This window comes from Archocentrus centrarchus, chromosome 1 (genome assembly GCF_007364275.1).
Source record: "Archocentrus centrarchus isolate MPI-CPG fArcCen1 chromosome 1, fArcCen1, whole genome shotgun sequence".
Classification (NCBI taxonomy): domain Eukaryota; kingdom Metazoa; phylum Chordata; class Actinopteri; order Cichliformes; family Cichlidae; genus Archocentrus; species Archocentrus centrarchus.
The window spans coordinates 7472526-7615166 of NC_044346.1; the positions used below are offsets into that span (position 1 = coordinate 7472526).

The 142641-nt window shown below is 41.1% G+C and overlaps 9 protein-coding genes and 1 non-coding gene across 21 annotated transcripts in view; 5 read left to right on the forward strand and 5 right to left on the reverse strand.

The window, feature by feature from the left end:
- The first annotated feature begins 5312 nt into the window (after positions 1–5312).
- trnar-ccg (transfer RNA arginine (anticodon CCG)) lies at positions 5313–5385 on the forward strand. The gene has a single exon. It is a non-coding gene; the product is annotated as a tRNA-Arg (tRNA).
- A 172-nt stretch (positions 5386–5557) lies between these two features.
- On the reverse strand, positions 5558–27274 carry tmprss6 (transmembrane serine protease 6). The gene is made up of 18 exons (XM_030735378.1): positions 27061–27274; positions 26440–26572; positions 23982–24124; positions 23483–23550; positions 20488–20675; positions 20354–20395; positions 19315–19519; positions 18219–18355; positions 17441–17553; positions 17069–17178; positions 16275–16417; positions 16058–16156; positions 13594–13707; positions 11672–11788; positions 11299–11467; positions 10527–10804; positions 7371–7507; positions 5558–6422 (listed from the first exon to the last, which is right to left on the reverse strand). Exons 1-18 carry the CDS (start codon positions 27148–27150, stop codon positions 6258–6260), a joined length of 2451 nt encoding a protein of 816 aa, XP_030591238.1. The 5' UTR covers positions 27151–27274; the 3' UTR covers positions 5558–6257.
- Positions 27275–27989: 715 nt separating this feature from the next.
- Positions 27990–40877, reverse strand: LOC115786601 (uncharacterized). 3 transcript variants are annotated; one of them, XM_030738837.1, is made up of 11 exons: positions 40799–40877; positions 34648–34748; positions 33909–34128; positions 33677–33794; positions 33475–33565; positions 32677–32761; positions 32417–32550; positions 32046–32247; positions 30681–30765; positions 30531–30603; positions 27990–29934 (listed from the first exon to the last, which is right to left on the reverse strand). In XM_030738837.1, the coding sequence occupies exons 3-11, from the start codon at positions 33997–33999 to the stop codon at positions 28957–28959; spliced, it is 1857 nt and encodes a 618-aa protein (XP_030594697.1). In that variant the 5' UTR covers positions 34000–34128; positions 34648–34748; positions 40799–40877; the 3' UTR covers positions 27990–28956. The 3 variants fall into 3 exon arrangements, with proteins under 3 accessions (XP_030594697.1, XP_030594708.1, XP_030594689.1); XM_030738848.1 differs by lacking the exon at positions 40799–40877 and adding an exon at positions 38718–38764; XM_030738829.1 differs by lacking the exon at positions 40799–40877 and adding an exon at positions 38040–38139.
- A 16580-nt stretch (positions 40878–57457) lies between these two features.
- Positions 57458–66667, reverse strand: LOC115788815 (cytokine receptor common subunit beta-like). Of its 5 annotated transcripts, none has more exons than XM_030741998.1 (12): positions 66551–66667; positions 64963–65063; positions 62717–62775; positions 62007–62226; positions 61776–61893; positions 61574–61664; positions 60819–60903; positions 60577–60710; positions 60221–60425; positions 59374–59454; positions 58750–58797; positions 57458–57562 (listed from the first exon to the last, which is right to left on the reverse strand). In XM_030741998.1, exons 4-12 carry the CDS (start codon positions 62095–62097, stop codon positions 57504–57506), a joined length of 912 nt encoding a protein of 303 aa, XP_030597858.1. In that variant the 5' UTR covers positions 62098–62226; positions 62717–62775; positions 64963–65063; positions 66551–66667; the 3' UTR covers positions 57458–57503. The 5 variants fall into 5 exon arrangements, with proteins under 5 accessions (XP_030597858.1, XP_030597860.1, XP_030597870.1 ...); XM_030742000.1 differs by having other exon boundaries at positions 64963–65067; positions 66551–66660; XM_030742011.1 differs by having other exon boundaries at positions 57463–58098.
- Positions 66668–74090: 7423 nt separating this feature from the next.
- rps19bp1 (ribosomal protein S19 binding protein 1) lies at positions 74091–81804 on the reverse strand. The gene is made up of 4 exons (XM_030746626.1): positions 81631–81804; positions 78476–78649; positions 78005–78102; positions 74091–74740 (listed from the first exon to the last, which is right to left on the reverse strand). Exons 1-4 carry the CDS (start codon positions 81683–81685, stop codon positions 74591–74593), a joined length of 477 nt encoding a protein of 158 aa, XP_030602486.1. The 5' UTR covers positions 81686–81804; the 3' UTR covers positions 74091–74590.
- Positions 81805–82325: 521 nt separating this feature from the next.
- On the forward strand, positions 82326–86349 carry LOC115783545 (3-mercaptopyruvate sulfurtransferase). Its single transcript, XM_030734425.1, has 2 exons — positions 82326–83011; positions 85460–86349. Exons 1-2 carry the CDS (start codon positions 82432–82434, stop codon positions 85756–85758), a joined length of 879 nt encoding a protein of 292 aa, XP_030590285.1. The 5' UTR covers positions 82326–82431; the 3' UTR covers positions 85759–86349.
- Positions 86350–90882: 4533 nt separating this feature from the next.
- On the forward strand, positions 90883–101995 carry LOC115786128 (uncharacterized). 2 transcript variants are annotated; one of them, XM_030738174.1, is made up of 11 exons: positions 90883–90980; positions 95713–95774; positions 96535–96754; positions 96868–96985; positions 97097–97187; positions 97804–97888; positions 97992–98125; positions 98285–98489; positions 98887–98971; positions 99118–99196; positions 99690–101995. In XM_030738174.1, the coding sequence occupies exons 3-11, from the start codon at positions 96664–96666 to the stop codon at positions 100653–100655; spliced, it is 1854 nt and encodes a 617-aa protein (XP_030594034.1). In that variant the 5' UTR covers positions 90883–90980; positions 95713–95774; positions 96535–96663; the 3' UTR covers positions 100656–101995. The 2 variants fall into 2 exon arrangements, with proteins under 2 accessions (XP_030594034.1, XP_030594039.1); XM_030738179.1 differs by lacking the exon at positions 90883–90980 and adding an exon at positions 95414–95559.
- A 16082-nt stretch (positions 101996–118077) lies between these two features.
- atf4a (activating transcription factor 4a) lies at positions 118078–123020 on the forward strand. Of its 2 annotated transcripts, none has more exons than XM_030721783.1 (4): positions 118078–118283; positions 119237–119398; positions 119652–119969; positions 121386–123020. In XM_030721783.1, exons 2-4 carry the CDS (start codon positions 119350–119352, stop codon positions 122345–122347), a joined length of 1329 nt encoding a protein of 442 aa, XP_030577643.1. In that variant the 5' UTR covers positions 118078–118283; positions 119237–119349; the 3' UTR covers positions 122348–123020. The 2 variants fall into 2 exon arrangements, with proteins under 2 accessions (XP_030577643.1, XP_030577723.1); XM_030721863.1 differs by having other exon boundaries at positions 118088–118283; positions 121389–123020.
- An 11563-nt stretch (positions 123021–134583) lies between these two features.
- LOC115787109 (uncharacterized) lies at positions 134584–136933 on the forward strand. Of its 4 annotated transcripts, XM_030739699.1 has the most exons (4): positions 134584–134636; positions 134777–134861; positions 135469–135733; positions 135932–136933. In XM_030739699.1, the coding sequence occupies exons 2-4, from the start codon at positions 134815–134817 to the stop codon at positions 136595–136597; spliced, it is 978 nt and encodes a 325-aa protein (XP_030595559.1). In that variant the 5' UTR covers positions 134584–134636; positions 134777–134814; the 3' UTR covers positions 136598–136933. The 4 variants fall into 4 exon arrangements, with proteins under 4 accessions (XP_030595559.1, XP_030595567.1, XP_030595554.1 ...); XM_030739707.1 differs by lacking the exon at positions 134777–134861 and having other exon boundaries at positions 134589–134636; XM_030739694.1 differs by having other exon boundaries at positions 134596–134861.
- A 1200-nt stretch (positions 136934–138133) lies between these two features.
- LOC115778257 (G-protein coupled receptor 35-like) overlaps positions 138134–142641 on the reverse strand; it is a 17209-nt gene continuing 12701 nt past the window's right edge. Inside the window, exons 2-4 of the mRNA XM_030726350.1 lie at positions 141380–141466; positions 138842–139234; positions 138134–138664 (exon numbers count right to left, since the gene is read on the reverse strand). Of these exons, the coding sequence (XP_030582210.1) occupies positions 138134–138664; positions 138842–139234; positions 141380–141466 (1011 nt within the window). The remainder of the gene's footprint in view (positions 138665–138841; positions 139235–141379; positions 141467–142641) is intronic.

A 142641-nucleotide genomic window follows, 5' to 3' on the forward strand; every position in this document is an offset into this window, starting at 1 on the left:
TTGTGGCAGCGTGGTGACCTGAGACCATAGAAAGTGAATGGTATTGGTTCAGCTTCAAATGACTACGGGCGAAATAAAAGCCAGCTACACAAAGTGAGCGCTACCCGTGATAAACTTTTAGGTGAGCGAGTGATGCGGCCTGCAAGTAAATACATTAGAGGGTCACCTAGGCAACTGGATTCTGGAATGTCTGCGAGCGACCAGCTGACTGTGTGCAGCCCCACCCCCCTCTGTTCAAACCTTGAGTTTGTAAGAGGCGGCCAATCAGAAAGGATGAAGGATGAACCGAAGGGTTGCACAAGGCTTAGTATAAGATGAAGAGGGATTTGAATTCTGAACCATGTAAAACTACTCAAGTAAGCAAATATCTCCTTCTGTGAGACTCATGATCTCTTTCACTGTATGTAACGACACTCTGTGGCTGTCTGTCAGTCTATCAAATTCAAGGTTTTTTCTGTGTGACTGAGGAGGACAGTATTCCCATTTCCATTTTTAGGACTTTAATTCACCAGAGAATTTCACACCAACAGCTGTGGCTCTGGGAGTACTGTGGGTTCTCCAGTCACATGTTTGGCATTTTGGTTCCCAGTCCGTGCAGTTATCCACGGATCGGAAAGTGAAGCTAAATCCTTTTTGTTGTTGAGTCCGTAGCTTCACTTTGTGTCACTCAGTTTGTGGCAAGTACACTGACACTTTGGGTACCTTAGACACAGTGAAACAGTGTCCTAGCGCTGACTTTTATGTTGCAGGATATGTTTTATTTTAAATAAATGCCACAAGTTAAAAAAAAAAATTTTTTTAAGTATCTCAAAACATATTTGATGAGTGGGACATAAGCAACTTTTTCACTGTTTGGCTGTCTTTTCAAAGCTTCCTTCATGCTTTTGTTTGATCCTTTTTTTTTTTTTTATGAAGATACATGCACTGCATCTTAGCCTGCATCCATGGCATCTACTCAGTTCTTCCATAACTGTAAAAAATTGGTTTGTAAATAAATCCTATTGTGCACAAGGACACTTCTCACACTGCTGCAGAGCAGCATTCACGGTTCAGTGAGCGCAGTGAAGATGTTTTAATCTAGCAGCCCAGAGGACAGCAAATAAACTACTAGATGGAGATTAAGTGGATTTTGTGTTGCTATGGACAATGTTATTACCACACCTACACACCCACACAAGCTGTTAGCTACACCTATATTATTGTACCGTAGACTGAGCAGGATTTATTTTGGGTATGACCCCATTTATTAAGAGGTATTTGATATTGCAACCTCTAATAGCAGAATGCCAAGTACTGCCACGTCTAAAAACTTCCACAGAATGTTTTGTGGAAATGTTCACGTATTCAAACCAATTATGTAAATATCAGATCTTGATTTTCTCTGCTGCGTTTATGCTTTTGTGAATTTTGGCCAGCTAGAGTTTGACATGGTTGTTCAGTTGTGCAATGTGAAATGAGAGCTTGTGTTGAGGTCAGAGAAGCTCACTGGAACTGCTGAATCATTTAATTCTGTCACAGGGCGTTTTCATACTTGGCCTAAATACTCAGCTCTCCACCCAGGGTCATTTCTTTGGAAGAGGAAGACATTATTAGAGGACCATACTACATTCACTGGCCACTGAGTTAGGTATATCTATTCAGCTGCCCCTTAACACAAATATCTAATTAGCCAGTCACGTGGCAGCAACTCAGTGCATTGAGGCATGGTCCAGATGAGCTGCTGAAGTTCATAGTGAGCATCAGAATGAGGAAGAAAGGTGATTTAAGCGATCGTGAATGTGTCATGGTTGTTGGTGCCAGACGTGCTGGTCTGAGTATTTCAGAAACTGCTGATCTGCTGGGATTTCCCCACACAGCCATCTCCAGGGTTTACGGACAATGGTCCAAAAGAGAGGAAATATCCAGTGAGCGCCAGTTTTCTGGGAGAAAATGCTTTGTTGATGAAGTCAGAAGAGAATAGCTGATTCAAGCTGACAGGAAGGCAGCAGCAACTCAACTAATCACTCAACCAAGGTAAGCAGAAGAGCATCTCTGGACACACAATCACCAAGAAGCTCTTGGATTAACACCTATGTTCATACTCAGGCTTTATTTTGATGTCAGCTACACACCTGTAAAGTTTGCTGGCTGTTTTGCACAAATGTGATGCTATCATGTTGACAAAATGTGCCCAGCATTTGTCCAGCATGTGTCTAGCATTTGAAAATTACAGCAACAACAAAAACATAACTGTGTAAGTCGTCACATGCAGAATAGTCTGATTATCATAATCCGCTGAGCCCACAGGTGAAAGTGATGAGTATAAGTTTTATAAAGCATATTCCTCGAGCTTCAGCATGACAGAATTACAAAAATATGTGAATGTGGAGGAGCCTGCTCATAGAAGAAATAGGAGGGTGTGAGGCGGTGCAGCAAGAGATGATAACAGAGCACAGGAAGGCGCAGAAGCATGCAGAGCGGTGTTGCAACATTCACAATAAGGGCGCTCCTGTTACTTTACAAGAGGAGTTTGAATCAGGGGGCAAAGAGTCACGCCTGACAGAATGTCCAGCGCCTCCTAGCAGTGTTTTTGTTACTGCAACACACTTTGGTGGAGAGTCCACTGTCATTCTGATAATATATTTATATATTTTGACCACCTTGGTGTACTCACTGTCAGAAGAACTTGTCATTTTGGTTGCGATGAATTATTCATTTACTTCAAAACTTAATTTAAAGGCATGATTTGAAGGTTCTGGGTAAATCACAGCCTTTTGCAGTTTGGCTATCGTGTGATTCAGTACTGAGAACTTCAAGTGTTTGGAGAAATGTGTCAAAACTATGTGGAAAAAATGTATATATTTAGATTTCTAAAGCCACTGGTATTAGATATGTTATGGTTTTCTCATGTTGATATATGAAAAGAGTGTTTTTCAAGCTGACACCTAATTTATATCTTTCATTGGTGATACATCTGTACTCGAACTGCTTTGATATCAATAAATAATGAGTATTTGACTATGATTATAAAAAAAACATTGAAATCCCTCCAGCATATCTCTGGCTTTTGGCTCATTTAACTAAAGCGAACACAAAGAATTAGGGGAAATGTGCCTCTGGATTTGTAGTTTAATGTGGTTGACATTTTGATGTCAGCCTTGCATGTCTGCTTATGTTTAATGTAAATATTGTCTTTTGCAAAGGTTCCAGCACAGATAAGACGCGCGGTGTCTTAGCTGGAATGAAACGAACCCCATCTGTCCTCCTCACTGTTGGCAAAGCCAAGAGCAGCAAGATGGCCGATGTCCATAACTTCATCAACATCTCAGGCCAAGCGAGCTGGCCTGTTCCTTCTGGCTCTCTTATCCCATTTGTATTCATCTACCTTTCCAGTGAATATATTGGTTTATCGCTTCCATATACAGAACATGCTTCATTGTTTGACTGTGACAGTTGAGTTAAGCCTCGGTGTGTGGCACTCTCTTCCTGACAGTTGTCAATAAGTGACCTGAAAATACCTCAGCTTCTCTCCCCTACTCTGCAGGAAAACCAACAAACCCAGACATATTTTATGGGAATAATCATATTTTCAGAGGGTAAACATATACAAGCACCTTGTTGTAGAACCTTTGGGAGTACTGGTGGTATTGCCGGTGAAGGTAGGAAAGTCTGCAAGCTTTGATTCCCCTTTTTTTTTTGCCTCATGCGCAACTTTAGCTCACTAGATTTGACATTTCCAAAGGCATCACGAACTGAGAAGAAAAATGAAAAAACAGCTTTAGTCTTTGCTTTAGTCTCAGTGGTGTGTATTCTTTGCAAACATCATCCAGAGACAGTCCTGAATTTTGAAACATCGTTGTGAGTTGCTGTGAGTCAGCATGCCTGTGGCCTGTTGTCTGTTGTGTTAATGACAAGTGATGTGTCATGACAAACAGCTGAAGAGAATGAGTATCGATTAGGAGTAATAATTTTATTCTTTAAATGTCCATTTGCTACTTGTGTGCAATGTCTCCCCCTCATGGTGACCATGAGAAGGATTTTTGTTTTTTAAATTTCATAATCTAAAAGTCATGCAAAGGGGTGTAATTTTCATTTGAAGTTAAATTAAACCTGTAGTATCTGCTTCATGCATTCAAGACATTAGGTGTAAATGTCAGTCAAAAAGCCTTTTAAAGTATGCTCTGCAAAAAACTGTGAAGGTCATTTATAAGCATTGAACATTACGGTGCAGGCAACACCACTGATGGATTGTTTTTTGTGGCCCCCCAGAGGCCTATTGGAGCACTGAAGTTATGCTTCAAAGAGCAGAACTGCCATTATAGTTTACAGCCTAATAAAAGAGCAATTACAGTGAAAATGGGAACTTCAAAATATTGAAACATCCCCTGAGGATTAGAGCTCATTTCCAGAGTGAAATAGGTGAGCAGAAGAGAGAAGAAGCAATAGAGACACAGAGGATAAGAGCAAGATAGATAGATAGGTGTCATTATTTGTAATCAAATATACCTTATGAAAACACCCCCCCCTCTCGCGTACCATTTTTTATTTTTTTTTAGTGATTCACAATAACTCACGAGTATCCAGGAAAGGGAAGTTATGCCAAGCACCTGCTCCCAGTCCCTTTGAGAATATTGTTGTTATACATAATAAAATCAGCTGACAAGAAAAACTGTCTTTCGCGGGATACCTCATTAAACCTTTGCACCTGGGTCACGCCAAATAAAATCAACCCAATCTGAAAAAAGTTCCCACCTGACCACATCAGAATCAGCTGATTTTTTTTCTTTTTCATATGCAGTAACTTCAGAATCTCTAATGATGCCACACGATTATTATCTGAGGTGCCGGCCGTCGGGTTGGTTGAAATTAGGTGCTTTTTAGTTTGTCCAGCATTGTTGAGCTCTCATAATGTCTTCAGTACAGAAGCTAGCTACATGACATTTAATCACACATAAGCTCTGTTACATCACCATGTGGGTCAGGTCGCTGGTCAAAACAAGTCAAATTCCTCCTTTGTACCTCATTTTAATACCAGGCTGGTCTAACCATTCCCTCTGTGAACTTTCTGATAAAGTGCTATTTTAACACTTGTGAATATTACTCATGGCAGCTCATAAAATAGTCACAGCATAAAACCGCATTCAAACTGTGTCCTGGGAAATTGTGGAATTGTAATGTAATGCCACCTGCTTGAGTTGAGTCGGGGTTTGTGTATTTGCTGGTGTGGGAAGTTACCCAATGGTGCATCACTATGGGAACAAATATTTGTACAAATCCTGCCTCTCTTCTCCAGAATGATCCTCTCTATTTCCCTAATAAGCCAGCTTCATAGAGGCCCAGTGGCCTAATGGATAAGGCATCAGCCTCCGGAGCTGGGGATTGTGGGTTCAAGTCCCACCTGGGTCATTTACATTGCATTTAAGAACTCTTCAGGTGACACACAAATGTTGGATGATAAATTAGAAATGCCTTTTTTTGTGAGGTCAGACAATGCTGAGGAAGAAAGGTTCCCATAGATAAACTTTGATGCAAAAGAGAACCCAATAAATTAGGAACTTTAAGGTTTAGATTATCCTTTCTTTGTGGTATGTTTTATTGTGTTGCAAGTAGGTATGTAGTGCTCAAAGACTGTAAGAAAGAAGGCTATGACTTCCAGGTCCAAAATATGCAGCCTTAACACTACATTCATTCTAATGGCCAGCAGGGGGCGCCTCCTCTGCTGCAAAAAGAAGTCAGATTGCGCAGAAAGAAAAGCTTACTCAATCTCTGATCTTATTAAATGTTTTCATGACAGCTTTATTTTGCTAGCTTTAGGGCTGGCCTACTCTGTGACTGAGAAGTGCTCAGCTTCAGGCTAAAAGCACCACTCTATGCATAAATAAACTCACACAGTGATTAGCATGGCTGTGCACTTGTTTTGTTGTACATATTTCATATTCACTTCCAATCAGAGATGCAAACACAGAGTACACAAGAGTACATGTGAAGTTTAATATCTTTCAAATTAAGGCAGCCTCTAAGCGAGCAAATGATGTACTAAGTTTGCTGGGTACAGTCAGCTGTGAGAGGTGTCACCTTAATTTGGTATATAATTACTAGCTTTATTGTTTTGTTACTTTAGAGAAGGCTTTTTGTTTTACATTTTAACATTGTGTTGTTTGGATAAGAGCTGATCTATGAATTATCTATGAAATTAACATCTTAGATCATATTTTAACTTGCACCCGCCTCAGTGTTCTGAGGATATTGGTGCAAGGATGACAAAGATCCTCAGTGACTCAGGAGCTGCTGATGACTTGCTTTATCCAGTCGGTGAGCCTGGTGATGCGAGTGTAGACGCCGTAGTAGTCTGGACGCCCACAGCCTCTGCCCCAGCTCACCACCCCGGCCAGGAACCAGCGACCTGAAGGCTCCTGGCAGACCAAAGGACCGCCTGAGTCTCCCTGACAGACACAGGCAATGTTAACGGGGGGCACACAAGATTGTAAGTCTCCACAGCACAAAAGGACCATAATAATTGACAGCACTTATAATTACTACAGTGACTCACCATGACATCATCATCATCAGCGTGGGTGCTTAGCCATGTGGCCTTTAAAACTAATTTTACATTTTACGACATGAACATTTTCACACTGGGCTGCAACAGCTAGCAGAATGTATTTAAAAAATAATGATGCACAGTACCAGTCAAAGGTTTGAACACACCTTCTGATTCAGTGGTTTTTCATTATTTAAAAATTGTCTGCATTGTAGATTAACACTAAAGTCATCCAAACTATGAAGAAATACATATGGAATTATTTAGTAAACAAACCCGAAAATGTTTCATATTTTAGATTCTTCAAAGTCGGCACCTCTTGCTTTGATAACAGCTTTGGCATTTTCTCAGTCAGCTTTATGAGGCAGTCACCTGGAAAAGCTTTCAGTTACAGCTGCGCCTGTCAAGAGTTAATTTCTTGAATTTCTTGCCATCTTAATGTGTTTGAGACCATCAGTTGTGTTGTGAAGAGGTAGAGTTGGTTTACAGTGAATAGCTCTATTTGAGTAATGTTTTAATCCATATTATGGTGAGAACTACTCAACTAAGTAAAGAAAAACAACAGTCCATCATTACTTTAAGAAATGAAGGTCAGTCAATCTGAAACATTTCAAGAACTTTGAAATTATCCTCAAGTGCAGTCACAGAGACCATCAAACGTTATGATGAAACTGGCTCTCATCAGGACCGCCCCAGGAAAGGAAGACCAAGAGTTTCCTCTGTTTCACAGGATAAGTTCATCAGAGTTACCAGCCTCAGAAACCGCACATTAACAGCACCCCAGATAAGAGATTTAAAAACACTGACTAGATTCAAAGAAGATTGTGCAGTGAACAAATTTGTATGCTACCTGACATGCGTCTTTCCCTCCACTGCGATAACCAGCACAAAGCATTCTGGGAGTGACCACGTGGCCGTAGGAACGAATGCAGGATTCTTCGCTGACCAGGCGTACATCCACTTTCTGAAGCACATTACTGGCTGTGCCTGGGAAGGGTAGGAGGACAGACCAGCAGAGGTAAGAAGAAGTATTTTCTTTTCGTCATTTTGTGCTTATAAACTATAGGCAAGTCACAAACTAGATTTTCAAGATGAAGCCAAAAGTCATCAATAACCTCTCAGCTGTAATGCTGTTGAATCTTTATGAATCTTAGAAACGAGTTAGGCCACATGCCTGACAGTCACCAGTTGTAAGGGAAAAGTAAGTACTCCCTGACTGGTTGTGTGTGGTTGTGGGAAGTTGCTGGCTGTCACTGACTAAAACTGGTTGCAAAGAAGTATGCAGTGCTGCACTGAAAACCTCCTTGTGGTTGCTTTTAGTTGCTGTCACCCATAGTTTGCATGGAAGATGCCAACTTGTCTACATGGAGACTGTTTATCTTCAGAGTAGAAGTTTTGTCTTTTGATAAGGCACAACTTTAAACTGCTGTGGGTCCTGTGTAGGCGCACCCATTTGGGCCTTGCATGTGCGCCCCACACAGCCCCACCCACACCTACCCACATGGGCCTATACGGTTATGTTTCTTGGCACATTATTTCTAATAAGGAAACACCATACAAGGAAATGTGACTATTGTGGAGAAGATAAAACCATAGACCATGTTTTAGTACAGTGTCAGAAATATGAGAAGGTGTACATGAGAGTAGAAATATTAGATGAGAAATATGAGAGGGTGAGAGAAGGCACTTCCTGGTTGGAGCACACAAATTCCTTGGAGCTTGTGGCAGGAAGGGCATCTGGTGTAAAGATTTGCCAAATCAAATATTTGTTGCTATTCTGACCCCTTGCGAATAATTCTGTTCCACACTCGGTACCAGTTGGTGGCAGTAAATGTACCATGGGGCACATGTGGGGCCCGGGTAGGCAGCCCACTGTGGGCCCCAGTACTGGTGTGAAATGTGAGGCACATCTGGACCCCACAACTAGGCTGTGGGCGTACTCACTGTGGGCCCCTCTCTGCTTAGCGTAGGCAGCCCTCAGTCAGACCACACTATGGGGTTCCCCACTGGGGCCCATTTGGGCCGCACAGTTCAAGACCCAGATGGCTTACATTGATGCCCTACATTTAACACCGGTACTGGAGCCCACAGCCATGTGGGTCTGCCCACTGTGGCCCCACGTGGCCCCCATGTTTGCTGGTCAAAATGTCTTTTAGTGGATTGTTATAGAGGCCTGTTTAAAGTGTCCTCATTTACACACAATTAATGAACAAAAAAGTCTTCCTATGGTAACTAAAGACCGCTTTTTGCAAGTCTGATCTTACAAACACATTTTAATGTATTCAAATCTACCTTTAATTTTTCTCTCAAAAGTCATGTTGATTCTCACAAAGCTTTTCGTGCCAGAAAATGTTTTCCAACACCTTCTTTCTCTCAGCCTTCACCCCCTTTAATAAGTTCAGCAGAAACCACTTCCACCCACACCACTCCATCATCTTGTGCCTCTTTAATTTAAATGAGGTTTTTCATTCGTGCTTGCTCAGATATCAAAATAGCACACCCACTTGCCTCCACATCATCATCCTCACAAAAACTCCCTACATCTTTCACACACTGACAAAAGGGAGTTTTTAAAAACCACACAGTCATTTCCTGTGAAAATGATGCATTATACTGACTAACACGTAAGTCAGTGATCATTCTTGCATTAAGAACAACAAAAAAAAAGTGTGTGGATAGTCTTCTTTTTAAAATAAACCTTCAAATTAAAAGCAGTAAATAAAACTGCACTTTAAAACTGTTAGTGTTCATGAAGCGGCTCAGTGGGATTTAAGTGTCTTTTAAGCCTCGATGCTGCATCTATGCATAAAAAAAGCTGTAGTTAAATGTGATCATGGAGGATGAAAAATGACTGTTTTGAGAGGCAGCTGTGCAGGCAGGGCAGTGGGTCCCAACCTGCGAACAGTGACCCATTAAATACATCGGATGATAAAGCTTAAGCCTGCAAGATGGTTGATCATACATAAAACTGATTAGACATTCCTGTAATGAATATGTTTTGCCAGCTCTGAAAGCAAATCAGTTGCTATAGACTCCTATGTTAAAATGTCCAACTTTATAGCAGAAATGAAGATAGAAAAAAACTGCTTTGGTCTCTATGGACCTGTGTCTGTGCCTTTTGGAACATTTTAATGTCATTACCTGACAAAAAGTAGTCCAGGGGGCACAGTACACCTGGACAGGTCTCCAGGGCCAAAACACAGAGACATCCTCAATATTCTTAAATCCACACCTAAAACCAATTTAAAATCATCATTTAAACCAAACTGCATGTCTTTGGACAGTGGGAGGAAGCTGGAGTACCCAGAAGAAGCCCATGCAGGCATAGGGAGAACACCCAGACTCCACACAGAAAGGCCCCAGCCCACCAGGAGAGTCGAACCAAGATCCTTCTCTTTGTGGGCAAACCATATGTATAATTAAATTATTTTATTTGCATGCTACTTAGTGCTAGATACAGATGCCACAGATACTAATCTGGTGCAAGACACCCATGTTGCACCTTGCTAACCATGTGTGCTAGCATTAGTTGACAACTCAGGGCTCCATCCTCTTGGCCAAATATGATCACCTTGTGCTCCTTGTCCCTATACTCAGGATGGAACACGATTTGAGTGCTACGTGACTCCACCAGAGTTTCTTCTTCTTCTGGCTTTAGTGTGCCAGGCATGGCATCATCTTTCAGATGGCACGTGTTAAAACTTCACCTTGCTGACAGAGTGGGAGAGACAAAACTTCTATAGACATTATTAAGGTTTTCAGTGGTAGGTCATTAACTGACACAATGGCTCAGTTTTGTAAAATGTGCAACCTATGATAAAGTGTAGCAGACCCTGTCATATTTTGAGAGGCCAAGCCAAAAACCTGGAAATCACTGCCATAGGTTTCCTGGATAGTAAAAGATACTGTAGTTTTGATCATTAGATTCCCTCTTCTTACTGCTGTTCCATGCTCTATCCTCTGTACACATCCTTGAAGCTCAACCCTTCCCTCTTTCCCTGCTCACCTCCCTCCTGGAGAGTCCCCCAGCCAGTGACCCAGCAGAGCAGGCCTGGCTCCAGCTGGTGTGTTGGTGGGGGCAAGCAAGCAGGTCGAGCATGCCCAGCCAGCAGCGCAGGGGCGGGCCGGTCCAGCTTCAGCAGGGCCAAGTCATAGTCGTGGGACTCATCATCATAGTAGAGGTGAAGATGGATGCGTTGAACCCGCGCTACCTCCTCTGTGGGGCTGCTACGGTTAAGCAGAAGTTTACCAAGGTAGACTGTCCACACTGAGGGGGAGTAGAGACTGCAGCAGGAACAGAAGACAGAGGTCAAATGTGTTATAGGGTCAATAAGACGGCTTTTTTTTCCTGTTATCTTCCTCATCCACTGACTCTGAAGGCCGCATACACTTTTAATCATCGTGCAAAAAAATTAAGCAAGGAAGAATTGTTAATCCATGGGAGGATGTTGCAGCTAAAGCTTTGGCGACGGTCCAGCCAGCTAATGCTGGGTTGAAACACAGAAGCGTATATAAATGCATAAATAAACTGGCTCTGAGTCAGACAGGCTTAACCTTGGTCAGCAGAGATACAACATGAGGACAGAATGAAGCAGCAGCAGCAAAAATAAACTTGTATTATTTATACAAAAAGTACTGAAATGTTTCATCAACGTCACTGCAGAGGACGATAATATTTTAATCTTTGCACAGCAGTCTTCTGTTGTTTTCCTTCTGACAGCACTTTTTAACACCTCAGTCATCACAGCACTTCCTGCCTTCTTGTTTCCTGCCCTTACCGGTCGTCATAGAAACAGTGGGCAGCAGACACCACCCACTGGCTGGCGATTAAAGCACCACCACAGATGTGGGTACCCTGCACCTGCAGGCTGGCCTGCCATGGCCACTCCCCTTCTGAGGCGTTGGTACCCCCAACGATGCGGGTGGAGAACTGCCTCAGGCCGCACTCTGAATACACACACACACACACACACACAGGAATGGTAAAGCTCACTGATGACGGCAGTGTGTGCTACATACTGTAAGTAAAATGCTTGAGCGCTACTAAAACAAACACAGAGGTACTGAAATTCTAATTTATTAAAGTTAAAATTATTAGAATAAAGTTCGAAAGTGAAGCACAGTTTGAGAGCACAAATTGAGTCTTCTCACCACACTGTTTCTCATCGGAGGCATCGGGGCAGTCAGCCACAAAGTCACACTCAGGATTCGATTTCTTCAAGCATGTTCCATCAGCACACACATAGGTCATATCTGTACACTGTACACCTGGACATGGACACACATATAAATACCCTGCTCAAAAAAATTAAAGGAACACTTTTTATATAGCATCAAGTCAATTAAACTTCTAGGATGTTGATCTGGTCAGTTAAGTAGCAGAGGAGTTATTAATCAGTTTCAGCTGCTTTGGTGTTAATGAAATGAACAACAGGTGCACTAGAGGGGCAACAATGCGACAACCCCCAAAACAGGTGAAGGCCACTGACATTTTTCCCTCCTCATCTTTTTTTTTTTAATGTTTTTTCACTAGTTTGCTTTTGGTGTCACTACTGATAGCATGAGGTGATACCTGGACCCTACAGAGGTTGCACAGGTAGTCGATATGTGCAGTTGCCAGAAGGCTTGCTGTGTCTCCCTGTGCTCTTCACACACATGTGCACATGTGACAGACATGGAAGACTCTGGAGAAGCTGTGGAGAATGTTATGCTGCCTGAAATGTTGTCCAGCATGACTGGTCTGGTGGTGGGTCAGTGATGGTCAGGGGAGGCATATCCCTAGAGGGGTGCACAGACCTCTACGGCACCCTGTCTGTCATCAGGCATCGAGATGAAATCCTTGGAAATTGTCAGACCCTACACTGGTGCAGTGGGTTCTGGGTTCCTTCTGGTGCACGACAATGCCTGACCACTGTCTGGCCCCCACGCTCGCCTCTGAACACCTCTGAGACATTATGTTTCGGTCCATCTGACGCTGCCAGGTTGCACCTCAGATTGTCCAGGAGTTCAGTGATGCCCTGGTTCAGATCTGGGAGGAGATCCCAAGGACACCATCTGCCATCTCATTAGGAATATGCCCCGACATTGTCAGGCAGGCATACAAGCACATGGAGGCCATAGACACTACTGAGTACCATTTAGAGTTGCTGCAATGACATTTTGGCAAAATGGACTAGCCTGCTGCATCATTTTTTCACTTTGATTTTTCAGGGTGTCTTTGAATTCAGCCTCTGTAGAAATTTTCTAACTAAATTTTCACTTCTATCTAACGATGTCACATCCTTTCCTTTTAACACATTACCCAGTCCATATCAGATACAGACATCAGCACGATTTTTCCCCACTGAGATCTGATGTGTTTTAATAATTTTGTTCCTTTAATAATTTTTGCATTTGTGCTGTTCCATAATACAATAACATTCAGGAATCTCAGAGCTGGTTGATTTTCTTAGGCCACGTGTACACTGTGAATCGTGGCCACTCACCTTCTAATCCTGTGTTTACTTTCCACATCACTTCAGCTTGATGGTAAAAAGGAACCAAACTGCATGTGGTGGCTATTCTTACTGTTTAGACTGAGAGGACAAAGGTATCTGGGACTTCTAAAAGTGTGCAGGACAAGATAAAACTGCACCACTATGTCTTGGACTTATGGTCAAATATTCTTGTTATGTTTTTTGTTGGGAACATATCAGGATACATCAGTGTCATCAAGGCTGAGCTCCTATGGCAGCAGCCGGGGTTTGATTCTGCTGCAGGCGCTTTGCTGCATGTCCCCTCCCCCACACCTTCATGCCTCTCTAATTGTTACTATTTAATAAAAAATCCAAGGACCTCAGAGATGGAGGTCGGAAAATGGTTTGAGTGATTGGATCACATTGATTACATGTGTAAAGCACACTTGTAATATGATTGTGTACGAATCATTTTAAAAAGTCGCAAATTTGAGTTCTCAGGAAATGTAGTTTTGGAGGCATCAAACTGCATGTAATCTAATTAGAGGCATTTGAATGATTTTTCCAATAAACACCATGCAAGTATTTTTATGTGTGAAAATAAGGACAGACTCTTACCTTCAGTACAGTTCATCTCGTCTGTAGCTTCAGGGCAGTCTGGGTGTTGGTCACACACTTTGTAGTAGTCCACACACTGACTGTCCTCTGGACACTTGTATTGTCCCACACATACTGAGAGACACATTTAAACATTAAATTTAGTACCACTCAGTGACACTAGTAAAAGTGACATTGTGTATTTATCACAATTACATGGTTCAGATGATCAAACACATTTTAATATTAGTCAAAGATAACCTGAGTAAATACAAAACGCAGGTTTTAAATGATGATTTCTTTTATTAAAGGGAAAAAAAAAACACAATCCAAACCTGCCTGGCCCTGTGTGAAAAAGTAATTGCCCCCTAAACCTAATAACTGCAATCAAGCTTTTGCAATAACTGGCAATGAGTCTTGTACATCACTGTGGAGGAATTTTAGCACACGTTTCTTTGCAGAATTGTTTTAATTCAGCCATCTTAGAGGGTTTTTGAGCATGAGGGTTGGGGTGGCTGTAGCTCAGGAGGTAGAGCAGGTCACCCACCAATGGGAAGGTTGGTGGTTTGATTCCGGGCTGCATGCCAAAGTATCCTTGGGCAAGATACTGAACCCCAAGTTGCTCTCCGACTCAAGCGTTGGAGTATGAATGTATGTGAATGTTAGACAACAAAAAAGAGGTGCTTAGCTTAGTTACATATAGAAGTGCTTGTATGAATGTGTGAATGTAAACATGTTGTATGAGTGCTCAGATACAGTAAAAATATATAAGAACTAATCCATTTACCATGAATGCACTGTTTAAGGTCATGACAAAGCATCTCCATTGGATTTAGGTACAGACTTTGATTAGGCCACTCCAAAACCTTCATTTTGTCTTTTTATAGTCATCCAGAGGTGGACTGCTGATGTGTTTCTGATCATTGTCCTGTTGAATAACCCAAGTGCTCCTGAGCTTCAGGACTGATGGCTGGATATCCTTCAGCATTTTCTGGTAGAGAGCAGAATTCATGGCTCCATCAATTACAACAAATCTTCCAGGACCTGAAGCAGCAAAGCAGCCCCAGACATCACACTTCTACCACCACCATGTTTGACTCTGATGTTCTTTGTATGAAATGCTGGCTTAGTTTTGTGTCAGATTTAACAGGACTGAAACCTTTCAACAGGTTCATCTTTTGTCTCATCAGTCCACAGAATATTCTCCCAAAAGTTTTGGGGATCTTCAAGATGTTTTTTTCAAATGTAAGTCGAGTCTTTGTGTTCTTGTTGGTCAGCAGTGTTTTTCTCCTTGGAGTTCTCCCATGGATGTCATTTTTGCTCGGTCTCTTTCTTATTGTTGAATCATGAACTCTGACCTTAACTGAGGCACGTGAGGCCTGCAGTTCTTTACATGATGTTCTGGGTTCTTTTGTGACCTCCTGGATGAGTCGTTGATATTGGAGTGATATTGGTCGGCCGGTCACCCCTGGGAAGGTTCACCACTGTTCCAAGTTTTCTCCATGTGTGGATAATGGCTCTCACTATGAAGTCCCAAAACTTTATAAATGGCTTTGTAACCCTTTCCAGACTGATAGATGTCAATGACTTTGTTTCTCAGCTGTTTCTTTAGATCCTGACATGGTGTGTTGTTTTTTTGAGCTCTTTTAGCCTGCTTCACTTTGTCAGACAGGTTCGATTAAAGTGATTTCTTGATTCAGCAGGTCTGGCAGTAATCAGGCCTGAGTGTGGCTTGTGAAATTGAACTCAGTTTTTCAAAAACTGCAGTTAATCACAGTTAATCTATCATTTCAGATAGGTTTGGCCTGTTTTTTTCCTTTAATAAATAAAATCATCATTTAAAATCTTCATTTTGTTATGTTTGGTAGAACAATGCATTCAGATCATGATTCCATTTGTGAAAACTGCCAGACATGATAGGCTTTAGAAAAAAAAAATGCATTTTCCATTTACTCAGGTTATCTTCATCTAATATTAAAATTTGTTGGATGATCTGAAACGGGTAAGTGGTGACAAATATGGAACAAATAGGAAATCGGGAAATATACATTTTCACAGCACTGTATAAATAGTGACCTTTGTCAAACCACTGATAACACTGTAGCTTGACAAGCTGCCAACCCTCGCAGGTTTTAAAATTAGAGATGCTTTCTGCCATATAAGTGCTTTCATGGGATTTTTAAAGAGCAGGCCCATCAGATCAGATCAACATCACCCTTGGATTTAAAGCCAGCCATCTTTCATTAGCAGCACTCTGATAAGGCTCACATTTGTTGTTTTCCTGGAACGATTCTACTCTCACTAAATCTGTCATATAAATCTGACAGCTTCCGATCTCCAGTGTCACAAGTGGCCTCATAGGGTAGTGGCTGACAGACAGAAAATTCAACATTATTTAAATACAGTGGGCATTCAGTATTTGAAGTCTTATTTTACTTTCTCCATGTGAAGGCAGAATTATTTATGTTTAGACTTCTATATATACCGCAGTTCCTCTCATCAAGTCCATTGGGACAGTCCTTGATTCCATCACAGATGGGCACACAGAGGCCATTCACACTGCAAAGGAACTGGCCTGGGCAAGCTATAAAACACACACAAATACACACAGCTCAAAATTATGTTCAGAGATGGAAGGAAAAATACGTCCCAATAAATTCATCAGCATTTCACGAGTGTCACTTCCAGCATCCAAAACTCACGATCTGAGAGGTTGAAGATGCTGTATTGCAGCTGAAGGCCCGGCCCTGTGAGTGACACCTCAGATGTCATGACAACAGTGATTGTCATAGAGCGCAGGAAGAGGCGTTCGCTGTAAGGCTGCAGACCTCTGGTACCGCACAGCCTGAGAAAAAACAAGAGAGAGACTGAAATTCAGGGGAAATGTCCCCTTAAGGCCTCACCTCTCTGCTTGATGGATTTAAGAGTTTAAAAAGCAAAAAACAAAACAAAAAAAAAAACAAACAAACAAACAAACAAAAAAAAATATATAATTTGCTTATACTGAAACTAAAATCCCCTCAAATTTAAAGGTGATTTAGTCATCAAAACGAGCATGTGGTACAATGCTGCCCCCTGTTGTTCAGCAGAGAACAAAATCCTATCAGGGTCCAAAAACATTTTACTGTGTAATGTGGTCCATTTCTGCTTTATACTTACTAATAAATCAGCTAAGTGCATGCATTATAACCTGTATTAAACACTTACATTGCTCCTCCCTGTCAAACACTAAACTACACACAGTCTGCTTACTAACAAAGTGCACACTGTGTAACAGGTATTATTTTTGCTGTTGTTAGTTACATCCGCAGTGTCTGGAAGTAAGGAGGCTAAAATATCTGAGGACACTGGAGGCTCAGCATCTGTGCACTACACAGAAAAGTGGTGTAGAGTCTGTTCTCTTTTTTTTTTTATGTGTAAACATGTAGAACCACTTCTAGGTTAGGAACTGGCATTACTTCAGGAGGAAGACAAAGGTCCTTGTGGCGCATGGTACCTGCGATTCTGGATGATCCACTGTCCCTGGGTACAGGCCTGGTTGTAGCTGGCTCTGCTCAGCTCATAGCCCTCAAATGTCAGACACAAGCCCATCCCTGTGCTGGGCATCTGAAATCACACACAGGACAGAAAATCCATCCATCAATACATTTTCTTAACAGCTTCCTACAAGGTCATACTTGAAACTGGAAAAAACAAACAAACAAACAAAAAAGGGACCACATACACCCCATAATGTATTTGTAACATTATGATATGAGTTGCCTTTAGTGATTTAAAGTTTGAAATGAATATTGCAATGAATAAAAAAAAAAAAAAATCCACCAATATGCAGCTCAATAAAAGATGTACAGCTGGAGAAGAGGCTTACAGTAAAGCTCCAGGTACAGTTGGTGTTTGGAGGGTAGTAGCTTGGAAAGAAAGGTGTCTTGAGTGTCCCTTGGACCCCCGATACTGCCTTCAGCTGTATAGTGGAATTACAGTCTAAGAATGATAAAGAAACCAAGAAAGTTTGTTCAATGTACAATATGATCATAAAAGAAGGGGAAATAATAAATACAGCAGCATCCAGAAAAAACAGACTTTTACCCAGTGTATTGGAACAGGACTTGGTTGAGTCTGGTTTTGTAAGACTTAGACTACCAAAAAAATAGATGCCGATAAATCCTGCATACTTTGGATGAATAAACTTTAAGGGGGCCGCAGCACTCTTGACTTTGGGAACCACTGCTGTAACATAATCACTCAGGTGATGACCTAAAAATTTCTAGTGCCACCAAAAGGCTGACATTTGCATTTCTCTTATCTCATCTCTCTCTGACTTTGTTTTCATTTTGCTTTATTAAACTGACACTAGCAGCATGTTAGTATTGTCATCATGAGCGTGTGTCACCACTGACTCAAAACACCATTGTGATTCAAATTGTAGTCCTAGCCAGCTGTTAACATGGCTGCATTCTAATCTCAACAGCATCCATATGCATTTCCATTTAGTTTTAGCCTAGCAGCATAAAAATGGTTTCTTCGTTTCACTGCCCCATGTGACCCACTTTTTTACTTTAGGTCAAATTATTGTATTTTATTGTAAATATATATATATGATACATTTCTTAACCAGTAAGAAGTGTGAGACATTAAGACATTCTTACCCTGGGGTTTCCAAGCCTGTGCAGACAAAGAAAAGGATTCTTTGTAATTGTACAGACCCTGTTTCCAAACCACTGTCATCCACTCTCCTGATGAGAGGACACGGACCACACGCTCATGTCTGCTGCAGCCATACACACTGGGAGGACAGATGCACAGAGGCCATAAATGACAGTGATGCTAATGTGTTAGTATTTGTTTATATTTTGGCCATTTACAACAGGAACTATAGAGGCCATATTCAATGGTAAGGCCTACTTAAAGGTATAGTCAGTAGGTTTTTGAGGTTATTTAAAAGAAAAAAGGAATATCGTACTCATAAATATATAGTGTGCAATTATGTTTTCCGACAAACTGATGGATTTTTGTAAACTTGGAATTAATCCAATAAAAATACATAGGACCAGGCATCAATTTGTGGAAGCCACCATGCTCCCCCAGCAGTGTGAGGGGACAACATGGCAGGACACAGTGGCACTGGAAGGACACCTCCCTTCTGTCTAATTGCATCTGATCTAATTGCATTTTATGTATGTGGCTAGAGGCTGGCCGCATACGTAGTATGCCAAAGGCAGAGAAGAAGTTGTATGCATTTGTCTGCCATGGACGGACATTTAAATTCATGCCTGCAGCTTCAGACTCAAGATACAAAAAGGCTCATACCTACATTTTATCGCTGGAGAAGAGTTCCCCTTCACCAAAGAAACAAAAACACGGAGGAAAGAGACAAGGCCGTTGGCATGCAGTTCAATTCAATTCAATTCAACTTTATTTCTGTAACACCCAATCATAACAAACAGTTGCTTTAAGCTGCTTTATATTGTACAGTAAAGACCCTACAATAATTACAGAGAAAACCCAACAATCGAAATGACCCCCTATGAGCCAACTTTTGCTGTATGTGCCAAGTAAAAAAAAAATGTGGAGAGGAGGTGGTCCTATTTTAAAGGTCAGGCCAAACATTGATTTAATTGTTTTGTTATTTATTCTGTTTGCTTCACTGTATAAATGTTTCTGGCACTTTACATCAGTGCCTTAAGTGCTTTCACAGTGCTGTGTATCAGTCTAAATATACTTGTCTTGGTAGGAGAGACTCACGATGTGATGAGATGATTATCAGATGGGGTGAGGGAGTTGTACACCAGCAGCCTGTCACGGCACTCTGGAAGCAGCCACTCCATGCGGAGCTCAAGCTGGGACCCCGGGGTGGTCTGGAGGTGCCACAGACAGGAGGAATGCTGTGTGTTGGGGCCACGGAGCACCACGGGGCTGCTGGACACCACCTTCTGATAGCGGTAGCAGTCTTGGGGCAAAGAGGCCAAGAATGAAATTCAGAATTGAGTTTGCACGTTTTGTGCACATTTGATTTGTAAATGTTAAACTTTAATGGCTTGTGTTTCTATAGTTTAGCTTCAGCTGGTAGGGACTGACGACATTATGCTAAAATGTGACATTTTACTTTGACTTTGTGTTTGGAGCTATTATGTTCAAAGGAATTATTTTAAAAGGATTAATGAGTGGTCATTAAATTAAACTAGAGCAGTGGGCCATGTGAAACTACGGCATGAGAAACAGTCAGTTTATAGAGTGTTCGGTGTCTATGCTTAACAAGGCCCAAAAATTTAGTCTGCTTTAATAAAAGCTGCTAACATTAGCATTCATTGATAACTACTGTAGCATACTAACTACAAAACCTTTTGCACTGCTTTTACAAAGCAAATATTAATTCAGTTGTTCCAGCACAGACTTCAGTCCGGCCGATTGGAAAACTTGAAGGCATGAAAGCATGAATAAAGGCATGAATAAATGAAGGCATAAATGCAACAGGCTGAGAGGAACTGCTGGTACCGGCAGCCTGTCTCGAGTGTACTCTGCCATCTCGCCCCCCAAAATATGACTTTCAGATTTTTATCTTTTATCCCAAAATGAGCTTTGTTCAGTGAATTGGATATGTAATAAATTGCATTACATGGAAGCGTATACCATAAATCCTCTTCACTGTTGTTTCCATGTGTTAATTTTTGCTTCAGCAAATGTACAGTGTACTGTGCTGCATGCTAATTAAGGTTCAATTACACCAATGGATTAATACAAAACAAGAATTTATAAACAAATAAATTGAAATTAAATCTGATACCAAAAGAGGCTTTCAAAAGGTTTAGAACTTTGGAGTCAGTTTCTGTAGGGGGCAAACAAAAAGAAACAGAAGGTAAATTAAATATAAATTTAATTCAAATCTTTTTCATCTCTTTTTCTGCCTCTCTGTCTCACCACTGACGAATAGCATAGGAAGGTGTAACCGATATCCATCAAAACTGGCCGTCTCTTCCACCTTCGACCTGTTGTACCCCCTCAGGCCCTCCTCCAGGCTGCTGGTGACCTTCTCCAGCGTGACTCTCCCAGCATGGCTGCTGGGTATGGACAGCACTATCCAGAAATGAGCCACAACACTTCCTTCCCTGCAGACATAATGCAGAGCTATAACTGTAAACAGCAATTTAAAAATGTAGTAAAAAGTCTAGGAAAACACAAGGAAAAATAGAAATTCTTTTTTTATTAGTCTGAAAAACAGTGTTTCACTGTGATTACTGCTAGAAAGTATTTGGTGCCTGTGGCCTCATGTTGTCAGAAGTATGCTCGTTTGCACTCGTGTGTGGTGAAATACTAGAAAGTACAGTTTCTCAAAAAGCCACTTAAGCCTGCCCTCAAAAGTAACAACTTCCTAGACTCCCATGCTGAAATGCCCAAATTTACAGCAGAAATAAACATTTAAAGCCTTTTGTAATGATTGAACAGGACGTGGGACATTTTTTTCTGCCTCACCATTTCAATTATATTAAACTTAATGTTACACATTATTAGCAATGCGGGTGCTTTGAGTAAAGATGGGTGCTCATCCTGTTCAGTGTTTGGCTTGAGCTGACCCAAAAAGAGGAATTTAAAAAGCCAAGGTGGGCTATAAGAGGAGACTAGAGTCCCACCTGTCCAGTAACAACACACGAGGGGTGTGGCATACAGAACATCACAAACTGCAGAGGAGACTTGAGTGTGCCGCCAGCAGAGGACCTTAACTGCTTCTTTGCTCAAATTTAGACACCACAGGAACGCTCATCTGTTCCAGCCCTCTCCCCACTTCTCACTGCAGAGGAGCAGAGGGGTGCTCCAGGCAGTGAACCCCAGGAAAGCTACTGACCCAGATCGGGTACCTGGCAAGGTGCTCAGACCATGTATCCACACCACAACCTCATCCTCACCAGGATTTTCAACCTCTACCTGGCCCAGGCAGTCATCTCCCCTATCTAAAATCAGCCACAATCATCCTGGTGCCACAGAAGTCATCCATCACCAGCAAATTATTACAGTGCTGTGGTTTTAACCAACAGGCCCCAGACTGTGAGGCCCCCACCTCTCAGCCACCTGTACACTGAGCACTGGCTACCCACAGGGCTGTGTGCTGAACCCCCTCCTGTACTGCCTCTACACTCACAACTACAGTTCGTCCCACAAAACAACCTCATCATCAGATTTGCTGACAACACCACAGTCGTCGGACTCATCTCAAGGGGAGATGAAGCAGGCTGGTGTTAAGAGAAGAACCTGGCACTGAACACGATGAAAATCATCCTGGACTTCAGGAAGCACCGAACCGACCCAGCTCCCTTCTACATCAACGGCGAGCGTGTGAAGCGGGTCCACACTTTCAGGTTTCTTGGTGCCCTTATCTCTGCTCCTCTTTCTTGGACAGATAACATCACAGCTATCATTAAGAAGGCTCAACAGCAACTACACTTCCTGATTGTTCTCAGGGAGAACAACCTGGACTCTAACAACTTGTCCACTGAGAGCCTCCCGTATCATACTGTATAACAGTATGGTACGGCAGCTGCACTTAGGCAGACGGGGGAGGCTTCAGAGGGTAGTCAAGACAGCACAAACAATTGTTGGCTGCCCTCTCCCCTCCCTGATTGTCATCTACACCTCCCGCTGCCCCAGCAGAGATAACAGCTTCATCAAGGACAGCTCACACCCTGGCTTTAAACTGTTTGAGCTGCAGTCCTCTAGCAGTTAATGTTAGATGTTAGATTCAACACCAGAATCAACACCAGAACAAACAAACTCAGCAACAATTTCTTTGCAAATGCCGCACTCTGAACTCACACACACACACACACACACACACACACACACACACACTGATTCCAGTGTAACCCCTCAACTCTATGAGCTTCCTTCTTTCCCACCTGCTGTGCAATATACTCACACTTCTATGGTAAGTACATTTTGTTTTAGGCCTGTGTTTTCACTAGCCAAAGTTAGCATCTCAAGTAATGTTACAGTGAAAACTGGATAAAAGTTGCTAACCAAGCTAGCTAGCAAGTGCTCGTGTTAGCTCAGAGGTCACTAGGTTTACTCACTAATTGAAATATGATCAAGTCTTTTTTTGATGCGGTAACATCTTTTATATACAGTCTATGGAAATAACAGCCAATAGCTGGTACTTTGTGAAATGTTATGATCTTGGTTAGACTATAATATATCAAAATCTGTCTGTGTGGTAATTGGTTGATCAGGTTGTAGAGAAAGATTTTGTCAGCTCTGACCTCGGTGAAACACAGCAGTATTTTAGAAGTTAGCATAAAACTTTTTTCCGACCACTATAAAGAAGCTACTTTTGGCTGCTCCCTTACTCTCAAGGGAATAAAATCTTGTGGTAAAGCCACAAAGACTTTTTTTTCCCTCGGTTCGTTTTACTCAAGAAAAATGTGCAACACAGTGTATCCTTTAAAGTATACTTGAAAGGCTGCTTAGTGAATCTGGAGTTTGAAGAGTAGCTCATCAGCAGAAAATATCCTTTTGTTGATAAAAAGCCACAAACCAGTTCATTACACTGTTTACAGAATGAATTAAAATGTATATCTGGTAAATAAAAACCCCTGAATTGAACTTGAAGACTTTAAGAATTTACATTTTGGAATCACAGCTGGTACCTGGTCTAAACTACACTACAAAACACAGGGTAATTACAGCCCTAAGTAATCAGCAAAGGGAGCATTAGTGAGGCAAATCAGTTTGAACCCTGAATTAATTAAAATTAGCCACCATCAACATGTGGTACTTGAGTAAGCTGCTTTAAACAGCTGTTTAAACAGCATCCACAATAAGTTATGGTGTTAGCAGAAGTGAAATATTAACTGTATGCAGCTTCTGCCACATCTCTTTTACTATGACTGTGCTGCATGTGCAGAAAAAAATGTAATATACATACGCAAAGGCGAACACAGTGGTGCAGTTGAAGTATCGAGAAAGACCCGACCCTTTCATTATATTCTCTACCTGAAAGAAAGGAAAACACTATCAGCTGATAACATCAAATCATTCAGATGCACAGTGGATGTTAGTAATCCTGTCAGTACACAGTACTGCACACAGTCTACTTTGTACAATATACTGCAAACATAGCCTCTTGAATGCTAATTTAAATTATATTCTTTTGCTGTATTGTTATATTTTGATATAATTATCAGTTAAACTTACTATACTAGTTTTGGTTTATGGTTTAGTTATGTAAGTTACAATAATGATAACATTAATAAGTCTGAATTATTTTATCTACCTAAATGGCCTCACTGAGTGTTAGTAGTTTTTTTAACATTGTGAAAATTACAGGAAATACAGAAAACCTGCATCTGATGGGATCACCTATGAAGTGATCCAAATTACTGCTTTGGACATCTGTATCAGGGGAGCTTATGGTCCCTGCTTACCAGGTTCTCTACTCCCTTGGCTTCTTTCTTGAAAGCAGGACTGTTGTGAGAGGACAGATCAGTAGAGAAGTTCCTGTTGAGGATGGATAAGTAGGCAGTGTACTGCTGCTGGACGCGAGCCTCTAACACCCAAACCTTGTATTCTGTTACAGAGGAAAGTGAGAATTAACACATCATAAATAGAAATTTTGATAATTCTCCTGGAGACATCACAGAGTAACTCTGATGCCATCACAGTACTTCGGCAATAATAATAGTAGTAGTAGTAATAGTATCAGAACACAGTAACTTTTGACTGGTACTGTATAGCATCAAGTCAATTAAACTTCTGGGGTTGATCTGGTCAGTTAAGTAGCAGAGGGGGTTGTTAATCAGTTTCAGCTGCTTTGCTGTTAATGAAATTAACAACAGGTGCACTAGAGGGGCAACAATGAGACAAGTCCCCCAAACAGGAATGGTTTTACAGGTGGAGGACACTGACATTTTTCCCTCCTCATCTTTTCTGACTGTTTTTTAACAGTTCTGCATTTGGCTAGGGTCAGTGTCACTACTGGTAGCCTGAGGTGATACCTGGACTCTACAGAGGTTGCACAGGTAGTCCAACTCCTCCAGGATATCACATCAATACGTGCCATTGCCAGAAGGTTTGCTGTGTCTCCCAGCACAGTCTCGAGAGCATGGAGGAGATTCCAGGAGACAGGCAGTTACTCTAGGAGAGCCGGACAGGGCCGTACAAGGTCCGTAACACATGAGCAGGACCCGTATCTCCTCCTTTGTGCAAAGGAGCACCAGCAGGCCACTGGTGTGAATGTCTCTGACCAAACAATCAGAAACAGACTTCATGAGTGTGGCCTGACAGCCCAACATCCTCTAGTGGGCCCTGTGCTCACTGCCCGGCACTATTGAGCCCAATTGGCACTTGCCAATGATGAGAGCAGATTCACCCTGAGCACATGCAACAGACGTGAAAAGGTCCGGAGAAGCCGTGGAGAACGTTATGCTGCCTCTAACATTGTTTAGCATGACCAGTTTGGTGGTGGGTCCATATCCAATAGAACACCTCTAGGCCATTGTGTTTTGGTCCATCTGATGCTGCCAGGTTCCACCTCAGACTGTCCATGAGCTCAGTGAAGCCCTCATCCAGATCCAGAAGATGAGCACCATCCATTGGCTCAAAAAAAAAAAAAAAACTTCAACTAAGTTAATCTGACACCAACTCCAAGTGAGCTGTACATCACCAGGATTTTTTTTTCCCCTTCAACCAAGTATGCATCAATATCATGGAATATATCATATATCAGTAGTAGCATAAACGCCAATTTAATGTCTATGATGTAGAGTATGAGAGGCAAGCTTAGGAACCCTGGATGTTTTATCTGATTTCTGATCTGAACTCAGTAGAGAAAACAAACTTGAAAAACATCTTGTTGTGTAAAAAGGGTCAGATCACTATTTGGGATAGATGGCTGGTCAAAACAAGTTACAAGTTCTCCTTTTTACCTACATTTTGATATCTGGCTCATCTTCTAGTCTTGATTCCTTCATATTAAAATAATTTTCTGCTATAGTCATGTTTTAACACTCATGAATATACCATGTGGCAACTGAGAAAATAAATATGGAGGCCGCAGTGCTTGTTTTACTGTGATAGTGTTCTTGTTTTGACCGTTTGTACTGTCATCCTCCTTCTGTTGTCAGATTTTGGACAAAGGTGATGAGCTTGGTGTGCAACCCTTGTCGAGATGGACATTTTTTGTTCTCAACATCTAAAACTACTGCAAGGTATCATGCTTTGTCATAGAGGGTGTCCGCATACTAAAGTGTGTTAACTTGTACCACATGCTGTCAAACTCAAAGCTGTCGTCACTGCTCTAGTCCAATCATCTTTCTACGCGCCTTCTTTAAGCCAATCGGCCTCCACTCTGCATGCTTTAAATCTGACTGCTTATCTGTCATTCTCATTGCAACCCACCTCCTCCCCATCTCCACCTCACCCAAGTTACTCAATGCTCCATCCAAGCCTCCATCTTTTTCTTCACCACCACCAGCATCTAGACTCCAAGGGTTCCTGCCCTAATTCCTATCACGGCTGGTGTTCCGTTCTGCCATGATGGGCCATCGGAGCGTGATCACCAAATGGCTTCTTTCTGTGTGGAGTTTGCATGTTCTCCGCATGTTTGTGTGGGTTTTCTCCGGGTACTCCAGTTTCTGCCTACACTCCAAAGACATGCTGTTAGTGGGGTTAGGTTATTTGGTGATTCTAAATTGCCCATAGGTGTGAATGTGAATGGTTGTCTGTCTCTCTATGTTAGCCCTGCAACAGGCTAGCGACCTGTACAGGGTGTGCCCTGCGTCTCACCCTATGACAGCTGGGATAAGCTCCAGCCCCCTGGAGTCATGACAATAGCACAGTATCATATTAAAATATTAATAAAATGAGAGACAATATTTTGCTTACCCAGGAAATACCAAGCCAAAATGGCTGCTGCAACTATAAGGATGACAATGAGGATGACGAGGAAGGCGAGGACGCACTTGCTGGACTGAGACTTCCTAGTGGGGGGAACCACAGCCTGTGTAACAGTTCCCACCTGTAAACAAAAACTTAACATGACCTATAAAGAATCTGACAGAGACAGTCATAATGCTGTGCTTTCCTTTGGGTTAAAGAATAATTAAAATGCACAGAGTCAGAGTCAGTCTGGGCTCGCGGGGCTCTGATGTGGTTTTCTGCTGAGTTATTTGATGTTGGTGTCAATTTGTGTTTTGTTTTGTTTTTCTTGATCTAAATTCTTTTTTAGGCATCGTTGCATATTAGATATTTGCAAAATGCCTTCAGATGTACTTGTTTGCTACAGAGATCATTGGCGCAGTTTGTATGTGGAAGAGCCTTGAACCTGCATCAGTCACATCAACAGCATTCAAAAGCAAAGCAAGAGGCTCCATTTTGAAAAGGTTATATACATTCTATAAAACATTTACTCCAGTAACGCCACAGGTTAGACAAGCATCAAAATCACTACGAGAGACACACATCAGACTAATGCTGTAGCTGTTTTAATATTTTAGTATTACTGACCCCATTGCTTCGAGAAGCATGTGTCGCCCCCTGGTCACATGAAATGGACTTTTTTGACCCGTGGCCAAGCGCCATTGTATCACTCCACATTTCTTGCTCCTTGAGAAATCATCTTGCTGTCCGAGAGGGCGCAGTGATTTCTGAATTTCCGACCAAACGTCTTTTACCAGGCATCGTTGGTAATCGCACGGCTGCACATGTTGCTCTGACAAAGGGCAGTTATCTTTCTGTTTGCAAGTCCAAAGGTTGGAAAAAAAAAAAAAAAAGCCAGTCAGTATTTCCCAAAGCTCATTTGGATTTTGCGTGTCAATCAGAGTTCACTGAGTTATCTCTGTGCATCAACAAAGCAGGAACTGATGGCTTCATATAACTGGTCATGCACGCCATGAAGCACTTAAGTTTCACATCGAGAAGGATCAAAAGCGAGTCAGGTGCACAGCGGTGTTGCTGATGTCACAAATCATCACCTAGCAGCAGCAGCGATGCACCCAGTCACCTACCTGCACAGGTAAGTCTGCCGGGAGTATTTACATATTCATCTCCCCAGAGTTCATTTTTCCATGAAAACAAGGCACCCCAGTGAGCCACAAAGCGAGTGTGCTGCACAGACACATGTGTGTCTTTTATCTCAGGGATTAAAGTTTCCCCTGTTACACACTGATTTAAAAACTCAAGCGGGTTTAAATGTTCATTTTGCCTGTCACATTTAACCTTTGCAAATCAGTAATTAATCATCAGGAGCCCTTTCTTCTTCTTAGTATAATGATTTTTCATGAGTTCACATTAAACTTGAAAAAAAAAATGCCCACAAATTATGTGCATTTCATTTTATTTGAGGATTTCACCACATTTAGTTTTCAGTAAAGAACATATAACTACAACATTCAGGGAAAAGAAGATCACAATAATGCAAACTATCCATACAGCAATGTTTGGACTGGTACTGTGTGCACAATAATCAAAACATTTACATTTTTTTTTTTTACCTTAGCTGCTGCCACACAAATGTAAATGAAAAATGTTGATATCTGTCTGACATTTGAATTTTTGACCACTGTTGCACAAATTATGCTCGTCTACTGGTGACATTAGCTGCTGTGGCATTTTGCATTATACGATATACAATATCAGCCAGTAAAACAATTATCAGTAAACTTAACAGTAAAATAATTAAGAACAAGCCAGTAAATTTTAGCCCCCATTCACTAAATAACATAAATGCATATATAAATAATATTTTTTCAAATAAACAATCCATCACTGTTGAACATGACACCTTATTATTTTGTTCATTTTGTTGTCGCAGAAGAAAAATCCCAGAAGCATTTGCAGTGTTTCTCTATCCCTGGGTGTACAAGTATAATTAGAGTGACGGCCTTTACATTTCAGAATTATTATTTTGTATTTTGCATCTTTAAGTTCAGATAAAGCTGGAAATTTGGAATCTTGTTTCTGGTTATGTGGTGAGGAATGTGTGGTCAATAGAAATTTCCCATGCAATAAGGTAAAGTCAGTACAGTAAGCTACATACCCTTTGGATGATCTCACCAACAAACACAAACTAAATGCAACAGTTGTTTTTTTACTTTAACTTTATTTATTTATTTATTTTTGTAGAGGAAATTACACAAGTATAATTTTTCATTAGCAAAGGAATTACTTTTTAACAGCAGTAATATCTTACAGGTTACACAGCACATCTAAGTTTTGATAAATGACAGATAGTTTTGCGTAAATATATAAAAGAAAAGAAAATACATTCATTAAATGATCCTCAGAGTTGCTGAAGATAAATATTTGTGGGATGTTTTATTTCCCTGAGAGCTGACTGGCGTCATGAATCCTGCAAATGCTACGTCTTATTTTTGTCCTGCTAGTTAGGCCTACTGTCTGCTCTCAGCCCTCCTGTTTCACTGGCATATAGCCATCACCAGAGGGCTCCAGTGATCTGCCTGCTGACATCAGAGCGAACCCCTGCAGCATAGGACTTGGCTGAAGTTGCAAAGCTGGTCTCAGACCAGGCCCACATAAGTTCAAAGGCAGTTGTGGAAAAGAGAGCAAGGAGCATGGTAAAGCCCTGGGAGGATGAGGTGGAAAGAGGAAGTGTGTAGATTCAGTGGACTTATCAACGTCCTCCATGCTCTCATCCTGACTCATCTGCTCCTCTCCCCCACTGCAAACGCCTGAATCCAAGCTGGGAAGCTCTGGGCTGTCGGCCGGCGGCTTCCCGACTCGCTCGTAATCAGAACAAACCTGAATAAACTTGTCAGATTTACCTCCAAACAACTTCTGAAAACCTGCCTTTTGTTCATTCTCTCCCTCCTTCTCATCCTCACCCTCTGGATCCTCATCATAGCTGTCAGTCATGTTCATGCTATCTGCCTCCATGCTGTCTTCACTGACCTCTTCACAACTGGACATGCCTGAATCTAGACTCTGGAGCCTAAAGCGATCAATGTTGAGCTTCTCAGACTTCTCGTAGTCTGAAATCACCTGCACTGGCTCACTGTTGCTGCTGCCTTTGAGAAGCAACTTAACCATCTCATGTTCTTTCTCTCTCCCTTCATTGCTCTCCTGTTCTGTGCTTTTTCCTTCACCCTGAGTACCAACAGGGCCATAAGGCGTGTCAGTCGCACACGGCTTCAGATTCCCAGCACTGAGTGAGGAAATAGGAGGAGTGCAAAGCTCAGAGTAACTCGGGTTAGAGAAGCTGGAGTTGGTGGAGTCATAGCTGCCTTTGTTTATCACGATCTTCTCATCTGGCCTGCAGGCTGTGACGGCATCCACAGAGGAGGTTAATTCTACTGTGATCATTTCCACTGGTTTCAAGAAGGAGTGAAAGGATTCACTGGTGAAGTGCAGACTGAACCCACGCTGGAGGAGAGAAGTCACAGGTGACCGAGCAGGAGAAGGGATTAGAAAAGTGAAAAATACACACAATATTCAATGTGCACTTGAATATAAAACCAAACCTCCTGTGTTTGGGTTGTTCATACTAATACTGTATTTGAGTTGCTTGGATCATAAAGGTCATATGACTAATTTTGTCTGTCTGGTTACACCTCCTACAGAGTTCACATCTTTCCATAATGCTCTTTGCTTTTATGATATAAGCTGTGTTGGTTTATTTTTTACGCTGCATTAATATTATTTATACTTTTAGATAATGACAAACTCTCTGTAGCTCCTGTCTGGTTTATAGTGGGACTGTTTCAGACTTTCATAGCTCTGAGGCTGTGTGGTCAGCCTTGTTTCCAGCAGGCAACAGATTGCAGAGAAAATATCATGAAAGTTAAACATCTAAAGAAGACTCAATACTTGACTTACAGTAAGCTTAGAATGAATGTTAATGATGTCTTGTAAATTTAGTGCAAACATGTTCACCACAATATTACATAAATACTATGTTTACTGCCCTGAAGTGATTTTATAATAAGCAATAAAGAAGTATCTGCTGTCAATGGGCTTACCTGGACATCCTGCAGGAAGGATTTTCCTGGGTCTGGTATGGGCGGACCTGTGATTTTCTTCCCTATGTACACCCTAAAATAATAAAATGACATTATGGTGAACCAGAGCTGTCAGGAAAAGAAATGATAATAATATTTGTGTCTACGTACCAGGTGGTTTTGTTAGTGCTGAAGAGTACGACTGCCAGCAACACCACCACACCTACGATACTTATGGGCACAACAAACGTAATACCTGACAAACACAGGACGGCACAAATCAGATTAGCTCAGAAACAAGAAAACTGGGTTTCACAGTCGGGTCCACGAGAACCAGAGAGTTTTGTTTCTGTAAATCACAAAATGCAGTCGAGACGTGGCTGAAGTTCAGGCTTTCCGCTTTAATTCGAGGAATTAAGGATAAATACTGCATCAACTGCATGAAATTCAGAAATTTAGTTCTTATTAAATTTTTACTTATCTCCTCCGTTAAATAGTAATAATATTTATTATTATTAATGCTTCATTGCATATCCTTTGCAAATGACTGCCTGAAGTCTGAAACCCACTAAATGGCATTTCTTTTCCTTTGCTGCCGCCTCCTTCAGCTGTTGTCTATTTGTGGGTCTTTCTTCTGTTTTGTCTTCACTAAGAGAAAAGCGTGCTGGACTGCATTGAGGTCATGTGACTGATTTGGCCTTTTATGAACATTTCTTTACATACAGCACACAGCAACTCTTTAGTTGCTGTGTGCTGTATGTTTTGGGTCATTATTAAGCTGGACTGCTGTTCTGTCAAGCAGAAAGTATTGCTGTAGCTGCTTATTGATGACTGCTCATCAATTATATCAGCACACATATAGGCCAGTACCGTAAAGCTGCTAATTTGTTGAACTGACCACTCAAAGCTTTATTGTTACTATCTTTATGATAAGTCTCTTTTGGGTTTTAGCCTATTCAAGGACTCCTGAAGTTGTACTGGCACTTTTTATGGGCTGCATATTTTGTGTAACAAATTCAACACTTTGATCAAGTCCAGGAAACACATCAAAGCGTTTATCAGTCAATTGTCCAGTTACTTTTGAATCTAAAAGCTAAAAGCCAACATTTTAATTACCTTTTGATTGCTTCTATATAAAACTACTGTGGTTGTGAATGGAGGCAATAACATGAAAACAGTGTTACTGTCCAAAACCTTCTGGTCCTCACTGTACATCTGTGATTTCTATGCACATATCTGGAATTAGATTAAGAAATTAGATCCTCAGACCTACAGCAAGTAGTGCGCGCTGAGAGAGCAAATAAAAACATTTCACCTGCTCTAGACTTAAAACTTCATATGAGAGCACACCTACACAATAAAACAATAATCATACTCAGCATATTTGATCTATTTGGCAAAAATGTTTCCCTCCGGATGAGCTGGAGGAGGTGGCTGGGGAGAGGGAAGCCTGGGCTTCTCTGCTTAGGCTTCTGCCCCCGCGACCCGGCCCCGGATAAGCGGAAGAAAATGGATGGATGGATGGCAAAAATGTACCTGATGGTGGTTTTCTCTTTCCTACTGCTGACACCCATGATACAGTGGGGCTCCAGTCACTCCAGGCTCCCTCATGGCCCTCATCAGACTTCACTCGAACTCGTGCCTCGTACCTCTCGCCTCGTATCAGGGACTCTTCCTTCAGCTCTGCCTCGCACTCATGCTCACACTGAATGCCAGTGTTTTTCTGCACAGCAGGATCCTGACAGACAAGAAACCAGTGTGGGGTTGAGGATGAATCTAGCTTGGATTTCACACAACCACAGGGCAAGGATCGCTCACACACATTGTTTAAATGCGCACTTTCAAGATCTCTCTGCTCAGCTTCATGCTTAAAATCATTCACATCATGACACAAAATCAAAACTTACACTCCACGACTGATCCTGCTGTTTCCACTGCACTTCAGTTTTGTATGAGCTGATCATTGAATGCTTGGTGAGTTGGGACAACCAGGAAATAGTGGTGAAGTTGACTTCTGGTCTTCCTGGAGGATTCACCCTTACTGCAAGAACACGCACGCAAGCACACACATACACACACACACAAACACACACACAGTTTGTTTTAGGTCACCAAGGATACCTCCTATTTTAAGTCACAAAAAGGCAGCATTATAGATTTCACTCACTGTGACAATATGGCTTGTAGGAAGTGATTACAGGCTTCATATGGTTACAGCTCAGATTAAAGGACAACACATGGAAAGAACTAAACTGGAAAACAAAAATGTTTGAAAGGTATATTGTTATCAGAAAACACTGATTAAAAACAATCCAAAGATAATGAAGATCTAAAGTTTCTGGCAAATTCAAAATGTTTTGATTTAAGCTGAATGAATGTAAATGTGAAAATGATGAATTAGTGCATCTCAGTCAATGAACAGACATTTAATGTAAAGTTTAATTGAGAGAAGCATTAATTACTATTATTTTATTTTCTTTGGGAGAACATGACCAAAGTTTCAAATAAGGATGTCAGCACGTGTGCAGGTAAACCCTGTGAGGAAAAAGGTTTCATAATGCTCTAAGTGCTTGGCTTCAGACAGTTTTCTTCTCTGTGCTCTGGATGATGTCAAAGAGAGGAGGTATCCCTAATACGGTCATGTCAGCTTTACAGTGCACCTGTGAGCAGCCAATCAGATAACAAAGATGGCATAAAGGTATAAAAGCCTAACAATATAGGAGCTAAAGCAGCTTCTTTCAGACAGAGGACCTGAGCAGCTGCAGTGAGACTCAGTATAAGATGAAAAGGGAGTAGCTTAAACTGTAAATCATGCAAAACTACTCTGTAGCTCTGCTTTTCTTTTCTTGCTAAGAATGAGATTACTGATACCACTCCATGTCTGTGCAGAAGCTATAATAAACTTCAGCTTCATTAGAAATACACACATGGGCTCAACAACAGTTGTGTTTGTTCACACACTCACAGTGTGGTCAGATATAAAGATCAGGGAGCACGTCTTCAGGGCTGGTCTGGAGATGTCAACAGGCTCCAGATGACAGGAAGCACTGTAAGACCTGAGAATAATAATTTTAATTTAATTTGGCTGCAGATGATGTTATTAATGGAGGGTGTGATTTATGTATCGTGAGTATTTTTTGTCTAGGTTTGCGTTTTTGTGTCCTTACAAGAAGTCAGCTTGATATTTGACTTGTATTGTGCATGCGGCGTCTGTGTGATCAGTCACGTATGTGCTGTTCCACAAACATGTGATGTTTTTACTGTAGTCATTGTAGCAGGTGAGATCTGTGAGGAATAAAACAGGACAGGTGAAATGAAAAGGGAGCGGCTGCAGCCAACAACAGATCTTAAAATCAAATAGAGATTATAAGTCAAGTAAAAAAAGAAAAATAGACTAACTATCTGGAAGGCTGGGACACTCATCACTTCTGCAGACCAGCAGCAGAGGAAGCAGAATAAACAGGGAAAGGGATTTCTTATCTCTCTCCATTTATCCAGTAATCAGATTTCCTTCTTGGAGACCACTGGGATGGTTTGTTCCCAAAGCTCTGTGACTGGAAGATCTGAAGGATTATACTTGTTTCAGTGTTTGACTCACTGCGTCCTGATTCTTCTCATCCTGTACAGGTAAAATAAAATACCACGTTGCCAAGATACTGTATTTGAATTTAAAGTAGCATAAGAACAGAAAAAGATAATACTCTTCATCAACTAATCAATCAGCTATTAACTATTCCATCCCTTTTCTTCTACTTATCCACTCAAAGGTGAGAGGTGGGGTACACCCTGCCAGTCTGTCATAGGGCTAATAATTAACATGTCTAATGAAAATTAGATCATTTACATGCAGTGTTGCACATATTAATGTAAAGATTTTTATGGTTTTGAACTTGTTCTGACTGGAAATTGTGGGGTTGTCTTTCAGATATGCACCACTACCTCAGCATTGCCAATTAGCTGCTTACTTTGTGTGCAGCTTGATTTGATCTTTGCAGTGACATCAGATAAAGTAAATTAAGCAAAGCAACTGATACATAAATGACAACAGCACACCATTCTCTTATTTATAAAAAGAATCCCTGCACATTAAAGCTCAGCTGCTGACTGTTAGACATTAAGACTTCAGTCAGTGACTTACCTGCTGGTTGAGCTGCAAACGATCTGCTTCAAACTGCTGATTTGATTCTACCTGATATTTTGTCGAAGATCATCACATCAGGGGTTTTGGTTATGTATCAACTGCACCAAACCAAACAGATAAGACAAACACACAAACAGGTTGAACTCTGTAACGGTCACTGCCAGAAAATCTACCACAAATCTTGATGATCTCTCAGTCTGAATCCACACCGCTCTTCTGACGAGCATTTGGCCTTCTGAAAATTCTTCTTCACTTCTTGGTATAATTCACAAACACAGATAAAAAAGCAGATAACCCGTAAGATGCAGAGGAAATGGTGTCACACTACTTTAGAAGTAATTTAGAAGATCTTCATTTGGCCTGGAAAAAACCTATAAAAAAGCCATCCGTAAAGCTAGGGCATCTTTTTTTTTTTTTTTGCATTTTTGGCCACAGCAGCTTTTGTTAGCAGTGGAGAGAGACAGGAAATGGGAGAAAGATACAGGGGAAGACACGCAGGCAAATTGGCGACAGGCCGGGACGCAAACCCGCACCGCAACGCAGCATATGTATGTGGTCGCCGGCTTCACCACTAAGCCGCCCAAGCTAGTGCATCTTACTATTAATCATTAATTGAAAAATAAGAATAACCACAGGTTTCTTTTCAGCACTGTAGCCAGGCTGACAAAGAGTCAGAGCTCTGTTGAGCTGAGTATTCCTTTCACTTTAACTAGTAGTGACTTCATGGATTTCTTCACAAATAGAATTTTAGCCAAAAAAAAAATTATTCATAACCATCTCAAAGATTTATCTTCATGTTCGGCTGCTTTCAGCACTGCTGGTATTTGTTTAGACTCTCTCGCTCCAATGAATCTTTCTGGGTTAACTTCAATAGTTACTTCCTCCAAACCATCAAAGTGTTTATTAGACTCCATTCCTACCAGACTGCTCAAAGAACTCTTTCCATTTATTGATGCTTCAGTGTAAATATGATCAATCTGTCTTCATTAGTTGGCTATGTACCACAGACCTTCAAGGTGGCTGTAATTAAACCTCTACTTAAAAAGCCATCACTTGACCCAGCTGTCTTAGCTAATTATAGGCCAATCTCCAACCTTCCTTTTCTCTCAAATATTCTTGAAAAAGTAGTTGTAAAACAGCTAACTGATCATCTGCAGAGGAACAGTTTATTTGAACAGTTTCAGTCAGGTTTCAGAATTCATCACAGTACAGAAACAGCATTAGTGAAGGTTACAAATGATCTTCTTAGAGCCTCTGACAGTGGACTCATCTCTGTTCTTGTCCTGTTGGACCTCAGTGCAGCTTTGATACTGTTGACCATAACATTTTATTACAGAGATTAGAGCTTGCTATAGGTATTAAAGGTACTGCACTGCAGTGGTTTGAATCATATTTATCTCATAGACTCCAATTTGTTCATGTAAATGGGGAGTCTTCTTCACACACTAAGGTTAATTATGGAGTTCCACAGGGTTCTGTGCTAGGACCAATTCTATTTACATTATACATGCTTCCCTTAGGCAGTATTATTAGAAAAAATTGCACACATTTTCATTGCTATGCAGATGATACCCAGCTTTATCTATTCATGGAGCCAGATGACACACATCAATTAGTAACTGCAGGAATGTCTTAAAGATATTAAGGCCTGGATGACCTCTAATTTCCTGCTTCTAAATTCAGATAAAACTGAAATTCTTGTTCTCGGCCCCACAAATCTTAGAAACATGGTGTCAAACCAGATGCTTACTCTGGATGACATTACTTTGGCCTCCAGTAACACTGTGAGAAATCTTGGAGTCATTTTTGACCAGGATATGTCCTTCAATGCACATATTAAACAAATATGTAGGACCGCTTTTTTGCCTTTGTGCAATATTTCTAAAATTAGAAACATCCTGTCTCAGAGTGATGCTGAAAAGCTAATTCATGCATTTATTACTTCTAGGCTGGACTATTGTAATTCGTTATTATCAGGCTGTCCTAAAAGCTCCCTGAAAAGCCTTCAGCTGATCCAAAATGCTGCAGCTAGAGTACTGACAGGGACTAGAAAGAGAGAGCAAATTCTTCTCCTCACATACAAGGTCTTGAATAATCAGGCACCATCTTATCTCAAAGACCTCATAGTACCATATCACCCCAACAGAGCACTTCGCTCTCAGACTGCTGGCTTACTTGTGGTTCCTAGGATACTTAAGAGTAGAATGGGAGGCAGAGCCTTCAGCTTTCAGGCGCCTCTTCTGTGGAACCAGCTCCCAGCTTGGATTTGTGAGACAGTCACCCTCTCTATTTTCAAGATTAGGCTTAAACTTTCCTTTATGATTAAGCTTATAGTTAGGGCTGGATCAGGTGGCCCTAATCCCTCCCTTAGTTATGCTGCTATAGGCCTAGGCTGCTGGGGGGGTTCCCATGATGTACCGAGTGTTTCTTTTCATTCACCTCTTTTTACTCTGTTTATACACTACTCTGCATTTAATCATTAGTTATTATTAATCTCTGGTTCTCTTCCACAGCATGTCTTTTGTCCTGTCTCTTTGAATTGAATTGAATGTTTCAAGTGAAGTATGTTAGCTTTAGGTTCCTTTAATCGGTTCCTTCAACTGATAAATAAGCCTGTATTTAATATTACTCATTGTGCACCTCTCTGTATAACTATAAGCCAATACTTTTTGCGTTTCTGTCTTCATGTCTTCATTCATTATTCCTCTTCATTCACTTTAGTGCGACCTGTCATTTCCCCAGTCTGTTATTTTTCACCGCGCACAGGAACACACAAACAGAAACACATTTTCTGCTTTTTATAAATACTTGCAGTTCCTGCCATTGCATGTGGGCCATACTGACATTTTAACTTTGTGCAAAACAGGATGAAAGAGAAAATGTGTTTGTGGTAATTTTTGGTTTTGCAGCTACCTGCGAGCTGACCCACAAACACCCACAGCCTCATCTAAAACCTTCATGCAAAACTGCACACACGGAGAGCAGTAACTGCAATATATCTGCAATAAATCTGTAAAGACTTTTTAAGCATTTTATCTTTGAAGCAGCACATTTATTAACGCAAGCTTTTCTTTTTATAGTAATCAACACAAACACAACACTCGCAGTCCTGAGTACTTTGCAGCACAGAGGTACTTTACATGTTTGGATTCTCACTCATCACATAAGATATTCTAACTTCATACAGCCAGAGTCACAAAGACGCTCTTCAGCTAAATTCTTCTATTTCACAAGAAAAACAGTCGATGTCTCTGAGCACTCAAATGTTCCATTATTTTGACATTTTCACTTCCTGCTAAAAGTCTTTTTTAAAATTACCATTATTACCATGCTATGCTAAATTCTCACTTGATACAAAGGTGAGAAGGGGGAAATTATTGATTACTTACTAGATCCTCTTAAAATGCGCTTTTAGATTCAGTTGTGTGCTTGCAGCTCATCAAAAGGTTCAACAGCAGGCAGCTCTTTATGGTGTCTGTTACAGGGGATCCACCTGCATTAAAGTATCACTTCCTTCCTGATGAACTGTTATAAATACCAACGTTTAATAGAAAAGAACTGAAGAGATCTGAAATTGGTGCTCAATGTGGTATTTAGGTTTCTCCAAAGGCCTGATGCTCCTCAGTGAGAGTAATCTATGGAATCTGACTTTTTACTGCAGTTAGCAGTAGTTTGTGTGATGTGGATGTTTTGGTTTATTCATAGCTAACTGAGAACCAGCTGGTCTATTTTAGTGTGTCATTGGCCATTTTCCCTGTATTAAAATCATCTGAATTTAATGTGTTCTCAGTCCCATAGTTTTGCTTTTGTCTCTCTGTACTTGTCTTCAGTTATGTTCAGCTCTAGAAAAATGTTTATAATTACTGCCCCATTAACCCCTCCTGCTGTTTGCTGTGTGTGGTTCCTGCATGTCTTTTCTTTCACCAATATGATTTGTCCATTTAAGCTCATGACCTGTAAAGTACCCAGAAATGACTTGAAAAAGAAATGCAGGAAAAGCATAATGAAAACAAATTACATTAACTCAGCAGTGTTGCAGTAAATTATGATGATGAACCTTGCCTTACTTTTTCTTTTCCTCATCTCAACAATCTCACAGGTTGTCTTCATGAACTTCCCCTAACTCAGTAAAAGAACAAAGTGAAGAACATGACACTCTCTTATCTCTTTCTTTCTGCCTCACTGAGACACAAGGAAGGAAAAAAAACCCACAAACTGCACACAGATACACACTAGTAACACAAACCACATCCTCACCCCTTTCTTTTCACAGAAAGCTACGCTTGTTTCCACTAAGAAAAAAAACCCTCATTAATTTCCCAGGAAGTCTGTTCTTTCTTTCTCACATTTTCTTTCATCACATTAGTGGGGCAGGGGCTTCTACAAAAGTTAGTAAATGATTTAACCTCAGCCCTTCAGCTAACTCTTCTTCAATGATGCAAGATGCTGATGCAAGTGAAGGAGGCTATCATTAAGGTGAAAAGGCAAAATTAACCTATCAGAGAGACAGCAAAAAGTGTAGCTGTGGCCAAATCAACTATCTGATTCTTAACAGGAAGGACTAAAGTGGTCAGTTAGGCAACGCCAAAAGATCTGAAAGACTGCAGCAGATAACTGAAGTGCATGATGACAGAATTAGTTCCACATTTAGGAAAATGACTAACCAGGTATCACTGTCAAAGTCTACAATCATGACGTTTATAACGCCTTCACAGAGTTTACAACAAGGTGCAAACCACTAGTTACACTCAAGAACAAGAAGGCCAGATCAGATTTTGGCATCAAACAACAAATAATACTTTGACCTTGAGCGTAGCTTGAAGGTGACCACTGTGTGCTTGTTTGAAAAGGATGGATGAAGGACAGATAGTGAATGAGGAAGTGCAGTGGATTGGTAAGGAGGAAGTGAGAGCAGCTATGAAGAAGAAAGAGGAAGAGTGAAAGGCAGGTGGTTCAGATGACATACCTGTGGAAGTATGGCGAGGAAAGAGGGCAGTGGACTTTTTGACCCGAGTGTTTAACTCAGTCTTGGAGAGTGAGAGGATGCTTAAGGAATGGAGAAGAAGTGTACTGGTACTAATTTTCAAGAACAAGGGTGATGTGCAGAGCTGCAGTAACTACAGAGGGATAAAGCTGATGAGCCATAAAGATAGGAGACAGAGCTGGAGGTGGTATAGTTGACGATGCTAAGGTGTTCACTGGTAGTGACAGGGATGGAAAAGATTAGAAATAAGGGACTCCTCAGGTTGAGTGTTTCAAAGGCAAAGTTAGAAAGGCAAGACTGACATGGATGACAGAGGAGGGATAGTGGATATACTGGAGAAAGGATGTTGAAGATGGAGCTGCCAGAGAGAAGAAAAATAGAAAGGCCACAGAGGAGCTTCATGGATGTACTGGAGGAGGACATGCAGAAAGTTGGTGTGACAGAAGAAGATGCTACAAATGGGGTGAGATGGAGGCAGACGATCAACTGTGGTGACCCTTAAAAGTGAGAAGCCGAAAGAAGAAAAAGAAGACTCTAGGAGAAACCAAGGAGAAGTTGCTTTTCAGTTACTGAAAACAAATATCAAGGCAGAGGTGTTAGATTCAATTCATTATCACTGTGCGCACAAAGCACACAACAAAATGATTGCTCCAGATCACTCATGCAGAGACAAGCATCCGCAGTCATGCAGCCAGAGACCGGCACTGTGGTTTAATTGCCCACGAACACAACATGGTGGAAGGACAGGGGCTCGAACCGGCAACCCTCTGGCTGCAAGGTGAACGCCTACCCACTGTGCCACTGCCACCGACCCACAAGCAAGCAGCCACTGCAGGTGTCTGCAGTAAAGGCTTTACAGAGCTGGGTGAAACACAGTCGTATGGACCTGACTGTATCACAAGACACACGAATGAAAATGCATGCTCTGCTATAAAATACGGCATCACGATCATAATAAATAAATAAAACTGTGTTAAGAACCTGTTAGTTTCTCTCCCTGCTATATTTTTTTCTCTCCTTTTTTTTTTTCTTTTTCTGTTTTTGTTTGAGCACATCTTCTGTTGCTTATATTATAAAATAATGAAGCATTGCATAAGCCAAAGATGGTTGTATTTTTGATATTCTGTCTGCTTCTCAATAAAAATATTTGAAATAAGAACCTACCAGTCAAAAGTTGTCCAGGGTTTCATCAGTTCCATATCTGTGGAGTTATTCAGACAGGACCCTAAACATTTATTTGCCCTTTTTACCGTTTGACTGTATCTAGCGTTATGTATGTGGAGTGTTTTGACGAAAGAAAAAAAAAAAAGTTGTGGTACTGTGGTTTCGCTGATGATAGTAACATGGTGACATACTAAGTGTGACATATTTTTACATTTCATGGGAAGAAATGTGAAATGACTGCCGCTATTTCTATGCAATGTTTCAATTCCCTTTGTACTGTTTATCATGTTAAATGTCAGCCACCAACCGCAGGCACAGCGGAAACTGAGTTTCAATTTATTTGTTGAATTGAGACTTTTTAAGGTTTTGAAAATGTTTCAGTGTTACTACGACTGTGAAAGAAGTGATGAGAAAGTAGTGTGCTTAAACACCTTCAAACCAGACACACAAACCTCAGTTTCATGCCTTTATTTTGTTTCGCTTACCAAACTTAAATGGTGGTTTCTGCTCTTTTTTTCTGGCCAGTTTAAATGAGTGCTTGAGATATATGCTTTCTTACTGAGAGTTTGATGAAAAGATTGATTTATCCTCTGCCTATAGTATAGGGTTTAGTTACATTACTAATTAGATTACATACTCATTTCCAACAGTATCTATATTGATAACAAACAGACTGATTGAAAAACAACTTCACGCAAAACCATTTGAGGCAGAAAGACACACAGCCCCTCCTCTCACTAATGACTGGCGTTCACACTAAACCACACTTGGGGGAATTTTGAGATGTAAACAAAGCTCCTGTTGCAACAAAACTGAAGTACTGCACAACTGTCACTAAGGTTCACACGGCCTGCAAATTCGTTTTCAGCTGCTTAATTATTAGCAATTCCTAGTACCATTCTTGGTCCAAAGCCTGGATAATTGGGAGGGTTGCATCAGGAAGCGCATCCAGCATAAAATCTTTGTCAAATCAAACAGACAGATCCATTCGCTGAGGCAACCCCTGTGGAAACAAGGCAGGAGACGAACGTGCCTGGTCATCTGTGCTAATAATAAAACCATAAGGTTAGTGTGGGAGCTTGGTGGCAAATGCAGTCCTGTCCATCTGTAATGTGACTAAACTGTTAATTTATCAGGTCTAAAGATTTCTGTGTCTCTTGAAGTCCCAGATTGAAGCTGAGAAAAGTCTAGCATCAACTAGAAACAGTGGCAGTTTATGTCACCAACACCACCTGATCAGCGCTGAAAATAAGCCACCGAAAAAACAGCATGACATCAGACAACCGAGAAATATGTGGGGTTTTTGCAGTTTTTTTTTTGATAGTGTTCACTCACACATCCAAATCTTTGAATCATCCACAGGTGCATCAAACCAAGCACGTAGGCATGCAGACTGCTTCTACAAACGTGTGAAAGAATGGGTCGCTCTCAGGAGCTCAGTTCCAATTCCAGGTACCGTGATGGGATAAAACCTGTGCAACAAGTCCAGTCATGAAATTTCCTCACTAGCAAATATTCCACAGTCAACTGTTAGTGCTATTATAACAAAGTGGAAACCATTGGGAACAAAGTGTTAGGCCTTGTAAAATCACCGAGTGGTGGCAGCGGATGGTGAGGAGCACAGTGCCCAGAGGTCACCAACTTTCTGCAGAGTCAGTCACTACAGACCTCTAAACTTCATGTGTCCTTCAGATTAGCTCAAGAATGGAATGGGTTTCCAAGGCCAAGCAGTTGCATCCAAGCCTGACATCAAGTGCAATGGAATGACGAATCACGTCTCCATCTGGCAATCTGATGGACGAGTCTGGGTTTGGCAATTGCCACGAGAACGGCACTCGTCTGACTGCATTGTTTTAAAAATTGCTAAAAAAACAAAAACAAATTAATTTTCCAGATTAATGACGACCAGCTTTTCCCATTGTCTCTGGTACAGTACCCAAGCCCTTCCTGAGAGGCATCACAGTGCAACACAAAGACATGTTCAAAGTTGTGGGTTTTTCAATGCCTCTTTAATATTGCCTTCAACTAGGGGAGAGTGGGGTCACGTTTTGTTTCAAGCATGTCACGAATACTCAAAGCTGGGCTGACTGGCTTGACCACAGCCTTCACTATGTTCTTTACTCAAACCTCTGTTGTGAGATGCATCAGGTTTGTGTATGAGAGTGTGCCCTTCCAGTCCCCCTCCCCAGTCTGACCACAGATCTTTAACTCCCTCCTTCTGGAAGCCCGTTTGGTGCTGTTGGCAACACATTTTGTAAAGCTGTCAGCTGACTTGGTGATGTTTTGTCCACTCTTTCACTCAGCATGCTAATATCATCCTGCAGTGCTTCAGTGTTTCTCTGGTGATGGATCTTTCAGCTAAACTCATTTCTTCCATTGTTTCCTGACTGACTTGTGCCATGCTTATTGTATTTCTTTTCACTGCACTCTTTGCACTGATCACTATTGTTGGGCTCACAGGATTTTTTTTTTTTTTTTTTTTTTTTTAACATTGTCAAAACAATGCCTTATTAATTTGATTAAAAACTTGTCTTGTTGTGGCATTCTTGGGATTTTGGCTTCAACACGCACCCCTTTGAGCTGGTCGAGGAGCTGACAGACACAGTCCCTGTCAGCTCCTCTGGGTCCAGGCTGCATATTTCCTGAGCTAACATGACTCATTTTATCCCACTCTCCTGTAATAATGCAATAATATCTTTCTGTACATAGTATTAAGTCATAGTTTTATCCTGAGCTACAATATTCTAGCAATATAAAAGATTGACTCCCAGTCTTGATAAACACATGTGTATCAAAGCCTTTATAATCATCTCAGATTGATGGCTGCTGGGAGGAGAAAGTCAGTGTGGATCCAGAAATGAGAGGCAAGTTTTATTTATTTATTTAGCATGAATACTTACTGAGAAGCTTTCAGATGGCTGAGGAGTGCTGGTCTGGGCTCTTTTTTGGATATAAAGGTAATGTCTTCTGTTAGGAATGGTTGGGTACTAAATGTGGATAAATGTGTGTGACCTCTAGAGAAATCTGAGATTTGAGAATAAGTGCAGGATTTATACAGGACAGGGCTGCTTTATTGCAAACTATTCCACCATAGAAACCTTAAATGCTCAAATGTCTTTTTTCCCAGCAGGCTGTGCGGCTGCAGAAGGGCTGGAGAAGGTCCTTAACCCATCAGCAGGACCGGTATCTGCAGGATGTCAGAGCAGGCCACTGGTGTGAATGTCTCTGACCAAACAATCAGAAACAGGCTTCTTGTGGGTGGCCTGAGGGCTCAACATCCTCTAATGGGCCTTGTGCTCACTGCCCGGCTCCGTGGAGCCAGATTGGCATTTGCCACAGAATACCAGAATTGGCAGATTAACCACAGGCTCTCTGTGCCTTTCATTGATGAGAGCAGGTTCACTCTGAGCACATGTGACAGATGTGAAAAGGCCTGGAGAAGCCGTGGAGAATGTTATGCCCGCCTGTAACGTCATTCAGCATGATCAGTACAGCGGCGGGTTGCTGATGATCTGGGGAGATGTATCCATGGAGGGACCTCTACTGGCTAGGGTGACTGCCATTAGGTATCGGGATGAAATCCGTGGACCCACTGTCAGACCCTACGCTGGTGCAGTGGCTCACGGGTTCCTGGTGCACGTCGATGCCCGGCCTCTTGTGGTGAAAGTATGCAGGCAGTTCCTGAAGGATGAAGGAATTTATACCATTGACTGGAGAAGCTGAAAAACCTCTCTGTGTGTGTGTCTGTGTGTGTGTGCTATGTTTTCTGTAGAAATAAAAACAAACTTTGCTGTGTGTATTAACCAAAACAAAGTGCATTCTTGTATGTGTCTTGTATGGAGATTCTCAGTGTCCACTCCACTGCAGTGAGTTTAAGGGTTTCAAGTCGACACTTAAGTGCAAATAGATCCAAGTATTATCCTTAATTAGAAGAAATTAAGAAAAACAAAACAAAACCCAAACAAACAAAATCACAACAAAATGAATAGAATTCAGATTTTTCTCATTTCTTTTATTGAGAATTTCACACTTTTGGAAAATAGAATATTTTTCATGTCATCACATCATTTAAAGCAGCTTCTTCAATTCAGTAAATAACTGCCTTCAAATGACTGCCATACTAGTGTAAATGAAATTCAAATGCGTGTATTATAGCAAAACAAACAGTTTTGTTGTTTTTAATAAACAGAAAAAAACAATTCACAACATCAGGATCAGCAACACTGCAGTCGTCTCTGGAGCTTGAAAAAGGCGACTGGACTTCTTTTTGTTTCTTGAAGAGGTGGAGGTGGTTATGATCCTCTATTGATCATGTGCGTGAACACATGTGCCCAGGTGTGAAGGGGGCGTGGGTCATATTTAATCAGTGGTTTCAGTTGAAACCAATTTAGGACTCCGCTCCATTGTTTCCTGTGGCCTATTGAGGTCACTGGAACAAAGGTGTGAATGGGGGTTGAGACGTCTGGGAAGGGAGCTCAGGACAGCACTGTAAGCGGGGGAAAGTTGGTGACGTAATCCACCTTCTCTGTTCAATGATGGTTGTTCACAGTGGACATAGATGGCTTCTTTCACTCCTCTTTCAAACCATCTGTTTTCCCTGTCCAAAATGTGAACATTGGCATCCTCAAAAGAGTGCCCTTTTTCCTTCAGATGCAGATGTACTGCTGAATCTTGTCCTGTCGAGGTGGCTCTTCTATGTTGTGCCATTCGTTTGTGAAGAGGCTGTTTGGTTTCACCAATGTAGAGGTCCGAGCACTCTTCACTGCACTGAACAGCATACACTACATCGCTGATCTTGTGTTTGGCGGGTTTGTCCTTGGGATGAACCAGTTTTTGTCTTAGGGTGTGACTTGGTTTGAAGTATACTGAGATGTCATGCTTGGAGAAAATTCTTCTGAGTTTCTCTGACAAGCCTGACACATATGGGATGACAATGTTGTTCCTCTTGTCCTTCCTATTCTCTGTAGTTTGTGTTTGGCCTTCATTCCTGTGCATCTTAGCTGATTTGATGAAGGCCCAGTTGGGGTAACCGCATGTTTTGAGGGCTTTCTCAATGTGTGTGTGTTCTTTATGCTTCCCTTCTGCCTTAGAGGGAACACTTTCCGCACGGTGTTGTAGGGTCCTGATCACCCCAAGTTTGTGTTCCAGAGGGTGGTGGGAGTCAAAGAGGAGATATTGGTCTGTGTGTGTGGGCTTCCGGTAAACTTCAATGTTGAGGCTTCCATCTTCCTCGATAAGCACCGCACAGTCCAGGAATGGTAACTTGTTATCTCTGGTGTCCTCCTTGGTAAAACGTATGTATTTATCCACTGAGTTAATGTGACGAGTGAAGGCTTCTACTTCTTGGGTTTTGATTTTGACCCAGGTGTCATCTACATATCTGTACCAGTGGCTAGGTGCCATCCCTTTGAAAGAACCAAGAGCTTTACTTTCCACTTCCTCCATGTAAAGGTTGGCTACAATGGGAGACACTGGGGAGCCCATGGCACATCCATGCTTCTGTCTGTAGAATCCATCATTTATTTAAAATATGTTGTGGTAAGGCAGAGATCTAAAAGTGCACAAATCTGATCTGGGGTGAAGCTGGTTCTGTTCAGTAAGGAATCGTCTTCCTGTAGTCGTCTTCTGACGGTCTCCACTGCCTCAGTTGTGGGTATGCAAGTGAAAAGTGAAACCACATCAAAGGACACCATGGTTTCATCTGGATCCAGTACAAGATTCTGGACCTTGTTAGTAAAATCTGTAGAGTTTTCAATGTGGTGGGGTGTGATGCCAACAAGCGGTGATAAGATGGTGGCGAGGTGTTTGGAAATGTTGTAGGTGACTGAGTTTATACTGCTGATAATGGGTCGAAGTGGGACTCCTTCTTTGTGGATCTTTGGGAGTCCATAAATGCATGGAGTGGCTTCTCCAGGGTACAGGCGGTAGTAAGTGGGGCGGTCAATGGCTTTTTCCTTTTCAAGTTGTTGCAGGCAGCAAACAACTTTTTTCTTGTAGTTGCTTGTGGGATCACGTCTCAAGACCTCATAAGTATTGTTGTCACTGAGGAGTGTAGTAATTTTGTTGTGGTAATCCGATAAATTCAGCACAACCGTGCACCTCCCCTTGTCGGCTGGCAGTATGGTGATGTTTTGATCCTTGCTTAGGGCTGTGATGGCCTTCTTCTCCTGAATGGTGAGGTTGGATGGAGGAAGTCTTGCACTGGAGAGAGTGGCTGAAACTTTCATCCTGATCTGTTCTGCTTCAGGATGAGAAAGTTTGTTATTTCTTATAGCGGTTTCTGTTGCTGTGATGAGGTCTACTATAGGAAGCTGTTGTGGGGCTATGGCAAAGTTGAGTCCTTTGGCTAGCACATTTTCTTCTGGTTTGGTGAGGACCCTGTCTGATAGGTTCTTCACCCACTTTCCTTGGTTTCCATTGCTTATCGTGTCGTCCTGTTTGTTAACAGATGAATGGTATGCCTTGGTTTGCAGAGTTTGAAATTTACGTAGTTGTCTTTCCTTGCCTTTGATGTGTTGTGCGAGCTGGGCTTTGTCCACAAATGTAAAAACTTCTTCTGCGATGGTGTGAGGTAAGAGTGATGAGAGTTTCTGCTGAGTCTGGTGGATTTTGTTCTGGAGTGCATCTATGGTGAAATGGACCTGTCTTATCCTTTCACTCAAAAGGTGGTTTACGTCACTTTCAATGCTACAATTTACTACACTAACATACAGCGTAGACGCACACACACCAACATACAGCGCACACACACGCCAACATACAGAGCATACGCACACATACACACACACACACCCACCAACATACAGCGCATATACACACACATCTTTAGTGAGCACACAACAGCCCATTAGTTAGGTTAAACATGAGCACACTCAGATTTGTCTCATGGAATGTACACGGAGCTGGTTCGAGGGAAAAAAGACTAAAAATTTTTAATCAGTTAAAAGACTTAAAAGCAGATGTTGTTCTTTTACAGGAGACACACATGTCCAAAACATCTGTGCACACTCTTTCCTCTCCACAGTTCCCTCACACTTACTCAGCCTGCTACAACTCCAAACAAAGAGGTGTAGCTATACTGATTAACAGGAAGATAAATTTTACCATTAGCAACACTACAATAGACCCTGAAGGTAGATTTATAATACTTAATTTATCTATTCAGAATACAGATTTATGTATTGCTAGCATATATGGACCAAATGTTGATGACCCCTCCTTCTTTCATACTTTCTTCACCTCACTATCTGATCACTCTGACACTACACTAGTAATAGGAGGAGACTTCAACCTGGTACTTAATGCAGATATTGACAGGCTCAGTACAGCAGTGAATCAGAGGAACTGGCAGTCTGCAGACATTCTTAAACAGTACATGAAGGATTTTGGTCTTTGTGATGCTTGGCGTTCACATCACCCCACTCTGAGGGATTATAGTTTTTTCTCACCAGTATATCACTCTCACTCCCACATAGACTATTTTCTAGTTAGCAGCTCCATGATGATGGACATTACAGACACTCAGATTCATCCTATCACGATCAGTGATCATGCACCGGTGTCTCTCTGACACAGAAAAAAGTTACACCACCAACCAGGAACTGGAGATTTAATACATCATTACTTAAAGAACAAGATTTCATTAATTATTTCAAAAAGGAGTGGTCAGCATATTTAGAAAATAATGATCTTCCGGAAATATCACCATGTGTTCTTTGGGAAGCAGGAAAGGCAGTAATGCGGGGCAAAATAATATCTTACTGCTCGCATATGAAAAATAAAGAAAAAACACTTGTGTTAGAATTAAAACAGAAAATTAAATCGTTAGAAACTGCCTATGCTGCTTCACCACAAGAACATATAATTAACAACCTGAGGAAACTGAAACTGGAGTTAAATGAAATAACTGATAAAAGGACACAATTTATGTTGCAGAGGCTGCGTTTGGAAAACTTCGAGCATGGAAACAAATCTGGAAAATTCCTGGCCAACCAATTAAAACTAAATAAAGAAAAAACAGCTATTTATTCTATTAAAGATTCAACTGGTAACATTACTCATGACCCACAACAAATAAATAACTCTTTTAAATACTTTTATGAAGCTTTATACTCACCACAGATTAACCCATCTGATACTGAAATGGAAGAATTTCTTAACAATATAAATCTACCAAAACTAGATGACGATCAAGCTGCAGCTCTGGATTTACCTCTTTCATTATCTGAACTTAGTGAAGCAGTACAGCACCTCCCAAATAATAAAGCCCCAGGTCCAGATGGTTTTCCAGCTGAGTTTTATAAAGAATTTTGGTCAGAGCTAGCTCTCATTTTTTTCAGAATGGTAACTCAGATTCAGAGTGATCACATCTTATCTCCAACCCTAAACTCTGCTAACATTAGCCTGCTTCTTAAACCAGGCAAAGACCCCACACTCCCATCCAGCTACAGGCCAATCTCTCTCATTAATGTAGATCTTAAAATAATTTGCAAAGCCCTTGCCAAAAGATTAGAAAGTATTACTCCATTTATTGTACATCCAGATCAAACAGGTTTTATCAAGGGTCGGCACTCAGCCAATAATACACGTCGACTGATAAATATAATAGACTATTGTTCTATTAACAAATTAGAGACGACAGTCGTGTCGTTAGATGCAGAAAAGGCATTTGATCGGGTAAATTGGAAATTCTTACTAGCAGTTCTACAAAAATTTGGATTCGGTTCATCCTTTATAAACTGGATCAGAACACTACACAGCTCCCCAAATGCGCGTGTTAGGACAAATGATCTCATTTCCCAAAGCTTCAGTCTGCAGAGGGGCACTAGGCAGGGCTGCCCACTCTCTCCCTCTCTTTTTGTAATTTTCATTGAGCCACTAGCAGCAGCAATCCGTCAAAATGCAAATATTAAAGGGATTCAAACTGAAAATATGAACCATAAAATTAGCCTTTATGCTGATGATGTATTACTTTTCCTTGGGAATTCACAAGCTTCTCTCTTGAAGACTATCACACTGATAGATAAGTTCTCATCTATATCCGATTACTCTATCAATTGGAGTAAATCAACAGTTTTGCCTCTGAATTGTAATTTCCATAGAACCTCTAGGGCCCCACTAAAGTCAGGAAATATTAGATATTTAGGCATAAATTTTTCCGCCAGGCTCTCAGACTTGGTAAGGTTAAATCATAACCCCTTATTAAAAACAATAGAGGATGATCTCACACGTTGGAATAGTTTACCTATATCACTCATGGGGAGAGTTGCTGCCATTAAAATGATGGTCTTACCAAAAATTAATTATCTATTTTCACTGATCCCTAATAAACCTTCTATTCCTTGGTTCAAGTCACTAGATTCCATCCATCCATCCATCCATCCATTTTCTTCCGCTTATCCGGGGCCGGGTCGCGGGGGCAGAAGCCTAAGCAGAGAAGCCCAAGCTTCCCTCTCCCCAGCCACCTCCTCCAGCTCACTAGATTCAAACATCTCAAAATTTTTATGGAAAAACAAACCATCAAGAATAAGCTTAAAAACTTTACAAAAGCCAAAACAAAGTGGAGGTCTGGAATTACCAAACTTTTATTACTATTTCTTAAGCAATAGGTTGCAGTATATCTCAAAGTGGATCAAATCCAATTCATTAGACAACCCATGGCTGGATCTAGAACAGGAGTTTTGTGGAAAAATAAAAATCTCGAATCTACCTTTCATTAGCCCTAGTATTAAACATCATAACTGCTATAAAAGCCTTAGTATAAATACTTCACTGACAGCTTGGTGGGAATTTTTGAAAATAACTAAATCTTCACTTATCCCCTGTAAACTAACACCCATTTGGAACAATCCAGATATTTGTCAGAAAAAGAAAATGCTGAATTTTCCGTTATGGCGTGATAAGAGTGTAAATAATTTAGAACATATTATCCAAGATGGAAACCTTATTACATTTCAAGAACTTATGTCAAAATATAGAATTGGCAACGGTAGATTTCTGGAATATCAACAACTTAAGTCCATTTTACAGGGAAGATTTAACCTTAATCAGTTGAATCTAGAAATACCTACATGGGTAACAGAATTTCTTAACCTCTATACCCCAAAATTGTTGTCAAAATTATATAAATTATTACTAAAAACTGATGATTCAGTTTCCCTCCCAATTGTAAAATGGGAGCGTGATCTTTCTGTTAACCTAGATCAAAATTTATGGACAGAAATATGTTTAAATATCTTCAAAATGACTAAAAGACCCCAAGTACAACTTTTACAATATAAAATTCTCCATAGAACACACTATACTGGACAAAGGATGTTCCAAATGGGCCTTACACATTCAAACATATGCACCCACTGTACAAGCAATTCAGAGGAGAATTATCTACATGCTCTGTGGTCTTGTGTACCTGTTCAGAGATTTTGGCAGAGGATATGTAAAGACCTATCCACATGGTTTAGCTGTCGCGTCCCAACTTCCCCCAGACTATGCATCTTAGGTGACATCAGTGAATTAGTGATGGAGTCAAATATGTCACACATAGTTCTCACCGCCTTGTGCATCGCTAAGAAAACTATCCTTATGAATTGGAAGTCAAAAAATAAACTATGTATTACTCAGTACAGAAATTTATTAATAGATTATGTTAGTTTAGAGAGAATGTCTGCTTCATCTAAAGATCAATTGGAGGAATTTGACTCTCTTTGGTTCCCACTGATCAGCTCCATTACTTAGTGGGGGTGGTTGGCTGTTGGTTCTGCCCCTGAGGTGCTTTGTAGGCGGTCGGGTGGGAGCTCTGGGGGCCTGTGTAGCTGGTAGCCTCCTGAGACTGGAGTCCTGGGGCGACCTTCTGGTGATGTCTGTGTGCCTGTTCTAGTTGATGGTGGTGGGGGCTTGGATGGTGCTGCCTTGCGGTCCTGGGGTGTGGTCCGGGGTGTTTGGGGTGATGGGTGCCGGCCCCCGGTCGGTTGGCTGGTCTTCCCTGGGTGGCTCGGGGGCTGGGCCCTGGGGCCGTGCCGGCTCCCGGTGGGTCCCCCCTGGCGCTGGGGGGTCTCTGCTGTCCCGGGCGCGCCACCGGGTAGGGTGGGTTGACCTGACCTGCGTTGGGACGTCCGGTCTGCGCTTTTGGGGCCCTGGGGTGCCTGCGCTGCCGGGGGGTGGGGTGGGGGGTGGGGACGGCGGTGGGGTGGTTGGTGGGGACGGGGCACCGTATTTCCAATTCAGGCCAGCATGTCCTGTTGCTTGTTTGTGTCTATTGTTGAGTGAATGGGCGTCTAGTGAGAGTGGGCTACCCTCTATGATGGGGGCGGTGGCACCAGTCTCAGGTGCTGCAGTGCTCTGGGATGCTGTCACCACGGCCCCGGGCTCACCCCTCCCTGCCCTGTGCTGGGGTGTGGGAGGTCGGGGTGCCTACTTAGCCAGTGGACTGCTGGCTCTCTTCTTCCAGGTTGGGTGTTTTTTTTTTTTTTTTTCTTCCACCTTCCTGGTCTTACCCCCCCCCTCCCCACACACACACACACACACGTAGGGTGTAGGGTTGAGAGGCTGCGTGCAGAGTCACGCGGCCACTTGCATCTCCTTTTTAATTGCACTATAGACATTATAATTCACAACACATGCACACATACTACACGATACATATAGGACCTTTGGGGCAGGCATGTTACACAGAGGTTGATGAGGGGCGGCCGCTGAGGTGGCCCCATTCAGATCCTCATTTCTGTCTGTCCCCAAATTTTATTTGCATTTTAGACATGGAGGGTTTTTGGGGGGGCAGTGTGGGCAAGCACTGACGTCCAGCAGTTGGTGCTTGTGGCACAACTGCCCCCTCAATTTTAACTGCACCCTATACACCTCATTCATTCACAACATAAACACATACACTTATAAGTTGGGCGGGGGGAGGGGGGGTGGGCCATCTCACACCCCGATTTCTTATGCCTCGCCCGGGGTCGGGGTCGGGTGGTTCCTTGGGGACCGGGCTGGCGGCATCTTGGGGTCACTGTTGGCCCTGGGGTGGTTTCCGCTCCCATCTTCAGAGAGTGGGTAGCTATGGATGAATGTGTGTCTTTGTATTTGTCACAGTCTTCGTGAGTATGGGTGGGCGAGTGAATATGGTGTATCTATGTTTATATGTGTGTGGGTGAGTGCGTTTGTGCATAAATGTGTACACGGGTGTGCTTGCCGGTGTGCGTGTGGTTGTATGTTTGGCTGGACCTGGGTCTGGGCCTGTGGCTTGCCTCCTGACCGCTCCTTGCTGGTTGCCTCTCCCCCCCTGCCCCCCTGGGGTGTGGGTACCTCCTGGTTCCTGGGTGGGGCCGGATGTTCTGATGTGGGTGGTGACCTGCTCCCCTGGGGGCTGCGGCGCGGGGCTGCGTTGGCTTCTTCGGCGTGGGGGGGGGGGGCCCTGTGGGGGCTCGGGTGGCCCTCGGGTGCCGGGGGCCCTGGGGCCCTGCTGCCGGCCGTGCAGGGGGCTGGCCGCTGGGGGGGGGCTGGCTTATCGTTACCTCGGATGCTCTGGTGCCCTTGCTCCTTGGCTGCTGGGACTCCATCTCAGACCTCCATCCTCCGTCTGCTGGGAGGGGTGTATGGTTGTCTTTGGAATGAGTGGCCGCAGGTCTTCGTAGGTCTTGATGGGCTGCTGGTGGCCTGGGCTTCCTGGGATTCTCTTTGCCTGCCTCTAGGTTCTGATGGGCGGGGCTGCGGCTTTCTGCCTTCATTGGTAATTACATTTCATGACACAAACACATACACCCACATAATAACACAAAATGGTTGGTTTGTATAACTATTCTTCTTTTATTTTTATTTATTTTTTTTTTTTTTCCCCACACAATCTTTAATTTTGCAGATATTGTCAATATCTTACGTTTAACAAGTGGCTAACTATTTGGTTTACTTACTTGCACTCTTTCCTGTTTCTTTTTTCTATTTTCTCTCCTTTTTTTCACCTTTCTTCTTCTTCCTCTTTCCCTTTCTCTTTTCTTTCTTTTCTCTTTTCTATTTCTTAAGCCTGTCATTTCTGGCACAATTTGATAAATAGCATGTTAAAAATAATTCAAATAAAATAAAGGGTTACACAGTAACAAGAGGAGCCTATAGAGAACCTATAGAGCTCATCTTGAAATAGCAAATATGTTTGGCACAACAATGCATTCAGATCACAGTTCTGTTTGCAAGATCTGCCAGACATGACAGGCAAAAAAAGAAAAAAAAAAAAAAAAAAAAAAAAAAAAAAAAAAAAAAGAAATAACAAACTTTCTCATCCTGAAGCAGAACAGATCAGGATGAAAGTTTCAGCCACTCTCTCCAGTGCAAGACTTCCTCCATCCAACCTCACCATTCAGGAGAAGAAGGCCATCACAGCCCTAAGCAAGGATCAAAACATCACCATACTGCCAGCCGACAAGGGGAGGTGCACGGTTGTGCTGAATTCATCGGATTACCACAACAACATTACTACACTCCTCAGTGACAACAATACTTATGAGGTCTTGAGACGTGATCCCACAAGCAACTACAAGAAAAAAGTTGTTTGCTGCCTGCAACAACTTGAAAAGGAAAAAGCCATTGACCGCCCCACTTACTACCGCCTGTACCCTGGAGAAGCCACTCCATGCATTTATGGACTCCCAAAGATCCACAAAGAAGGAGTCCCACTTCGACCCATTATCAGCAGTATAAACTCAGTCACCTACAACATTTCCAAACACCTCGCCACCATCTTATCACCGCTTGTTGGCATCACACCCCACCACATTGAAAACTCTACAGATTTTACTAACAAGGTCCAGAATCTTGTACTGGATCCAGATGAAACCATGGTGTCCTTTGATGTGGTTTCACTTTTCACTTGCATACCCACAACTGAGGCAGTGGAGACCGTCAGAAGACGACTACAGGAAGACGATTCCTTACTGAACAGAACCAGCTTCACCCCAGATCAGATTTGTGCACTTTTAGATCTCTGCCTTACCACAACATATTTTAAATACAATGATGGATTCTACAGACAGAAGCATGGATGTGCCATGGGCTCCCCAGTGTCTCCCATTGTAGCCAACCTTTACATGGAGGAAGTGGAAAGTAAAGCTCTTGGTTCTTTCAAAGGGATGGCACCTAGCCACTGGTACAGATATGTAGATGACACCTGGGTCAAAATCAAAACCCAAGAAGTAGAAGCCTTCACTCGTCACATTAACTCAGTGGATAAATACATACGTTTTACCAGGGAGGACACCAGAGATAACAAGTTACCATTCCTGGACTGTGCGGTGCTTATCGAGGAAGATGGAAGCCTCAACATTGAAGTTTACCGGAAGCCCACACATACAGACCAGTATCTCCTCTTTGACTCCCACCACCCTCTGGAACACAAACTTGGGGTGATCAGGACCCTACAACACCGTGCGGAAAGTGTTCCCTCTAAGGCAGAAGGGAAGCATAAGGAACACACACACATTGAGAAAGCCCTCAAAACATGCGGTTACCCCAACTGGGCCTTCATCAAATCAGCTAAGATGCACAGGAATGAAGGCCAAACACAAACTACAGAGAATAGGAAGGACAAGAGGAACAACATTGTCATCCCATATGTGTCAGGCTTGTCAGAGAAACTCAGAAGAATTTTCTCCAAGCATGACATCTCAGTATACTTCAAACCAAGTCACACCCTAAGACAAAAACTGGTTCATCCCAAGGACAAACCCGCCAAACACAAGATCAGCGATGTAGTGTATGCTGTTCAGTGCAGTGAAGAGTGCTCGGACCTCTACATTGGTGAAACCAAACAGCCTCTTCACAAACGAATGGCACAACATAGAAGAGCCACCTCGACAGGACAAGATTCAGCAGTACATCTGCATCTGAAGGAAAAAGGGCACTCTTTTGAGGATGCCAATGTTCACATTTTGGACAGGGAAAACAGATGGTTTGAAAGAGGAGTGAAAGAAGCCATCTATGTCCACTGTGAACAACCATCATTGAACAGAGGAGGTGGATTACGTCACCAACTTTCCCCCGCTTACAGTGCTGTCCTGAGCTCCCTTCCCAGACGTCTCAACCCCCATTCACACCTTTGTTCCAGTGACCTCAATAGGCCACAGGAAACAATGGAGCGGAGTCCTAAATTGGTTTCAACTGAAACCACTGATTAAATATGACCCACGCCCCCTTCACACCTGGGCACATGTGTTCACGCACATGATCAGTAGAGGATCATAACCACCTCCAGGGGACTACGCCCACAGGGGTTTAAATACCTGGGTCTCTCCACCATTTGGTTGAGAACTGAAGAAGCCTTTCGGATGAGAGGTGAAACGTCTTCAAGAAACAAAAAGAAGTCCAGTCGCCTTTTTCAAGCTCCAGAGACTACTATGACCTGGATGACTGAGAATCTACACAGACAACACTGCAGTCCTGAAACCAAGCATGATAAAGTAAATGCATAATAGAGTACTCTGCTTACTTTTCTGTTGTAGCATGTAATCTAACATGTCAAGCAGTTCAGTCAGTTATTTTGCTACATTTTCAAACAAGCAACCTGCCACTCTTAAATATGTCAGCATATTTCCCCTATTTGTGTCAGTCAGGGCAGCTACTGTGATAATATGAACAACAACAACAACAAAAGATTAAATCAGAATTAAAAAAATTTACAAAACCTGAAGATAAATATTTATGGAATGGTTTATTTTCCTGAGAGCTGACTGGCGCCATGAATCCTGCAAATGCTACGTCTTATTTTTGTTAGGCCTACTGTCTGCTCTCAGCCCTCCTGTTTCACTGGCATATAGCCATCACCAGAGGGCTCCAGTGATCTGCCTGCTGACATCAGAGCGAACCCCTGCAGCATAGGACTTGGCTGAAGTTGCAAAGCTGGTCTCAGACCAGGCCCACATAAGTTCAAAGGCAGTTGTGGAAAAGAGAGCAAGGAGCATGGTAAAGATTCAAGATTCAAGATTCAAGAAGTTTATTGTCATGTACACCGCAAAACACTGTGGTTATGCTGAGCAATGAAATTCTTACTTGCGACTGCCTTACAAACAATTGAAATAAGCAACTAAGTTAAAATAAAATTTAAGAACTAGTATATTAGGAAAGTAAAAGTAGAAAATAAAAATAAATAAATAATAAAGCAAGTGCAATATATACAGATATATATTATATATACAGATGAAAAGAAAGGCAGGTAATCACAGTTTGATAATCAGTCAGTGGTTCAGTAGCCTGATGGCCTGTGGATAGAAACTGTTATTTAGTCTGGTTGTTCTTGCTTTTACACTCCTGTAATGTCTGCCAGACGGCAGGAGTGTGAACAGTGTGTGCTGTGGGTGGGTACGGTCCTTGATGATGTTGTGTGCCCTCTTTATTACCCGGGTATTATAAGAAGAAGAAGAAGAAGAAGAAGAAACAGCCTTTATTGTCCCACAGAGGGGAAATTTGGGTGTAACAGCAGCCGCAGTTATTATAAATATAAATAAAGATATAATAATTTACACTATTAAGAAAAGAATATATATAAAATCAACAAACAAGATTAACCTTAATACTACTAATAATAACACTATATACAATGTACATGAATAAGTGTCCTGTAGTGATGGGAAGGCAGCTCCACAGATGAATTGTGCTGTTTTGATGACACGCTGGAGAGCCTTCCTGTCCTGAGTGGCGCAGTTTCCATACCACACCGTGATGGAGTTTGTCAGGATGCTCTCCACAGTGCATCTGTAAAAGTTGCTGAGGGGCTTGGGGGATAAAGCCCTGGGAGGATGAGGTGGAAACAGGAAGTGTGTAGATTCAGTGGACTTATCAACATCCTCCATGCTCTCTTTACTGACCTCTTCAAAACTGGACATGCCTGAATCTAGACTCTGGAGCCTAAAGCGATCAATGTTGAGCTTCTCAGACTTTTCATAGTCTGAAATCACCTGCACTGGCTCACTGTTGCTGCTGCCTTTGAGAAGGGACTTTACCATCTCATGTTCTTTCTCTCTCCCTTCATTGCTCTCCTGTTCTGTGCATTTTCCTTGACCCTGAGTACCAACAGGGCCATAAGGCGTGTCAGTCGCACACGGCCTCAGATTCCCAGCACTGAGTGAGGAAATAGGAGGAACACAAAGGTCAGAGTTAGTTGGGTTAGAGAAGCTGGAGCTGGTGGAGTCATAGCTGCCTTTGTTTATCACAATCTTCTCATCTGGCCTGCGGGCTGTGACGGCATCCACAGAGGAGGTTAATTCTACTGTGATCATTTCCACTGGTTTCAAGAAGGAGTGAAAGGATTCACTGGTGAACACATGCTGGAGGAGAAAAGTCAGAGGTGAGAGAGCAGGAGAAGGGATTAGAAAGGTTAAAAATACAGAAGATGTTCAATCTGGGCTTCAAGAAAAGGATTTAAATGTTTTTTGTTAGTTTTGTGTGTGTGTGTGCACATGTTGCACTTTCTGAATCTTGAGCCGTTTGGATCATAAAGGTCACGTCTGTCACTGGATCAGTCAGTAGTTTTGTCTGTCTGATTATGTTGTCTGCTGTATGCATATCTTTCTGTAATGTTCTGTCTTTTCATGATCCATGGTCCATTTTTTGAATCTGCACTAATCTAATTATCAATTTTTTTTTTTAGATGTAATATCAAACTCTGTAACTCCCTGCTGGTTTTCAAGTCTTCAACTCACTGTTGACAGTTTTCAGATACAATGTGATGAAGTCAGTCTATAAGGAACCTACTCTATTAAGGTGCCCACCATCTGATTTTGACACTTTGAAGAAGCACAAAGTTAAATAAAAAAGCAACTAAAGATGAGTGCATATCAAAATAAATGTCTGCTAATCATATGAATTTCCTGCCGCCATGCTTACCACAATATTACGCAAGTCTGGTTTTTACTGCCACTAACCGCTGAGGATTATACGACCTCAAATACACAAAATGAGAAAATCTGTAAGCTTACCTGGAAACATGCGCTCTGCTGGATGTTCCTCCGCCTGGTATGCAGACCCTAAGATAACAAATTTACATCATCCTGAACCAGAGCTGCCAGAAAAAATAATATATTTCTCTTGAATACATCCAATCAGAATAAAATATAATATATATAATATAATATATGTGTGGGCAGCATGGTGGCGCAGTGGTTAGCACTGCTGCCTCACAGTTAGAATACCATCTGGAAGGCCTGGGTTCGATTCCACCTTGGCCCAGGCCTCTCCCTCTCTCTGTGTGGAGTTTGCATGTTCTTCCCGTGCTTGCATGGGTTTCCTCCGGGTACTCCGGTTTCCTCCCACATTCCAAAGACATGCACTTACTGGGGTTAGGTTAATTGGCTAATCTAAATTGCCCATAGGTGTGAATGAGAGCATGAATGTGAGTGTGAAAGGTCGTCTGTCTCTCTGTGTTGGCCCTGCAACAGGCTGGCGACCTGTTCAGGGTGTACCCTGCCTCTCGCCCTATGACAGCTGGGATAGGCTCCAGCCCCCCCCGCGACCCTTAACAGGATGTGCGGAAGCGAATGGATGGATGGATGGATATATAATGTGCATAGGAATATTCTTAAAAAATACTCCTGTCTACGTACCAGTTTTTTTTGTTAGTAAGAACATGACTGCCAGCGACATCACCACACCTACAACAATTATAGTCACAACATAGGCAATACCTGAAAAACAGACCAGAATAAGTCACATTAACAGGGAAACATGAGATAACGGAATCGTGCAGGTCAAGTCATGTCTGTAAAACCAATCAAGATATAAATGCTAAATGGAACAGTACTTTATCAGGCTTTTCTACTTAATTTGAGTACTTGAAGCCCTTTCTACTGCATTCACCCAATCACACATTCATACTGAGCTTTAATCCATGCCTATATTTTATCTAATGTTCACATACACTCATACTCCAGTGGATGGATTGGGGGCAACTCAATCCACCAATTGGTAGCCAACCTGATCTACCACCCGAGCCACAGCTGACTGAAATGTAATTGAAGAGCTCTCCTCTCAGTGTGCTGGCTTGGGTTGAGGTCATGTGACTAACATGGCCATTTATGAGCATCTCATTTCTTCTGCATCAATACCTTAAAGTGGTGTTGATGCACACATTGTCCAATTACTTGTGAGTCTGAAATGAATAACTAGTTTCTAACTAGATGATGCAAAATTTTCAGAATCAAAGGAAAAAGTCTACCCCTTAATCAATTCATGATAGCTTCCTTATGAACGTACTGTGGTGGTGAACAGAGGCAAAAAAGTGAAAATCATATCACTGTTCAAAGACTTTTAGTCCTGACTGTACATCTGTGACTGTACATCTGTGATTTCCATGCAAATATCTGGATGCACAACTCCAGGAATTAGATCCTCGGACCTACAGCATGCAGTTTGTTCTGAGAAAATTTTTACAACAAATCTAGAAAATTGTACCTAATGGTGGCTTTATTTTTCCTGCCGATGACACCCATGATGCAGTGGGGCTCCAGTCACTCCAGGCTCCCTCACGGCTCTCAATAACAGACTGCACTCGAACTCGTGCCTCGTACCTCTCGCCTCGTATCAGGAAATCTTCCTTCAGCTCTGCCTCGCACTTATGCTCACACTGAATGCCAATGTTTTTCTGCACAGCAGGATCCTGACAGACAAGAAACCAGTGTGGGGTTGAGGGTGAATCTAGCTTGGATTTCACACAACCACACACATCATTTAAATGCGCACTTTCAAGATCTCTCTGCTCAGCTTCATGCTTAAAATCGTTCACATCGTGACACAAAACTGAAACTTACGCTCCACGACTGATCCTGCTGTTTCCACTGCACTTCACTTTTGTATAAGTCGATCATTGAATGCTCGGTGAGTTGGGACAACCAGGAAATAGTGGTGAAGTTGACTTCTGGTCTTCCTGGAGGATTCACCCTTACTGCAAGAACACACACACACAAACACACATACACACAGTTTGTTTTAGGTCACCATGAACAGCTCATGTTGTAAGTCACAAAGAGGCAGCATTATAGATTTCACTCACTGTGACAATATGGCTTGTAGGAAGTGATTACAGGCTTCATATGGTTACAGCTCAGATTAAAGGACAACACATGGAAAGAACTAAACTGGAAAACAAAAATGGTTAAAATATATACTGTTAGAAAACATTCACTGTGAACAATATAAAGCTAAGGAAGACATCTGTAGGTGAAGATGTTTCTGTTTGGCATATTTTAAAATCTGATTTAAAGATAAGAGTCATAAACAGCCAATTGGATAATAAAGTTTACACAAAGCGAGGACAGGCATAAATCGAGGGGAGCTAAAGCTTCTTTTAGACAGAGGATGACTTGAGTAGCTGCATTAAGGCTCAGTGTGAGATTAAAAAAAGGAACAATTTGAACTGAGAGACATGCAAAGCTACTCCAGTAGAGCGTAGGAATGAGAATATTTAACAGGAAATTAGATTAACAGATTCATTTGAAAGGATAATTCTACATTTTCAGAACACTCCAATTTCACTTTCTTCCCATGAATGAGACACTGTACAAAAGCCATTAAAAAAAAAAAGCCTGATTGTGCAAAGATAAATGAAACCTGTCATTTAGCACTTCTAAAGGACCCTGATTACTGTCATCTCTCCTTTTAAAACTGAAGTACATGTCCTCATTATTATTCATTTATTACCCAGAGTCATGCATGTCACTGACCCCTGATTTAACTACAAACTGAGATATAGGATATATGATTGTATCTCAGAGGCTCAACAACAGTTGTGTTTGTTCATACACTCACAGTGTGGTCAGATTTAAAGATCAGGGAGCACGTCTTCAGGGCTGGTCTGGAGATGTCAACAGGCTCCAGGTGACAGGAAGCACTGTAAGACCTGAGAATAATAATATTAATTTCATTTGGCTGTAGATGATGTTATTAATGAAGGGTGTGATTTATGTATCGTGAGTATTTTGTGTCTAGGTTTGCGTTTTTGTGTCCTTACAAGTAGCGAGCTTGATATTTGGCGTGTATTGTGCATGCGGCGTCTGTGCGATCAGTCACGTATGTGCTGTTCCACAAACATGTGATGTTTTTACTGTAGTCATTGTAGCAGGTGAGATCTGTGAGGGATAAAACAGAAGAGACTGAATGAAAAGGGAGCGGCTGCAGCCAACAACACATCTTAAAATCAATTAAACAATGTAAGTGAAGGAAAATAAATAAATAGACTAACTATCTGGGAGGCTGGGACACGCATCAGTTCTGCAGACCAGCAGCAGAGGAAGCAGAATAAACAGGGAAAGGGATTTCTTATCTCTCTCCATTTATCCAGTCATCAGATTTCCTTCTTGGAGACCACTGGGATGGTTTGTTCCCAAAGCTCTGTGACTGGAAGATCCGAAGGCTTGTACTTGCTTCAGGGTTTGACTCACTGCGTCCTGATTCTTCTCATCCTGCACAGGTGAAAAAAATAAGTGAATAAAAAAGTTGTTGTTGTTGTTGTTGTTATTTAATTATGTCGTTTAAAAGTTGCAGAGCCAGCTTCTTCATGCTGACCTCTTTGTCATAGTTTTAGTTTTGCATCTAGTCACACACAAACGCCCATCCAAAAAAACTGTTGGCCTACAAATACAACAAGAATAAGCAGTGACATAAACAGGTGATGAAGCAGAAGCGTTTCAGATCCTGCCTCAGTTGGTCCTCTGTGGTTCCACTGATACACGCCGAGGAAGCATCAGTGCAAATATGCCACGGCTGGCTTGTAAATATAAATACAGTGATGATGTGACACTTTGAAGAAAGTGTTAAAATAATCAGGCTTGTAGAGTTTCAATAATGTGTATTTAAACATCACACCATTGTCTTATTGATAAAAATAATCCCTGCACATTAAAGCTCAGCTGCTGCCTGTTAGACATTCAGAGACTTCAGTCGGTGACTTACCTGCTGGTTGAGCTGCAAATGATCTGCTTCAAACTGCTGACTTGATTCCACCTGATATTCTGTCAAAGGTCATCACAAAAAAAAAAAACAGGCTGAATTCTTCAAAGATCACTGCCAGTAATTTTACCATAAATCTGGCCCATATCTGTTGAACATTTGAAGTTCTGAAAATTTTAAACCTCCAGTCGCATCACACTGATTACTGTATTTTTGTTTTTGTTTTAATAGTACCTGTGGTGCACCTGTCTCTGTGACAACAAGCTGATACTTTAAACATGCAGTCAGGTCGAAACTGACCTCAGTTTTTTTCTTCATAATTATTTATTTTCCTTCACTTCAGTGTCACCTGCCCCCCCCCCACACACACACACAGACACACACACACGCACACACACACACGCACGCACTGACATTTAAACTGTGAGAAACAAGATGAAAAAAAAAAAAGATGTGTTTTTTGGATTTGAAGTTTTGCAGCTGCCTGCAAGCTGACCCACCAACGCCCACAGCCTCACCTAAAATCTTCATGCTGTGCAGCAACTGCAAAATATCTGTACAGATGTTTTAAGTATTTTATATACAGCACAGTTCTGAGTACTTTGCAGCACAGCAGGTACTTTACAAACATACGGCCAATCTTCAGCTAAAATCTTCTATTTCACAAGAGAAACAGTCATTGTTTCAGAGAAGTCAAAAGTTCCATTATTCTGACAGGTTCACTTCCTGCTAAAGGTCTTTCTAAAAACACCATTAATGTGCTATGCTAAATTCTCAGTTGATACTCAGTTGATCTGCAACAGGGGATCCACCTGCATAAAAGCAGTGCCAGTTACATCCTGGTGCACTGTTATAAATACAAAGTTCATTTGAAAAGAACTGAGATGCTCTGAAGTGGGTGCTCAAGGTGGCAGCTCTGAAACAGAACAAAAAACAAAAAAAAAATAAATAAAAAAAATAAGGAAGAAACTAAATCTACCCAATATGAGCTTTACTATCAACACAATTGAGGGAGCTTATTGTGGCTAAATATAAAGAAGATTGATTATATTTTCTTTGCTTCCAGAACTTTGCAAATACAGATTTTTTTGACCACATGAACCTACCCGACACCTGTACATGTTTCTTCCAGCTCAGACCCATCTCCAAACTAAAAAAACTTTTTAAAAAGCTTCTGATCTAGAAAGTGTTATGCATGCCTTTGGGCTACTGTAATGTATTGTATACTGGAGTTACAATTGATTGCAATGAGTCCAAAAATGCTGCAGCCAGATGACTTATGGAGACAAAAAAGAGAGAACCCATTACTCCAGTCTTGCACTGGGATCCATTATAAACTGGCAGTGCTTGAGTTTACCACACCTTCATCATAGCTATATTTATCTATGAAGCCAGATTAAAAATGTTCATTTAGTCAAATTTAAATGTGTCTTAAAAACATAAAGGTCTGGATGATTCAGGCAAAACTGAACTTATTGAATTGCATAGAATACAGACTATCTAGATGTAGCACAATCACTCTGGATTGCAATAACTCAGCCTCATATACTCTCAGTTTGTCAAACCTTGGAGAATTTTTTACATTTTATTTAATTTTTTTCTATCCCAAAATTTCCACAAAGAATGTCATTGGGACTGCCTTCCTTCCTTTCTTGTTTGTTTCTGCATGTCTTCATTCTTTTGTCTACACCAGCTGGCCAATGCCAAGATGAGTTGGCCATTTAAGGTCATGATTTGTAAAGTGGCCAGAGATGACTTATAAATCCTTCCATCCATTCCTTCTCTTCTGCTTATCCTTTTCAGGGTCGCAGGGTGACTGGAGCCTATTCCAGCTGACATTGGGTGAGAGGCAGGGTACACCCTGTACATGTCACCAGCCTGTTGCAGGGCCAACACAGAGAGACAGACAACCACTCACACCTATGGGCAATTTAGAGTAGCCAATTAACCTAACCCCGGTAAGTGCATGTCTTTGGACTGTGGGAGGAAACCAGAGTACCCAGAGGAAACCCACACAAACACAGGGAGAACATGCAAACTCCACAGAGAGAGAGAGAGAGGCCCATACCAAGGTGGAATCAAACCCATGCCTTCTAGATGTTATTCTAACTGTGTGGCAGCAGTGCTAACCACCGTGCCACTGTTCTGCCCACTTAGAAAAAAGATTAAATGCAGGAAAAGCATAACTGAAACAAATTTCAGTAACTGAGCAGTGTTGCAGTAAATCATGATGATGAATCTTGACTTACTTTTTTTCCCTCCTTATTTCAGCATTCTAGCTTTTTCTCACCATTTTCACAGAGGTAAGCAGGGGTTGCCTTTATGTGTTCTTCTGACTTGCGGACTTCCCCTAACTCCCAAGAACCAAGTGGAAAAAAAAAAAAAATGACACAAGGAAGAAAAAAAGCCACAAAGTGCACACAAACACACACTAAAAACACAAACCACATCCTAACAACCTTCTCTTTGCAGAAAATTGTGTTTGTTTCCACGAAGAAAAAACTCATTCACTGTCCTGAACGTCTGTTCTTTTGCTCTTATGCTACACTTTTCTTCACATTAGCGGGGCAGAGGCTTCTGAGGCCACGGCCTCTACAACAGGTGCTAAATAATCTAATGTCAGCCCTTCTAGCATTTAACACTAAAACTCATTCTGGTACGCATCATGAATCTTACTGATGCCTAACCACCAAAAACCATAGTTGGTAACTGTTCACTGGAACTCTTCATATGACAGAGGGTGCTCATCCATCATGAGGATGAAATGTTGTATTGCTGGCCAAATCAACAAATCAAATTACCTAAAGTAAAGGCCTGGAAGACTACAGAAGACAGCTGAAGTACTTGATGACAGAAATGAATTAATTTAAAAAAAAAATCTCTCAATGAGGTCTCAATGAGGTAGAAGCTTCATTGTCAAAGTCTGCAAGCAACACATCCCTTCATACAGAGAGTTTACAGTGAGTTGCAAGATTAGATTTTGTCATAAAACACGTGGGGGAAAAAATGCAGATTTTAATGACATGAAAGTTCATCACAATTCACAAGTTTTTGCTGATAAACCAAAGAAGACCTTGAGCACAGTTTGGATGAAGATCCACCAGCTGATCATTGTGTTCAAGTTTGATTAAATTCTGACCCATACCCTAGGAGGAGTAGTGAGGAGGGGAAGCTTATCAGTCATTTGGCTGCATGAGCCAGTAAGAATTCTTTGAATTGATGAAACCAAGATGAACTTGCACCAGAAAGATAAGACTAGATAAGTATGGGGCTAGAAAATAAACAGCTCACGATCTGGGTCACTATTGATTATGAAAATGTGACTGCTGACAGAAGCAGTAGGATGAACTGTAAAGTGTGCAGGGTTATTCTCTCTGCTCAGTCAGCCAAATGCTGCAGAACCGATTGGTCAAATGGATAGCGACCTAAACCATACTGCAAAAGCAACAAAAGTTTCTCAAGGCAAAGGAATGGGATATTCTGCAGTGGCCAAGTCAGTTATCTGATCTCAAGCTTTTCAGTTACTGAAGATAAATCTGAAGTTGTCAAAAAAACAAAAAAAAAAAAACATATGGACTTGACTGCATCACCACCAGGGCTGATGTTGTCATCATCCCATGCATGCAAATACATGCTAGCCAACTAACCACTTCCAAACTTTACTTTTGCTTTACTTTTTAAAATCAGTAAATACAATATTGCTTCATGATTATGACTTCTGCTTTATAATTATTTCTCATTCATTCATTTACCCTGGAAACCATGTTTGATCTATTTCAGAAACATCTATTAAACTAAAAAATAAATAAACAAAATTAAATTGTATTAAGAACCTACCTGTCCAGAGTGTTCTATCATTTGTGTGTCTGTAGGGTTCTTCAAGCTGTACACTGAACCTTGCTTTGCGCTCCAAACTTAACAATATCAGGCTGTGACGTATGGGAGAGGTTCCAGAGAACAGAAAAAAGCATCTGCGGTATTGTGGTTTCTCTGAAGTCAGCAACTTGATGTTTCATATGAAGATAGATGAAACAACTCATTGGAAGCCACTGTTTGACTGCTTTCTGTTCCTTTTGTACTACTTTTCAGGTTACTCAACATTGACCTTTAGCCACAGACACGGCAGAACCTGAGTTTCGATTTATTTGTTAGAAATGCTTCAGTGTTACTATGACTTTACAAGAAAGGAAAGTAGTATGCTTTCCAAACTCGCACTTAAACACCTTTAATACAGATTAGACTTTGATTTCAAGCCTTTACTTTGCTTTCACTTGGTTATATTTTCTCTTTCTTAATGAGACCTTGAGCCTATCCCAGTTCTCATAAGATGAGAGGCAGGGTGCACCCTGTGCAGGTTGCCAGCCTGTCACACTGTTGCCTCACATCTAGAGGTCCTGGGTTCAAATCCAGGTTGGGCCTTGTATGAATTAGGTTTAGCAGTGATTCTAAATTGATTATCGGTATGAGTTTGAATGGATGTCTCTCTGTGTTAGGCCTGTGACATCCGAGTCAGGCAAATCTTAATAAACGAGCAAGTGGTTTCGCTGCCCCTTCCCACAACCACCTTTTTGAAGCCAAGAGGTGCACAGTAAACGATGTTCATATCAAGACCTCAGAAACCATTGGATGATGTCACTGTACGTACATCTTTTTCTCTCTCGTTCATAGATGAGTGTTGTTTCTAAAATGTGGAAAAGCTTGATGTTCTTTCCCAGAACTCTGTATACAATCATGTCCACTTGCATTGTTTCATTTTGCTCTTATTCTTATTTGTGTCTTATTAAACCATAGGAGGACAATGTGTACAATTACTGGTGTGACACTGAATGTTGGTTAAGGATTCAAAACTGTCAGGATTCAGGGTGGTAGGATTTCTTGAAATAAGACAAAATATCTAATCTTTATAATGACTAGATATTTTGTCTTATTTCAATTTATCTTAAGTGTAATTATCTTACTGCACTGGCAGATTATTTCACTTACTTTGGAAAGACTCAGACTATAATCAAGTGTAAATATCTAGTTGTTAGACAAAACAAGTTTACTAATTCAGCTCTTGCTTAGTATATCACTCTCAAAACAAGATCAAAAATACTTTTTTGACTGAATATAAGATTGTGAGACTTAGGCAGTTTTTGCAGTGCGAGCAGCTTAGTGATGTAAGGCTTGGATGCCTTACATCACTAAGCACAACGCAACGCATCAAATGAAGCGGTGTAAAGCACGCCGCCACTGGACTCCAGAGCAGTGGAGACGTGTTCTCTGGAGTGATCAATCACACTTCTCAATCTGGCAATCTGATGGATGAGTCTGGGTTTGGTGGTTCCCAGGAGAACAGTACTTGACTGACTGCATTGTGCCAAGTGTAATGTTTGGTGGAGGGGGGATTATGGTGTGGGGTTGTATTTCAGGAGGTGGGCTCGGCCTCTTAATTCCAGTGAGAGGAACTCTTAATGCTTCAGCATACCAAGACATTTTGGACAATTTGATGCTCCCAACTTTGTGGGAACAGTTTGAGGATGGCCCCTTCCTGTTCCAACACAACTGCACACCAGTGCACAAAGCAGGTCCATAAAGACATGGATGAGAGAGTTGAGTGTGGAAGAACTTGACTGGCCTGAACAGAGTCTTGACCTCAACCTAACAGAACACCTTTGGGATGAATTAGAGTGGAGACTGCGAGCCAGGCCTTCTCATTAAAACACATCTGACCTCACAAATGCACTTCTAGAAGAATGGTTAAAAATTCCCATAAACACTCCTAAACCTTGTGGAAAGCCTTCCTAGAAGAGTTGAAGCTGTTATAGCTGCAAAGGGTGGGCCAACATATTAAACCCTATGGATTAAGAATGGGATGTGACTCAACTTCATGTGTGTGTGAAGGCAGATAAGTGAATACTTTTGGTAATTATCTTACTGCACTGGCAATGCAGTATATATACTGTGTATATACACAGATATAACTTTAAATTGCAACATTAACCGAATAGTCTTACAAAGTTTTCAGCAGAAAAACAAAAAAGGAACATTTAGGCATTTACATGCCCATCATTTAGAGAATTGGTTACTTCTTTTGATCCAGAAAAATGACTGCTGGCTACATGTACATATATCTACATCATTTCAGGTAAGTTATGAAACAATAACTGGTGTTGTGTGAATGTCAACCTGCAGCTTGTTCAGAATTGACACATCTTAGTTATACTGAGACACTTAGTAGAAAAAAAACAACATGACGGTTGGAAAATGTCTTCACTTGCTTGTGTCACTATTTTATGTTCATACTGTAAACAAAAACAGGAAACTGTAAATGAAAAAAAAAACCTTAGTCACAAATTCAGCAGGAGATCAGATAATTAGGTCCTCAAGTGCATATCATCCTCAAACATCAAATTGTCAATCATGATACATAACATAATGATAATTATAATACAGTAATAATAATACATTTGTGTTATCTTTTCTGAGCCAAAACTCATTTAAAATGGACTGAGGCAAAGTGGAAAACTGTTCTGTGATCAGATGAATGAGAATTTGAAATTCTTTACGGAAAACATGAATGTCGTGTCCTTGGGACTAAAGCAGAGAGGGACCACCTTCCTATCAGCGATCAGTTCAAAAGCCTGCATCTCTGATGGTATAGGGGTACATTAATGTCTATGGGATTGGCAACTTAAACATCCGGAAAGCCACCGTCAGTACTGAAAGCTATAAACATGTTTGTGGCAAAATGAATATATCAGTTTAAATGAACCAACTCCCCTGAGTCACATTAACTGTCAGAATGCTCGAAGAACATTTTGAGGAGTGGCAGCAGCAATCTTACACACAAGTTTATTTATTAACCATAGACCCACACAGAGTTTGAATTTGTTTGAAACGCTGACTCTTAATCTTGTCCACCCTCATTGGAAAATTCAAAAACCTGTTTTATTCGTTATCTATCATCCACCTGGTCCTTACTCAGAGTTTCTGTCTGAGCTCTCAGACTTATCTGATTTGGTGCTCAGTTCAGATAAAATAATTATAGTGGGTGAATTTAATATCTATGTAGGTGCTGAAAATGACAGCCTCAACACTGCATTTAATCCACTATTAGATTCAGTTGGCTTCTCTCAAAATGTAAATGAGTCCACCCACCACTTTAATCATACTCTGGATCTTATTCTGACATAGGGCATAGAAACTGAAGACTTAATATTTCCCCAAAACCCCCTCAAGTCAGAAGTGCTTGACTCTATGGTATAACGCAAACGCACAGCTTAAAGCAGATAACCCGTAAGTAGTATAGTAATGCTGGAAAAACATGATTTATGACTTTCACACCTATGTGTGAAAAAAAGCAACGTGTGTGCATGTATGTCCTCGTGCATGTGGGACCGTGCACGAGGACAATTGTTTATGACTTTCACACCTACAAGTCATAAACAATTGTTAGATCATGAAGCTGCTCATTTAGCCTGGAAAAAGAGTTTGTTGCTCTATAAAAAAGCCGTCAGTAAAGCTAGGACATCTTACTACTCATCATTAATTGAAGAAAACAAAAACAACCCCAGGTTTCCTTTCAGCACTGTAGCCAGACTGACAAAGAACTAGAGCTTTGTTGAGCCAAGTATTCCTTTAAACTTTAACTAGCAATGACTTCATGAATTTCTTCACATATAAAATTTATGGCATTAGAGAAAAAAATCTTCATAACAGTCAGAAAACTTATCTTCATGTTTGGCTTCTTTCAGCACTGCTGGCATTAGTTTAGACTCTCTCGCTCCAGTTGATCTTTCAGAGTTAACTTCAATAGTTACTTCCTCCAAACCAGCAACATGTTTGTTAGATCCCATTCCTACAAGACTGCTCAAAGAAGTCCTACTATTAACTAATGCTTCAATCTTAAATATCATATAATATATAAAATAATGTATATAAATAAAGGATCAATTGATCTTCATTAGTTGGCTATGTACCACAGGGTTATAAGGTGGCAGTAATTAAACCATTACTTAAAAGGCCATCACTTGACCCAGCTGTCTTAACTAATTATAAACCAATCTCCAACCTTCCTTTTCTCTCAAAGATTCTTGAAAGAGTAGTTGTAAAACAGCTAACTGATCATCTGCAGAGGAACGGTTTATTTGAACAGTTTCAGTCAGGTTTCAGAATTCATCACAGTACAGAAACAGCATTAGTGAAGGTTACCAATGATCTTCTTACAGCCTCTGACAGTGGACTCATGTCTGTTCTTGTCCTGTTGGACCTCAGTGCAGCTTTTGATACTGTTGACCATAACATTTTATTACAGAGATTAAAGCATGCCATATGTATAAAGGTACAGCACTGCAGTGGTTTGAATCATATTTATCTAATAGACTCCAATTTGTTCATGTAAATGGGGAGTCTTCTTCAGACACTAAGGTTAATTATGGAGTTCCACAGGGTTCTGTGCTAGGACCAATTCTATTTACATTATACATGCTTCCCTTAGGCAGTATTATTAGAAAGCATTGCATGAATTTTCATTGTTATGCTGATGATACCCAGCTTTATCTATCCATTAAGCCAGATGACACACATCAATTAGTTAAACTGCAGGAATGCCTTAAAGACATAAAGGCCTGGATGACCTCTAATTTCCTGCTTCTAAATTCAGATAAAACTGGAGTTATTATATTTGGCCTCACGAACCTTAGAAACATGGTGTCACGCTGCATGGACGCAGGCCGTGTGGTGTGTGAAGGGGGAAGAGGACCCAAAAGCAGGACGCAGGAGCAGATGGTTGAAAAATGAACAAAAATTAGCCTTTATTTTAGCATATTGTTAGATTCAACTCATTGTGCACACAAGGCAATGATTGTTCCAGATCATTCATTCAGAGACGAGCATCTGCAGCCATGCAGCCAGAGCTACCGTTAGGGAATGTGATTTAAGTGTCTTGCCCAAGGACACAACACAGCACAGGGACAGGAGCTCAAACCGGCAACCCTCCAGCTACAAGGCGAGCACCTACCCACTGCACCACTGCCACTAACATTAATAACATACATATATTTACATATATTTAAACAAATATGCAGGATTGCTTTTTTGCACTTTTGCGCAATATCTCTAGAATTCGAAACATCCTGTCTCAGAGCGATCACTATACAAAGTCAAAGTAAGCTGTGACTTTAAGTGACCTCTGGCAAAATTTATGTGGAGTTTCCATATGTAATGGTAATGGTGATAAAATCATATCAACAGAAAGGCCATTTAACCATCAGTACACCCCCCTTTTTTCTGCATCCAAAATATATTTGTTGAAAATGAGCCCTTTAAGACAGATTGTAAAAAAAGAAAGAAAAAATTCACATCAAGACCTTTAACACTGCAGTTCTGAAACCAAACATGAGAAAGTATACACATAATAGAGTACTCTAATTACTTTTCTGTTCTAACATGTTCTGCAATTCAAGTACGTACTCACTAGCCTATTAGTTATTTTGTTACATTTTCAAACAATATATCAAATATAGTATTTTTTTTTTTATTTTAAAAACACTGGAATTTGCATGAGTTCTGTAACTACTATTGTGGATTATCCTCATGGCCCTTTTTTGCAGCTTAGATGAGCATATCTCCAAATATTACCCCAAACCTCTGTACAGTAATCCCAATACGGTGAAACCAGTGAACAAGAATGGAGTGATTTATGGTCCAGAATGTGTTTTGCTTCATTCAATACTGAAAAGCTTCTTGCAACTTTGTTATGTATGTGTTTTATGAGAGCTTTTTTTTTGTTGTTGATTATCACATCATGAACTCTTTCAGTGTCCACACCATCTATATGTATCTGCACTTGTCAATTTCTTTGACAATCCCAAATATAATTTTAGTTCCTTAAATTTAATGACAATTTATTTCTTTTTTTTTTGCAGATTTCTGAAGTGATCATGTCCAGTAGCCCCTTTAGATGCCTGCATGCTGTAACAGCAGGTTAATTCTACTGTGATCATTTCCACTGGTTTCAAGAAGGAGTGAAAGGATTCACTGGTGAACACACTCTTGGAGGAGAGAAGTCACAGGTGAGAGAGCAGAAGGGACTAGAAAGGTTAAAAATACACAAGATATTCAATCTGGACATCAAGAAAAGGATTTAAATGGTAAATATGCACTTCTGAGTGTTTTTTTGTTTGTGCACATGTTGCACTTTTTTAATCTTGAACCTTTTGGATCATCAAGATCACATCCGTCACTGGATCAGTGAGTCTGGTTACACTCTCTAGTGTATGCATATTTTTCCTTAAATCTCTTTTTATCACGTTGTTGGTTTATTTTTCAGCTGCACTAATCTTATTTTTAGATGGTAAAGACAAACTCACTGTAGTTCCCTGCTGGTTTATAAAGGTTTTTTTTAACCTTCAGCCCACTGTTTACAGCTGTTTACTGTTCTCAGAGAAAATGCCGTCAAAGTCAATGTATGATAGACTCTCTCCATCAAGGCGCCCAACATCTGATTTTGACACAGTGACAGTCACATATGACTGAGACACAAAAAAATAAATGCTAACGTTTGCTAGTCATGTGCATTTACTGCAAAAATGTTATTACGTAAATGCTGTATTTACATGTTAAAATGTTGCACTCCAAAGTGGCGACAATATGAACTGATGTCACTTGACTACGTGATTTCACAGGAAGCATTAAAAGAAGGAATATCTGCAGTCCATGAGCTTACCTGAAAACATACATCTGCACAAAGGATTTTCCTGGGTCTGGTATAAGCAGACCCCTGATCCTTTTTAATATACTGCTAAAAAAAAAAAAAGGAACACTTTAATCAGATGAATGTAAAGCATGTTTAGTCTGTGAGCATCTTTTTCTAGTGATGCACTTCTTTGGTGCCACTAGTGGTGGAGTTAAGTATAGGGGAAAACTTGTGCCTCACCCTATTTAACCTCTATGTGCGCGCAAAGAAGGAAAACAACTAACTGTAAGCTATGTTCGAGGTCACGAGGCACTTTGTGCCTTCATCATGAGCATACCTGTCAAGTTCTGTATTTAAAAATACGGGAAATTTTCCGCTGCTGAATAAAGAGGTCACTATATGACGGCATCGCCTAATTTGCATAATTATTCATTTAGATGTACTGTAGTTGCAATTGAGGCTGCAGAAGAGAGGGAAAAACATCTTTGGAGAGACAAAAAGTGAAGAAAAAATAAATATGTTTAGAACTACAAATTTGGCCCTTTAAGTTACTTTTTTGACATTTCGCTAACTCCTCTTAATTGGAGGGGAAAGCGAAATGTCAAAAAAAGGTTTATTTTGACTGCATTATTATTTAGTAATTGATTTATTATGGGCTCTAATATCAAGTCTTTACAGTTATCAGTGGTTTCATACAGGTTTACGTCCAGAATTAGGCTTTTTATTGCAAAAATAACTCAATCTCAATAAGCCTCAGAAGATCTCAAAAGAAAAGAAGTGAGAAACAGAAAAGCCATGTTGATAGTAGTTCTCTCTTTGACATAGTAATATCTCTTTACTACTTCTGCTGGTTGTTAAGCCATGAACATGAGTTGCATCTTATCTGTAGTTCACAAAGCATGAAAAGGTGACTCGTGTGAGGTCTCTCAGTCAGTTCCAGTCATTTCTAAAACTATAACTGATAAAGTGTGAACTGTAACCTGCGGTTTGTTCAGAACGGACACACATTAGTCATACTGACGGCTTCAGTAGGAAAACAAAACCCTAAAAACAATACATATTAAAACTGTACGTGTGTAGCAAACATGAATCAAAACCAATTTTCAGAACACAGTCTGGTCCAGAAATCCACTTTGAACCTCCAGACGCAGCCCTGGAGCTTCCACTGTGACTGCAGTCTCTTTGTATCTGGGTGTGTTTCATTTCTCATCCTCAACAGTCCTGCCAAAGTATTCCTTCTGAAACTGCTGGAACTCCTCCTCTGTGAACACAGACTGTGTCTCTTTGGCTTTCTTTGCAGGCCTGTCTCGACGGTTTCTGGACTGCCTCCCTGTATTATGGTTCAGGATCTAAATCAGACACAAATCAAACCAATATTTTAGGACAGAACAACCTGCAGACAACAAAAGCAGCTTGTCAAAAAACACACACTGACACTGGCTATGAATCTATTTGGGTTTGTCCACAATGCAAAAAAACCCTCTGGGATTCTGATCTTTCTGCACTAGATGTTTGCAGTTTGCTGATTTAATCTGAATCTTCCCACCACCAAGATTTAATGTGTGTTTGACTTTCTCCTATTTATCTACCGTATTTTTCAGACTATAAGGCGCACTTAAAATCCTTAAATTTTCTCAAAAATCGGCAGTGCGCCTTATAATTCGGTGCGCCTTATTTATAAATTTTTGTTGCGCTTATCGACCTTGAACCAATTTATGTGGTACACTGCGCTCAAAAATCTGTCAAAATGTTTTAGTGTGACTTTGATAAGGGACGCTTCACAAATATTGACATTTTCCAAAGCGTACAAAGCGTACGGGGGGGGGTGTAACACCCAGCGTACGCTTTTCAAATAAATAGAAAATATCGGTCGGTCTGTGTAATTTGAGCCCAGCCGTCTGACCGCCGATGGCCGAGGCATCCACTCCACTGCACCGTCGTCTGCAGCGATATGGCCTCAGGTCTGACAAATCAGTTCAAAGGCCTCATTGAATTCTCTAAAATAGTCCATCATTGATTCACAAAATAACTCTATTGATGATATTAGACAGGAACAAGCTGTGAGTGCAGCGCAGCAGGTGTGGAAAGCCGCCAAAGCCGCCGGAGATAAATTCAACAAGAAGTGGAAACATTGTTCCAACAAGAAGTGGAAACACTGTTCCAACAAAAATGGAAACCTTACGCAGTAAACCGCAGAAAACGATGATGGATTTTATTCTACATGTTCCTGGCCTATTTCCATCTATACTGGCCCGTATATTTGTGCGTAATCTGGCAATTGGCGGCTGGTGTTGTGTGAAATTCTGTTCCCCCGTGAAAATCTGTTCCCCCTGTGTTGGGAGCACAAACTGCAGGCAGAGAGGTGGATCCGACTGTCTTCACGGTGCTTCTAATCGATTTCTTGGTAAAATGACACTGTAAAAGACTTGCTGGTAAATTAATTTGGTCCCATGTCATGGAGGGGGAACACAATATTTTGGATGGTTGAAATATTTGGTTCCCCCCATGTAACTTTGGCAAATAAATAACAAATGTTTTCATATTCACAGGAGTTGTTGTTCTTGATGAGAGGAATAAACACTGTAAAAGACTTTTCCCGAGAAATTGATCAGAAGTGCCGTGAAGACTGTCGGATCCGCCTCTCTGGCTGCGCTCTCCCGACACGGGGGAACAGAATTTTGCACAACACCAGCACTGTTGCCAACTTTTGTGTAACAAAACTCGCTGTCGACTGTCTCAAAAGTTGCTAAAGGATGAATCGAGGTCTGGGGGTGTGTGTGCTGTCCTCCTCGGTGCCAAAGAGAGGTCCGGGCGACGCCACAGCGTACCAGCAGTACGAGCGCTGTATGTACACAAAACACGGTGACAGCGGAGTTTTCAGGTTTCCGGTGTTGTGTGTGTTTTTTTTAATGTTTTTTCTTTGCTTAAATCAGTAAATATACTGGTGCACAGGATTTATGAAGGGCTTATATATAAAATGAGGAAATGACTTGTTCTTACCCTCATTAATAAAGAATATATTGCAGCGTCTGTTAAGACGTTGAAGAAGATGGCGAGAGATTGCCAGCAAAAGTTGCCCTTTTATTTACAATTATTAACAAAGCAGTAATAACAGCGAGGCTGACTTGGATAATGATGAGAGGGAACCGGCATGCTTGATGCCGAAATCGCCCAACTGCTCAACTCAGACACTGAAGATGAGGAATTTGACGGATTTGTGGAAGATGAAGGATTTAAAATGTGTGTATTTTTCTGTATTTGTTACAACTGAACAATATTCTGAGTTATTGTTGAGCTGAATAAAGTTCAACTTACCTCACGCTTTTGTTTCGTTCTACATATGTTTTATCAAGCGCCTGATAACCCGGTGCGCCTTATGTGTGAAAATAGACCCGTTCATTGATAGTGCACCTTATAATGCAGTGTGCCTTATGGTCCACAAAATACGGTACATTATATTGCCAAAAGTATTCACTCATCTGCCTTCACACACATATGAACTTGAGTGACATCCCATTTAAAATCCATAGGGTTTAATATGATGTTGGCCCACCCTTTGCAACTATAACAGTTGGAGTCTCTGCTCATCCATGTCTTTATGGACCTGCTTTGTGCACTGGTGTGCAGTCATGTTGGAACAGGAAGGGGCCATCCCCAAACTGTTCCCACAAAGTTGGGAGTCAGACAAGTGCTGTTCTCCTGGCAACCACTAAACCCAGACTGGTCCATCAGATTGCAAGATGGAGAAGCGCGATTCGTCACTGCACCACTTACTTACACCACTGCATCCAACACTTTGCATTGTGCTTGGTGATGTAAGGACTGGAAGCAGCTGCTCTGCCATGAAAACCCATTCCATGAAGCTCTCTACACACTGTTCTTCAGCTAATCTGAAGGCCACATGAAGTTTGGAGGTCTGGAGCGATTGACTCTGCAGAAAGTTGGTGACCTCTGTGTACTATGCACCTCAACATCCACTGACCTTGCTCTGTTATTTTTACATGGCCTACCACTTCACGGCTGAGTTGCTGTCATTCCCAATCACTTCCACTTTGTAATAATACCACTAACAATTCACTGTGGAATATTTAGTAGTGAGGAAATTTCACAACTGGACTTGTTGCACAGGTATCATCCTATCACGGCACCATGCTGGAATTCACTGAGCTCCTGAGAGCGACCCATTCTTTCACAAATGTTTGTAGAAGCAGTCTGCATGCCTAGATGCTTGGTTTATACACCTGTGGCCATGGAAGTGATTGGAACACCTGAATTCAATGATCTGGATTGCTGAGTGAACACTTTTAGTAACATAGTTTACATCCTACTGTTACTGCAACTGACCTTAAACCGCCTGAGAAGCAGTTGAGACTTCTTTAGTCATCTTTTGAGTCCAGTACTACACAACCTTGGACAGGATTTTCTCCTAACTGGAATCTTAATGTATTATTAAGCAATTTTTGTGATCTGTGCTCAACCTCTTTATCTAAATAAATATGAATAATATTTTAAAATGCAGTCTCACCATTTTGGATTCCAATGTTTCAATAAATGATAAAAGTCACAGACAATGACAGTAGTTGTAAAAGGTGAGTGACTGATGTCCTGGTTACCTTCAGTGTGTCAGAATCCGTTGCTTTACGGCCAGCTTCCATAAAGTATTTGAGGTTATCACTCAAATGGCTCTTTCCCTGCTTCTTCCTGAATTCCTCTACAATTCAGACCAAAGAAGAAGAAATTCAGAGCAACATCAACTGAATATTAGACTGTGAAAGAAATTAGAGTAATGAGAGATGCTGACTGAAACAGAACAATTTTTCAGGTTGTTGGAGTTCTTTTCCAGTAAAAGGCTACAATTCTTACAACTTGTTAAAGACTAATGCTGCCACCTAGTGGTTCTTACACAACAGCATCAACTCCAATTCTTTTTTCTTTTTTTTAAAAACACAATATTCTCATGAGATCTTTTCAAAAAGAAGAATAAACATTATCCTTTCCAGGGACTTTGGACACATATGGTCACCATCTACACATGCAGAGAGAGAGAGATTTGAATGAGTGTGAAATACTGTGAGCAGACTGACCTACTGCAGACTTGATCCTCTTGTCTTTAACAGTGGCCTTGCTCTTGCCAGGACCAAGGCGGCCCTGCAGCCTTTTGACCTGCTTGGTAACTCCCTGCCGCTTGGTGCTCACCAGCTCCATCACTGTGGCTGAGCTGGGGGTCTGCTGCTTCTTCTTTTTCACTTTGCTGACATCTGGCAGGAAACATACGACAAAAAGACAAGGAGAAAACTCAAAGTAAGCTGCAGAGTCAGACATGGAGCCAAGTTCCTCTAAGAGTGTGGTTAGCGAGCTGCTTATACTGCTTTTACACACCACTCAAAAATACTAAATGAACACTTTGAAAACACATCAGATCTCAATGGGAAAAAAATCATGCTGGATATCTGTACTGACACGGACTGAGTAATGTGTTAGGAATGAAAGGATGCCACATCATTTGATGGAAACTACAGAGGCGGCACCGGGGTAGTTCACAGGTTGAGCAGGCGACTGCATGCTATGTGCCACATAGCGGCGCATGTTCGAGTCCCGGCCTGTTGCCATTTCTCGCGTGTCCTCCCCCGTATCTCTCCTCCCAATTTCCTGTCACTCTCCACTGTTGATAAAAGCCACTGTGGCCAAAAAACAAACAAACAAAAAAAAAAAAAACAGAGGTACCTCAGTGCCTGAAAATGGAGAAGTGGAAAAAAAATGATGCAGCAGGCTAGTCTATTTTGCTAAATCTTCATTGCAGCCCAATGCTACTCAGTAGTTTCTATGGCCCCCACGTACATGCCTGACAACATCAGGTGCCTCCCCAAACCATCACTGATCCACCACCAAACTGGTCATGCTGAACAATATTACAGGAAGCAGACCGTTCTCCACAGCTTCTCCAGACAATTTCACATCTGCCACATGTGCTCAGTGTAAACCTGCTCTCATCTGTGAAAAGTATAGGGTGCCAGTGGTGGACCTGCCAAATCTGGTACTCTATGGCAAATGCTAATCGGACTCCACGGTGTCAGGCAATGAGCATGGGGCCCACTAGAGAACATCGGGCCCTCAGGCCACCTTCATGAATTCTGTTTCTGATTGTTTGGTCAGAAACTTTCACACCAGTGGCCTGCTGGAGGTCATTTTGTAGCTCTGGCAGTGCTCATCTTGTTCCTCCTTGCACAAAGGAGCAGATACGGGTCCTGCTGATGGGTTGAGGACCTTTTACGGACCTCTCATCGGACTCATCTCAGACGGGGACGAGTCGGCCTACAGGATGGAGGTCAAACGTCTGGTGTCCTGGTGCAGCCACAATAACCTGGTACTGAACGCCCAGAAGACAGTGGAGATTATAGTGGACTTTAGGAAGCACACAGCCCCTCTACCCTCCATCATCCTGACTGACACCCCCATCACCACAGTGGACTCTTTTCGCTTCCTGGGAACTACCATCACCCAGGACCTCAAGTGGGAGCCCACCATCACCTCTGTCGTCAAAAAGGCCCAGCAGAGGATGTACTTCCTGCGGCAGTTGAAGAAATTCAACTTGCCAGCAAGGACCATGGTGCAGTTCTATACTGCCATCATTGAGTCCATCCTTACCTCCTCCAGCACTGTGTGGTACGCTGGAGCCACCACTAGGGACAAACAGAGACTACAGCGCGTTGTGCACTCTGCTGAGAAGGTGATTGGCTGTAACCTCCCATCTCTCCAGGACCTGTACACCTCCAGGACACTGGGGCGTGCAGGTCGGATCACAGCCGACCACTCTCACCCTGGGCACAGACTTTTTGACCCTCTCCCCTCAGGCAGGAGGCTACGGTCCATACGGACCAGAACCTCCCGCCATAAGAACAGTTTCTTCCCCTCTGCTGTTGGACTCATGAACAATTACCCTAAGACTGTTACCACCACCCTCCACAAACGCTGATGACCCTATGTCTATGCACCTGTCTGATTGCACTGATGTACATATTAGTGGAATATAGTTTACATTCTCTTATCTTTTAATTAGTCTCTGCACTGTATATTTTGTAAGCTCTAATATCTCTGTATATTTGCAATTTGTATACTTGTATATTGTCTTATAGTTTTTATACTTATTTGTTTTTTTTTTTTCTGTAAGCACGAAGTACCGCAGCAATTTCCTAATGCTGTGAACCTGTTCACCCATATGGCAATAAAAACCTTCTGATTCTGATTCTGATTCTGATCCAGCTCATCTAGAGTAGCTGCTTGTCTCCTGGAATCTCCTCCATGCTCTTGAGACTGTGCTGGGAGACACAGCAAACCTTCTGGCATGTACTGATGTGCCATCCTGGAGGAGTTGGACCACTTGTGCAACCTAGGCTGGGTTCAGGTATTGCCTCATGCTACCAGCAGTAGCACTGACCCTAGGCAAATGCAAACACCTGTCTCACCTCCTCTCTGCACAGCTCAGTTTGCTTACCACATGCAGGGGATGATTGTGTTGAATGCAGAACAGAAGTCCACAAACAACATTTCCATGAGTGTCCTCGTGAACAATCATGCAAATAGTGGAAACGGCATCCTCTTTGGAGTGATGTTGGCAGTAAGCTAATCACAACAGATTTAAACGTCGGGGGAGTCTGGAGATAATGCGGTCCTTTACTAGCCTCTTGAAACAGTTTATCATGACAAAAGTGAGTGGTAATCATTAAGGCATGGACTTTTTTTTTTTTTAAAGGCACTGGTATGCTAGTAGCTGTCTTAAAGCACGACGGCACAACAGCCTGGACCAGTAAGGTATTTTGTGAGGACATGAGCGTACATCAACTCTTCCCAGGGTCCTCCGGACAGCAGCTGTGCTGAGACCAAGTACCTGCTCATTAGGATGAGGAATAGCTTTTCTCGCAGGAGTGTTACTGAGTTATGTAGGTTGAGGTTTACTATAATGCCCGTCATGATAGCATTTATTCAAATATTACACCAAGCCTTTTTCTGACGCTTTGTCGTTAAGATTTAATGACAAAGATAATGTAATTTCAGCATGAATAAAGCTTCAAATTAATATTTAACTACCCAGTTTCAAAACTTAAAGCAACAGTATAACCCGAACCTATTACAGTCTTGACTGTAACTTTGTAAAAACACTGATCGGTCATCGGAGCTGCAAAAGAGGGCGCCGATATCCAACACTGGTAGCCAACTAGCAAGCTCAGGAGGCTAAACTGACCTTTAATGTCACTGCTCAACAGCTCGAGTCCTCTCCTGATCATCGACGCCGACATCCTGATTCAAGCCACAGAGGTTTTCTTCAACTTTCCACAAACTATATCAACAGAAATCTGCTCTGATACCTGAGTAGCAACATGTGGCCCGATAAACATCCGGCAAGCTCCTCGCGTGCGTCAATTAAAATCAGTCGGCCTGAGGAGGCAAAAATGAACAAAGTTCCTACTTGGGTAATACGCTATGGCTGCTGGGGTCTGTTGTTATATTTTTATTATTGTAGTTTTAAAAGTATTATTATTACTATCAATAGTATTAGTTTAAGTAAAGCAGAAGGAATGCACTATGGTAGCTGTGGGAGAAAGTGTAGTAAAACCGAGTAAAACGTGCTATCAAAATGTAGGTCGTAGCAGTGCCCCAAACTAGGTGAACAAAATGAGCCAATAAACGTGTCCAGACTTTATTGTTCTGTTAACAGCCGGTCCTGTGAATATAACAACCGGCTCACCTGGAAGAAAACAAATCCCTTCATACTGAGACAGAATAAAAATGGAATATTCCTGTTGTGCTTTTAAAAAAAAGTAAACTGCAACTAAAAACTAGGTTATTTCCCCTATCCCTCTTTTTTTTTTTTAACTGTGTCCTGCCTTTTCACTTTTACCAGCGTCAGGTGAGCTGGGGGCGTGGCTGTTTATGTGCGCTCTCTCGCCACCATTAATACCTTTGCTCTCTCGCCCTTTCCCGACTTTTGACACAGGGTTTGTTGAATACAGTGAAACTGAAGTCAACTTTGCAGCCTGTCACCATGGCGCTTCAGGCCACGGCTCTGGTCACTTCTAAATGGCTCGCTCGGGCCGTGAAGGTCCAGGGAAAGATGCGCGTCTTGGACACTTCGTGGTATTTACCCAAACTGCGGCGAAATGCCAAGAGCGAGTTCAAGAGGAAGCACGTCCCGGGAGCAGCTTTCTTTGACATAGACCAGTGCTGTGATAAAACCTCTCCTCTGGACCACATGCTGCCGTCAGAGGAATATTTTGCGGATTATGTCGGGAAACTGGGGATCGAGAACGACACGCACGTCGTCGTCTACGACTGCAGCGAGTTCGGGGCGTTCTCGGCGCCCCGTGTGTGGTGGATGTTCCGGGTATTCGGGCACAGTGGGGTCTCTTTACTCAACGGGGGGCTCAGGAACTGGGAGCTGGAGGGTCTACCTATGAGTGACCGGTATGTCAGACCCACGCCGACCGAATTCAAAGCATCTCTGAACCACTCGTGGATAAAGACGTATGAGGATATCCTGGATAACCTGGACACCAAGAAGTTCCAGGTGGTGGATGCCAGGCCCACAGGCAGGTTCAGAGGCCTGGATCCTGAACCCAGAGACAGTGAGTAGTCTACCTAAGAGTCCTTACACTGGTGAATAAGTTTTGTAGGCTTTCAGCCTTCAGCTGACCAATAAATTACGATATTCCACTATAAAGCGGGCAAGTTAAATAAATAAAAAAGAATGCAGTCCTGCATGTCCCACTTAGTTGCTGTAGGCTTAAAAGATCCTGACACACTGATCGACAAATGCAGTAATTATGATGAAGATGACTTAATATAACTCAGTGTTGCGACACTGTTCCAATAAGGCAGTCTTGCAAGGATTTCCGGTTTGATTAATGTAAATTCATGCAACTCTCATACTTCCATAGAAAGCTCTCTCTGAGCAAAAATACTAACGTTGAAAAATAGAAATTTAGCTGACTTCTGCAAATGCCCAGCACGAGCATGAATCATAATAACGGTGAAGAGGAGCTTTTATTTTGTAAATTCGTTGTCACATTTCATTTAGGAGTTTATAGAACTCATTGACGAGCTGATCGTGACTGTTTATAGGGGGGAAAGTTAGATATTATTAGGGGACGTGACAGATTACCTTTTCATCAGTTATTGTCGCCCACTCTTTAGTAGTGATGGGATATTTAATGAACACACATACACAACTAGAATAAAAAAACACAACATGATTATAGTCTGACTCTTGACAGTGGGGTCAGGGTGACACAGGTATGCGCTGAGGGGTGGGGGGCACAATGGGTTGCTACTTCCTTGTACACAGAGATAGTTTGCTCTGTGCAAACCCAGCAGGCTGGGCCTGGCTGACTGAACAACACAAACATGTAAGGAGAGTAAGTGGATAGACCACACTCCGATAACCTTGCATTTTAGCTGCAGTCAGTGAACTATACACACACACACACACGCACACACACACTGCTGTAGGACAGAGTGAATGGTTAAACATTTAGATACAGCAATAGTCTAACCTTTGATCTGCTGATTTTCTTTTTTTTTTCTCCAAAGACAGCACTCACTCAGAGCACAATGCAGTGATAAGCTGTATGTGTCTTATCCATACACTTCTCACAGTACACACACAGTTACAGAGGAGAGCTTTGATGTGCCGTTACAGGGCTCCTCTGCAGGCAGAGCATTCATGAACGCAGTCTGAGCAGTGATCCTCAAGGAAACTGTTACCATGAGAAGAGAAATGCTTTTTCTAGAGAAGTGCAAAAGCAGCCAAAATTCTTATTTTTGAAAAACTCACACACGAAAAATGTTATGAGGAATACTCTTTATGGGTTTTTAGCTCACATGGTCCTTCTGCAGCCAAGCGTTGATTAGGGTTATCAATGGTCACATTATGCAGTTTTTATCTTCATTTTTAAAGAATGTCATCTTTGTCTCATCCCCCTCCACTGATTTTTTTTTTTTTTGTTGTTTGTTTGTTTGAGTAGGTTGCAGTTGGACTGATTAAAAACATGCCCCCTGTGACCTCTTGTTCTTTCTGATGCTCGCAGTGAGGATGAATATAAAAGCAGATTACAATGACATGATAATCATGCATACCTTTATAATTTAAGTCACTCAGGTTTTACATTTTAAGCTGCATCCTGAATTTTTTTGGAAGTGGGGATTCTAATGACTTTACTAATCGCACTAAACACAACTTTGTTCTATTCATGTGTTGATGTCAGTGTGACTTTCAGGCAGTGTGCAGGTCAGACTGAAATTAAAGCTAATTCAGCCATTCATTTTTATTATCTGCACTGATTATGTCACTGTGACATGTTAAAATATCCAGAGTGGCAAAAACTATTTGTAATGTCAAAGGTCACTCCAGCTGCATCAAAGATGGATGTCACTAGAAAGGTCTGAAAAGTGAAGCCCACACAGATGGCCTTAAACCCCTTTTTAATAGCCAGTATGAATCATAAGTTGCTACCTAATGGGTGTGCAGTGTCTTTGGCTTCACAGTCACTTGTCACACGTGGTTTTAAAACACCACAGCAGTGATGATGACAAATTCACAGCTTGATGTGTCACAATGAGACTTCACTAACTAGTAAATGGGTGATTTCATGGTGGTTACAGTACTGTATGAAAGTCTTAAGCCACGCCTTATTTCACAGGATTTTGCTTCAGAGAAGCCAGACCTTGTAGTCTTAAAGTGATCATGAGCAATACTTCTTCAGGCTTTCTGAGAGTCTATATACTGTATACAGTAACTGCTTGCACATGTTTCAATAAATTGCTCCACATATTTTCCATTTTCCTTGCAAAATATAAAGAAATGAGCAGTGGCTCAAGAATTTTACACACTACAGTAGATTCAAAGTACAGTAACAAGGCCTCGTAGCCACCAAGGTGAATCAACATTTCTAAAGGTCCTTTTTATTGCATGTTTCTGTGAAACTGTCCATCTCCTAATTAATTAAGAGTACACGTTAAGTAGTCCTAATTATTTAAAAAAAATTCTAAATGTCTTTGCTTATCCTGATTGACAGACACAGAGCCAGGCCACATCCCCGGTTCCATCAGCATTCCCTTCCACTCCTTCCTGTCACCTTCTGGCCACTTCCTTCCAAAGGAAAAACTCCAGGCTCTGTTCGCCCGTGCCGGTGTGGACCTCGACCGCCCTCTTTGCGTCTTGTGTGGCTCTGCAGTGACTGCGTGCCATGTGGCGCTGGGGGCCCACGAGTGCGGACACCCGGGGGTGTCGGTGTACGACGGTGGGTGGTCGGAGTGGTACACCCGCGCCGTGCCCGAGCATGTCCTATCTGAAGGCAGAGGGAAACACTTGTGACAACAGGAGCCACAACAAGATCAGAACGGGACTCGATCACAAGAAACTCGTGTTGTTGTTTAGTAGGGTGTAAAGAAGTAGTTTGGCCAGTTGGGATTTATGACTTCCTCCTATGATGCCGCAGACAGAAGCAAGTTAGTAAAATTTCCCAGGATGTCCAGGGGTTCCTTTACCAATAATGCATGAGTGGGGATTTTTTAGTTATTCATCCATTATATACTGATAGATGATACATGATTAAAGTCAACAATATGTGGACACTAAACTGGACTTAATCAGTTTTTTGCAGCTCTCCACCTGTTGGCAGCTCACAGACTCAAAGACCTAACCTTTGTAATCTTGTCTGTTTGTTAAAATAAATATGAAGATATTCACTGAGTCTGTAACTGTTTTAAAAAGGACAGAAAACTGAGGAAGAGTTGAGGCCACTTTGGTCGGCTCTTAGAAACATGCAGTTTGATCGATGGACTTTTGACCTTTTAGTCTGATTAGAGCCAAGGAGGGTGTTTTTCTTTTTTTCCCTTTCAAAATAAGATGTCCCCCAGTGAAACAACAGGTTTGTGTCTACTAAATAAACTAAAATAATATGTCCTCATTGTTTCTGCTGATTCATTGCATATTATAAATTGTCATTTACTATACACTATTTTGAAAGACTTGAGTTTCTTGTGGAGACTTAAAAAGATTTCTGGCAGTGTTGGTGCTGAAAATATTGCTTTGATTAAGCCCACATTGGTACTTATATTAATAATTTCTTAAGAAATTGCAACTTCTAACTTCAGTATTTGTTCATGCTGAGCAACATCGAAAGTGACTGAAGTTTGGACAAAGAAGTCTGCTTAACTCTAAAGAAAAATGATTTGCTAACTTAAACTTTTCTTGCATTTAATTAAAGGGAAAAGACGCAAAAATGCCACCAAAATCCACTTTGCTGTCACATATTTGGTGCTATTCATAAATCTCACATTACGGACATTTTTTCGTTACACAGGAAAAGAGTTGCTCTAAATAAACTGGAATTTTAACTAGTCATGCCACTATGGGCACTAACCTTGAACGTCAAAGTTGACATGATTTGTGTAAAAAAGGAAGTGCGATTCAGCTGAACTTCCACTCTTCCTCTTTCATGTAAAATAAGCCTCTTGTCCTTTCTGAGTAGTACAGTCTAGATATTTTCTCTTACGGACATTATATATAAGGGGGAAAAAAGGAGTTAACCGAATACTTCATCACTGCTGTTCGAGCCTGGGAGTAGTCCCCCTGTCCTGGCTCTAACTGGTGAGTGTGCTGATCTGATAAACTTTTTTTTTCCTGTTATCTTGCTGCGAACATGAGCTCCTTTGGCAAAATTGTTGGAGATAGCTTGAAATGGCAGTGGACTCCCAAAAGAAAATATTCTCTGGGCTTGCTGTCCAGTCCTAAATAATTCAGTTGTTTTTTATGAATTTAATTCCTAGTAAAAATCGCAGCTGTACACCTGTCCTCAAATTACAACCGCAAGTTCCTGTTAGACCAAAAACCAATCAAAGTATGAATGAAGGGAAACTTCAGGATTGACTGTATCTTTGGGGCTTGTGATAGTAAATAAATCTTAGTGAAGTTACTATGAATATCTTTCCATTTTACAAGTACTGAATAGTTGATTTTCTGTAGTATCAAAATGATTTTTTTTGGTTTAATTTTTTTAGCCTCCACTTGAGGGCAGCACTGCATTAGATCAGTTTTAAACCTTGCAGCTGGATTTACAATTTTATTGTCAACATTTAGCTTAGCAATGTACATTACTGGGGGGTGCACAGGAAAAAAAAAACACCCAAAACTCTTCAGTTAGAAACTTCTGTTAAGAGGGCCGGCTATGCTAACTTCCAGCTCCATATTCTTATCTGGACTCTACTAAAGTGGGAACACAGCATGTAGGATTTACAGTTCAGAAATCCTTATTTATCTTATACTGGGCCTCAGTGCTTCCCCTCAAAATGCCATTCATTTTCCTTTTAAGCCAACCTACTTCTGATTGGCTGCAATAACTTAAAAAAATAAAAGTTGGCAACATGTGGGTGAGCTTACTGAGCAACTTGCAGTAGTACAACATAAAATTTCTTGATCAACTGGCCTGTTTTATTAGACCTGGCATGCTCTGCCATCCCCTCTCCATCACTGTCAGAGCTTTCCTTGCTAATATACTACAGCAGTTATTACCAACTGTTCACACTCCATCTTCTCTACATCACACACATTGCCCAAGGTGGTTAGCAAGAGGAAACTCATCTGTTACAATGATAAATCACTGAAGTTGGTTTACTAGCTAATGCTAGTTGTATTTCCACACCAAATCAGTTTGCAGCAGAGACAAGAGATTCATTTCTTGTCTTAGCTTAGTGGCAATACTGGAAATTGGTGAAAATAGCCAACTTGACTTTGCCTAGCACCCTGACACACCAAGCCACTTAGTAACCACTTAAATTTTCTTGCACTTCTACCCTAAGGTTTATGGTAGTGCTAATGCTTAAAAAGCTATCAAACCTTTGTGTTCTTATTGGTCAGCAGTGGCTTTGGCCTTGAAACTTTCCCAGGGATGCCGTTTTTCACATTCCTAAATCATGAACCTTAACCGAGACAAGTGACGCCTGAAGTTCTTTAGATGTTGTTCTGGGTTCTTTTGTGACCTCCTGGTGACCAATGGAGTAATTTTGGTAGACTGATTGAATTTAGGTGTTCCAACCACTTCAGACTGCTTCTGCAAACAAATGTGAAAGAATGGGTCACTCTCAGGAGCTCAACCTGACAGACCACCTTTGGGATGAATTAGAGCAGAGACTGTGAGCCAGGCCTTCTCATCCAACATTAGTGACTGACCTCACAAATGCACTTCTGGAAGAAAGGTCAAGAATTCCCATAAACACACTCCTAAACCTTGTGGAAAACTGGCTGCAGGTGCAGGACATGTATGAGGACAGGGGCGAGGTGTGCAGTAAGAGTGACAGATGGGTTCAAGGTGGGGGTGGGATTACATCAAAGATTGACTCTAAGCCCCTTCTTGTTTGCGATGGTGGGACAGGCTGACAGATGAGGTCAGGCAGGAGTCTCTGTGGACTATGAGGTTCACACATGACACTGTGATCTGCAGTGAAAGTAGGGAGCAGGTGGATGAGAAGCTGGAGAGGTGGAGGTATGCTCTAGAGAAGAAGAAGGATTTAAGATTTTCATTAGAAGTGACCAGAATGTGAAAGATTAGAAATGAGTGTATCAGAGGGACAGCTCAGGTTGAGCACTTTGTAGAAAAAGTGAGTGAGGCAAGGCTGAGATGATCTGGACATGTGCAGAGAAGAGTAGTCAATATATTGGGCAAAGAATGTACCCATTCAGGAAGAAAAGAGTAAGACCACAGAGGAGGTGCATGGATGTAGTGAAGGACATGCAGAGGCAAATGATCCACTGTGGCAACCCCTGAAGGGAACAGCTGAAATAAGAAGAGCAAACTTCTCAGTGCCCCTCATGAGGAAATTTATCACCTAAACCTCTGAGTGCTAAGTCACATTTGGAGTATTATATCTGTGCACTTGGATGAAGGTAACACTTTGGCCTTTTATGAGTTCCCGCTGAGTAGTTTAACATTATCATTAAGCAGGGATTTCACATTACTCTCTTTGCAGTGAAAGGGTCCTTGACTATGTTGTATAGTGTGCAAATTTGGCTTTTTGTCCTGGTGAAATATAAATATCTGGACACGTTCTCATCAGCTGTGCACAAATGGGCTTATTGTATATCCTGACTGCTGTGTCTGACAAGACTTTTTGGTTGTAAGACTGACCTCCTTTTTAATGGTTTCATAATGAAGTTGCTTACCTGTGTGCACCCTGTCACATGGCAGAGGAGTAAATATTGCAGTATCTGTGTTAAAATACTGCATGTAACATGGTATACTTTTCTTGGATGCGAGGTCTAATTGAGTTAAGTTTAGGCTGTTTATTTTTGTCAGCTGTGTGCAAAAGGGTGTGGTACTTGCAACTTGAACACGGGCACACACACACACACACACACACACACACACACACACACACACACACACACACACACACACACACACACACACACACACACACTATTGCACCTCACATTTTAAAGCCCTTCCCACACTGATGGAATGCCAGCAGCAGTGGATGGTTGCTTATTGTCTGGGTACAGTTTGCATTTTACCATCACATTCTTGTTTAAATTAAATAAATAAATTATAGACCACTCTGCCACTCATATCTCATCTCCATCAAACCGCAGTGGAATGCGTGCATGCAAGAACAAAACTAAATTTAGGGCACTGATGTGTAATCAAGGGCGTAGGACTGAGTTTACTATTGGGGGGGGACACATATTGGAAACCTGACAGATCCGTAAATACTCTGAGGTGGGACAAATGCGCCTGTCTTCAATATTGGGGGGGACATGCCCCCCCCTTCCCCGGTTTCTACGCCCATGTGTGTAATATTACTCAGTAACAGACAAACGCATTGTGATTACAGTAGTAGCAACATTGCTTTTTACCCACAAAAAAGCCAGATAGGAAAAAAAAAGATAGATGTTTTCACACTTCACATTTTGTACAGATTAAACTAACCATTAATCTTATTTAGTAAACTTCAGAGGTCCTGGAAGCCAAACTAGTTGTTTCCCCTGTTTCCAGACTTTATCCTTTGCTAAGCTAACCTGCCTATTTCCTGTGTAGACTTAAGAAATATCTTTTCATCAAACTCTCAGTAAGAAAGCAGGTTTCCCAACTACTCATTTAAACTAGCCTTAAAAAGAGTGGCACTTATAATTTAAGTTGCCCAAGTAAATAAAACAGAGGCATGAAATTATAGTTTGCAGGTTTGTTGTGAAGCACTACTTTAAAAAGGACGCTACTTTCACTTCTTACCAAGTCATAGTAACACTACAGCTCTTTTTAAAGTAACAAATAATAGAAACTTGGTGCAAAGGGAACAGAAAGTAAAGTAAGCCAACAGAGAAAAAAGGGGTTTTCACCATGTTATACATTTCTTGACATACTGCTAGAATGCCACCAAGTTTCTACCCCAAGGGAAACCACAGCACCACAACCTCTTCTTTTCTCAGAAACAATTTCCAACACGTCACCCAGACAGACAGTCAAGGTTTAGGCAAAGAAATGTTTAGTTTACAGCCTGAATAACTCTACAGACATGGAAAAGGCAGACCGCTGAACAACGGTAGGTTCTTAATGTGATTTTTGGCTTGGTTTAGTAGCTCTTTTCTAACGTAGATCAAACATGATTTTTAGTGTTTAAAAATGAATGAGCCTGTGGTGAGAAATGATACGGTAGCAGTCGTGGCCGTGATGGAGGTGGTGATAAAGCTGTCTTTGCTGAAGACAGATCAGAAGAGTCTGGTTAGATTATTTGTGTGTGATTACATGGGAAAGCCTTTTTTTTTTCGCATTTTAATCCAGCTGATAAAACTGTAGCAAGTTAATGCTCACCTACTGTCTTTATACAAAAGCTTTTTAGCCTGATTATAATGTAACTTCCAAGTCCATAGAAAGAAATATATTCATATTTAAAGGCTGTTCTTGTGATTTTCACATTCAAAGACTATGTAAGAGACCTAAGGCTGTGTTTTTGAAATACTGACTCGTAAAGGTGCGCTCTAACAGACACAGGAACTCAGGTGTGTGGGTGAGGTGGGGGGAAGGAGGCAGAAGATTAACAGAGCAAAACAGTGTGGAGGAGTGAAGAGAGAGAAAGAGAGCCACAGTTAAAGGGTTAGTGTGAATAGCTTTGCCCGATAAACAAAAGTTCTCCATGCACAGGAGCAGCTTCATTGGGGTTGTGGTTTGAAATATGTCGGCATGCTAACTAAGCAACAACCAGGTTATCATGTTGATGTTACCAACCAACACCTTTGATACTTTACAATGTTTGTCAAACACATAGTGTTAAGGCTCAAATGCACAAATTTATACCTGCCGGCCACATTAGAGAAAAAGAAAAAAAAAAAAACTCAGGGGATTTATTGAATGTCTGTACAAAATTAGGTGTCACTTTATGCTGATCAGTCATACTGCTGCTGCTGCTGCTGTTTCAGGATATACCACTTACTCCTACATGCCGCTATGCTATGCTGATTTCTCCCACCTTCAAACTTTTCGGTTATGATTACAGCAAGTAGCTGCATAATCAACCCGGCCATCACATTTCCAAGTAACTGATAGTGTAAAACTACTGAGCTTTGCACTTCCCTCTGGTTACATGTGCCATAAACAACACCTGTGGATCATTGATCAGTTTTCCATGATTGACTTACAGTAAATGAGACCAGGTTCCACCAACTGACAACTGCTTCTCACTTTAGCTCTTGATAGTAGGAGAGCAACAAACATCATTACTGCCTCTGTTTGGTTGAAAATGTGCAACAATAACGAAAAGCCCCAGACCCCCGCAACCCCGGCAACCCCCAGTGCATCCCCTGACACCAACCATCTAAAACAGGATGGTTTTAATTTCAGTCATTTGGCTTGCCATGGGTTTACAGACAATCTCTAGGCCTGTGTAGTGTGAGCGGGGCTTGAGATGATGGCTATTAAGAATCAGTTAAGATCACTGGCCCCGTTTCCCGTACAGGGATTATGTCTAATCCTGGACTAAATGCTTTTTCCTTTTTTGGTCTTCATTGACTTTTTCCTTTTAGTCTAGGACCATGGTTAATCCATGACTGGGAAACCGGCTGATTATGTCCACAGGAGCGAGTGAAACATGCTACCTCAGCCTTCAGTATTAAGTGCTAGCAGGGCTGACACCAGCTTCTTTTACTACCTCTTGGAAGCTATGGTCTCAGAAATCCCTGCACCAGCAATATGAAGAAAAAAAGTAGCTCAAGAAATGAAGAGCACACTTTCTGGACAGTGAATGAGAGCTTATTTTTTTGTTATTGGAAACAAGCGTACCTTTCTGGGAAGACAAAGGGGTTAGGATGTGGTTTGTGTTGTTAGTGTGTATTTGTATGCAGTTTTGCGGTTGTTTTTCTTGCTTGTGTCTCAGTAAAGTGAGTTAGGAAAGAGAGAAAGAGAGGAAAGAGAGAATGAGATCAAAGAGTGTCAGCTTTTTCACTTTGCTATAAGACCAGTGTAGGGGAAGTCCAGAAGTCAGAAGAGGAAAGATATAAAGAGAACATGTGCTTAATGTGACAACACTTCGAAGAAGATGGTGTGTGATAAAGTGAGGCAAGAAGAGAAAACTCGATCTGTTAGTGTGATTAACAAAGTGGGTTTTTTTCACAATTACTTGGATAAGTGGTCAACTGAACTGAATCACTCAAATCTCCCATCAGTTGGGAAAGTCTGAGGACTGTCCAGTATGACTTTGACCAGTGTCTCATGACTACAGATTTGTTCATCCCGAGTCTTATGAACTTTAAAAAATTCACCAGAGCACAGCTGTATCAAGGATCCTGGTTCATCTTCATTTGTTTCACCTGTGCTTTTCCTGCATTAAATACACTTCATTTTACAGCCCCAAATTATAAGTCATCTCCATCGCCAACTCTTCTGCCTTGGTCAGCTGGTGTAGAAGAAAGATGTAGTGAGTGCAGTGATCAAATAAGAGTGGGGAAGTTGGTGGGGCAGTGATCAGAAACATGAGTTTCTGGAGCTGGAGATGCTTGCAGACAGCTACAGCAGGAGGAGGGAGAGGAAGACGCCAAACTATGGAAGAGAGAAGGCACAAAATGATACGCAGTAGGATCACAGAAACACCTGGGAAAAGAAGAAAGGAGAGTAGAAGAGCAGTGCTCATTGGACAGCAATTAGAGGCTCATTTTGACAACATTGCTCAGCTGAAAGAAGGCTGAAAGTAAACGCTTCAAGGTTTGTCAAAGTAGGAGTACTTGAGGCCAAAGAAATGCCCTCTAAAGTAAATACAGTGAATCTGTCTATAGTCTATACATAATATCAGTACAATGAGTTCAGTTTTGTCTAAAGTTAAGAGCAGAAAATTTCACATCAACCAGAACTTTATGTCTTTAAGACAGATGCTTAAATTGAATATTTCATGAATAAGGCACAGAACCCTGTGGAACTCCACGACAAACATGTTTAAAAGAGTCATTGTGGTGTTAAAAAAACTGGAACCTGTCTGAGTGGATTAAATTTAGAGGATTTCAGGGATTCGGTGTGTAGCTAAAGATGCACCAACTAAACCAGCTAGTTCTCAGTTAGCTACCCACATCAAACATGTGCTCTGATTCAGCCGTCTGCTACAGATTACTGTGACTGCAGTGCAACTTTTTTAGATCTGGCAGGTCTATAAAATGTCAGCTTCTATAGATTCACACTGAGAAGCAGCAGTGCATTGCAGAGGTTGGGTAGGTTTATGTGGTCAGAAAAATCTGTGTGCGCAAACAACCAATTTAAAAAAAAATAAAAATCAAATACAAGCATTTTCACAACACAATAGGTCTTATCCATAAACACCTGTTTTCACTTGTGTTTCAATTTTTTATTCTGTATAATTTCAGGGCTGTTATTTTGATGGATCACTGCATGCCACATTGTCACCCTAAAAGAACCCTCTACAGAGTTCTCAGTTCTTTTTATGGCTTATTTGTACACAAAGTATCTCTTGTTAAGCTTATCGACTTCCTGATTACCAGAGCTATTTTTTTAAAATGAGCATAACTGGAAACTGAATACTTGAATTTTATAAATGCTACAGCTCCCTGAAGTTGTAGAGTACAATCAGATAAAGCTTTTTTTAAAGATGAGTCTTTACAGGAAGTGAATATGTCAGAATAATGGAACATTTGAGTTCTCAGAAAAAAACATTTTGACCTTTATTAAACCTCATAAACAGGTGACCGGAGAAGCACCGAGAATGTGTGCTTTCCCTTGTGCACGGAAATGGAAGGAAAAACAGTACTGTGCAACGGTTTTAGTTAGAAAAAGGAGAACAGCAGTTTTTTTTTTTTTTTTTTTTACATGCAACACAAACATGTATCATCAATTAATGATTTAACAGCTTAAAATGTCACATTGCATATTAAACAGCAGCAATTCGTGATACACTTGCAACCCCGCACAGTTATTCTGTGGGTTTTGGCTGAAGCAGGTTAGAGGTTGCTTTCATGCTGCAGAGTAAAATTAGAAAATATATAATGTGATGAACAAGAATTTAAATATATAATGTACTGAAAACTTCCACATTGTGCTGTATGAACTTCATGCACGTGTTGTATTGATCACTATAATAAGAAAAGTTTGCTTCGACATAAATGTGTTTCTGCAAAGACAAAATGCTTAAAAAGTCTTTGCAGACTAACGTGAAAGTTTCAGGTCGGAGTGTGGGCGTTTGTGGGTCAGCCTGCAGATGGCTGCAAAACCATAAAAACCACAAATCCACACAAACACATTTTCCCTTTCATCCTGTTTTTCACAGAGTTTAAATGTCACACGCAAACGCAGCAACTGCTAACATTTATAAATGGCACACCACGTTTCTGTACGTGATAAAAAAAAAGATAAAAAAAAAAAACTAAACGGAAAAAAAAACGGGCCGTGACAGGCTGCACTAAGATGAAGGAACATGAATAATGAATAACAATGACAATAAAAACTGAAACACGAACCCAGAAGTAGCCAGTTTCCACCTGACCACATGTTTACATGTATCAGCTTGTACTCACACAAACAGGTGTGCAGCAGGTAGTATTAAACGCAACCTTATTTATCAGTTGAAGGAAATGATTAGAGGAAACTGCACTCAGCGGTTAACATCCTTCAAATGCTCAGAAGTGGAGGTAAATTTTGAGTTCAAATCTTAGTCAGAAGAGGGATGTGGATTCAACTTGAGAGCGTCTAGATTTGTGATAGAATAACTGGCAGCAATCTTCAAAGAATTAACTTCTCTTTTTTTATCCTATCTGTTTGATTTGGTGCCGTTGGTACATTAGAGAAAAACCCCTCATATGACGCTCAGCAGTTTGAAGCAGATCATTCGCAGCTCAACCAGCAGGTAAGTCACTGACTGAAGACTTAACAGGCAGCATCTGTGCTTTAATGTGGGGGATTGTGTTAATAAAAGAGCTGTTTGATGTTTCAATTGCATATGATTGTTGTTTATTTAAAGATTCAAATGCTGAAACTAGTCTTTCAGACTCTCAACTATTTTTTGGATGTGCTCAAATATCCCAATTTGGCTCTTTACAAACAAAGGAATGAAGAATGGGAGAAACTTTTATATTAATTGGAGTATGCATGGCTGCATGTGAAGGAGAATTTGAGGAGAATGTTTATTTCTGTTGCTCATTTTAAAAGCTGAGTATGAACGTGATCTTTTTCAGGATTCAAGCTACATTGTCAAGCCCTGTTAAATCAGTCAGTGAAATGAATGACAAAAGAAAAACATTTAAATTGTGTTTGATGCTGATTTTGACGAGGACGCATGATTTATATTTGAACCTGAAAGTCTCACATCCTCACTGTGTAGGAGTCACATTTGTGCAGCTCGTTTCTCAGTCTGTATCAATCGAACCACGAAGGCGTGAAGAAGGATCTGAAACTCTTCTTTCTGTTTTCCACCCACTGTTTTTGTCACTACTTATTCCTGTTGTATTTGTGGCCAGAGTTTTTTGTGTGTGTGTGTCTGTGTGTGGGTTTGTGTGCAGACATAAACCTGTGACCAGTGGGTCAAAATAAAGAAGAAGAGTGACATGTGTCACCAACCACATGATTTTGTTTAACATTTTATTCACTTATTTTTTTCACCTGTGCAGGATGAGAAGAATCAGGACACAGTGAGTCAAACCCTGAAGCAAGTACAAGCCTTCAGATCTTCCAGTCACAGAGCTTTGGGAACAAACCATCCCAGTGGTCTCCAAGAAGGAAATCTGATGACTGGATAAATGGAGAGAGATAAGAAATCCCTTTCCCTGTTTATTCTGCTTCCTCTGCTGCTGGTCTGCAGAACTGATGCGTGTCCCAGCCTCCCAGATAGTTAGTCTATTTATTTATTTTCCTTCACTTACATTGTTTAATTGATTTTAAGATGTGTTGTTGGCTGCAGCCGCTCCCTTTTTATTCAGTCTCTTCTGTTTTATCCCTCACAGATCTCACCTGCTACAATGACTACAGTAAAAACATCACATGTTTGTGGAACAGCACATACGTGACTGATCGCACAGACGCCGTATGCACAATACACGCCAAATATCAAGCTCGCTACTTGTAAGGACACAAAAACACAAACCTAGACACAAAATACTCACGATACATAAATCACACCCTTCATTAATAACATCATCTACAGCTAAATGAAATTATTATTATTATTCTCAGGTCTTACAGTGCTTCCTGTCACCTGGAGCCTGTTGACATCTCCAGACCAGCCCTGAAGATGTGCTCCCTGATCTTTAAATCTGACCACACTGTGAGTGTGTGAACAAACTTGATTGTTGTTACATACCCTGTTTATTATTAAAATGTTTAAAGTCTGTACATGAGAAAAATAAATGAATCGCCTCGAAATTATTAATGGATGTTTTTAACATTTAAGTATAAAAGGAAGAGAGGAAGACAGGGAGTGAGAGAGAGGTCAGTAAGCAGAGGGCTTTAAAAATGCTAAATGTCAGGTTTTATTTACTAGCTATTTCGAGACATTCAAATGTTAGTCAGAAGAGTGGTGGGGTTATTCATGCAGCCTTCATGCAGCTCCTCTGTTCATCCTTTGTCTGAAACAAGCTGGTTTAGCTCATTGCTCTTCCAGTCTGTCATCTTTATTATCTGATTGGCTGCAAGTTGCAAACAGAAGGTTTAAACTGCAGGTGGGAGGGGCCGCTGTGCTCACAGCTGTGCTGTGTGCCTGAGATGATCATATTAAGGAAGTCTCCTCGCTGACATTATCCAACCTGAGTGTTTAGCACATTCAGGACCCTTTTTTCTCACAGGGTATACCTGCACATACACGTTCACATGTTCAGTAGCATTCAACACTGAAATAACAATCTACCTTAAATATATGATAGTAATATACTTTTCTTTCCCAGTTTTCCAGTTTCCATGTGTTGTCCTTTAATCTGAGCTGTAACCATATGAAGCCTGTAATCACTTCCTACAAGCCATCTTGTCACAGTGAGTGAAATCTATAATGCTGCCTCTTTGTGACTTGTGACAACATGAGCTGTTCATGGTGACCTAAAACAAACTGTGTGTGTGTGTGTGTGTGTTCTTGCAGTAAGGGTGAATCCTCCAGGAAGACCAGAAGTCAACTTCACCACTATTTCCTGGTTGTCCCAACTCACCGAGCATTCAATGATCGTCTTATACAAAACTGAAGTGCAGTGGAAACAGCAGGATCAGTCGTGGAGTGTAAGTTTTGATTTTGTGAATGAGTTTAAGCATGAAGCTGAGCAGGGAGATCTTGAAAGTGTGCATTTAAACGATGTGTGTGAGCGATCCTTGCCCTGTGGTTGTGTGAAATCCAAGCTAGATTCATCCTCAACCCCACACTGGTTTCATGTCTGTCAGGATCCTGCTGTGCAGAAAAACACTGGCATTCAGTGTGAGCATAAGTGCGAGGCAGATCTGAAAAAAGATTTCCTGATACAAGATGAGAGGTACGAGGCACGAGTTCGAGTGCGGTCTGTTATTGAGAGCCGTGAGGGAGCCTGGAGTGACTGGAGCCCCACTGTATCATGGGTGTCGCCAGTAGGAAACAGAAAACCACCATCAGGTACAGCAAAAAGCAGCACCTTACCAAAAATGCCTTTCACACTGAGTCCTGCTGAGCATGATTGCTCTGTGTTGAATGTGTAGGGGCGCTCTTACATGAAGTTTTAAGTTTAACGTGGTTAGACTTGGGCAGGTGAAGTTTATTTAACTGCTGTCTCAGCACGCACTGCAGGCTCTAGGTCTGAGGATTGAGTTTTTGAAAATGGAGGGAATATCTAAAAACATCTGTAATATAATTTCAGTTGATGCAATATTTCTCTTCAGTCCTTCAACCAGTGCTTTAATTCAAATCCACTGCATGGGCTTACAGAAGCAAAATTGTCTCTTTTTCATGGAGCCGACTGTGTAACCCCGTTTCCTCATGGTTCCGAGTTGACTTGTGCTGTCCTGTGTTTCAGGTGTTCCTACACGTGTTGTGTTCATAAGTGTAGCAGGTGTTGTGGTATTGCTGACAGTCGTACTCTTCAGCACTAACAAAAACTGGTAAGCAAACACAGCAACACTGGGTTACACAGTTTTTTTTTGCAAACTATCCCACTGCCAAATATATTATGATCAATTATTCTGATCTGAGGTATTTGTAAGACTTTCTGGCAGCTCTGGCTCAGGGTGTAATTTTGTTGTCTCAGGGTTTACGTGGTAAAGATGATCACAGGTCCGCCAATACCAGACCCGGGAAAGTCCTTTCTGCATGATGTACAGTTTAAGGTAAGTATTTTAAGGCTTCTTTAATGTTAACTATAAAATCACAGAATCAAAATTGCATCAGTTTATATTTTGGACACTTCGGGGCAGATCTGTGTCTTAGCCACATAACTCATAACATTAACTCGTCTGTTGCTTTAAATGTTTAACTTTATATAAACCAGCAGGGAGCTGCAGAGTTTGTTGTTACCATCTAAAAAAATTGAAAATTAGATTAGTGCAGTTCAAAAAATCCACCAACACAGGAAAAGACAAGATTGGCATACAGCAGACAACATAATCAGACAGACAAAACTACTGACTGATCCAGTGACAGACGTGACCTTTATGATCCAAACGGCTCAAGATTCAGAAAGTGCAGCATGTGCACACACACACACAAAACTAACAAAAAACATTTAAATCCTTTTCTTGAAGCCTGGATTGAACATCTTCTGTATTTTTAACCTTTCTAATCCCTTCTCCTGCTCTCTCACCTCTGACTTCTCTCCTCCAGAGTGTGTTCACCAGTGAATCCTTTCACTCCTTCTTGAAACCAGTGGAAATTATCACAGTAGAATTAACCTCCTCTGTGGATGCCGTCACAGCCTGCAGGCCAGATGAGAAGATCGTGATAAACAAAGGCAGCTATGACTCCACCAACTCCAGCTTCTCTAACCCGAGTTACTCTGAGCTTTGCACTCCTCCTATTTCCTCACTCAGTGCTGGGAATCTGAAGCCGTGTGCGACTGACACGCCTTATGGCCCTGTTGGTACTCAGGGTCAAGGAAAACGCACAGAACAGGAGAGCAATGAAGGGAGAGAGAAAGAACATGAGATGGTTAAGTTGCTTCTCAAAGGCAGCAGCAACAGTGAGCCAGTGCAGGTGATTTCAGACTACGAGAAGTCTGAGAAGCTCAACATTGATCGCTTTAGGCTCCAGAGTCTAGATTCAGGCATGTCCAGTTGTGAAGAGGCCAGTGAAGACAGCATGGAGGCAGATAGCATGAACATGACTGACAGTCATGATGAGGATCCAGAGGGTGAGGATGAGAAGGAGGGAGAGAATGAACAAAAGGCAGGTTTTCAGAAGTTGTTTGGAGGTAAATCTGACAAGTTTATTCAGGTTTGTTCCGATTACGAGCGAGTCGAGAAGCCGCCGGCCGACAGCCCAGAGCTTCCCAGCTTGGATTCAGGCGTTTGCAGTGGGGGAGAGGAGCAGATGAGTCAGGATGAGAGCATGGAGGATGTTGATAAGTCCACTGAATCTACACACTTCCTGTTTCCACCTCATCTTCCCAGGGCTTTACCATGCTCCTTGCTCTCTTTTCCACAACTGCCTTTGAAATTATGTGGGCCTGGTCTGAGACCAGCTTTGCAACTTCAGCCAAGTCCTATGCTGCAGGGGTTCACTCTGATGTCAGCAGGCAGATCACTGGAGCCCTCTGTTGATGGCTATATGCCAGTGAAACAGGAGGGCTGAGAGCAGACAGTAGGCCTAACTAGCAGGACAAAAATAAGACGTAGCATTTGCAGGATTCATGACGCCAGTCAGCTCTCAAGAAAATAAACCAGTCCATAAATATTTATCTTCAGGTTTCAGCAACTTTGAAGGGGATTTAATCCATTTTTTGTTAATTTCATATATTTATGACAATATTTATGCCACGTTAGCAGCCCATAGACACTTAGTATCACCCCAGCAGAAAATAATGTGAATCTTTTCACAGTGTAAATGCAGTCCTCTCTCTTCCATTGCACTAGCTACCCTGACTGTCACAAGTAAACTATGGTAACACACTATATGAATAAAAGTACTGGATCACCTACACATTCCACCTACAGGAGCTTCTTAAGCTCTTCAGAATGACCCATTCTTTCACAAATGCTGGATGGGTGCTTGATTTTAAGTTCAAAGATTCGGAGGCTTTTGGCCACATAGTTCATTTAACAGTGATGGATTGCTTGACTGAAAATGTAACAAAATAATTAACTACTTGAATTACAGAACATTACATTTAATTTTACATACAACAGAAAAGTAATCAGAGTACTCTATCATGTATACTTTATCATGCTTGATTTCAGGACTGCAATGTTACAGGTCCTGATGTTGTGAATAATTTTTTCTGGACTGGTTGATGCTAATTTTTCACCTGACTGCCTTAAGAAGCTCATTTTTAAAAATGTTTTTTTGGATAGAGGAAGGCGTGGTGTACAGATGGTTAAATCATCTTTCTGCAGGTACAGTAAGGATTTTACCACCATTAGTTCCCGGGACAGTGTATAAGAAACTCCACCGTTGTCGTGTGAGAGGCTGCTTAAAGTCAATGCTTACTTTAATTTTTTATGCTGAGTATGTACATTTTTTTTTCATCTAATTTATATTCCTATGGCAGTTATTTGAAGGCAGCTATTTACTGAGTTGAGTATGTTGTTTTATTTATTTATTTTTTTTTTATTTTCCTTTTTATTTACTTCTGAATAAGATACATACACTGGTGACAGTACAGCAACAACACAAGCTGATATCCATGCAGTCATACACAAATGGAGGCACATGTATATATCCACATATATCTCTGTCCCCCGGTGTCAAGACATAAGCGCAAAAATAATCATTTCACCCTCCACGTTGCTGAAGTCGCCCTCCAGCCTAGGCATCAGGGTGGTCAACCAAAATAAAACAATTCAAATGTTGCTTCTGCAAGTTCAAAAAAAATTTTTTTTTAATTGTTTTTTTAAATAAAGGATGAGGAACTGACTATGTTGTTTTAAATGATGTCATGTCATGAATTAGTTATTTTCCATGAAAACTAAAAATGGTGAAATTCTCAATAAAATGAACATGAAATGCATATATTTTTATTTATTTTGTTGTTTGTGAGTGTGCGTGTTTTCAAATGATTTTCTTCATTTCTTCTAATGAGCGTTTATACACTGCTCAAAAAATAAATTAAAGCAACACTTTTAAAACCCATCAGACAATGGGGAAAAGAATCATGCTGATATCTATACTGATACCAGCTGATATAAACTGGGTAATGTGTTAGGAATGAAAGGAAGTCACATTGTTTGATGGAAATGAAACTGATCAACCTACAGAGGGCTGAGTTCACCCTGAAAATGGAAAGTGGAAAAAAATGATGCAGCAGACTAGTCCATTTTGCTGAAATTTCATTGCAGCAACTTACAATGGTAGTATTTTATTTATTTAATTGCACAGACTGTGTAAATTCTTCAGTATAAATTATCTCCACTCTTCTGCAGCCAAGGGTTCCTCCCCATCTGCCAACCAGATAGCTTCACGTTCCAGTCAATCCTGAGGATGATGGAGCATTAAGCTATTTTATTTTTGGCTGTGGATTTTGTTCCAGTTTTAAGCTCAGATTTGAAATAGTGTTGTGGAAAAATAAACAGTTTTTCTGTGATTTATTAACACTACAAGAACAGTCTTCAGACCAAATGCAGAACAGAAAAGGAACAGCTCCTTTATGTTTGTGTGTGGATACAATCTTTGTCCAGTCGGGGAGTTTTCTTCACACACTCATGTGACCACCTGCCTCATGATGAAGACACAGAAAGTGCCTGGTGGCCTCAAACATAGTTTACAGTTAGTTGTTTTCCATCTTTGCACACATTTAGAGGTTATATAAGGTGATACACAAGTTTTGCACTATACTCAACACCACCATTAGAGGCACCAAAGAAGTGGATCAGATCTTGACCAGAGCATCACAGAGCCCCTGGACAGTCTGAGGTGGAGCCTGGTGGCGTTGGATAGAACGAAGCATAATGCCTCAGAGGTGTTCTATTGGATTTAGTTCAGGCGAGTGTGGGGGCCAGTCAATGGCATCAGTTCCTTCATCCTCCAGGAATTGCCTGCATACTCTTGCCACAGGAGGCCTGGTATTAGGAACTCCACTGATCACCGACCCACCACCAAACTGAACAATGTTACAGGCAGCATAATGTTCTCCACAGCTTCTCCAGACATTTTCACATCTGTCACATGTGCTCAGGTTGAACATGCACTCATCTGTGAGAAGCACAGGGCATCTGTGGTGGACCTGCCAATTCTGGTGTTCTATGGCAAATGCCAATCGGGCTCCACGGTCCCGGACACTGAGGACGTTGGGCCCTCAGGCCACCCTCATGAAGCCTGTTTCTGGTTGTTTAGTCAGAGACATTCACACCAGGGTCTGCAGGTCATCATTTTGTAGCTCTGGCAGTGCTCATCCTGTTCCTCCTTGCACAAAGGAGCAGATACTGGTCCTGCTGATGGGTTAAGGACCTTCTACAGCCCTGTCCGGCTCTCCTAGAGTAACTGCCTGTCTCCTGGAATCTCCATGTTCTTGAGACTGTGCTGGGAGACACAGCAATGGCACACATTGATGTGCCATCCTGGAGGAGTTGGACTACCTGCGCAACCTCTGTAGGCTCCAGGTATGTTCTTATGCTACCAGTAGTGATACTGACCCTAATGCAAAACTAGTGAAAAAAAACAGTCAGAAAAGATGAGGAGGAAAAAAGTCAGTGTCCTCCACCTGTAAAACCATTCCTGTTTGGGGGTTGTCTCATTGTTGCCCCTCTAGTGCATTTGTTGTTAATTTCATTAACAGCAAAGCAGCATGATCAGACAGGAAATTGTTTAGTGTTCTTCTTCTGTAGATCCTCCAACTGTTACACCTAACGTTAAGGTTTACATGGTTGAATAGCTTGTAACAAAGTAGCTAGTGCAACCTAACAGAAGATGTCATCTTCATATCAAAAAGTCCCTTGGTGCTAGGCTGGAGGCCGGCACACTGAGGGAAAACCATAAAACCACGTAACAGAAACGAATTACTCAAAACTGAAACAGGAGAAATTCAAAACTCAAGACTCCAAATGCTGCAACAAAGAAGAATCAGACACTAAAACAGAAACTGAAAGTCCAAAACTGAAAGTGCTGAGTCACAGACCCGGAATCATGACTCATTTAGTTGCACACAGGAAATGTTGCAATATATTTTATTTTACTAAAGGTGTCAATATGATCAAAATTGTGAACAAACTGCAAGTAGAAATTCACACTTCCTCAGTTATTGTTATTGTTTACCGCCACAGATGACTCATATGTGTTACAAAGTGGGCCAAATCTGCGCCAATATAAGGAATGGGTTCTAGTAATGACCAGTAGAAAACAAACACCCTCACACTGGAAATAGGGTTCACAATAATTTATTCTTTTCAAAGTGTGGTACTGTGCTGGGAGTACAATCCTGGCCTGGAGTTCAGGGCCCAAGAACACCAGCACCAGTGTTATCTGCTTGGTTATAGACAGAAAAAGGTGGTCACTCAAAGAAATAACCAGTCAATCAAATACTGAGCTTGCATCTTTCTTTAAAGAGTTTCCACACACCTTCAAAAGCCTTGTGTTAGTGGGGAGTGGGGTTCCACATGAAATCCTGGGACTGCAGCTCAGTCTTTTCCTCTCCAGGTCTTGAGTGCTTTCATCAGGTTCAGTGGGGGTTCCTGATATGGGCGACACTGGTAGCCGCCCAACGCATTGCGATCGCCGCAGCAGCGCCTACCGCACTACTCCACTTGTGGGGTAATGGGCGCCCTCTGCCTGCTGTGTGGTGCATGTAGCTTTCTGCCATGGTCTGACAGACAGGTTGTAACAGAAGGAAAGGAGCAGGCTGGGGATTTCTTTGCATCTAATTTTATTAGATGCACACAACTGATAGAACACAAAGCACATTTCGTTTATAATTAGTGATGGGACTCGAGAACCGGTTCCCAGTAATTCAATTCCTTGGAATCGTTAGTCTGCTTGCTTAATGATTCTGCTCACCGATAGTTTCACGTGTTGAATTGCATATACATTTGTGCTGCATGTTTCAGCAAAAAATTTGTATTCATACATTTTTCAAGACCTCAGTATGAAGCAGATAGCAGATACTTCATTTGTGCTGCTGTTCAGAGAGTAACAACAATAAATGTACTCAAAGGTCTCAAGATGACAATTCACTAAAACATTTCAGGGCCATGTTATAGTAAAACTGAGGTGCAGCATGAAGTTCATCCTCATATATTCTGATGAATTAATTTCTATGTTTGTATTATGGTTTTTCTCAGTTGCTTTGGTGCAGTTCTCACATCAGGCATGTCATTCTTATCCCTCTTAATGCAGTTCTCAAAACAGTTAAAGCATTTTAAATGTTACACAGACTCACCTGTGCAAAAGACACTACATGTCAAAATGTGAAAAGTCAGTGACTAAAACCCTCTGATCAATAAATAAAAAACTTTTGGCACCGTCTTAAGACTTAGACACCAATTTGATTTATTTGTACTTTTATCAAAGCCTTACTGATGTTGCAAAGAGTGCTGTAAAAATGCATCTAACATAGAGTAAAAAGTGCTCTCACACAAAAATGAAATGTGAAGCACTTACTTGAAACTTGAACAAATTGCTGAAAATGAGAAAAGCAAAATGACCAGAGGTGGCAAAAGTACAGACATTCTGTATTTAAGTAGAAGTACAAATATTTGTGTTAATACTCTAGCAAAGAAAAAGAGTGAATTTTTAAAAAGCTCTATTTGCTGTTATCTAAAAATGAGTACAGTCAGGGGTTACGGTGGGATTCAGCAGGTGGGAGGACCCTGAGATTGGCTGATGTGGCTCAGCGTGGGGAAAAGAATCACAACTCACAATAATTTCTATTGTGGACACCAGAGGACATATTTTTGTGCACAGGCTGTGATCAGCTGCTGCTGCTCTGAGGTTTACTGCTCTTTGTGGATTTACAGCTGTAACCCTTAGCTGATTTCCACCCCCTACACTGACATTATTCTGTTTATACCTAACCTAACCTAACACTGACCATGAACACCACAACCTCTGTGCCCCAGCCCAACATGAGCCTTACTGTAAATTCACCACAATACAGCAAACCTGTTTGTCCTGCACTAAACTGCAGTATTTTCATACAACCTTTGAATAACACACAAGTTAGTGTACCTCACTTTGTTTTGCAACTTCACCTCATATACAGATCCAAGATCTGATTTTTTTTTTAAAAAAAAAGGACATTACATGTAAGCTTAAATTTCCAGTTTATCAGATGTCACTGAGCAGTTGTGCTGATAGAAACATTGCAATTAAAATTACCTGCACCCATGAAAAACTTGCCAGGCCTTGTCTGCCATTGACAAACAGTTTATTCTGCTGTTGATTTTTGTTTGGTGTTTATTGGCTTGGATGATTGAAAGCTGAAGAAAAAAGATATTGGCACTTTAACAGTTTATTCATTTAACAAACAGGGGCCGCAGCAGCATGTGGAATAACACTACACACCCTGGCACCTCTTCCTCATGCTGGTCACCAGCTTGGTCACACACTGCTCTGGGACTGCATCCCGTTCTTCAACTGTATTATGGTGAGCACGAAAGACAGTTTTCCTGCTTAATGTGCTTGAGGAAGCACACACAAAGACCTCTGTGTAAGAACTTATTAATTCAGTTTAGTTCAATTCGATTCAATTCAATTTTATTTATATAGCGCCAAATCAAAACAAACAGTCGGCTCAGGGCACTTTGTATTGTGAGTAAAGATCCTACAATAATACAGAGAAAACCCACCAGTCAAAACGACCCCCCTATGAAAAAAAAAAAAAAAGTGGTGTCTAAATATTCCTTTTGATGAGTGGCAGGTGTTATCTAAGGACAATATTTTCCAGTCTGACAGTAGTGAATGAATTCCATTGGAGCATGATGTTTCACTTTCATATCTAGCCTGTTTAAATTGTGCGATTAACATTCGTATAGTGGAGCAGTCAGCCAGAGTGCAGCATCCTGTAGTGACACAGAAAACAGGCAGCGCTACATAATGCCTCAGGTAAGAAACTGAAACTGAACTTTTTTTTGGTTTAGATGATCAAACTTTACTCAAACTGCAGTGCAATTTGCTCTGGTCCAAAACAGCACGCAAAATAGATTCCACTCATGGTTTATGTTGATAGTTTAGATTTATTTAGAATTTAAAACCTCAGGAGCAATGCTCTGTGTGCATATTTTGTTTCCAAAATAAAAATTACAAAATGAGAAAAATGAACAGAGTTTGCTGTCAGAATCAAAAACAATTCAAAGCAGTGGATGAGGCTCTGTGCAGCTCTCACAGTAAGCTGTGGTCTTTATAACTGCTCATATCACTATGTTGCTGCTGGGGGTTCCCAAATGTCATTTTTCATGCTTGTTTTGTGAACTGCAAACATAAAATTACTCACCTTCAAATCACAGCCAAGAAAAACATCATGTTGATGGCTTAATAACCAACAGCAGCAGGAAAGACATTAACGTGTGATTTTAAGGAACAAAGTCCTCGTAATTATTTAAATAACTTAAATACTGTGCATTTTTGTTTTTATTTATTAAGATGTTTTATTTGGAATAAGAGTCAAATGTGTATACATATATATATATATATATATATTTGTACAGCATGATGCACTTGATTATTAAATATTAAATTTAATATTAGGGCCTATAATAAACACATTTTCATGCAATAATGTAGTCAGAACCTACCACCAGATGTCCCATTGCAACCAGCTGCTTTCCATATTTGAATGTACAGATCCAACATTGCATGTTTTAATGCATTCTTGGTGCATCTTCAAACTTGTTACTTTATCAAAGTAATGAAAGACAGATTGATGATACAAGGCTGCCATTAGATAAACAGATAAATAACCACAGTCAAGTTTGGCACCCAGAGCAAAAGTGAAAGCAGTCCAAGTTGCGTGTGTTGGCTACAACAATGTGATCAGTCTTGTTTGGCATGCCTGACGAGGTCAGTTAACTGTTCAGTGGTCTTGATTCCAAACCTCAGCAGGGTGTGAACTCTTGATAGGAATGTACAGATCACTAGATTTGACTTCATGCTGTACAATAAACAATATAGATGCAAAGTTCTAAAAATCTTTTTTTTTTTTTGCACAAACTATACACTGCAGTTCTGTCCCATGGATACATTTTTGTTTGACTTTTCATGTGTTACATAAGTCATCATCACATACTGGCACCACCTTCAAGCACCCATATGAATGGGTGAATGTGTCCAGACTTTTGACTGGTACTGTATGTCCCTTCTTTTCCGCAGCCAAACCCTCCGACTCCCCAGCCGAGGAAACACCTTCACCTGTTTGACCCTCCAGGCAAACTTAAGGATGATGAGCCATTAAAGTGTAGCTCTCCACCTCAGTCTCCCACAAACTCTGGAGAGGTTTGGGCTCATTCATCTGCAGTCTCAGAAATTGAACCAGTGACTATACAGAAACATGTTATAATGGTTATAATCTGCACACATATTTTTATTCCAATGTTTTTTCATTATTTGGTGTTTTTTTTTCCTTTTAAATTCAGAATTATTTGGGCTGCTCAAGTCCACCACCAGTGACACCAAAGAAGTGGACTGTTAGAAAGAGTTCAACAGGAAATGAAGTTTTCATGGAAAAAGTAAAGGTACTGCTGGTCTATATTTGGTGTTCTTTTTTTTCAGCATTGTCCACACAGCAAAAAGAAGCTTGGGAATGAAGAAAGATTTTGGCTGTCTGATACAATAAATACTTTAGACGAAATAATAGAGATGTATCTGAAAGCAGTAGAATTTAAATTTGCTGAGCTACAGGGTCATCCAGAGATCAGACAGTGCATTCAAAGAATGAAACTGATGTCTCTGATCAAAGCCACCACCATGTGAGATAAAACTTACAGTATGTGCACTGGTCAAACAGGCTTAGCATGTTTAACAAAGATGGATTGTTTCTCTTTGTTTCAGATGCTGGATCAGTGTTTGAAAGATAAAAAGGGACCTCCCCCACTGCCTCTTAAATCCCCCAAAACTCAGGTAGAAACTAAAACCCTGGTAATTATTTACAGTAAATACTGCATTAAACTGATATGAAGTGATACATATGCAGTATTTTAACTGTCATAAATCATCTTACTTGAACCAGGATGCTGAGGATCTGTCAAACAGCTACGAGGAAAATACACGTAAGAAAGTTTGAAAAGTTTTCTATTGGATGTTGTTGTTTTGTGGAATCCTGTTGTTGAACTGAAGTATTATTGACTTCTAGCCTGGAAAACTCTGTCCAGCGACCTCAGCCTTAGAGGGGTGGCAGAAGAGGTGTAAGTAGATTCATCCATATTTTCCAGTTTTGGGAAGAGTACAAATCAGTAAAATAACTCATTGTTGGGACACAGTTTGTCACTGGATTAATTTCAACTGAAATGCTTATTCTAATTAATCAACTAAAACAATGGCATACCAGGAGCCAATCACAATTAGATATGCCACACAAGTGTGTGTCTTCCTTTATTCAGTCACCCCTGTACTAGTGTTGTAGTCAAGACCACCTAACCCGAGACCGAGACAAGACCAAGACCAGAGGGTATCGAGACCGAGACAAGACCAAGACTTTTAGGGTCCGAGACCAGTCGAGACCAATACCGAGGGGGGGCGAGACCGAGACAAGACCAAGACCAGTGCCTGACACTACATGACACAATAAAATGTGAAACATGATCAAAATCACTTCTCAAATTGATCTGAAAGATCCGCATTCCCATAAAATCATCCTGATATTAAACACTCACAGCTCAAATAAATATAACCATCTTTATTTAATACTCCTGGGTGACTTCTATCATTTATCACAGAATGTAAAACAATAATTCATAGTTCATCACAATAGTCTTAACTTTTCTCTGCCTTTCATAAACTATGCATAAAGTTGTGTTGTTTTTAAACCAACAGCCTTTGTAAAAATGGGTGCTTTTTCAAAACCACATAGCTAAATGTGTAAAACTGAAAAAATGGCAAACACTCATCAACAGTAAGAACTAAAGCCTTTAATCTTATACAGATTAAAGCTGCAGGATGTAACTTTTATAAAAAATCTGGTTTTTACATATTTGTTAAAACTGTCACCATGTCAGACAGTATGAGACCGATAATCTGCGAAAAAAATGGAGCTCCTCCACCTCCTCCCTGAACCGCTCCCAGTCAAAAACAACCAGTCAGAGCCAGGAGGAGGGTCTTAGCACTGTCAATCACTCCTGGTGTATGCTGCTCAATGTAGTTGTGTGCAACACTTCATAATTTGGTATCAATCCTATTCCAAGTAAACACAGGGCCATTATCACCGATACTGATACCAATACTTTTTAATAATTATGAAGAATTTCCATGAAGTTTAACTGGTTTGAGATTTTTTTTCCTTTGGATCATTAATTAGTTAAAACCCAGAATAGAATTGGGCAAAGTTTATATGTAAGTAGAAAATACTTTATCAAAATAAAAGTAATTGTTCTGAAACAATAGAACAAAACAATTTTCCCCATAAATTGATGTCTGGATTTTTTTTTCATAAATTAAGTGTACAAAATCATCACTCAAGAACAAATGCAAACTTTTTTCCAGGTAGATTTTTCAGAAAGTATAATAAAAAAATGTAATAAAAAATGTTCCTTCATTCACTAATTTTCTACAAATTTAAATTTAAATTTGATTTAAATGTTTCATAGCAAAATCCTTTTTTTCCCCAAATAAAATATGTTATGCATCACATGACAGTATAACAAAACACTGTGGGGAGGGGAGGAGCAAAGTGCTCTGTGCTGTGACAGGAGCCACACTTAGACAGTCAGCTCGCATCTTTGATGAAACCGCAGCACTGCATACAGGAGAGAAACTGAAGCCAAAGTATCGATCTCATCACACTGATATTGATCAATACCAATACAACGTTGGCATCCATATTATCGATATTAGGATCAATCTGCCCACCACTAGCTCAATGTACTAATGGCGGAGAAACAACTTACTTACTTCTCTGCTGTTACCATTGGTGGTGGCCATGGTAACTTCCGGGTTCTAGCAAGAAATATTCCTCACCCCAGCACTAATGCTAATGCTAATTAGTAAGCTAATACTAACCACTAAATGCCGCTCCCACTTGTTAATTGAGTGATGGGGCCTAAGACATAACCAGAAAGGAGTAATCAGTTTTTTTGGACGTGTAGTTACATTTCTCGAGGTGCATGTCAGGTTTGCTTCAGAGAGGATTTTCAGTTATACACAAAGGATCAATGCAGAACTCTAAATCAGGCCTTATTAGATCGATAGAATGATCATTTTTGCATATAATCCAGAAAAGTTACATTTATACATCAAGCATTTAATGTGTCCCAGAGTGCCGTTTCCTTCCACTGTGTTTGCAGAAATCACATAAAAAAATACACAACAAAAACATAATCCAGATTCCTCGGCTGCTAATAGCATTTCCTACATTTGAATATCAGCCACCATATTGTGCGCATAAACTATCACGTTTTTAATGCAACAACAGGAAGTGACATCATCTTGCTGGGAACTGTAATATTTTATTCTTGAAGGCCTCTCATAGCTCTACTGGTGCTGAAAACTAATGTTTGACTATGGCTTTCTGAATACAAGTAGGGCTGCAACTATCAATTATTTTAGTAATCAAGTATTTAATTGATTACTCCGTCAATTAATCAAGTAATTGGATAAGAAATAATTTTTCATTTTAACAGTTCATCAGCATATTTTAACTTCCGTACTGCAGATGTTTCTCTGTGTGAAACAAACAGGGTGGATGGAGCAGCTACAAAGTTCTCTGTTCTTCATGTTGCTGATCAGGTGGTTGATAAAAACATTTTGACGGATCCCCTCTGTACTGAAGGGGGTGGGGGGGGGGTGGGGGGGGGCACCGAACGATTGCTAGTGCTAATGGCAGCCCCCCTTTCCCCAGTACACTGTGGTTATAGATCTGTTCTGGTGGCTACAGCTGACGTAAAGAAAAAAATAACAGCTGACATCCTCTGCACAACACGCGCACATTCAAACATGCGCACTCACAGCACAGAGAAGTAGGGGCGTGAAAAAACATCTCAGCGATCCACTCGTGTTAAAGGGTCGTTTTTGTTTTTTTTGGAAATGCTCCGCTTACACGGAGACACCTGAGCTGCAGAGCTGAAACCAAACATCAAAGCAACAAATTTGTGTCGAGGATTTTTAATAATCGAATTGCGTTATTCCAAGAATCGTTGCAGCCCTAAAACTTGCATTAAATTTTTAGTTTGTGTATCAAAATACATGAAGGTTGGTATTTACCTTTCATGCTGGGATTTTTTTGTTGAATCGGAAGCCTGAAATTTTCCTTTGATCTTCATTTTCCCTCTTACTTCTCTTCGTGTTCATGCAGTTATTTCGATTTATGCAGCACACGCGTGACCATAGTGAGATCAAACATACACATTGTGAATGAAACTGTCCGTGCTCTGTGGTAGATTGCAAACTGAGGTGAAATGATACAGGCGTAAGCAGCGATAATAGCAGCGACCTAGCTGGGGCGGAGTCTGTGAGGTGCGCTCCTTTGAGAGGCAGAGGAGCGCAATATTTGTGGGATTTGAATCAGTACGTTTTGCATCCAATAAAAGCAAAGATGTTAACAAATAAATTGGACAGTATTCTGGCAATTTAGTGATATTTCCACAGCTGTGGTCTTGACTGGTCTTGAAATAAAATCCCGAGTCCGCAAGGTCCGAGTCCATGACAAGACCGAGACCAAATGCGGTCGAGTCCATGACAAGACCGAGACCATCAAAAAGCGGTCTCGAGACCGGTCTCGAGACCAAGACCGATCTCGAGTACTACAACACTACCCTGTACTTCTACTTTTTAACACAGGGCGTGCAGCTTAAACGTGTTCCACCCTGGCAGTACAGATGTTTGATTCTGCCAAGAGTCACTTGATTAATTACTCATGCAACTGTCTCGCTGTCCTGTGACACCATAATTAATTTCATACTTTCCAAAGCCACTCCTTTATTAGAAAACAAGTTAAACGAGGCGAATTTTGACCATCAGGCTTTTCCACATTTTAGCACCGACACTACTCCATAAACATGGCGCAAAACAGTCTACTTCCTTAGATTACCGAATGCTGCACGCACAGAAGTTTTCATCAGAGTGGTACAACTGAGTATGTCAAAATGCTGTCAGGAGTTGAGGTTATTTATTGAATCCAGCTGTTTGTAGGATTATTTCCTTCAATCTCATCACATATGTCCTGATATCAGGATCCCTAATCATTTGTCAAATCGTTCTTTACACAAAAGCGAAGTAGAGTCCTGTGTCCTGCCTTCTGTCTGGTCCAAATTCTTCTGTAGAGGAAAAAAAAAAAGAAGAACCCAGACAGTATTTTACTGCAGGAGAGCTCATTTAGTGGTTTGAATTAAACTAAATCACCTGGTTAAGAAAAGGAACACTCACAGCAGTCAGTCATGACGCACCCTGTTGCATCAAAGAATTCATCATAAACAAAATTATAGAAGCTTGTAAAGCAAGTTAATGGCATCTGTGATGAATACAGTCGTGCTGACACGCTGTGACGCTGCCTCAGGAAAACTCACCAACGTTACTGCAGTCTCTTGTCTGCCAGTCATGAATAAGTGTGTGTACAAAATGCCAATGCATTCCAAAGATTTCACTTACAAGTGCACGTTTGTCATTATCAAAGCTGAATTAATAAAGTTCTTCTTATAATGCTCTCCAGGGTCATAGAAGTTAAAGCTCTGCAGCTTTATAAAGCATTCAAATCTTACATCTTGATGCTGTCTGAACATCAAGGCACCTTCAAAGAACACATTGGCGCGCTTGGCTCCATCGCTGACAACTTAGACAAGGTATGATGGTGAAATTGTTAATTTTTTATGTTTTAAGTTTTGGAGTCCAAATGAAAATGCATCAGATGCAAAAGCAGAGGCTCTTTCTTATCACCTGTGCAGGATGTATATATATTTATTTCAGCTGTTCAGTGTGTTCCTCTTTAAATAATTTTCTTGTTCAGGTTTCAAAGGGGACAAAGATTGCTGGCATCACAGGAGGAGCTACAACCGTAGCAGGTGGTGTGGCGGCAGCTGCTGGGGTGATCCTGTCCCCATTCACACTGGGAGCCTCACTGGCACTAACTGCAGTCGGGGTCGGAGTGGCTGCAGCCGGCGGTGTTACTGGCGCATCAGCGGCCATCGCAAATAAGGTGACAAGATTTAAGGCACTGGTTTAAAACATATCTGCGTTTGGCCTGCTTTTATGTCATCACAATCATACAAAGGTACTTACACACCATTAGCTGAATTTCTGGTATTAAACAGATTGTGAAACATGTTTTTCCAGGTGAACTGCAGCCAGGACCAGAAGAAAATTGAGAAGCACCTTAATGATTATGAGTCCCTCAGTAAGGAAATTCAGGCCAGTTTGGGTTATGTCAATGAGGGCATGGAGCAGCTGAGGCAGCATGCTCTCACTAACACCACGGTGAAGTCTGAGAAAGCATCCAAGGTGCTGCAGCTCTTTGCTCAAGGAGGGGCATGTGCCAAGGCCCTGGAGGCAAACTCTAAGACATCTGGGCTGATAGAAGGCTTCGCCCTCGGCATGGATATGTACTTCACCCAAGGAAAAGATGGGCCCAAGGTGAAGAAGGGCTTTGAGTCAAAGTTGGCAAACAAACTCCGCACGCTAGTGGAGGACCTCCAAAGTGGACTGGATGAGTTCATCAAAATCAGGGACTTGTTTTTGAAGTATTTTTAAGGAGAGAATTTTTATCCTCTGGAAGATCTGTTGGGTCTTTATTTTTAATCTTTTTACTCTATGAACACAGGTATAATGCTTTAGAGTCAAAAATCCAAGAATTGATTAATTAATTAATGAATCAACAGAATGATTAAATAAATGGTGAATAAATCAGACAATTAAATTAATAATAATTGAATTCAATGAATAATTAGCAGTTGATTGAAAGTTCTAAACAGTAGTTGATTAAATGATAAATTAATACTTAAATCAAATAATGTTTTAATCAGTAGTCTAATTAAAATGATGGATAGTGATTGAATTAAAATAACTGAATAGTGGTTGAAGCAATAAATAAATACATTAGATAAAGAGCAGACAGATGGGAGACCAGTGGTCCCCAGACTAACTTCATGGCCTTTGGGAGATATGTTTATCTTATTCATGGCCTTCCCAATCTCAGAGAAGAATATGTTTATCTTATCCTTAAAGGTTTTCCCAAAACATATATGTCCGTGTCTAAGGAGGGAAGGGTGTGTGTAGGTCACCGCTCCCTGTTGCTAAGTAGAATAAAACTGCCAAGTCATGATCAGGAACACATGAGGGGGGAAGGTGTGGGTATCTTTTACGGAGCTCTTATTGATGATTGGAGAAGCTTGTGCCATGATGCCGGAACCAACCAGAGGACGAACCAATCTGAGAAGGCTGAGTCTAAACCACGGCTCTCTCCGTCTGTTTTTTGAATTGATAAGGCTTATAGAGAGTGCTTGTAGTATAAAATTGTTATGGTTAGCTTAGAGGCTTCGCTCTGTGGGGAGTGGGGGTCACAGCCAGACAGCTGAGATGGCCTGTGTCTTCCTGAACCAAACTGCCCGTGTACATGTAAAAACGTCTGATTCTTTAATATATAAAATGTTTTCATCTTAAATGAAAGTGTTTTAGGTGTCTTCCTTCACAGACAAAAAACACACCTGACAGTCTTTTGTTTTGGGTTTTTTCTCCTAATATTCAGTTTTTGCTAAAGTTTATTGTTTGACGTGCGATACCTCTTTGGGAAAAGGTCTGAAAACAGAACAATGCTTTTGTTGCAACTTTAGGACTCGTTACTTCAAGCTGTTTCCTTTTAAATGGTTGTGGTTATTGATGCTGTATAAACTCAGTTTGTGTTAAACTCACCTATTCGGCTACTGGCTCCTGCTAAGATGCTTTCTTCAATCCAACCAAGTTTTACTAAGTTACACATCAGGATAAGTGTTGTGTTAATCATCTGTTCCATGAATAAAATACTGAAGAACCGACGGTGTCCACCAGGGGGCAGTCCAGTTCTTCCATCTATCCATCCATTTTCTTCTGCTTATCAGCCAGACCACAAAAAAAAAAAAAACAGCTAGTGAATTAAACAAGAAGTAACATCTACAAGAACACAATTTTAAATACATAGAGTTTTGTCATCCCTGGCTTGGGTATCAGCTAACCATTTTAGTGTAACATATTGAAAAAATAACTTGCACTAAAATGGCACTGATCCTAATGGAAGTTAAAATGAAGAATTTTAAATGTTACTCCTCCATAAACTTACTTGGATACCCAACCTGGCTGTGTGTCATATGATTAAATGGAGTCAAACTTTTCTAGTGTTTATCTAAATTGTTCAAACAAAACAGGCTTTAATAAAAACAATCATTCTGGAGTCTTTGAGTAACCTTTTTTGTTTTGACCACTCTTTATAATCAGGTATGAAGAACTTTTTTTTTTTTTTGGTGGTGGGTGTGCTATCTTTTGAATGCGTAAAAAACGGATTTGTTTCCAAATTAATTTCTCCTTCAGGACCAACAGTATTCGATCACTCCCCAGCTGCAACAGCACAGGTACAACTCCCTCATAACAGGTATATTCAGAAACAGACACGAACAGAAAGAGTCTCTTTTACTTCCTGCTGCTACTCTCGAATCCTTCAGTCGCCCATCAGGGGAAAAAATCTCAGTGAGATTAAAACAACAACAAAAACTAAGAAGCAGAAACTGTTTTTGCAGAAGCCCAAACCAGACAGAGTTCTGCTTTCACATTCAAGGTCCTGCTGCTCACATCAGGATCAGTTTGATATCTCCATCCCCCATTTCAGCTATGGATGGAGGTGGTCTTATCTATGTCCACCTTATTTCATCCCCACCAAGAATGGCTACAATCACTTCTGAGGATTTAATTCAGATGCCGCTTTGGGGTTTAGAGGGGCCTCATTACCTGCTGCAGTAACCTCAAACTTGGCTTTAATCCCATCTCTGTGCATTTGAGCAACAATCATCTGAATTTAGTCTCCAGAGGTGTCACTTCAGATCCGGAGGAATATCTGCAGCACTGGTTATTTCTCCAACTGATGAAACACAATTCAGCATTTTTATTTACCTTCCTGACGATTTTGACACTAATCTAAAAAAGTATGTGTGCTTAACAAACCTAGCCCCAAAACAATAAATCTGCATGTAATTATAGTGACATATAGGAAGGACTCTTCATCCAGTCCAACTAATATTCACAGAGCTTGTTTGACCTTGTTTGACATTTAAAATGACAAATTTATGAACTAACCTTTCGGCGTTCAAACTTTATTATTTTCTGGAAACACACGCTAAGAAATATTAGCCACTCTAATTGAATCAGACCCCCCACCAGTATTTGGCTTTTTCTACATCACATATACACTAACTACCCTTGAGTCAAAGAAATTAAAAACGTAACTGCCTGTACCCCTCTTCTCATATTTTTTTTGGCATCTTAAAATAAATATGTACAAAATACATGAAGTTCTAAAAAAAAATAAAAAAATGAATAAAATATAAAGTGTGGCCGGTTGTGATCTAAATAATCTATTGGCATGTTAGAACAATAAACAGTGTACAGTGTACATCAGCACATTGAGTACTATTGCAAAAAAATTGAACTGTTTTGCTAAATGTAACAAAATAGCTCAAGGGCCATAAGAGAGTTTCCCGTCTCAATGTTTACATCCTGCGTTTGACCTATATTTAACGTCACTAGTTCCATGTGGATCTACTTCGTGTTATTCCTCCTCCACTCTACTCAAACGTGAGTAGAGCGGAGGGATCGCATACACAAAGGAGCGTTTGTTTAGACTGACAGGCGTGGAGGAGTGGCGACTCTTTTGTTGTTGTAAATTCACTGAAACGTAAAGACCTCCCACTAGCGCTGCTGGGTTCACTGTGAACAAATGCCCTCGTGCTGGGCGCGGAGGAATATTACTCAGCAGTACTTCGGCCCTTTTTAAACCCGATCCTGTGGCGTCGGCCCGTTCTTCGTTCTTACAGCTGTGTAAGTAAACAGGATACTCAATTGGGAAGCCCTAGCGCACCAAAATGGCAGTGTAACGGCGTGCGGCAGCGAACCTTGCAGCGGCAACAACCTGGCAGTGCAACGGCTAAGTGCACTGGCTTTTTCTGGCAAAATGGCGTAAGTATTTTTCAATCGATATTTTCACAGTGTTAGCCGCTTTAAGTAGTCACTAACACGTCAGCTGGGATATGTTGTTGGTTATCGTACTTGTTGAGCACGACTAGTTCTTAAGGAAAAAAAACAAACTTTGTATCGAGTGCATTTTGAGTTTTGGAGCTCCTTGTGTGGAGTTGAAGTGTCAAATTACAGACTGCCAGCTGAAGTAGTTCTAGCCGGCGCCTCGCTTTGTGTAATGGAGCAGGTTAATAGGCGACCGGTTTACCACCGAAAACATTTCAAACCCCTCATTTGAATTTTCTCCGTGGCTGTGACAGGGTTCTCTGTGTCATAATAAAAACATTTATAATGTTTTGTGGGTGTTTCACTTTGGCAACGTGGCGTCCAAAATGGCGCGCACTGCGCTTTTTTCACTCGCTACCCGCCTCGCGCAGATGGCTCTGTTGTGAAAATGGCGGTTTGCCGTCCCACATCTCCGCCGTGACTCATGGGCGTGGGTGGAGTTACAGGCCAAAGCATGACCAAATTAGGCAAAGTTATCCCCCGGTGGAGGGCGGAGTTTCCCATCAATACAGCCTTGACGCTTAAGAGGAACAGATTAGCCAAAATTAGATTCCCCCGCCCGCAGGTGTCATCTCCTTTAATGACCTGAGTACACACTGCCGATGATGTCTGCTTTGTTTGCACAAAACTTAGGCATAGATGTGTACTTGTTTCACGAAGTACACGTGGTGTGGCCAAACTGTACATCCATAGATAAAGTTGGCCATCCTGGCAGCATTGCCAATCGTTTGGCATTGAATTTCCATCAAGTTTGAATACATTGTTTCACCACTTTCGACAATAAAATGTGCCCGTTGAGATTAGTTTGTATTCACATCATCACTTACACGGTGTATATTCCCCATTTTCTCTCCATAACATGATTCCTGTACCCCCCCCCAAAAAAACAGGTCTCTCCCGGCAACCACCCTCAGCTTTGCTGCCGTCGACAGCATCACCGGACCTCTCGACTCACCTTTGTTTTTGTACACCTTTTCGCGGCTACCACTGACCAGCAGCAGCCATGACACTCTCCCAGCTCGCCTTGGAGGACGTGGAGGCCCTGTACTTAGGTGGGTGTGGTGATGACAGAGATTGCCTAGTCATTAGTACAAACACTGCTGAATGCAAAGCTCTGTTTGCAGGTGGAAATGATTTTAACTCCATATCAACAATACAAGTACAGTTTCATATGGTCAGAGTGACGGTACCTATAGATGAGTTGTTATATCATGGGTTGGATTTTTTTAGTGTTGTCAGATGAATGATAGTTTATAGGCTGAATGCCCAAAATTGTAAATTGATGGAGCTGATCTTTTTTCACAGGGCCCTCATATCTGATGGCTGACCCCATGGGGCCCCTTCTGGACCAAGATGAAGAAGAAGCTCTTTCTCCCTCCTCCTCTCTAGAGGGGAAGGCGCCAGCTTCGCCCTCCCTCTCTTTGTCCGCTTACCCATCCTCCTTATCCCCTTATCAGACTGTATCTTTCTCCCCGCTGTCTTTAGCCTCTCCACCTCCCTCTCCTCCTCCCACCCATTCCTCCTTGTTCCTGGGAACCAAGGCCAGAGCGGACTCACTGTCCTTCTCCTCTCTGGTTGATGACAACCTGCTCGACGCCCACGTTGGAGCAGATGATGGCAAAGGTGAGACGGGTTCAAAATGCATATTTAATGAATAGCGATCAAGCTAAATCTTAGAAAATTGTCTCCAAAAGCAGCAAGCAAGCAGTTGTTGAACTGGATGGAAACCACATGAAATAAATTCTGGAAAATCTTAAGTTAAAAATGTCATTTCTTGTCATTAAGTTCCTATAAGCTGAAACTGCCACCCTCATTAGACTGTAAAGTTGGAAACACTGATTGACTTCAGTTGTGCTGTGAATATTTCATAGGCGAGGCTTAATGGCTGTTAAGCATTTGAAGTTTCCCTGCAGGCAGTGACTTAATGTTAAAATTAAGGCCACGGGTGAGAAATTTTCATTTTTGTTGGGCAACAAACATTTATTGGTTTGTGAGTGGGAGGTGTGGCTCTGAGGTGTGTCGTAAAGAGACCGGCTCAAACTGGTTTTGTTTAATGGGTTATTTCACAATGACGTATTTTCCATTGTGCTTCCTGGCAGGAGTCTAAGGGGAGGTTCCTTAGTTTCTGGATATACTATCACTCGAGTATTTGAAAATGGGAGGAGAGGGAAAGATGAACACGAGCCTTAGGTCATGTGTTGAAAAGGGGTGGGTGACGTAGCCTGCAATGATATTTCTGACGACTCAGAAAAATAAATACTGAATGTTTTGCTTGTGCTTGCAGGCAGCAGCATTTGTAAGTGCAAGTAAATGAGGTGCACTTTCATTCCCATCCAATGAGCTACTGTCATTGATGATGCACTATGCTGAAACAAGCTGCCAGCAGCATTATAGTGACACAAGCAGAACAAACAGTGGTGCTTACTGATTTGGTTACTTGGTGGTCAGCTGATTGAAAAGTTTGTCCCAACATACACCATCCTAGGTAGAAAAAATTTTTCCATTTTTATTACGTGACAATATTGTACAGCTCCTGAAGAGTTACAAGGCTAAGTTACTTTAGTTATTGTTAAAGTGTTAAGCAAACGTCATATTTAAAATTTCCAGGGATTCTGCCCAGGCTACTTTGGTGCTTAGATTTTATTTATGCTGTCACATTTAGTTCAATTAGCAAGTGCTCGAGCTATGCTCGGCAGAAAGTTGGCCAAAAGTTTTCTTGTATATTTTGCAAAGTGTTGTGCTTTGTAGGCGGTTATTAAAGTTTTTCCTTTTTTAGGTACTAAAGTAATTAGAGGCCGACACACAGCTTTCAGTCTGAGACATGCCAGGGTTTGTTTTTGTTGTTGCACACACACTAGGATCATAAACGTATAGCAATAATATTGATATGACTTTTTTATATCCTAAAAATTAATACCAGCATTATCGAGGAAGATAATTATGCTTTTCTGTTCACTGTAAAAATAATAATCATACATTTAGTCATGTCCAAATTCTTGAAGCTTTTTGTTTCAAGTATTAATGACAAAAATCTGTCAGCAGATGATGATCCGTTTGCTGGCATGGACTGGATGTCAGAGAAAATCGACCTGAGTGAATTTGACCTGGAGTCTCTCATTGGATCCTGTTCATCTGATGAGTCTCCCAGCTCCCCCGAAGATCTCCTGGCCTCTCTTGACTCCTCCATGGAGCTTGATCTAGACCCCTTTGACACAGTCCCACACAGCAGCCTTGAGTTGGGTATTCCACTGCCTGACATTCCCACCCTCCCTCTGGAGCTCCCTCTCCCCATGACAGCTGAGCCCAAGAAGACAGAGGTTGCTCTTGCTCAGGAGGTTAAGTCTGAGCCTCCCTCTCCCTCTCCATCTCCAGTCTACACATTAGAGTTAGGAAGCGAAGTAGATGTCCTGGATGCTGACAAATCAGCCACATCCGTCACCATCTTCCCAGACCCCAGTGGAAGCATTCAGGCTGCTCCCATTGTGCTTTCCATACCCACTGCAGGACACTTTGTGGTGGTGCTTGCCAACAAAGAGGAGCCCTCCCTCGTGTCTCTCCATGGTGAAGCTGTTAAAGTCTCTCCACCAAGCGAATGCGACAGTGACTCCGGCATTGAGTCAGTCATCGGCTCACCTCCTCGCCTTCCTTCTCCCCTTCCTACCCCAACCCCTGCAGCTGGTTCCTCCAGGACCAAACCCTACTCTAAATCAGAAACCACCACCTCCCCCAAAGCCTCCAAGGTTAAATCAGTGTCTGGTGCTCCCAAAGGGGTGGAGAAAAAGCTGAAGAAGATGGAGCAGAACAAGACGGCAGCCACGCGCTACAGGCAGAAGAAGAGGGTTGAGCAGGAGGAACTTGGCAAAGAGTGTGAAGAGCTGGAGAAGAAGAACCATGAGCTGACGGAAAAAGCAGAGTCCATCAGCAGAGAGATCCAGTACCTCAAAGACCTGATGGAAGAAGTTCGAAAGCACCGCCGTGGAAAGACCAACTCAGTAGCTTAAACAGAAAGTAGTGACAGGGCAGCGTTTCTACTTTAGTGCTCACATGCTATAAGGGAATCCAAACTAGTATTAGAAAAATATTGTAAAAGATCTGTGTGTGATGAACACATGAAAGTTGAGATTAATAGTGTAGATTGGGGGGCTGGGAGTCTGTTAGGTGGAGCATCAGTACATGCTTGTCTCTCAGTCCCTTCTTCCACTTACAGCAGGGTGTAAGTTTGTAGACTAGGCATGCAAAGCACAAGTCACCGTAGCTCCTGGTAGTGTTGTAGATGTGTAACTCACTGACAGATTCCCTCATAATCCTGCACCCCTTCATTGCCAGACCTCAGATGAGCTTAAATCAATTTAGTCAGTAAAATGAAATACAGCTTCTACCCTGTTCCCACTACCTTTTAACCCTTTGTAACCCCATTTGACCTTCTTCTTAACAGCTTCACGTCCAGAAAGGGGCCTCAGACTATTTATATGAATTACTGATACTGTTGAGTTATGTATATAGTTTCTCCTCCTTTGCTTGCAGATTGTGGCTTTTGTTATTTTTTTTTTTTTCTTGGGATAAAAGCTTTATCAGATTTTCAGTTGCTCTGTCTCCTGGCACTGGTGTTTGGCTTGTAAAAAAATGCTTTGCTGGTCTTTTTTTTTTTTCCTATTAAAGTACTCTGTAATCAAGTGATGTGTGCCATTTTATTTTTGTTATGGGTGCACTTGACAGTTCAGTCTGTTAAGTCTTATGGACAGTTTGCACGTCACAGTATGCAAAGTACACAGCATTTTAAAAAGTCCCTCTTTTTATTTGCTACAACTGTAGAATTCACAGACAACAAAATCATCACATTGAAGAGATGCTGGACATAAACATGCTTTAAAAATGGCTGAGTCATTTACAGAAGTTTACAGTAATGGAAAAATGAATGTAGGGAACAATTACACCACTGAGTAAGATCTTTGTCAATACATGCCATATTAAATGTTTGCAGTCAAAAATGGCTCCTCTGGTGTTGGGAAAAGTCAGGCATGTTTGTATATATATTGAATGTGACTGCAGTACCCTCTGAGGATGTTTGTACAGAAGTGTCATATATACAGGTGCTGGTCATAAAATTAGAATATCATGAAAAAGTTGATTTTCAGTAATTCCACTCAAAAAGTGAAACTTGTATATTCATTCATTACACACAGACTGATATATTTCAAATGTTTATTTCTTTTAATTTTGATGATTATAACTGACAACTAATGAAAACCCCAAATTCAGCATCTCAGAAAATTAGAATCTTATTTCAGACCAATACAAAAAGGATTTTCAGAAATGTTGGCCAACTGAAAAGTATGAACATGTACAGCATTCAATACTTAGTTGGGGCTCCTTTTACCTGGATTACTGCAGCAATGCGGCGTGGCATGCAGTCGATCAGTCTGTGGCACTGCTCAGGTGTTCTGAGAGCCCAGGTTGCTCTGATAGTGGCCTTCAGCTCTTCTGAATTGTTGGGTCTGGCATATCACATCTTCCTCTTCACAATAGCCCATAGATTTTCTATGGGGTTAAGGTCAGGTGAGTTTGCTGGCCAATTAAGAACAGGGATACCCATGGTCCTTAAACCAGGTACTAGTAGCTTTGGCACTGTGTGCAGGTGCCAAGTCCTGCTGGAAAATGAAATCTGCATCTCCATAAAGTTGGTCAGCAGCAGGAAGCATGAAGTGCTCTAAAACTTCCTGGTAGACGGCCGTGTTGACCTTGGACCTCAGAAAACAGTGGACCAACACCAGCAGATGACATGGCACTCCAAACCATCACTGACTGTGGAAACTTTACACTGGACCTCAAGCAACGTGGATTCTGTGCCTCTCCTCTCTTCCTCCAGACTCTGGGACCTTGATTTCCAAAGGAAATGCAAAATGTACTTTGATCAGAGAACATAACTTTGGAGCACTCAGCAGCAGTCCAGTCCTTTTTGTCTTTAGCCCAGGCGAGACGCTTCTGATGCCGTCTCTTGTTCAAGAGTGGCTCGACACGAGGACTGTGACAGCTGAAACCCATGACTGCATACGTCTGTGCGTGGTGGTTCTTGAAGCACTGACTCCAGCTGCAGTTCAATCTTTGTGAATCTCCCCCACATTTTTGAATGGGTTTTGTTCCACAATCCTCTCCAGGGTGCAGTTATCCCTACTGCTTGTACACTGTTTTCTACCACATCTTTTCCTTCCCTTCACCTCTCTATTAATGTGCTTGGACACAGAGCTCTGTGAACAGCCAGCCTCTTTACTAATGACCTTTTGTGTCTTGCCCTCCTTGTGCAAGGTGTCAAAGGTCGTCTTTTGGACAACTGTAAAGTCAGCAGTCTTCCCCATGATTGTGTAGCCTACAGAACTAGACTGAGAGACCATTTAAAGGCCTTTGCAGGTGTTTTGAGTTAATTAGCTGATTAGAGAATGGCACCAGGTTTCTGAGATCCTTAATTTGGGGTTTTCATTCGTTGTCAGTTATAATGATCAAAATTAAAAGAAACAAACATCTGAAATATATCAGTCTGTGTGTAATGAATGAATTTAATATACATTTCACTTTTTGAATGGAATTACTGAAATAAATCAACTTTTTCATGATATTCTAATTTTATGACCAGCACCTGTATAATATAAAATGTAAATACATGAGCAGAAACTTGAGTTTTACTTTGTCTATATACTAGTGTTCATCTGACAGCCAAACGTTCCTGTGGAATATGTACATTATCTATATTTCCTTGTCACAGGACCAGAGAACTACTGGTGAGCTCTAAAATTTTTGAAATGTTAAGACAGATCTTGTTCCATAGAACTGCATTATAGTAATATTGGCAAATTTTCTGCATGAGTCAGAGGCCATCCACACCTCATGTTAGTGTGTTAAACATATACAGGTTTGGCTGGTTTACCACTCTATGTGTGAATGCTGGATGAAACCAAATACTGCATCATTGAGCTCAGTTGGTCTGCTGGAAGAGAAACAGCACATTTGAACAGCTGAGGGCCATCGTGCATTATGTCCACCACAAATCCATCTATAGGTAGAAGTAAAAAATGATCAAAATCATTGTGTACACTCAGTGTGTGTACAACTTTCTCTTAACCAGCTAAACCAGTTCACCATGAACAACTCTGCACAGAAGCTGAAACGTGACACCAGCTGGAGCTGCAGGAGCAGCTTTCTATCAGGAAATGAGAGACAAGGACAGAAAGAAACAGGTGGGCCAAAGTTATATGGGAAGGTCGTTTTAAGTGAAACTAGACAACACTCCCTAGTCTCACACATGGTGTCAGAGACAGTGAGCCGGAGGGAACAGAGCAAGGGGGGTGAACCAAATATCTCTGCACAGTTTACTCCAAAAGTTGAGTGACTGTGTGTGTGTGTGTGTGTGTGTGTGTGTGTGTGTGTGTGTGTGTGTGTGTGTGTGTGTGTGTGTGTGTGTGTGTGTGTGTGTGTGGTGTTACAGGCCACAGCTGAAATTTAAACTGTTAGAGTTTTGGAGATTACTACCTCAAGAATCCTAATGTGGGTGGTTTAAAGCTGACTCAGTGTGCTGACTTCTGTTAAGCAGCTGTGTAAATTTAGTCTTAGCAGTGAAACCCCTCAGGCAGGCGTACACACACGGGCGCACACAGATGCACTCCTCCCTTCCTCAGTAGTGAGGCCTTGCCCTCCTGAGAAGATACAGATAAGAAGAGCGACTGAGCTGGAAGGAAAGACAAGAGGAGAGGATGGCCAAAATGTTTCAGTGTAGTTGAATCTACAGTATTTAATGGTCAGAAGCAGACACGTGCTCTCTGCTGAGATTAACTGTTACAGATAGGCTTTTACTTCAGTCCAGTCAGGATGTGTTGTGTCTTTGTGGAAAGCAAGAAAAATCATATTATACTCCTAGTTACAACATGCCATTGAATAACTATACAGGATACGCATGATCAGCATCTTTTAGCAGACTATTTGCAATTTTTGCCTTGAAATGAAAACTTCGACGGACCTTTCTGTCACTATTGTAACTTGTTATTACAGGTGTAACAGTACAAAATTCCACAGTTCACTTCATACGCATGTAATGTTTGGACACACCTTCTCAGTCAGTGGTTTTTTCATTAATTAAAAATTTTCTGCATTGTAGATTAACACTAAAGTCATCCAAACTATGAAGAACTACATATGGAATTACTTAGTAAACAAAAAATTGTTAAACAAGCCAGAATATGTTTTATATTTTAGATTCTTCAAAGTCGGCACCTCTTGCTTTGATAACAGCTTTGGCATTTTCTCAGTCAGCTTTATGAGGCAGTCACCTGGAATGTCTTTCAGTAACAGCTGCGCCTGCCAAGAGTTCATTTCTTGAATTTCTTGCCCTCTTAATGTGTTTGAGACCATCAGTTGTGTTGTGAAGAGGTAGAGTTGGTATACAGTGAATAGCTCTATTTGAGTAATGTTCTAATCCATATTATGACTCAACTAAGTAAAGAAAAACAACTGCCCATCATTACTGTAAGAAATGAAGGTCAGTCAATCCAAGAAAATTTCAAGGCTGGAGCCTACCTGTTATATAAATATAACATATAAAAAAAAATAGTATATAGAGTTCAAATGAAACTTATTAATAATTTTGTTTTACCTGATTTCTCTGGAGGTGCCTCGCACCAGCCACGTTTAGTTTTACTAGTTCTGCATTGTGCTGGAACAATGACCAACAACAGCTCACTGAAGAATGACGCATCATCAGATTTCTACCTTGCACATATTGGAAAGCATGTCACAGCCAGTGAGCGTTTACTCACAAAATCAGGTCACTGCAGATGGCACAGTGATGTATCCATTACTAATCTGACATTACTTATCTTACTTTGTCATTTCAGCTCATGGTCTGTTGGCCAGCTGTGAAAATGATAAAAGTCTGTTTTAATGCTGTGAAGAATGTTTAAGAGACATTAAGGATTTACAATTGTGTCACTTTTTTATTCTATACAGGCCTTTTCTTAATGTTTATGTTATTATATTTGGTATCAGAATAAAAATTCTGATAGATCACATTAAGGATCCAGCTAACAGTGATTTATATGTCAGCTGTAGGGACAGGAAGCTTTGAGCTGCCTCTGTGTTGTTAAATTTTTGGAGTAACCGTATTTGGACGAGAGGGTGGAGTACTAATCCATCAGCTAGACTGGCAAGTTTGGTTGGTGAGTTGCATTCATAAATTGCGTGTGTGCAGTGCATAGACGTACAGATCTGACAGCACATAGTTGTTGGATGGTCTGTACCATACAGCAAACCATATTATTTGTCAGATAATTCCATTTTAAAATGCTCCAGATGGTGCCCACAGCAGAAAAGGAACAGAAAATTCCAGCTCAGAGACTCCAGTTAACAGAGGTGAAGCCTAGCAGACACCAGCTGGCTACAGCTATTTTGTACCAGGCTACACATACGCTTTTAAAGTTATTGATCATAACTCTGGAGATTGCCACTTCATCATTATCTTTAACACAACCTTAAGAATCCAGAGGAGAGCTGAACTTCACATGTAGCTGTAAGAGATCATGCTTCACAGTTAGTGCGGTTGGTCTTAAAACGACTTTGAAATAACATGCAAATGCTACTATAGATTGCTGACAGAAACATTTCTATTAGATAAGCAGATGATAGAGGCACTGGCTGTGTTACATTCCCCTAAAAAGTCCAGGTGGTGAGGAAAAGGAACAGACAAGTGTCTGGGTTGGAAAAAGAAGGCATGGAGAGAAAACCGTTAAAGTAAAGGCTTTTTATTATTAATAATTAAACTGAAAGAGACAGACTACTATCCCCTACAAAAGAAAAGAAACATAACAAATCTCAGAGGTCAGTCCCCAAACAATAGAGTAAGCTTAAAAGATTAAATCCCCCCCCCATAGAGTGGGAATAAGCACTCCTCTCACTGGCCTTAAGTACTCTGATTTAACTGCTGAGTAGAGTCAGCTGTACCTTTTACCACACACCATAATATCAATTAGGCATAACCCGTGGAATTTGCCAACACCTTCTCAGTGGGTCCAAATCAACCTCAAAGTGGCATCCCATGGGACTGCCAAGAGCTTTTTGAGCCAATGTACCTGAAGGATACTGAGGCCGTAACAGGCTCTAAGCTGGTCCAGTCTCATTCCTCAGTTTATCACAGTTATGTGTTCACACAGTGACTGCACATTGTTTTGCTGTTTGCAAACTATGCAACCAGAATCAGATCAAAATCTGTGCGGTGATGTGTCTCCGTCTGTGAGATGTTCATGCCTGAGCTGGTCTGAACTGAGGCCTTGTCTTACGTACATCATTCTAAAAGCTGCAGGCGAGAGAAACTGACGTACCCTGCAGCTTTAGAGTACAGAATCACTGAACACTGATAACACTCTCTGTGGGTCTTGTTTTATTTTTTTTTAATTTTTTGCACAGTCTTGTTTTCTTGCACAATTATGAACTGCCCCGTCAGAATGACGGCCTTGTGTGGTAAGCTGTGGTACTGTTGCAAGGCCAGAAAACATGCAACAAAAATATCTTTTGCATTGTCCCACCCTCCTGCTTTCCTGCTCTACTCTGCCCTGTTCTTGTTTTTGGTGTGTGTGTGTGTGTGTGTGTGTGTGTTATGCGGGTGGGGGGACTACTCCTTAAGTTACAAAAGTCTGATCCTTTTTCTTTTACTGCACGAGACTTATCATCCTCATGGTTTCCTTGGTTTGGTAGTTTATCTTAGATTTAATTGAATTAAATTATATATATATATATATATATATATATATATATATATATATATATATATATATATATATATATATATATAAACACTTTATGTGTGGATTCTCCTCTTCTGTTACCAGTTTGAGCCAAAATGATCACACTTGTCCATAAAGTTTTGCTGTTGACTAAAATTTTGACCAATGGAAATCAATCAAAGAATGATGATGGATCAGAAAACGAGAGGTCCTGTGAGGCAATATTTTTAATCTCGTGCACACAGGCTAACACATCTCTGACAACTTCAAGAAACAAGAGGGAGTTGCAAAGACAGCCTGAGAAAGACTGATGGAATAGACATTAGACATCCATCACCCAGTAATGAGGGCAAGAGAAAGCAAATGAGGAACAAAAACACAATGAAAATCACACGAGGAGCTAACCTTCAAAATAAACCAGGAAATAAACATACATACAGTTTCCTGTACTGCAGCTCTCCTCCTGTGCCTTTCCAGTACCGTGGCCTGAAACTCTGACACATGAAAGCCACTTCTGACACAGACGTTTATACAGTCTACACTTTGAGAGTTAAAGCTGTTGAGACAATCCCCAACTATATTTTACATTACATTACAAGACTTCAGGGTATTTGGCTGGCCTAAGGCATGAAACCTAGTAAGGGTGTAAGGCTATTCATAGTTTGTCTACTGTAAGTCGGTGAGCGCCAAGCAATCTGACACCTTTGTTCTATTTATGGGTTATAACTCCTGTATGGACTCCTGCAGATATCTGGAAGCTCAGGGTGATCTACTATGCATGCAGTTTGGAGGAGTTCGTGTAAAATGTTAAAAATCATTTTTATTTAGAAGCATACCAAACTGGAACCCAGAACAAATTCAGTTTTCTTGATGACACTGACATTGGCCAACACACAAGGAGACGGCAGTGTTTGACATTGTGACACTGTCTGCACTGTCAACACATGTAAAGAGGAACTACACTCTACACGTTCTCCAGGATTATTTCCTCCCACGCACCTGAGGGCAGCTGCGAGGATACATTTCACTGCAGTTTACAGTAAATAAAGTCCAACTGGCTGTTTGACTGGCCACTCCACACTTACGACTGTCCATAAAGTTTTGCTGTTGACTAAAATTTTGACCAGTGGAAATCAATCAAAGAATGATGATGGATCAGAAAACGAGAGGTCCTGTGAGGCAATATTTTTAATCTCGTGCACACAGGCTAACACATCTCTGACAACTTCAGATCCACTAACAAAAGATGTCAGTTATGTTTTGTTTCTGCTGTTTTTGCATGTAGACACAGGATTGTCATGAGCCAGAATCACATCCTGCCAGCTGTGCATTATGCAGTTTTTAATGCTCACTTTCAGTATGCACCACAGATGAAAGCAAAGGGGAAGAGCAGCCAGAATATACCAAATTACTTTGTGTGCATACACAAGTTGATAACAACTTGGAACTGAGTTCCAACAACCCATGATCATAGCCAAAAATACAACAGACTATTTTTACATTTACAGCAAAATAAAAATGTGAAGTAAGCTGAAAGAACAGGGAAACAGTCGGTGGCATGACAGCCACATCGCCCACTTCAGCTTCTGCCACCTGAGAACAGGACTCACACAGTTGAACACATTCACAAACCCCATGTGGGTAAATCATTAAACATGCCAATAAATTACAGTTAGAATCGTCTACAGTACTGTGCAAAAGTCTTGAGTCACCACTCTTTACTTCTTATTTTGCTTCCAAAGGAGCCAGACTGTTTTAAAGCGGTCTTGAGCAGCAGTTCTCCAGCTGTCTGAAGGTCTTTCAAAGGCTTTCTTTGGACATTGGCTGCTTTTACCCGTCTTTGTCCAGTCTTTGTACCTGACCGTTTTCAGAGGAATATTTTTATTTGTTTGTTAAGCCACTTAACACTGACCTCTGAATCATTCAACCATGAAAAAGGGAAGTAACTCAGGGGATGAAGTGTGTTGTGTCTACAAATAACTGACAATTTAGCAAAGAACCAATTTTAAATTGTATCTTTAGGACCTTTGTTACTCTCAGCCTGTTGCAACAGCACATCATTTGTTCCCATTTCTTTTGTTGAATCTGTGAAAAATGCCAAAGAACACACAGTTTGACAGACATAAAATAGTATTTTTTCACCAACAAGAGGAAACTTGTGGCAGACAAGTGGCAGACAAAAGAAGTGACAGGCCTAAAAAACAGTCTGCAGCAGATAAACGGTGTCTGAAGGTTCCTAAAAAATGAGGAAAAAATCCAGCAAAATACCCGACAGAACCTGAGAGAAGCTGTTCATTGAGCCTCATCAGAAATGGGCTCAGTGCTAACAGGTCTGATGGACAATTTGAACATAATTTTGACATTTTGGCTCCAATTGTCATCAACAGGAGGTCAGGAGAGAGAGGTACAGTCATCTGTGGAGGCTCTGTCACAGGTTTGGAGCTCCATTTAAGTCACTGGTGTTGGGGTTCTCTGATGAAATTATAAATGCAGAAAAGTACTGTCAGATTTCAGCATGACAGTGATCCCAAATACACTGATGCTGCAGTAAAAACATACCTGTATAGAAAAACACACAGTGGAGCACAGTCAGTCATGGATTGATGTCCCCAGAGCCTGAACCTCTACATCACTGAAGCAGTGTGGGCTCATCATGACAATGAACAGAACAAAAAGCAGAAACATCCAAAGAAGACCTTTGAATGTCCTTCAACAAGCCTGGAGAACTGTTCCTGAAGACTGCTTAAAGAAATTACAAGAAATATATACTATATATACTACATTTCCACATATGTTTGCATATGTTTCAATAATTTGCTGCACCTATTTCCCATTTTCATATAAAAATGTAAAGAAAAGTGTGGTGGTTCTGCACAGGACTGTACAGAAAATGTCAGCTGCTGCTCACAGTTTAACACTTGTATGACCCCAGGGCCCTTCTGTCAGGGCCCTTCTGTTAGACAGTTTCTACACCTCTGCCCTGCTTCAGGAAGTGAAACAAGAAACTGAAAACATACACCAGAAACTTGAGTTCTTGAGTGAGTTCATTTAAAACTGAATTACATCATATTTTGGTGCTTTATTATTATTATTATTATTATTATTTTGGTGTTTTTCTGCTCCATTTGGGAATTTCACCCAGTCTGAAATTTTGTCCCTTCTCACTTAGTGACTCATTTTGCTGGTCTTCAGTTGACACTGTCCGCAGAGGATCTCTGAGCAGCTGAGCTCATTACTGAGGTCATGGGTTGCAGATTAGGACAGATTTACTTCCAGAAAGTGAGACAATACATTTGTTCAGTTTGCCTCACTGCCTGTCACGAGAAAGAGAGCAATGCTTTACCTTAAACTTTCTGGATATTTTTGCCTGGATAAGGTTAAGTGCGCAAGTGTAGTGGAAGCTTTTTTGCTACCAGGTTACACAGACAGGCTCCTCCTTTCCTCAAATCCCTCTTTCAACATTAAGACTTGACTTAAAGGTTAAAGACAGACTTATTAGGTTAGATCAGGGGGTTAGGATCAGGGTACGGATTGGGGTTAGGTAGTAGTTGAGCTGCAACAGGTTTTGGGGTGAGGGAAGGGAGACAGGACAAAAGACACACAAGCAGGAGTCGTCTGTACTCATAACCTGAACTACACGCCTGTAAAGTTTGGTGACTGCATCTTGTATTGTTGTCACTGAGTCACTCACAGAGACACAGAAACACATGTTCTTGGTGAACTACATTTTGCCGTGATGGCACACATAAAAGCACAGACTCGGAAATTGAAAAAACCCACTAGCCCAAGAGTCACTGCTGGTAAAGATATGTATGCATATTGTAAGTGTGACATGAGTCAACTCAGAGTATTTCGAGAAATGCTCTGTGGGTGTTTTTATGTGTTAACATTCCTCGGAAAGAGGAAACGAGATCAGTGGCAGTAAGTCAGAGATAAGTTTGCACTCTAGAGATGAGGAAGATCTGATAAAGGGCTGTTTCAAGAGCAGACAGTTTGTAGGCTGATTAAATATTTGTGGTGTATTATGGTATGTGGTGTGTGGTTGAATAAGGCGCGCACTACTGTCTGCACTTCAATGGCGCCCTCTGATGTTGCTGTTGAAAACTGGCAATCATTGCATGAGCTGCTGAACACAGGGCATTAAGTCAGAGATGAGAACAGCTCCTGAAGGAGAAGCAAAAGGATTAGTCCACAGAATGGCTGGAAAATACATAAATAAATAAAACCATCTTAAAACCATGTTTGAAGATGGAACATTTTGTGATAACATTACAAAACATTTTAGGCAACAGGAGTCTGCAGGTTCCTCACTTAAAACCTCTTCACACAGTTCACATCTTCTCCAGATTTGTTTTGCATGTTTTAATAAATGGTGACATCGTTCAGGTTTGCAGGCTTTTTTTCTAAATTCATGCTGACAAAATGAAAGTGTAACTCTGACACACAAAGCAGACACAATACTTCGATCATCTAACATGAGCCGTGAAGGACCAGAACACACTGGAGGGATTTTTCTGTTCAGTTTTACAGACAAGATACAATTTAAGTGTGTGATGAGATTTTTATTTATTATTATTGACTTATAAAATACATAATGCTGCTGTTTAACTGTTTTTATACTTTAAGACCAGCGGAAATGAGAAACTGTTAGACCCAGTGTACCCAGTGTAAAAACCCAGTGTAAAAAAAAAAAACAGTGTCATGTGCAGTAGTCTCACAAAGCTGCACACTTTACATTTGCATTTATTTCACTCACACTGTTAGCACTGATACTGAACTCAGCTAAAGTGTAAAATATTTTTTATCTTTGAACTTTTTATTTAATGGACGCTGGAGAACAGGCTGCTATTTGCAGCCCCCATATAAATGTAATTTGTTTTGTTTTAATTAATAAGTAAATATTGATAATTTTGGATATCATAGTGGTGCTGCACTTTGCACTGCCACCTCAAAGAAAGACAATCCTGTCTTCAAATCCGGTCTGGGGCCTTTCTGTGTGGAGTTTGCATATTCTCCCTGTGTCCGAGTTCTCAGCTTTCCTCCTAATTCACTTTATATATATATATATATATATATATATATATATATATATATATATATATATATATATATATATATATATATATATATATATATATATATATATATAAATCACAACAACAGTTGCCTCATGGAGCTTTATAGCACTGTTAGAAATATGATCCTGAAAGAAGGCAAAGAAAGAAAGATAAATGTAAAATTGGATCTTACTGATATTGTGCAAAAGAACTAAAGAAGTCCGTGTTATCCAGCAGCTTTTCAGTATCTCAGACACATCTTAGACACACTCATTTGTTTGACAGGCGGATGAAAATGGATGGATGGATGGATATTAGCTATTTTATCCTTTCGTTTGAGCGACGGGCAGCTGCAAACTTGATACCAGGTGGTGGCGGTAATGCGCCGACTTGCTTGGCAACAGTCAATAAAGATAAAGAAGAAGAAGCTGCTGCTGTCACGTTAGTGGAAGTATGAGACTTTGGGTGAAAATGTACGAGGACTAGTCGTTGTTGTTGTTGTTTTTTTGTAAAACTTGGTTTTAAATGTTCCAGTTTTGTATCACTGATGTGGCTAAGTGCAGCCGCTGCATTCATCGCTGTTTGTGCTTATTACATGAATTATAACAAGCAGCTCAGAGAAGCAGACGAAGACAGGTCGGTGTTTTCCGCATGTCCCTGTTTACTACAACTTTATTCACGAGGCTTATTATTAGAAGGTAGGTCGAGTCAGTCTATGTAAACATTCATGTTCAAATTGCGGACACTGTTTATCCAAACTCTGCTCTTAAAGCTGTTATTTTAGTCCAGGAACTTTTTTTTTTTTTAATTGTAAAACAGCACAAGCCAAACATTTGTTGGAGTCAAAGGTGAAACCGGCGTAACGTAACTAAGCATAATGAGTTATTTAGAGCATTATTGACACCAAACAACCATGTCTTTATTTTTTCCTGATAAATGGCAGCTGTCTAACACACAAACATGCCCACTTCACCACGATAAAATAGCTGACTGCATTAAAATGATCAAATTTCATAATGCTCTCGCGGGCACGTGTGCCAGATGAGTCAGCTGAACTGTCAGAAACAGCAGTTTTCACTGAAGTCCTCCAACAATATGGAGAAAAGTGTTTGCCGGAGCTTGAAGGATGAGGAAAAAGAATATTTATTTTATAATATAATAGAATTTCCTAAGTCTTCTGCACAGAGCATCACGTGTCTTCTCACTGATTTTATCATGAAAATATTTTCAAGATTATGCAAACTTACTATAGAAGTAAAAGGAAAACTGTTGTGTATTCCATGTTCCCCCCCCCCCCCTCCTCAGGATGTCATCAGCTTTCCATCGTCATGTCATCTGGGAGTCGGATGGGCTGGTAGCCTACCTTCACCCTCGCCCCTGGACCCCGGGCTCTGTCATCCTGGAGAGTGGCACACCTGGCAGACCAGGAGGCAGCATTTTCCACCTGGGGGAGCCAGAGTACTTATCCTGGCTGCTGGGGGCGAGAGCTGTGGCAGAGCTGCTGTGTGACAGGCTGGGAGTTCAGAGGTGTGCACTGGTCAGCAGACCCCACAGAGACAGACCTGCTCAGGTGAGGATCTGAACACTGGGTAGACTTGTTTACTGTAAAGTGTAACCAGTGGAAATCTGAAAGGCTGATGCTGAATTTATGTTTTTGAACAAGATGTTTAACAGCACATGTAAAGCTTTTGCTGACTAGCTGTGGGCAGCTCCACCTGTGTAACGTTTCAGTTAATAAACACATGCATCTTCATCGCCATCACTACAGATCCGTATCCTCCCACTACATGGGCTGGATGCAGAATGGCGCCCTCACCTGGCTGGGGAAGAAGAGCACAATGCCCATGACCCAGGATACTGCACTTCCAGGACTGCCCCTCGATGGAGTGACTCCAGCCTGACTGAAATCCAGACCAGGATTCGAGCCAAACTGCCACTCCCTGATGCCCCTCCTGATCTGACTTTCCTTGGAGACGATCCAGCTCACCCTTGCCTGTTCTCACGAATTGTTCGTGGAGAGGAGCAGCAGTGGCGCGTGTGGGAGGACAAAGGTCATGTGGCTTTTCTCACGCCATTCCCCAACTCTCCTGGGTTTACTGTGTTGGTCCCACGCCGACCTTTGACCTCTGATATATTCAAACTAGAAAGAGGAGATTACGAGGAACTGGTGCTGGCTGCCAAGAAGGCATCGCAACTCCTGGAGAATGGATTGGATGCCTGGGGGGTGGGGCTTATTTTTGAGGGTTTTGAGATTGATTACGCTCACGCGAAGTTGATACCGCTGTTCCTGCCGCCATTGTCAGGGGCTGAGGACACTAAACCACCGCCCCTCCAGTTTTACCCCACTTACCCTGGATATGTGACATCAGAAGATGGACCTGAAGCCAGCTCAGAAAGTCTGAAGATGATGCATGCTAAAATCACTCAAATTTAATGCTGTTGCATATGGTTTGATTTCAACTGTATGCTGTTTTTACCAAATACCCAGCCTTCTCTTTGGATAATCATGACTGAATAGGTACCAGCTGTTTATAAATGTTCTTCCAAGTGACTCTCTTGCATATTTTTTTTTTACAAAACAAACTTTAGATTCAGATCAAATATCTAAATAAAATTTGTTTGCCTGTGCCATTTAAAAACACTCTACAATACTCATTTATAGATTTATTTTGAAACCTAAACTGATCAGCTTATTCAAGATAAATGATATTTATCTTAAATAAGTAGTTTAAAGTCCACATTTTTTATTAAAACATGAAATGAAGTGCCATTACATACTTCTACAGACTTTTTTGGGGGGTGGGGGTGGGGGGGTCAATATGTACCAACATTATGTTTTAAAACTAAATCAAAATTTGCTGTCAAACACTGTGGTGTTGGACCTGCGGTAGGCTGGTGACCCAATTGGTGATTTCTATAAATCCAAAGGATTATAGAAAAAAATCAAACTCTGAGCTGGTGTGTGTGTGTGTGTGTGTGTGTGTGTGTGTGTGTGTGTGTGTGTGTGTGTGTGTGTGTGTGTGTGTGTGTGTGTGTGTGTGTGTGTGTAAATTCAACTGAAAGGTTCTCACTTCTCCTACTACCGTAATGTCTAAGAACCTCAGCCCTGCATTGCCGTCATGCTGTCCCTGATCAGGCGTATCAAAAGCTGATATAGTACGCTCTTCCCTGAGCTTTCACCTTCCTGCTCTAATGTCTGGCCTTCCTCCACCTCATCTCCTGACTGCAGTAAGACTGACTCCCCTTCCATGTGCTCTGTTATATTGTCTTGACGCTTTAAAATAGCTAGAAAGAATATTAAATATTTGGGAAGTTTTCTCAGAAGCAAATGAATCTAGAAGTCCAGAGTAGGAGTTGTTGAGCAGTTAAATGGACTAGTTCTTATATAGCACTTTTCTACTCAGTCTGAGCACTCAAAGCACTTATACAGCATGTTTACATTCACCCATTAATACAAGAACTTCCATGATTAACTAAGCTAAGTGCTTCAATTATCTAACATTCACACACATTCACACTCCAACAGTTGCGTCAGAGAGCAACTTGGGATTAAGTATCTTGCCCAAGGATACATTGGCATGCAGCCTGGAGTAGCCAGGAATTAAACCACTGACCTTCCGATCAGTAGGTGACCTGCGCTACCTCCTGAGCTACAGCCACCCCGAACTTCCATCCTGTTAAACAGGAATATCATGTAATTATCAAATATGTGAAGTACGACTGAATTAACAAGACAGGCGTGCATGAAAAATAAGTTTGTTTTTTTTATTACAGATAACATGTAGTGAAAAATGTAATAATTAGCCTACATTTCAACTAATGAGCTCTGATCTTGCTCTCTTACCAGTTGTCTAGGTAGCAGTGGACATAATTCTTCAGCAAAATAAAATGCAGTACATGCAGGGTTATCGTTGAGCAACCTTTCTGGATTGATTCCTAAGATATGGTTGCTTTATGACTGAAGGTTCGATCATGTCGTGACATCAAGCGACTTTTCACCAACACTCTTCCCACAGCATGTCCCTTCAACGTGCTCCATCTTTGTGATGTAGAGAAGGGGCTCAATGCTGCAGCTCAGATCCATGATGGCGAACACGCTGACGCGGATCTGACAGTGAAATGCAACAGTCGTGTAGTACGATGCAAAGGGCATGAGCGCCACCGGTGGCAGGTAGTTGATTACAATGATGGCCAGGTTTATCAACACCATCTTCAAGGCCTTCTTCTTCACTGGGTGCATTGCCTCCTTTCCCATCACAGAGCGCCGAAGGACCCAGATGATGGAGATGTTACAAAAGATCATCATTGCAAATGCAAAGAGGATGATGCCACTGAAGACATCATTGAGAGATATGTATCCCAGGATGCACTTTGCCAGGGCATAAGCTAAGATAAGGGCCCACACCACCACAGAAATCCCAATGCGGATCTTGTTGTCACGGATGCCAGTGAAGAACACAGGGTGGACCACGGCCATGTAGCGGTCCAGACAGATACACACCTAGAGTAGCAGAAAGGAAGAAATACTACGTGTTTCATGGTGCTTTGATGCATCTGTAGTTTAGCTTGAGTTCAATGAAATAAATAAAAATTTAATTCTATTAGAAAAAAAATGCTTCGGCTAGTTGACTGCTTCACACTTTGAACTATCTGACAGTGTAACACAGTAAAAACTCACCAGAAAGAATGGTGCTAAATCCTTGATTCCATATGCAAATCTCTTAAAATACCAGATGCCACTGTCATCCAGCAACAACCTGTTGACTATGTCGATGGGCGTCATGAGGCAGAAATAGGCATCTAGTATGGCCAGGCTGAGGATAAAGGTGTCAGATGTGGAAGCATCACTTTTCTTGGTAATGATCTGCCAGATGACCAAGATGTTACACGGCGTCCCTACTGCCAGGTTGAACACCTTGACGCCATAGTAGAAAATGAAGCCAAAAGGGGCCACAGCACACAGTGGTAACTCGTACCATAGTGGACGAACATGGAGCTTAATGGGGTTGGTGGAGTTCATAGAATGGTTGGAGGCAGCATTCAGAGTGTTGTTGAACATTGTAGAGGAGTGCTGATGCAGAAATAAGGAGCTGGGATGCTGTTAGAACGAATAATTAAGGTGTTCAGTATTTAAAGTAAAGAACAAGAAGCACACACTCGGCTTAAAACAAGCAGCCAAAAAAAGAAAAGACTGAAGGGCAGGCCAATCCCAGGGATTGTCTTTTTCCTTTTATTGCACGTAAAAAATAAAAACAAAAAACAACAACAACAAAAAAACTGTGCCGCTTTAAACATTATTTGTTTTTATTGTGTTCATAATCTGGTCCAAAACTCTGGTGCTTGAAACAGTTAGTGCCTAAATAGTGCCATGGAGTAATAACCCTCGATTGCTGTTCAGTTCCAAACAATGGCCCCTACTTTAAAAGTATTCGTCCTTTTAGATTTATGGTTCTATCTGGCATTTTTGACGAAATTGACTCATTGTCATATTCCAATTCATTGACCACTAAATCAACAATATATAAGAGATTTTTTTCAATTATATATAACTTTGACCATTTTATTCACAAAATAAAAAGGTTCTATCTGTAAAATCAAGCTTTAACTTGGTATTATAAGGTTCTATTAATATCTCAAAACTGGTCAGAATGCAGACAGAACCTTATAACTCTAAGGGGGAGATATGTTGTTGCTTATCACCTAAAACTAAAAGAAATCACAAAAACATGCAAAAAGATATCTTACCTTAAAAGTTTTTTGGTTTTTTTGTTGAGCCTGTCGTGTCTGGCAGTTTTCGCAATAAGAATCATGATCCGAATGCACTGTTGTGCCAAACATATTTGCTTTTACAAGAAGAGCTCTATAAGTTCTCTATAGGCTACTCTTGTTAATATTTGTCTTTTTATTTATTTATTAATTTCTAATACACAATATGACTGCCAGGTCTGAGAGGCAGGAAGAAAAGAGCACAGCGAGCAGCGCCCTACTCACTGCGCCATGAGCCCCCTCCGCCCCTGGACCCACACGCTAGGCTTAAAACAAGCAGCCAACAAAAGAAAAGACTGAAGGGCATGCCCATCCCAAGGATCGTCTTTTTCCTTTTATTGCAACTAAAAAAAACAAAACAAAACAAACAAGAAAAACTGTTTTGCTTCAAGCACTATTCGTCTTTATCGTGTTTATAATCTGGTCAAAAACTCTATTGGGCTTGAAACATTTAGTGCTTAAATGTATTAATACTCATTGATTGCTGTTCAGTTCCAAACAATGGCCTCTACGTTAAAAGTCTAAAACTTACATCAGATATGTTGTTGCTTGTGACCTAAATTTAGAACTAAAAGAAACCACACACAAACATGCACAAAGATATCTTACCTTAAAAGGTTTTAACGTCTCTTGTGGTGTTAATCTTCTCCACTCACGCCAGAACTTTCCTGTAAGTACCAACAGAGCATTTTTATAAATGATCTGTTGGTAGGACTAACGTCATTTTTGGATTGGACCAGTCTGGAGGACATCTGCTATGCCTTCTCAGAATTATGTCTTATCTGAGCTGTGATTGGCCAGTGATGCAGTGGCTGAGACATCTCAAGCGATTGGATAGCTCAGGTATGTACTGTATACATGAGTTTGTTTAGGCTGAGCAAGATTGAACTGGCATTGTGTCCTTTAATGAAGACCTCCATTCTCCTGTGGTAAAATGCCCAACCACACAGGAGAAAGGAACATCCTGGTGTTTTTGGCCTATGTAACTAATTTCCTCTTTTACAACAACTGTATGGAAGTGCATTAACCTTTAACTATAAACGGTTAAACTCAGGGGTGGGGCTGCCTTAACTGACTGCTGTGTTGGTGTCTTTTGCTGGACTTTTAATACAATTGTCTGAGCAATAACCTGGCTACACTTCTGTCCCAGAAGTCTGTGCGTCAGTTTTGGTAAGTGAAACTCTACACTCCCATTTAGTTTTAGGATGCATCTTGCAAAACAAACTTGCTAGCCTTATCAGATACATTATTACTCCACACTTTCATCCATATATGCTCACTTCTGGCACCAAAAAGGCAACACGGCAAAGGTCAAAATGCAAATAGCAACGTGTTAGATTACTCGTAACTGAAATAAATAGTTAGATTAGAGTAACGAGTTACTAACTAATGTGTTACTGAGCTCACCTGTCATGTGGCACCATACTGTTTCTCAATTGGAAGCACTCGCATAGACCTCAAAGTCTTTGGGTGCTGAGTCGATTTGGCCGGTGGGGGAGTTGTAGTGCGGCAGGTGGTCCAGTGTCACATGTGTTATCTGTATGGGGTGAGACAAAGAGATTACAAGAGTTCCCTGGACACCATGAAACACCCAACATTTCCCTGGAAGCAGCACTGGGTAACCCTGGGGAGGAAGACAGCAGGAAGTGTGGTTAGTAAAAATGTAAGACCCTCAAAGGTAAAATGACATTAGGAGGATAGATAAGCAAGCAGAAAGTACAGAAAGAGGAAACAAGGATGAAGAAAATGGACAGACGATCATTATACCTGAATCACAGTGCGTGGGCTTTCTGATGGATACCAAAGAGGGAACCCAAACAGGGTCACACATGCTGAACGAATACGATACGTCTCTGAGCACCTGGTACTGATCACACTGGCACCTACACACACCTACACACACAATCAATGCACAATAAGAATTTAAGATGCTTTGTTAAATCTTTAATACATTTATTGACCAAATTTAATCTAAAATAACAACAATCTTTGCATGAAAAGCTCTGACAAAATGCATTAATATGATTTAGCCCTCTACAGCACAGCGTTGCCCTGGGGCAACAGAAAGTTTTTCTAAGCCCCATGCCCAGTACATGTGAACTTAAATGATGCAAACCAATCAGAATGTTTTAAAAAGGGTTAAATTTCAGTCCAATAACATGTTGGAGTCACTATCAAGCATGGTTTGAAGGCGGGACATCCGTTTGTCCAAGCAGCACATGGTGTGAGAAGAAGGTAAGAATAATTGCCCTAGTAATCATTTAAAATGATATAAATCCTAAATAAAAAAAAATACAGGAGTGTTTATGAAGTTGTAGAGAGGGATTTTGTCAGGTTTTATGAATTTTTTTTTATTTTGCATTTTCAGAAATTCAGTTTTTCTTTTCGTTGCCTCAGGGCAACGTTGTGCAGTAAGGGGTACTTCTAGAGGGAGACTTATAGACTTGGGCTTAGGGCACCTTAGGTAAGGTAAGGTAAACCAAACACTCAAAAAAAGTGGTACCACTGCCTTTACTTTGATATACATGGCAGTGGTGACATGTTGGCTGCTTTACAGACTGGACTGCACTGAGAATGGGATGACAAAAAGTGACCACATGCAATTTGTATGGACTGCACAAAGTGTGTGCAATTCTGTGCAATGTCTGTCCAAATCAAAAAAGAAAAGCATGAGAGGGCAAACCAGAGGTGGGATATCTCAAAAGTATGAGG

Excerpts from the sequence above, each read along its gene's own strand:
- LOC115786128 (XM_030738174.1), top strand. The coding sequence starts at position 96,664 with ATGGAGAGAGATAAGAAATCCCTTTCCCTGTTTATTCTGCTTCCTCTG. Across the intron at positions 96,755-96,867 it reads GTGTCCCAGCCTCCCAGATA|ATCTCACCTGCTACAATGAC; the intron begins GTTAGTCTATTT and ends TATCCCTCACAG. Across the intron at positions 98,972-99,117 it reads TTCAGCACTAACAAAAACTG|GGTTTACGTGGTAAAGATGA; the intron begins GTAAGCAAACAC and ends TTGTTGTCTCAG.
- LOC115783545 (XM_030734425.1), top strand. The coding sequence starts at position 82,432 with ATGGCGCTTCAGGCCACGGCTCTGGTCACTTCTAAATGGCTCGCTCGG. Across the intron at positions 83,012-85,459 it reads GGATCCTGAACCCAGAGACA|ACACAGAGCCAGGCCACATC; the intron begins GTGAGTAGTCTA and ends CCTGATTGACAG.
- LOC115786601 (XM_030738837.1), bottom strand. The coding sequence starts at position 33,999 with ATGGAGAGAGATAAGAAATCCCTTTCCCTGTTTATTCTGCTTCCTCTG. Across the intron at positions 32,248-32,416 it reads AGCAGGATCAGTCGTGGAGT|GATCCTGCTGTGCAGAAAAA; the intron begins GTAAGTTTTGAT and ends CTTGTCTGTCAG. Across the intron at positions 30,766-32,045 it reads AAAGAGAAAACCACCATCAG|GTATTACGTTTGTTGTGCCC; the intron begins GTACATTTTTGC and ends TGTGTTTGTCAG.
- LOC115787109 (XM_030739686.1), top strand. The coding sequence starts at position 134,711 with ATGTGGCTAAGTGCAGCCGCTGCATTCATCGCTGTTTGTGCTTATTAC. Across the intron at positions 134,800-135,468 it reads AGAGAAGCAGACGAAGACAG|GATGTCATCAGCTTTCCATC; the intron begins GTCGGTGTTTTC and ends CCCCCTCCTCAG. Across the intron at positions 135,734-135,931 it reads ACAGAGACAGACCTGCTCAG|ATCCGTATCCTCCCACTACA; the intron begins GTGAGGATCTGA and ends CCATCACTACAG.
- LOC115788815 (XM_030741998.1), bottom strand. The coding sequence starts at position 62,097 with ATGGAGAGAGATAAGAAATCCCTTTCCCTGTTTATTCTGCTTCCTCTG. Across the intron at positions 58,798-59,373 it reads CTTACTAACAAAAAAAACTG|GGTCTGCATACCAGGCGGAG; the intron begins GTACGTAGACAG and ends TTGTTATCTTAG. Across the intron at positions 57,563-58,749 it reads AGCAGAGCGCATGTTTCCAG|GGCTTTATCCCCCAAGCCCC; the intron begins GTAAGCTTACAG and ends TCATCCTCCCAG.
- tmprss6 (XM_030735378.1), bottom strand. The coding sequence starts at position 27,150 with ATGTGGAGTGATACAATGGCGCTTGGCCACGGGTCAAAAAAGTCCATT. Across the intron at positions 13,708-16,057 it reads ACTTGATGAGAGGAACTGCG|TATGTGTGGGACAATACAAG; the intron begins GTATATATAGAA and ends TGTGTCTCTCAG. Across the intron at positions 11,468-11,671 it reads CTCCGATGAGAAACAGTGTG|AGTGCGGCCTGAGGCAGTTC; the intron begins GTGAGAAGACTC and ends GTGTGTATTCAG.
- rps19bp1 (XM_030746626.1), bottom strand. The coding sequence starts at position 81,685 with ATGTCGGCGTCGATGATCAGGAGAGGACTCGAGCTGTTGAGCAGTGAC. Across the intron at positions 78,650-81,630 it reads GTTGAGCAGTGACATTAAAG|ATGTCAGCAAAGTGAAAAAG; the intron begins GTCAGTTTAGCC and ends GTTTCCTGCCAG. Across the intron at positions 74,741-78,004 it reads CGGATTCTGACACACTGAAG|ATCCTGAACCATAATACAGG; the intron begins GTAACCAGGACA and ends TGTCTGATTTAG.
- atf4a (XM_030721783.1), top strand. The coding sequence starts at position 119,350 with ATGACACTCTCCCAGCTCGCCTTGGAGGACGTGGAGGCCCTGTACTTA. Across the intron at positions 119,399-119,651 it reads CGTGGAGGCCCTGTACTTAG|GGCCCTCATATCTGATGGCT; the intron begins GTGGGTGTGGTG and ends CTTTTTTCACAG. Across the intron at positions 119,970-121,385 it reads TGGAGCAGATGATGGCAAAG|CAGATGATGATCCGTTTGCT; the intron begins GTGAGACGGGTT and ends AAAATCTGTCAG.